The sequence below is a fragment of the Cololabis saira genome, chromosome 24 (genome assembly GCF_033807715.1).
Source record: "Cololabis saira isolate AMF1-May2022 chromosome 24, fColSai1.1, whole genome shotgun sequence".
NCBI lineage: Eukaryota > Metazoa > Chordata > Actinopteri > Beloniformes > Belonidae > Cololabis > Cololabis saira.
Window position 1 is genome coordinate 26456716 of NC_084610.1, and position 144179 is coordinate 26600894.

The following is a 144179-nucleotide window of genomic DNA, read 5'->3' on the forward strand; positions in this document are numbered from 1 at the left end:
ATGCAGTAATTGATGTCTCCACTAGAGGGCAAATAAATGCATTTAAATGCAGTAATTGATGTCTCCACTAGAGGGCAAATAAATGCATTTAAATGCAGTAATTTATATGTCCACTAGAGGGCAAATAAATGCATTTAAATGCATTAATTGATGTCTCCACTAGACGGCAAATAAATACATTTTAATGCAGTAATTTATATGTCCACTAGAGGGGAAATTAATGCATTTAAATGCAGTCATTTATAAGTCCTCTAGGGGTGCAAATAAATGCATTTAAGTACAGTAACTTACATATTCACTAGAGGGCAAATAAATGCATTTAAATGCAGTAACGTACATGTCCACTAGAGGGCAAATAAATGCATTTTAATCTCGTAACTTATATGTCCACTAGAGGGCAAATAAATGCATTTAAATGCAGTAACTTACATGTCCACTAGAGGGCAAATAAGTAATTTTATTCAAGTAATTTATATGTCCACTAGAGGGAAAATTAATGCATTTTAATGCAGTAATTTATATGTCCACTAGAGGGGAAATTAATGCATTTAAATGCAGTAATTTATAAGTCCTCTAGGGGTGCAAATAAATGCATTTAAGTACAGTAACTTACATATTCACTAGAGGGCAAATAAATGCATTTAAATGCAGTAACTTACATGTCCACTAGAGGGCAAATAAATGCATTTAAATGCAGTAATTGATATGTCCATTAGAGGACAAATAAATGCATTTAAATGCAGTAATTTATATGTCCACTAGAGGGCAAATAAATGCATTTAAATCTCGTAACTTATATGTCCACTAGAGGGCAAATAAATGCATTTAAATGCAGTAATTTATATGTCCACTAGAGGGCAAATAAATGCATTTAAATGCAGTAACTTACATGTCCACTAGAGGGCAAATAAATGCATTTAAATGCGGTAACTTATATGTCCACTAGAGGGCAAATAAATGCATTTTAATGCAGTAATTGATGTCTCCACTAGAGGGCATATAAATGCATTTAAATGCGGTAACTTATGTGTCCATTAGAGGGCAAATAAGTAATTTTAATGCAGTAATTTAGATGTCCACTAGAGGGCAAATAAGTAATTTTGTTGCAGTAACTTATGTGTCCACTAGAAGACAAATAAATGCAGTTAAATGCAGTAACTTATCTGTCCACTAGAGGGCAAATAAGTAATTTTAAGGCAGTAACTTACATGTCCACTAGAGGACAAATAAATGCATTTAAATGCAGTAATTTATATGTCCACTAGAGGGCAAATAACTGATTTTCCTGCAGTAACTTACATGTCCACTAGAGGACAAATAAATGCATTTAAATGCAGTAATTTATATGTCCACTAGAGGGCAAATAAATACATTTAAATGCAGCAATTTATATGTCCACTAAAAGGCAAATCAATGCATTTAAATGCAGTAATTGATGTGTCCACTAGAGGGCAAATAAATGCTTTTAAATGCAGTAATTGATGTGTCCACTAGAGGGCAAATAAATGCATTTAAATGCAGTAATTGATGTCTCCACTAGAGGGCATATAAATGTATTTAAATGCAGTAATTTATATGTCCACTAGAGGGCAAATAAATACATTTAAATGCAGCAATTTATATGTCCACTACAGGGCAAATAATTGCATTCAAATGCAATAATTTATGTGTCCACTAGAAGGCAAATTAATGCATTTAAATGCAGTAATTTTTCTGTCCACTAGAGGGCAAATAAATGCATTTGAATGCAGTAATTTATATGTCCACTAGAGGGCAAATAAATGCATTTAAATGCAGTAATTGATGTCTCCACTAGAGGGCATATAAATGTATTTAAATGCAGTAATTTATATGTCCACTAGAGGGCGAAAAATGAATTTAAATATAGTAATTTATATGTCCAGTAGAAGGCAATTAAATGCATTTAAATGCGGTAACTTATGTGTCCATTAGAGGGCAAATAAGTAATTTTAATGCAGTAATTTAGATGTCCACTAGAGGGCAAATAAGTAATTTTGTTGCAGTAACTTATGTGTCCACTAGAAGACAAATAAATGCATTTAAATGCAGTAATTTATATGTCCACTAGAGGGTAAATAAATGCATTTAAATGCAGTAATTGATGTGTCCACTAGAGGGCAAATAAATGCATTTAAATGCAGTAATTGATGTCTCCACTAGAGGGCAAATAAATGCATTTAAATACAGTAATGTATATGTCCACTAGAGGGCAAATAAATGCATTTAAATGCAGTAATTGATGTCTCCACTAGAGGGCATATAAATGTATTTAAATGCAGTAATTTATATGTCCACTAGAGGGCAAATAAATACATTCAAATGCAATAATTTATGTGTCCACTAGAAGGCAAATAAATGCATTTAAATGCAGTAATTTTTCTGTCCACTAGAGGGCAAATCAATGCATTTAAATGCAGTAATTTATTTGTCCACTAAAAGGCAAATCAATGCATTTAAATGCAGTAATTTATTTGTCCACTAAAAGGCAAATCAATGCATTTAAATGCAGTAATTTATATGTCCACTAGAGGGCAAATAAATGCATTTAAATGCAGTATTTTTTCTGTCCACTAGAGGGCAAATCAATGCATTTAAATGCAGTAATTTATTTGTCCACTAAAAGGCAAATCAATGCATTTAAATGCAGTAATTTATTTGTCCACTAAAAGGCAAATCAATGCATTTAAATGCAGTAATTTATATGTCCACTAGAGGGCAAATAAATGCATTTAAATGCAGTATTTTTTCTGTCCAATAGAGGGCAAATAAATTCACTTAAATGCAGTAATTTATATGTCCACTAGAGGGCAAATAAATCAATTTAAATGCAGTAACTTATATGTCCACTAGAGGGAAAATTAATGCATTCAAATGCAGTAATTTATATGTCCACTGGAGGGAAAATTAATCCATTTTAATCCAGTAATTTATATGTCCATTAGAGGACAAATAAATGCATTTAAATGCAGTAATTGATGTGTCCACTAGAGGGCAAATAAATACATTTAAATGCAGTATTTTATATGTCCACTAGAGGGCAAATAAATGCATTTAAATGCAGTAATTTATATGTCCACTAGAGGGCAAATAAATGCATTTAAATGCAGTAAGTTACATGTCCACTAGAGGGCAAATAAATGCATTTAAATGCAGTAATTGATGTGTCCACTAGCGGGCAAATAAATGCATTTAAATGCAGTAATTGATGTCTCCACTAGAGGGCAAATAAATGCATTTAAATGCAGTAATTTATATGTCCACTAGAGGGCAAATAAATGCATTTAAATGCAGTAATTGATGTCTCCACTAGAGGGCAAATAAATGCATTTAAATGCAGTAATTTATATGTCCACTAGAGGGCAAATAAATGCATTTAAATGCAGTAATTGATGTCTCCACTAGAGGACAAATAAATGCATTTAAATGCAGTACTTTTTCTATCCACTAGAGGGCATATAAATGAATTTAAATGCAGTAATTTATATGTCCACTAGAGGGCAAATAATTGCATTCAAATGCAGTTATTTATCTGTCCACTAGAGGGCAAAGAGTGCATTTAAATTCGGTAATTTACGTGTCCACTAGAGGGCAAATAAATGCATTTAAATGCAGTATCTTACGTGTCCACTAGAGGGCAAATAACGGATTTTCCTGCAGTAATTTATATGTCCACTAGAGGGAAAATAAATAAATTTAAATGCAGTAATTGATGTGTCTACTAGAGGGCAAATAAGTAATTTTATAGCAGTAATTTATATGTCCACTAGAGGGCAAATAAATACATTTAAATGCAGCAATTTATATGTCCACTAGAGGGCAAATAAATGCATTTAAATGCAGTAATTTCTATGTCCACTGGAGGGCAAAAAATGCATTTAAATACGGTAATTTATGTGTCCACTAGAGGGCAAATAAATTCATTTAAATGCAGTAATTTATATGTCCACTAGAGGGCAAATAAATGCATTTAAATGCGGTAATTTATGTGTCCACTAAAAGGGAAATTAATGCATTCAAATGCAGTAATTTATGTGTCCACTAGAGGGCAAATAAATGCATTTAAATGCAGTAATATTTCTGTCCACTAGAGGGCATATAAATGCATTTAAATGCGGTAATTTATGTGTCCACTAAAAGGGAAATGAATGCATTCAAATGCAGTAATTTATATGTCCACTAGGGGGCAAATAAATGCATTTAAATGCAGTATTTTTTCTGTACACTAGAGGGCAAATAAGTAATTTTATTCAAGTAATTTATATGTCCACTAGAGGGAAAATTCATGCATTTTAACGCAGTAAATTATATGTCCACTAGAGGGCAAATAAATGCATTTAAATGCAGTAACTTATATGTCCACTAGAGGGCAAATAAATGCATTTTAATCCAGTAATTTATATGTCCATTAGAGGACAAATAAATGCATTTAAATGCAGTAATTTATGTGTCCACTAGAGGGCAAATAAATGCATTTAAATGCAGTAATTTATATGTCCACTAGAGGGCAAAAAATGCATTTAAATTCGGTAATTTATGCGTCCACTAGAGGGCAAATAAGTAATTTTATTGCAGTAACTTATGTTTCCACTAGAGGGAAAATAAATAAATGTAAATTCAGTAATTGATGTGTCCACTAGAGGGCAAATAAGTAATTTTATAGCAGTGATTTATATGTCCACTAGAATGCAAATAAATGCATTCAAATGCAGTAATTTATATGTCCACTAGAGGGCAAGAAATGCATTTAAATTCTGTAATTTATATGTCCATTAGAGGGCAAATAGTTGCATTTAAATGCAGAAATTTATATGTCCACTAGAGGGCAAATAAATGCAGTATTTGATATGTCCACTAGAGGGCAAATGCATTTAAATGCATTAATTTATATGTCCACTAGAGGGCAAATAAATGCATTCAAATGCAGTAATTTATATGTCCACTAGAGGGAAAATTAATGCATTTTAATCCAGTAATTTATATGTCCATTAGAGGACAAATAAATGCATTTAAAGGCAGTAATTGATGTGTCCACTAGAGGGCAAATAAATACATTTAAATGCAGTATTTTATATGTCCAATAGAGGGCAAATAAATGCTTTTAAATGCACAAACTTACATGTCCACTAGAGGGCAAATAAATGCATTTAAATGCAGTAATTTATATGTCCACTAGAGGGCAAATAAATGCATTTAAATGCAGTAACTTACATGTCCACTAGAGGGCAAATAAATGCATTTAAATGCAGTAATTGATGTCTCCACTAGAGGGCAAATAAATGCATTTAAATGCAGTACTTTTTCTATCCACTAGAGGGCATATGAATGCATTTAAATGCAGTAATTTATATGTCCACTAGAGGGCAAATAATTGCATTCAAATGCAGTTATTTATCTGTCCACTAGAGGGCAAATAAATGCAGTATCTTACATGTCCACTAGAGGGCAAATAAATGCATTTAAATGCAGTAATTTATGTGTCCACTAGAAGGCAAATAAATGCATTCAAATGCAGTAATTTATGTGTCCACTAGAGGGCAAATAAATGCATTTAAATGCAGTAATTTACGTGTCCACTAGAAGGCAAATAAATGCATTCAAATGCAGTAATTTATATGTCCACTAGAGGGCAAAAAATGCATTTAAATTCGGTAATTTATGCGTCCACTAGAGGGCAAATAAGTAATTTTATTGCAGTAACTTATGTTTCCACTAGAGGGAAAATAAATAAATGTAAATTCAGTAATTGATGTGTCCACTAGAGGGCAAATAAGTAATTTTATAGCAGTGATTTATATGTCCACTAGAATGCAAATAAATGCATTCAAATGCAGTAATTTATATGTCCACTAGAGGGCAAGAAATGCATTTAAATTCTGTAATTTATATGTCCATTAGAGGGCAAATAAATGCATTTAAATGCAGAAATTTATATGTCCACTAGAGGGCAAATAAATGCAGTATTTGATATGTCCACTAGAGGGCAAATGCATTTAAATGCATTAATTTATATGTCCACTAGAGGGCAAATAAATGCATTCAAATGCAGTAATTTATATGTCCACTAGAGGGAAAATTAATGCATTTTAATCCAGTAATTTATATGTCCATTAGAGGACAAATAAATGCATTTAAAGGCAGTAATTGATGTGTCCACTAGAGGGCAAATAAATACATTTAAATGCAGTATTTTATATGTCCACTAGAGGGCAAATAAATGCTTTTAAATGCACAAACTTACATGTCCACTAGAGGGCAAATAAATGCATTTAAATGCAGTAATTTATATGTCCACTAGAGGGCAAATAAATGCATTTAAATGCAGTAACTTACATGTCCACTAGAGGGCAAATAAATGCATTTAAATGCAGTAATTGATGTCTCCACTAGAGGGCAAATAAATGCATATAAATGCAGTAATTTATGTGTCCACTAGACGGCAAATAAGTAATTTTATAGCAGTAACTTATGTCCACTAGAGGACAAATAAATGCATTTAAATGCAGTACTTTTTCTATCCACTAGAGGGCAAATAATTGCATTCAAATGCAGTTATTTATCTGTCCACTAGAGGGCAAATAACTGATTTTCATGCAGTAATTTATATGTCCACTAGAGGGAAAATAAATAAATTTAAATGCAGTAATTGATGTGTCTACTAGAGGGCAAATAAGTAATTTTATAGCAGTAATTTATATGTCCACTAGAGGGCAAATAAATGCATTTTAATCCTGTAATTTATATGTCCATTAGAGGACAAATAAATGCATTTAAATGCAGTAATTGATGTGTCCACTAGAGGGCAAATAAATGCATTTTAAATGCACAAACTTACATGTCCACTAGAGGGCGAATAAGTAATTTTATTGCAGTAACTTATGTTTCCACTAGAGGGCAAATAAATGCAGTCATTTTTCTGTCCACTAGAGGTCAAATAAATGCATTTAAATGCAGTAATTTATGTGTCCACTAGAGGTCAAATAAATGCATTAACTTATGTTTCCACTAGAGGGCAAATAAATGCATTCAAATGCAGTAACTTACATGTCCACTAGAGGGCAAATAAATGCATTTAAATGCAGTAATTGATGTCTCCACTAGAGGGCAAATAAATGCATTTAAATGCAGTACTTTTTCTATCCACTAGAGGGCATATGAATGCATTTAAATGCAGTAATTTATATGTCCACTAGAGGGCAAATAATTGCATTCAAATGCAGTTATTTATCTGTCCACTAGAGGGCAAATAAATGCAGTATCTTACATGTCCACTAGAGGGCAAATAAATGCATTTAAATGCAGTAATTTATGTGTCCACTAGAAGGCAAATAAATGCATTCAAATGCAGTAATTTATGTGTCCACTAGAGGGCAAATAAATGCATTTAAATGCAGTAATTTACGTGTCCACTAGAAGGCAAATAAATGCATTCAAATGCAGTAATTTATATGTCCACTAGAGGGCAAAAAATGCATTTAAATTCGGTAATTTATGCGTCCACTAGAGGGCAAATAAGTAATTTTATTGCAGTAACTTATGTTTCCACTAGAGGGAAAATAAATAAATGTAAATTCAGTAATTGATGTGTCCACTAGAGGGCAAATAAGTAATTTTATAGCAGTGATTTATATGTCCACTAGAATGCAAATAAATGCATTCAAATGCAGTAATTTATATGTCCACTAGAGGGCAAGAAATGCATTTAAATTCTGTAATTTATATGTCCATTAGAGGGCAAATAAATGCATTTAAATGCAGAAATTTATATGTCCACTAGAGGGCAAATAAATGCAGTATTTGATATGTCCACTAGAGGGCAAATGCATTTAAATGCATTAATTTATATGTCCACTAGAGGGCAAATAAATGCATTCAAATGCAGTAATTTATATGTCCACTAGAGGGAAAATTAATGCATTTTAATCCAGTAATTTATATGTCCATTAGAGGACAAATAAATGCATTTAAAGGCAGTAATTGATGTGTCCACTAGAGGGCAAATAAATACATTTAAATGCAGTATTTTATATGTCCACTAGAGGGCAAATAAATGCTTTTAAATGCACAAACTTACATGTCCACTAGAGGGCAAATAAATGCATTTAAATGCAGTAATTTATATGTCCACTAGAGGGCAAATAAATGCATTTAAATGCAGTAACTTACATGTCCACTAGAGGGCAAATAAATGCATTTAAATGCAGTAATTGATGTCTCCACTAGAGGGCAAATAAATGCATATAAATGCAGTAATTTATGTGTCCACTAGACGGCAAATAAGTAATTTTATAGCAGTAACTTATGTCCACTAGAGGACAAATAAATGCATTTAAATGCAGTACTTTTTCTATCCACTAGAGGGCAAATAATTGCATTCAAATGCAGTTATTTATCTGTCCACTAGAGGGCAAATAACTGATTTTCATGCAGTAATTTATATGTCCACTAGAGGGAAAATAAATAAATTTAAATGCAGTAATTGATGTGTCTACTAGAGGGCAAATAAGTAATTTTATAGCAGTAATTTATATGTCCACTAGAGGGCAAATAAATGCATTTTAATCCTGTAATTTATATGTCCATTAGAGGACAAATAAATGCATTTAAATGCAGTAATTGATGTGTCCACTAGAGGGCAAATAAATGCATTTTAAATGCACAAACTTACATGTCCACTAGAGGGCGAATAAGTAATTTTATTGCAGTAACTTATGTTTCCACTAGAGGGCAAATAAATGCAGTCATTTTTCTGTCCACTAGAGGTCAAATAAATGCATTTAAATGCAGTAATTTATGTGTCCACTAGAGGTCAAATAAATGCATTAACTTATGTTTCCACTAGAGGGCAAATAAATGCATTCAAATGCAGTAATTTATATGTCCACTAGAGGGCAAAAAATGCATTTTAATGCAGTAATTTACATGTCGACTAGAGGGCAAATAAATGCTTTTAAATGCACAAACTTACATGTCCACTAGAGGGCAAATAAATGCATTTAAATGCAGTAATTTATATGTCCACTAGAGGGCAAATAAATGCATTTAAATGCAGTAACTTACATGTCCACTAGAGGGCAAATAAATGCATTCAAATGCAGTAATTTATATGTCCACTAGAGGGCAAAAAATGCATTTTAATGCAGTAATTTACATGTCGACTAGAGGGCAAATAAATGCTTTTAAATGCACAAACTTACATGTCCACTAGATGGCAAATAAATGCATTTAAATGCAGTAATTTATATGTCCACTAGAGGGCAAATAAATGCATTTAAATGCAGTAACTTACATGTCCACTAGAGGGCAAATAAATGCATTTAAATGCAGTAATTTATATGTCCACTAGAGGGCAAATAAATGCATTTAAATGCAGTATTTTTTCTGTCCACTAGAGGGCAAATAAGTAATTTTATATGTCCACTAGAGGGAAAATTCATGCATTTTAATGCAGTAATTTATATGTCCACTAGAGGGCAAATAAATGCATTCAAATGCAGTAACTTACATGTCCACTAGAGGGCAAATAAATGCATTTTAATCCAGTAATTTATAAATCCATTATAGGACAAATAAATGCATTTAAATGCAGTAACTTACATGTCCACTAGAGGGCAAATAAATGCATTTTAATCCAGTAATTTATATGTCCATTAGAGGACAAATAAATGCATTTAAATGCAGTAATTGATGTGTCCACTAGAGGGCAAATAAATGCGTTTTAAATGCACAAACTTACATGTCCACTAGAGGGCAAATAAGTAATTTTATTGCAGTAACTTATTTTTCCACTAGAGGGCAAATAAATGCAGTCATTTTTCTGTCCACTAGAGGTCAAATAAATGCATTTAAATGCAGTAATTTATGTGTCCACTAGAGGTCAAATAAATGCAGTAACTTATGTTTCCACTAGAGGGCAAATAAATGCATTCAAATGCAGTAATTTATATGTCCACTAGAGGGCAAAAAATGCATTTTAATGCAGTAATTTACATGTCGACTAGAGGGCAAATAGTTGCATTTAAATGCAGTAATTTATATGTCCACTAGAGGGCAAATAAATGCATTTAGATGCAGTATTTGATCTGTCCACTAGAGGGCATATAAATGCATTTAAATGCAGTAATTTGTCTGTCCACTAGAGGGCAAAAAATGCATTTAAATACAGTAATTTATATGTTCATTAGAGGGCAAATAAATGCATTTAAATTCAGTAATTTATGTGTCCACTAAAAGGCAAATAAATGCAGTAATTTATATGTCCACTAGAGGGCAAGTTAATGCATTTAAATGTAGTAATGAAATATGTCCACTACAGGGCAAATAAGTAATTTTATTTCAGTAATTTATGTGTCCACTAGAGGGAAAATAAGTAATTTTAATGCAGTAATTTTTCTGTCCACTAGAGGGCAAATAAGTAATTTTATTGCAGTAACTTATGTTTCCACTAGAGGGAAAATAAATGCATTCAAATGCAGTAATTGATGTGTCCACTAGAGGGCAAATAAGTAATTTTATAGCAGTGATTTATATGTCCACTAGCGGGCAAATAATGCATTTAAATTCTGTAATTTATATGTTCACTAGAGGGCAAATAAATGCATTTAAATGCAGTAATTTATATGTCCACTAGAGGGCAAAAATGCATTTAAATTCGGTAATTTATGCGTCCACTAGAGGGCAAATAAATACATTTAAATGCAGTAACTCATTTGTCCAATAAAGGGCAAATTAATGCATTTTAATGCAGTAATTTACATACCCATTAGAGGGCAAATAGTTGCATTTAAATGCAGCAATTTATATGTCCACTAGAGGGCAAATGCATTTAAATGCAGTAATTTTTCTTTCCACTAGAGTGCAAATAAATGCATTTAAATGCAGTAATTTGTCTGTCCACTAGAAGGCAAATGAATGCATTAATTTATATGTCCACTAGAGGGCAAATAAATGCATTCAAATGCAGTAATTTATGTGTCCACTAGAGGGCAAATAAATGCATTCAAATGCAGTAATTTATATGTCCACTAGAGGGCAAAAAATGCATTTTAATGCAGTAATTTACATGTCGACTAGAGGGCAAATAGTTGCATTTAAATGCAGTAATTTATATGTCCACTAGAGGGCAAATAAATGCATTTAGATGCAGTATTTGATCTGTCCACTAGAGGGCATATAAATGCATTTAAATGCAGTAATTTGTCTGTCCACTAGAGGGCAAAAAATGCATTTAAATACAGTAATTTATATGTTCATTAGAGGGCAAGTTAATGCATTTAAATGTAGTAATGAAATATGTCCACTACAGGGCAAATAAGTAATTTTATTTCAGTAATTTATGTGTCCACTAGAGGGAAAATAAGTAATTTTAATGCAGTAATTTTTCTGTCCACTAGAGGGCAAATAAGTAATTTTATTGCAGTAACTTATGTTTCCACTAGAGGGAAAATAAATGCATTCAAATGCAGTAATTGATGTGTCCACTAGAGGGCAAATAAGTAATTTTATAGCAGTGATTTATATGTCCACTAGAGGGCAAAAAATGCATTTAAATTCTGTAATTTATATGTTCACTAGAGGGCAAATAAATGCATTTAAATGCAGTAATTTATATGTCCACTAGAGGGCAAAAATGCATTTAAATTCGGTAATTTATGCGTCCACTAGAGGGCAAATAAATACATTTAAATGCAGTAACTTATTTGTCCAATAAAGGGCAAATTAATGCATTTTAATGCAGTAATTTACATACCCATTAGAGGGCAAATAGTTGCATTTAAATGCAGCAATTTATATGTCCACTAGAGGGCAAATGCATTTAAATGCAGTAATTTTTCTTTCCACTAGAGTGCAAATAAATGCATTTAAATGCAGTAATTTGTCTGTCCACTAGAAGGCAAATGAATGCATTAATTTATATGTCCACTAGAGGGCAAATAAATGCATTCAAATGCAGTAATTTATATGTCCACTAGAGGGCAAATAAATGCATTCAAATGCAGTAATTTATATGTCCACTAGAGGGCAAATAAATGCATTCAAATGCAGTAATTTATATGTCCACTAGAGGGCAAAAAATTAATTTAAATATAGTAATTTATATGTCCACTAGAAGGCAATTAAATGCATTTAAATGCGGTAACTGATGTGTCCACTAGAGGGCAAATAAGTAATTTTCATGCAGTAATTTATATGTCCACTAGAGGGCAAATAAGTAATTTTATTGCAGTAACTTATGTGTCCACTAGAGGGCAAATAAGTAATTTTAAGGCAGTAACATATCTGTCCACTAGAGGACAAATAAATGCATTTAAATGCAGTAACTTATATGTCTAATAGAGGGCAAATAAGTAATTGTATTGCAGTAACTTATGTGTCCACTAGAGGACAAATAAATGCATTTTAATGCAGTAACTTATCTGTCCACTAGAGGGCAAATAAGTAATTTTAAGGCAGTAACATATCTGTCCACTAGAGGACAAATAAATGCATTTAAATGCAGTAACTTATATGTCTAATAGAGGGCAAATAAGTAATTGTATTGCAGTAACTTATGTGTCCACTAGAGGACAAATAAATGCATTTTAATGCAGTAACTTATCTGTCCACTAGAGGGCAAATAAGTAATTTTATTGCAGTAACTTATGTGTCCACTAGAGGACAAATAAATGCATTTTAATGCAGTAACTTATCTGTCCACTAGAGGGCAAATAAGTAATTTTAAGGCAGTAACTTACATGTCCACTAGAGGACAAATAAATGAATTTAAATGCAGTAATTTATATGTCCACTAGAGGGCAAATAAATGAATTTAAACGCAGTAATTTATATGTCTAATAGAGGGCAAATAAGTAATTTTATTGCAGTAACTTAACTGTCCACTAGAGGGCAAATAATTGCATTCAAATGCAGAAATGTATATGTCCACTAGAGGGCAAAAAAATGCATTTAAATGCGGTAATTTATGTGTCCACTAGAGGGCAAATAAGTAATTGTATTGCAGTAATATACATGTCCAGTAGTGCGCAAATAATTGCATTTAAATGTAGTAATCTATATGTCCTCTTGGGGGCAAATAAATGCATATAAATGTGGTAACTTATATGTCCACTAGAGGGCAAATAAATGCATTTAAATGCAGTAGAGTATAGGTCCACTAGAGGGCATTAAATGCATTTATATGCAGTAATTGATGTGTCCACTAGAGGGCAAATAAGTATTTTTCATGCAGTAATTTATATGTCCACTAGAGGGCAAATAAGTAATTTTATTGCAGTAACTTATTTGTCCACTAGAGGGCAAATAAGTAATTTTATTGCAGTAACTTATGTGTCCACTAGAGGGAAAATAATTGCATTCAAATGCAGTTATTTATATGTCCACTAGAGGGCAAATAAATGCATTTAAATGCAGTAATTGATGTGTCCACTAAAGGGCAAATAAGTAATTCTCATGCAGTAATTTATATGTCCACTAGAGGGCAAATAAGTAATTTTATTGCAGTAACTTATGTGTCCACTAGAGGGCAAACAAATTAATTTAAATGCAGTAATTTATATGTCCACTAGAGGGCAAATAAGTAATTTTATAGCAGTAACTTATCTGTCCACTAGAGGGCAAATCATTGCATACAAATGCAGTTATTTATATGTCCACTAGAGGGCAAATAAGTAATTTTATTGCAGTAACTTATGTGTCCAATAGAGGGCAAATAAATGAATTTAAATGCAGTAATTGATGTGTCCACTAGAGGGCAAATAAGTAATTTTATAGCAGTAACTTATCTTTCCACTAGAGGGCAAATAAATGCATTTCAATTCAGTAACTTTTCTGTCCATTAGAGGGCAAATCATTTCATACAAATGCAGTTATTTATATGTCCACTAGAGGGCAAAAAAATGCATTTAAATGCGGTAATTTATGTGTCCTCTAGGGGTGCAAATAAATGCATTTAAATGCAGTAGAGTATAGGTCCACTAGAGGGCATTAAATGCATTTAAATGCAGTAATTTATGTGTCCACTAGAGGGCAAATAAATGCATTTAAATGCGGTAATTTATATGTTCACTAGAGGGCAAATAAGTAATTTTAAGGCAGTAACTTACATGTCCACTAGAGGGCAAAAATGCATATAAATGCAGTAATTTATGTGTCCACTAGAGGGCAAATTAATGCATTTAAATGTAGTGATTTATATGTCCACTAGAGGGAAAATAAGTAATTTTAAGGCAGTAACTTATATGTCCACTACAGGGCAAATAAATGCGGTAATGTATATGTCCACTAGAGGGCAAATAAGTAATTTCAATGCAGTACCTTATGTGTCCACTAGGGGGTAAATAAATGCCTTGAAATGCAGTAAATTACATTTCCGCTAGAGGGCAAATAATTGTATTGCAGTAATGTATATGTCCACTAGAGGGCAAATAATTGCCTTCAAATGTAGTAATTCATGTGTCCACTAGAGGGAAAATAAAATGCATTTAAATGCTGTCATTTATATGTGAACTAGAAGGCAAATAAATGCATTTATTTATTTTTTTAAATATTTGTATCCTAGTTTTTTCCCCATTTTATCACCCAGTGCTCCTACCTAACAGTTTTCTGTCCTACCTGAGCTTCCGGGACCTGGTCCAGTACATACCCCGATAGCAGGCAGCAGACGAAGCAGCCATCGCTCCACAAAAAGCCATTATTAAAAATGCAGCTTTCTTCCTCCTCCTCTTCATTAACACTTGCTCACAGTTTCGTCGGCTTCCACCACACAACAACTTACCCATGTACGCTCACTTCTGTTGCCTCCATGTTTACTGCCGTATGACGGCGTGCTGCGTGTGACGTCTTTGTTATTGTTCCTCTGCGTATGCGGGTCAGTTCAGGGCCGCGATGCGTTCACACTTTTAAAAGATCATGTCAACAGCCACACAAAAAAATCGGATATGGGAAAAAATCGGAATTGAACATTAAGGCCTGCAGTATGAACGTAGTCGACAATGCCGAGTTGGCCAGACTCAGGACCCCCACAGCGGGCATGGGAAACAAACAAACAGAAATAATTAACAAAAGCAAACCAATAGTCAACACAAATGTGTGCACTAGCAAATGTGTGACCATGATGTGCTTAAAATAAAGTCTGTATGACGTATGAAATCAAAAGACTTTGTGTCGTGTGTTTATTTGTTTACTAATGTTCATGTTGTGATGTGTGCAGGTCCTAATAATATGAATAATGTGCAGAAGTAAACTTAAATGTGTAAACCTAAATGTGTGAATTATACTAATAAATAAAGCAAAGTGAATGAGTGTGAAGGGGAGGGGTTACCGACAGGCAGACGGTGTTGGTGGTTGCCGTGGTGTGGGCGCGTCTGCGACCATAACAATGACTACATGGCCATCATTAACATGGAACATAAATGGCATACGTAACCCAGTGAAGAGAAAACAAATACTAACTTACTTAAAGAGAAACAGGACAGATGTGTGTTTTTTACAGGAGACTCATTTAAATATAAAAGAGCATGAAAAATTAGGTAAGATTTGGGGAGGCCGGATATTTTTCAGTTCCTTCACCTCCATCTCTAGAGGTGTCTATTCTTGTGACAAAGTGGGTGAGAGCACACCATGTGTCACCATTTCAGTCTACTATCTTAGTCCATCCAAATTCAACCGTGCTTGTTTGTTTTGGTTATAGGTTTATCATTCTTTCATACCATGCAGGCACATAGTACCCCGGGTTTGTTTGTATCTCAATTATTGCACTTAACATAATTTAGAAAAGTATTGTTAAGTTTAAAGTAGTTTATTTGTTCAGTTTTGTCATTTATCATGAGGTTGATTATGTTACTTACCATACCCACCAGGTTCCAGTGTCAAAAGGAGGGAAAAGTGCAAACACTTCCTGTATTTATACCCTGGTGACATCATTAGTGATGTCACTGGGTTGAACCATGTATGGGGGGAGGTACATTTTGGGATTTGTTTTCTTATTGATTTTGATTATTTTTGGCATGGTTGAAAGGTATCGGTTACCATGGCCAAAGCTGTTGTGTGGTTGGTGGTGATTGTGGTTGGAGGCGAACTGTTGATTGCTCAGTTGATTCCAGGGAGGCGAGTGGAGTCACCTTTGGAGTGGTACAGCCTGATGGAAGGGCCTACTTAACCAGCTGCTGTCTGCTGCCGGGGTAGAAGAGAGACCAGTGTGCAGCCATGGGCACATGTTGCTTTACTTTAAGTGTTTTTTGGGAAAAAAAATAAATCACTCTTGAATTTTTAGCATTGCTTCTGAGTCTGCCTCCTTCCATCCATCTACTATGGTCACACTTCCCCACAATTCTTATAAACAAACATTTTCCCTTTATTCCAGAAAAAGTAGAACGTGACCCAGGTGGAAGATTTATAGTGGGGAAGGGTAAGGTGCTTTCGGAGTTTATCACCCTGGTTAACGTTTACGCTCCGAACTGTGACGATCTAAACTTCTTCCAGTCTTTATTCTTAAAATTATCTGAAGTAGAAGGGGATATAATTACAGCGGGTGACTTTAATCTGACCCTAAACACTAAGCTGGATCGCTCTTCTAATAAAAATCCAATGAAATGCAGATCGAGGAAAGTAATTAACTCCTATATGAAGGATCTGGGGCTATGAGACACATGGAGATACACGCACCCAAAAACAAAAGAGCACTCATTCTTTTCAACTGTTCATAACTCCTTCACTCGAATAGTCTATTTCATTATATCCATGGCAATGGTTCACAGGGTTAGCAGCTGCGAATATCTACCTGGTGTAATGTCAGACCACGCCCCCATATCTTTAGTAATGCTTCCTAAAGACAACGTTGAGAAATTTTATAGATGGAGAGTTAACCCGTCGCTACTACATAATCCAGAATTTGACAGATTTATTACCTCCCATATTGAATTGTTTTTAGCGACTAACTCTGAAACTGCTCCGTCACCCTCTGTCCTCTGGGAATCCTTGAAGGCCTACTTGAGGGGGCAAATAATTTCCTTCTCAAGTCACAGGAAAAAACAATACTGGAAAGAATTGGAACTTCTAGAAGCGGAAATAAAGAGCTTGGAAAAGGAACATTTTAAACCAAGATCAGAAGGCATACACAGGGCACTTTTAAGAAAACGTAATCAATATAATGTATCAAACACTTACAAAACAGAGAAAGCACTACTTAGAACCAGACAGATATATTACGAACTGGGGGATAAGGGAAACAAATTATTGGCCTGGCAGTTGAGAAAACAAATATCTTCCTCCATGATTCAGAAAGTGAAAAAAACTGATAACACCACCACATGCAGCCCAAAAGAAGTAAATAACTGCTTTCAAAAGTTTTACGAGAATCTATACTCATCAGAGTGCGAGAACACTGCAGATAAATGTGAGAAATTCCTATCTTCCTTGAACTTACCAAAACTATCCGTCTTAGATTGAGCTATTTTAGAACAACAACTGACCAGTAATGCAATTTTAAAAGCTTTAATGTCTCTTCAGTCTGGAAAAGCCCCTGGATTGGATGGGTTCACGCCCGAATTTTATAAAAAATTCCAGAGCCACTTGTTGAACCCTTTAATGGATATGTACTGCTACTCAATTGACAACAAGACATTACCCCCTACAACTCGGGAAGCCCTCATTACACTAATCTGCAAACCGGACAAAGACCATGAACTTATGGGCTCTTATCGCCCCATCTCTCTGCTTTCAGTAGAAAGTAAGATATTTGCCAAGGCAATAGCAACAAGGCTAGAAGAAAATCTATTACTCATTAACAAAGGTCAGACTGGCTTTATAAAAAACAGATCCTCGATGAACAATTTGAGGCGCCTTTTTTACATAATATCAGAGGCAGGAAGTTTAAAGGATACACCTGTAATTGCCTCACTAGACACAAAAAAGGCGTTTGATCGTGTTGAGTGGCGTTATATGTTCTAAGTTTCGAAACATTTAAATTTTGGTAATTATTTTACAAACTGTGTGAGGCTTTTATACGATGGACCTAGAGTCAGAGTTGGCACCAATGGAATTATATCAAGCCCCATCATAAAAAGACACATCAAAAATAAAATTAAAGATGACAATATTCACCAGCAGGACTTGGATAATAATCATCAAATACATGACAGCATCATCTGCAGGGATGATGATCTTCCTCAGTAAGATTCATGGAGTTTAGATGCAACCGCAGCAGAAAAAATAAATAAAAGTGAGAGAAAGATGAAAGAAAAAAGGCCTCTACTTCTGTAAATCATAGTCAGTATCACCTGGCTCCCCTGGCTACTAACACCCCAAGAGGACGATGCAGATGAAGATGGAGGTTGTGTCCAATGAGAATCAAATGAAAAGACAAATAAAAAATCAGAGCTTATAGTTTCCAGGCTCACAAAATCCCACATTTCTGTAACAGTTGTATGAAACAATCTAGTCAGATGTCTGACAACTACTAGCTACTAAGTAAGAGATTATTTAAGAACAAAAACAACACAAACTTAATATTATCTCAACTTGTTGCAAGGAAATTGACAACCAGACTATAGTTCATGAGTCGGAGAGTAAAACACTGCAGTTCCTAGTAAAAATAGCCAGAGCAAATGTACAAAATGTGCTCACGTACCTGTCGCCTGTCTGCAGGAACCTTCTCTGTTTCTGGGTTATCTGCCTGATATCCGCAACAGATTTGTGCCAAATAACGAGACAGGCGACAGGTACATCAGCAATTCCTTGTGAACGGAGAAACTACAGTGAAGAGGAAGCTATTCAAACTCTTGGGAGTTTGTGAGAAAACTGCACCATCATTTTGCATCATTTGGATCACAACTAACAGAACAGAAATGATCATTGTAAAGATTGTGAAGAAACATGGCTTGCTATGAGTTTTTTATCCACCAGAGATGTGAGCCCCTCAGCACCACCAGCACCAACCTGTGTCCTCCTGAAACCCACCAGCACCAACGTGTGTCCTCCTGAAAACCACCAGAACAGGACGGACGCAAGTTTTCCGGGACAAGAGAGTGGTATGATAGATTATATTAGGCCTGCAAACATGCACAAAAAAGAGAAAAGGGGGGGCCAGCACAAGAATCTACAGGAGCGATGGACAAAACGATAGCAAAGCAAAAAGGAGTGTAAAGTTTACATTAAAGGGTCTGACATTTTATTTAAAGACATGCCAAGAAAAAAGGTCTTTGAAATGCAAGCAGGTTAAAAGGAGCATGGATAAAATGTGTGATTTGATGGTATCCATTGATAATGTGAAGTCGGTGCAAGCCCAGCTGAGTAAATGCATTACATGCTTTGAGGAAGCTAAAGATATGCATGAAGCCATTCTGAATCTGAATTTGCCAGAGGATGAAGTTGAACGGCAAAATATATATTTTCATGCAAAAGGTTTTGAGTTTTCAAATTTCATTGAAAAAGTAAAATGTTGGTTATCTGATGCTGGTTATCCATATGTGCAATCAAATGATGCTGCAGAACCTTCTGGTAACTCGAGTGTGGCTTCTCGCAGGCGGTGGGTTGCCTCCCTCCTACTTCTCCCCTCTGTGGGGTAGCTGGTGGCCTGGGTTCCGGGTTCTTCCGTGTCGGCCTCTGGTCTCGCGGGTGGCGGGGTTGCTTTCCCCCCTCCCCCACTATAGATACACTTCAGGTGGAGCTTTGTTTGGTTTACCACACACACACACACACACACACACACACACACACACACACACACACACACACACACACACACACACACACACACACACACACACACACACACACACACACACACAGCCACAAAGACATGTACACACACACGTACGAACACACATATACACACACACACACACACACACACACACACACACACACACACACACACACACACACACACACATACACACACACACACGCATGATCATATACATACACGCATACACACACATAGACATACACACTGGCTTGTTCACCTGCATGCTTGCTCTGTAGTTTTTGGGGTTAGGTAGCGGTAGCGGTAGCTTAGCTCAGACTGCGATCAGATCTCAAGATTTGGGTCGATTGCTGTTCATGTTTTGGTCGGCTCCGTGCCGGTTTCGTGTTTTGTTTGTGGTTTTTTGTTGCAGATTTCCAGTGCTTGACGTGTGTCTCCGTGTGTTCCTGCTTCCTGGATTGGCAGTGGATGTCGTCACCCCCCCCACCCCACCCCCCCAAAAAAAAAAAACACTGGGTTTGTATGTGTATATTTATGTATGTGTACGCATATGTATGTGTATATATATGTATATATATTAAATATAGTAATAATGCACATATATATACCTTTGGTTTCTACCGTCACAGTATCAATCATTAATATGTGTTAAAAAAAAGGTTAAAAGGTTAAAAAAAAAAAAAGAATGCATGTGAACTTTAACCCCTCTTTTTATTGGACATAGACATGTCTAGTGATATTTAAACAATTAAATCCCCTCCAAAGCCTCAACGGTGTGGCGTGAGGTCCAGATATATGGTTTGTTGTCTGAGGGCAGCACCATGCCATACAGGCTTCATTTGAATAAAATATTTGAATAAAGCTAAATATAATTTATGTAATAAATACTGACATCATCATTTAAAAGAAAAAAAGAAAATGCATTTTTTTTCTTTAATGTTTTGGCCTTAATCTCTTCAAACTGCAAACTTCCTGTTTTTTCCATTTCCCTTTGATGCCTAGATGGAAACCACAAACGAATGAGATGGAGAACACTGCTCCCACGGCTGTGATGATGCCTTCAGTCGGACCATCGTCTACCTGGCTGGTCTCCATGACAACACAGCGTCTAGTGTTGGATCACTGTTCATCGCCGATATCCAGAAGTCTGGACTTCCCTCCAGGGTCAGATGTGATCATGGTCTGAAATCCCTGCTGCTACTGGTTTGATGCTGAAGAGGCCAGGATGAAACAGACGCAGCGTTATTCCTGGCAGGTCAGAGCAGGACCAGAGGACGGAGAGACGGTGACTGGAATCCAGTCGTGTCATTTCATTTAGTCTTTATAACTTCATGGAGCAGCACGGGTTGTGACCAGTGGCGAAACTACCATATATGCAGACAATGCGACTGCATAGGGGCCCGCACGTGTCCAGGACCCGCACGCGCAGGACCTGGGGACGTGCGGGCCCTGGACTTTTTTTTTTTTTGAGGTGTGTGTGTTTACATCAATGTTATGGGCTGGTTATAAAGATATATCTAGTTTAAATAAAAATAAAAATTTATAGATCAGGGGTCTTCAACCCTGGTCCTCGAGGGCCGGTGTCCTGCATGTTTTAGATGTTTCCCTGCTTTAACATAACCGATTCTAATTAATCATCGTCATCAGCTTGTCGTCCAGGGCTGCACAATTCTGTTAATGACACAGTCACTTGTGTCATGGTGCAATGAAGCAGGGAAACATCTAAAACCTGCAGGGACACCGGCCCTCGTGGACCAGGATTGGTGACCCCTGTTATAGATGATCTCAGATGATGCCGGTGTAGTGCGCATGTGTAACCCATATTTGCGTAGAGGAAGAGTTGGCGAGTGAGGAGAGGAAAGGAGTGAAGGCTGATTAATGGTTCCGCGTTACACCAACGCAGATCTTAAGGCGTAGGGTACGCGGCGACGCGCACCGTACGGCGCGCGTCGCCGCGTACCCTACGCCGTAGCTACGGCGTCGATTTAACGCAGAACCATAATTCAGGCTTGAGAGTTGAACTGTTGTCAGGAATTAATTAATGACTTTGCCCAGCGGAAGGCCCAGAAAGTGAAACTGTAATGGTAAGTAATAAGACCTTTATTATTAATATTTATTATAGTGATAGTCTATCACTAGTTTGTTTGTGTTTATGCGTGTTTATGATGTTTTTATTTGTGGTGTGCCACCAAATTTCAATCTGTGAGCTGTGTGGGTTTATTCTCAGCTGTTGGCACTGCCAGTGTTATGTCGCACACCGGCGCACTGTGTGCGTTATGCTGTTGGTTATATGTGCTTTTTGTTGTGTTTATGCGCTATGATTGTTTTTATGTGGTGTTCTGCCGTGTCACCAAATTGCAATGTGCTTGTGCTATTGTGGCTATTGTGGATTTTTTTTTTAAACATATCTATGTGCGCTGTGGTTGTGTTAAGGGTTAAAGCTGTCAGTAGTGCCCGTTGTCATTTGAATGGTGATGCATCTGCTGTGAGATTGCGTCAATCACAGCGTGTCTGTTTTGCATTGTGACGGTTTAATGATCTTGCATCGGGGCCCGGTGCTGAGTTGTTTCGCCACTGGTTGTGACATTCTCTTCACCAGTTACATTTATTTTGTTTTCACTACATCTATTACCCGTGGATTCAGAGGGCGTCTCTGAACTTCCGAACCGCTGCTTGTGCATTTAACGGGTGGAGGAACGTTGGGATCCAGATTTACCTATCTCTTCTTCCACAGCCGAAGACTGGAGCTCTGCAGAGGAACAAAGACTGGACCTCTGCAGAGGAACGAAGACTGGACCTCTGCAGAGGAACGAAGACTGGACCTCTGCAGAGGAACGAAGACTGGACCTTTGCAGAGGAACAAAGACTGGACCTCTACAGAGGAACGAAGACTGGACCTCTGCAGAGGAACGAAGACTGGAGCTCTGCAGAAAAATGAAGACTGGACCTCTGCAGAGGAACGAAGACTGGACCTCTGCAGAGGAACAAAGACTGGACCTCTGCAGAGGAACGAAGACTGGACCTCTGCAGAGGAACGAAGACTGGACCTCTGCAGAGGAACGAAGACTGGACCTTTGCAGAGGAACAAAGACTGGACCTCTACAGAGGAACGAAGACTGGACCTCTGCAGAGGAACGAAGACTGGACCTCTGCAGAGGAACGTGGGACAACCAGTTCCAACACATCCCGGTAGTTACAGCTCAACCTACCAGAGTAAGTCCCACCACCATCTCTTGATTTCTCTCCACTTGGTACCGACACATCTCCAGTATATTGCACTTGGAAATGTAGCCCCACTATCTGCGCCGTCTCACAGGTTCCAGAGAGCATTCTTGATGCAACAGCTCAGGCGGGGTTACCTGGGTTCAAATACATCAGAACCGTCTTGGTGGCTCCGCAGAGGGAACCAGACAACGCAGACAGGCTCTTCGGGCGGGACAGATTCAACCAGTTTAGCTCCTCCCCCCGACCTCACACCACTCCCTCCTACCCCGCTGGGTACATCACCCCCCCCCCCCAAGGTGATTTAAAACACATTAAAGCACACCTGTATTAGGTCATTCAAAGGTCATAACCCCCCCAGAACACTCCGTAAACGGCTCCTCCACCATCTGGTACGCACCCATTGTAACAGGGGTGATAAATCCCTCAAGTCGGGTTATCTATTTCTCAACTCTCGCGGTATTACGTCCAAATCTCGCGGTATTACGTCCAAATCTCGCGGTATTACGTCCAAATCTCGCGGGATGGTTACCTGGTTCACCTGGGCCAATCACCGTTGTAGTTGGCAGTGACGTCACGGGGTCACGTGGGTCGGTGCGACCAACCGAAGTTTAGTATTGAGCCGCTGCAGTTCAGTCTCAGAGAGAGAGCAGTGGGGAAGCTGCATGAGAGACGAGCTACAGGTTGGTCCAAACTATATTTCGCTTTCGCCTGTTTATTTTTAATCATGAGCAACGCGTAAATACTATGTGTCGACTTGTAGGAGCCCCTTACCGTGTCGCAACTGCCGTGCCGAGACCGTGACGCCCGAACGTATGAGTAGTACGCAGCGACGACTGGTGAGTCAAATTGTTTGTAGCCATTAGCATTAGCCGCTAGCATTAGCATTAGCCGCTAGCATTAGCCTCGGCCGCCATTCACTTTAATGAAGGTGGCTAGCGCTGTTTAGCAAACAGGCCTGGGTCTTTTGTAATGAGAGGCCAAGGGTTCTATTGAGAATGAATGTAAAGTATATTGCTGTAATGGGTTTAAACTGAGTATTGATGATGTATCATGTTTGTTTAATAATGAATCATGTTGCTAAATGTTGTAACTGCTGGTTATGATGTTGATGGATACAGATGCTATTTATTTTTCTATTTATATTTCTATTTGCTAAATCATGATTTTGAGAATATTAACATTAGTGCAATGAGCACTTTGTTGAATCATGTGGATTAATGATTGATTGATGTATGTAACCATGGTGAATGATATAAGGAACTTTGGTCCTGTTCTCTTGACCAGGGTCTTATAGATGGTGAGCTAAAGGAGCCACGGACTGACAAGATTGTCGAATGAGTCGCATCCCTCCTGCCAGGCTGGTAGGGGGCTCTTTGTAGCCCAGTAAAAGACTCTCACCCCACTTGCTCAGCCCCTGCCCACCACACGCACACACATCCTCCCCTATACACTTTACCACCCATTTCCCCTGGACTCAATTCCCCAACCCAGACGTGGGTTTACATTAAACTGTGGGGGGGCAGCTGGGATCATCTTTTTTTGGTGTTCATAATGAACCAAGTGTATGGGTTTTTTTTCTTATTGCTGACTCTGATTTTGATATCTGTTTATAAATCTTGATTACTTGAATGTGCATATGCAAATGATTGAAAGGAAGTTAACTTACCGTAATTAATTAATTGTCTGCCTTTAGCAGATTTGTCTGTTCACTGTATATAATATCACTTTTATTGTTGTGGGTTTTCATTGCACTTTTTGGCTATAAAAAATACATGGTATCAATAACCAGCAAACTCAGTCTCTGTCTGCTCCCTCCTTTGGTCGTACCTTAGCCTTCTGATCACTAGCCTATTGTTGTATTTTATTGTTACACATTAGCTTTAGCATTAAGTTGTGTGACATAGGTGCTACACCATCATCCTCATTGACAATCCAATTAACAGACCCCCCCCTAATTCCTCCATCAACAAGAACCCTGAAAAACATGGAAATCCTCCCATTTTAAATGCTACAATAAGAGATAAGAGTCCATTTCAACTATCGATCAACAAGTGTTTAACATTTGTATTGAAGTGTTTTAATTCAATTCAGTTCATCTATGTTGGCTTAAACTTTTTGGGTTCTTTCTTCATATCTGACACATATTCAAGTGTTTTGTGCAGTTCGTGGTAACATGATGGGGAAGGTGGCTCAGTTGGTAGAGCCTTTGCCCATGAACCTGAAGGTCAGTGGTTCGAACCCTAGTTCCTCCTGTGTCCACCAAAGTGTCCTTGGGCAAGACACTGAATCCCCCGGTTGCTCCCGGTTGTCAGGCCAGCGCCGTTGTGTATGGCAGCTCCAACGACAACCGGTGTGTGAATGTGTGCGTGTGCGTGTGTGGGTGAATGTTTGCAGTGTAAAGCGCTTTGGGGCTGTAGGAGTACAGCTGAAAAGTGCTATATAAGTGTAAGCCATTTACCATTTTACCATGAGAGTATAATCTATGTCAATATTTCATTAAATAAAAGGAGAGTGTGAAATGATCTCTCTTATGAAATAAAAGTCAGATTTTTGCTGATGGTGAACAAGAGAATAAAAAGTGCCTTGTGATGGTCGGTTCTGCTCCTGGTACTGAGACTCATCACAGACAAACACTTATTAACCACAGTAAACTGAACAAGAAAAATGATCCAAGTTTTATTAAAGAATTTTCACTTTCTTTGAAGTGTTAACAATCATCGTAATATCCAGAAAACATTTACAATATTTACTGGAACAAACTCTGAGGAACGTTCATTGACCAAGTCAAGTTAATTTGTGTTTCATGAACAAATGCAGTTATTTTCACAGATCTCTTCACTCTCTCTCTTCATCAGTGATGCGGAGAGAAACTTTAAAACCTGACAAAGCTGAAAACACAACAACAACAAAAGGAAAACTTGGAATGAAACGGAGACATGTAAATAAAAAGAAAACAGCGGGGGAGTCACGTGACTCGGTGGAGGAGACAGCTGCTTTGCTGAGCAGCTCCGCCGCGGCAGCATAGACATTTATCCATCAGTACATTAGTAGGAGGAACCTCCGTACTAGAACTCATCCAGACTTTAGACAAAGTACTTGAGGAACAATGTGGAAAGAAAATAAAGTTCAAATTTAAGGCTACATTTTGATGTACTGTTTTTTAACAATAATATAATAACAATAAGTTTGTAGAACGCTCGAATTCAGAAAATATCATCATCATCATCTTCATCTTCATCATCACGGTCCAGTCAGAGTTTGTCCTTACAAACTTGTTCCGCTTCGACCTCTGAGGACGATCAGGACACGTCTCGTCCTCTCAGCACAAACACCATCCCGTTAACTCTCATCATTTCCAGCTGGAGAGAAGAAGAAGAAAAAAAAGAGGAGATGAAGGAGTGTTTGCAGAGATCCCTCTATCAGCTGTAGAGGTAAGAAGAAGGAAGAAGAGAGCAGATAAATGAGTGTTTGCAGAGATCCCTCCATCAGCTGTAGAGGGAAGAAGGAAAAAGAGAGCAGATAAATGAGTGTTTACAGAGATCCCTCCATCAGCTGTAGAGGGAAGAAGAAAGAAGAGAGGAGATAAAGGAGTGTTTGCAGAGATCCCTCCATCAGCTGGAGAGAAGAAGAAGAAAGAGGAGAGCAGATAAAGGAGTGTTTGCAGAGACTCATTCCATCAGCTGTAGAGGGAAGAAGAAAGAAGAGAGCAGATAAGGGAGTGTTTGCAGAGATCCCTCCATCAGCTGTAGAGAGAAGAAGAAAGAAGAGAGGAGATGGAGGAGTGTTTGCAGAGATCCCTCCATCAGCTGTAAGGGGAAGAAGAAAGATGAGAGCAGATAAAGGAGTGTTTGCAGAGATCCCTCCATCAGCTGTAGAGAGAAGAAGAAAGAAGAGAGGAGATGAAGGAGTGTTTGCAGAGATCCCTCCATCAGAGGGAAGAAGAAAGAAGAGGGCAGATAAAGGAGTGTTTGCAGAGATCCCTCCATCAGCTGTAGAGGGAAGAAGAAAGAAGAGAGGAGATGAAGGAGTGTTTGCAGAGATCCCTCCATCAGCTGTAGAGAGAAGAAGAAAGAGGAGAGCAGATAAGGGAATGTTTGCAGAGATCCCTCCATCAGCTGTATAGGAAGAAGAAAGAAGAGAGCAGATAAAGGAGTGTTTGCAGAGATCCCTCCATCAGCTGTAGAGAGAAGAAGAAAGAAGAGAGGAGATGGAGGAGTGTTTGCAGAGATCCCTCCATCAGAGGGAAGAAGAAAGAAGAGAGCAGATAAAGGAGTGTTTGCAGAGATCCCTCCATCAGCTGTAGAGGGAAGAAGAAAGATGAGAGGAGATGAAGGAGTCTTTGCAGAGATCCCTCCATCAGCTGTAGAGAGAAGAAGAAAGAAGAGAGGAGATGAAGGAGTGTTTGCAGAGATCCCTCTATCAGAGGGGAGAAGAAAGAAGAGAGGAGATGAAGGAGTGTTTGCAGAGATCCCTCCATCAGCTGTAGAGAGAAGAAGAAAGAAGAGAGGAGATGAAGGAGTGTTTCCAGAGATCCCTCCATCAGCTGTAGAGAGAAGAAGAAAGAAGAGAGGAGATGAAGGAGTGTTTGCAGAGATCCCTCCATCAGAGGGAAGAAGAAAGAAGAGAGCAGATAAAGGAGTGTTTGCAGAGATCCCTCCATCAGCTGTAGAGGGGAGAAGAAAGAAGAGAGCAGATAAAGGAGTGTTTGCAGAGATCCCTCCATCAGCTGTCAGTCAGTCAGACTTCAGAGTGTTCAGAGCTGCAGTGGAGCAGTCTGTAACCCTCTCACAGCTTTACTGGGGAAAGCAGCCGCTGAGAAGCTGCAGCTTCACTGGAAACACTGGATCTTTGATTTGATATCAGGTGGATTTAGTAGAAAACTGCTGGAAGCAGCAGGACCAACTCCAACCTCCACTGACCTGAGAGTCTGCAGCTGGTAGTCTGGACTCTGCACCAGACCAGACAGCTGCTCCACATCTGCAGCCTGAAGCTTGTTCCCATACAGGAACAGATGTTTCAGATGGGAGGGGTTGGACTTCAGAGCTGAGACCAGAGAAGAACAGCTGATCTCTGACAGACCGCAGTCCTCCAACCTGAATAAAGAATAAAAGATGTGAGCTGAACCACCAGGATGCAGGTTCCAACAGTCCAACAGAACCAGTGAAAAAGAGCTTCATCAATATTCATGACATCATGCTGCTGCTCCAATAAAGACGTAGTGACTTCAGCTCTGCAGCTCCGCCAGTGGATCCATCCATACAAACCAAAAGATTCAAGTTTCCACACAAACAAACATGTCAGGAGGAATTCTGGGTCAAATGTCAACTCATTCATTTGTATGAAGAAAAATGAAGCATTTGTTTGAATGTCAGAGACAAAAACATGATGAACTTGGACCTCATTTATAAAATAGTGCGTAGGATTCATACTAAAAGTGTAGGTGCTCTCAGAAGCCGAAAATGGCGTGCGCACACAAAAATCCGGATTTATAAAACCGTGTGCACGCACATCTGACATCATCTGACATCAACATTTATACATGTGGAAGCGTGATCTGAAAGGGTATTTTCATCTGTCAAATCATCCTATCAGCATTTAACTATATGGAAGCGTGATTTGACTTTTTTTTTCTTCTGCCGAAGCGTCATGCACATAGATCTATGTGTAGTACATTCTAACTTCCTGCTGTTAAATCGTCTATTTGCATGAAAAAGCCTTTGAAAAAAAGAAACTGAGATAAAAGAAACGGGGATGGTACGGTAGTATTTTCTGCGGAGGTAAGAAAACTCGGCAGAACACCGGCTTGGGTGTACATGGATCCATAAGTCTGATATGTGATGACATTAAAAGTATGACTTGAATCTGGCTTCATTTCACCACCTCACCGCCTGCGTCGCCAGTTCCCCAGATCTTCAAAATGTTCGTGCGCGAGGGTCAGGGTTGGCGTAAAGATACACACATTTTTCCGTTAGTTTTTTTTTTAAATCCCAACATTTGCGTAGAAGGTGACATGCCCATCTTTCAAGCCCTGTTTTTTAGCACTGTTGCTCCATCTGATCAGTCAGCTGTCACTGATCAATCATTCATTTCATCAACACTTGTTCATCATCTTCTGTGTGTTTGTTTCCTCATCTTCATCATCAACATTTACAGATAAATTACAATTCATCATCATCATCATCATCATCATCATCATCTTACAGGCTCCACATAGATGAGAATTAGAAACGTGATGGCAGCTTTATTTCACTTTTCTTACTTCAACACACGTGTATTTATATTTAGTTTTACACTCTGAAAACGATTAGAAGACATTATTTGTTGCACCTTATGTCTTGCTGTCACCTGGATGAAATTATCTTAACAGACTTATTAAGACATGATATTAAAAACCTAGAAAAATATGTTTTGCATATTCAGAGTTATATATTTGCTAAACTTGTATTTGTTGAACTGAAATTTAACAGTAGTCAAAGGAAGCCAACGTTGGTTTGACTGATTTCATCCACAGTAAGAAGTTATTCAGTAAATGAGCTCTACAGCTCATATGTTGGACGACTACACATTCAGTCTGTCCACTGTTGTGTGTCAGACTCTCTGAGTTTATTAACAGCGTCTGGAGGACATTTCTGAACGTATCAGCTGTTTAAGCTCCTCGTACGTTTCCATTAGAAGCTGTTGTTCACTCGGTGAAACATCAGCAACACTCGTCCTCCATTTGTGAACCAGGACATCTGGGACCGACCTCACGGTCTGCTTAAGACAGACGTCAACGTGCACGTACCAGGATTAGTTCAACCTGGCTTCACATAGCTGCACCTCCTCATCCTGGATCGTCTTCCTGCAGCGGAATCATCCAGGATCAACTCAGGAGGAGATGTCAAGCCTTTCTCACACATCCTGGACTTCTTCTTTCTACTTTCATGCAACAAACCTCCCAACTGTCCCAGAAAAACTACACCAAGATGATCAACCATGAAACTAATCCAACCGTGGAAAACATTTGAAAAAGCTGCAGAGAAAAGCAGCTGGAGATGAAATCTGGAATACAATATGTAATCCTGGATCAATCTGGGAACTTTATATTCAGTTGGTTTCTTAAAAGACCTGAAGATCAAGATATAATTGACCTTTTTTCTGAATAGAATACTAATTATAAACATGACATTTCTACTATTACCTATTTACATGTTGGATCAAATGTATTTTTCTTATTTCCCAGTTAATACTTATTTGTTCAGATGTTTTATTCCAAGTTCAGACACATCTCTGGTTCTTCAGTTGTTCTTGTCTGACACATTCAGATGTTTAGTTTTTATGTCATAAATCAGAAGAGGAAGTTTAAGGAGAAACAAACTGTTGGAGGACTAAAGCAGAGAAGAAGAACTCAGAGCAGTCAGATGGTCAGTGTGGATCAGCAGGAGATCAGCCTGATGTCTGCAGGTTAGTGTCAACACAACTTTCACATCACATTCATCTGAACACACAACTAAAACATGTCTTACTCCAGAGTCTCCAGTCTGCAGTCTGGACTCTCCAGGAAACCACACAGATGTTTCACTCCTGAATCCTGCAGGTTGTTGTTCCCACTCAGGTCCAGATGTTTCAGATGGGAGGGGTTGGACTTCAGAGCTGAGACCAGAGAAGAACAGCTGATCTCTGACAGACCGCAGTCCTCCAACCTGAATAATGAAGAAACATGTTGATGACTTTTAATCACAGACTGCAGTTTAAACTTCAACTCCAACTTTTAGAGTTTCACTTCAAATGCAACCAAACATCTCTTCCAGGAGAAAAGAAAGAAATAATACTTCTGGACATGTTTAATTAAATTAAGTATACTTACCGTATTTTCGCGACCATAAGGCGCAACTTTTTTTTTTTTTTTTTTTTTTAATGTGCCGGGCGCCTTAAGAAACGGTGCGCCGTGTCTATTACCTGAATTACGGTAATGTAAGGCCGGCCATGAGAACGGTAAAGGGAGAAGGGGGCGGGTGAAGCTGAATGAGACCATCCACTGAGCTGTTTAATGCGAAACAGAAGATGAAAACTTTTAAGGATTTGCTTGATGTGTAAAGTGAAATAAAATACAATCAAACTAAGTTTTGCTCCCGCTCTATTTAAATAAGCACACTTGTTCTGCAGCGCGCGTGTGTTTTGCATGTCGGAACCGGTGACTTTCCCCGGTTAAAGCAGCGGCTGGAGCAGCGCGGTGATGGGCGCTGCTGCAACCCGACTTCCTGGTTCCCCAAGCGGTCCAATCGACCTGGTTCCCGGCCGCTTTGCGAGCAGAGATTTCTGGGGTCTGTCTCAGGTCTGATCAGCTTCACCCTCCGAAATTTGCAGCCAAATCTGTCGGTTACAAACCCGGTACCGGATCCCGACATGCGCGTGTGTGTATTCGCGGCGACACACACAGATTCTCATTTATGTAGCGCTTGACTGGCGCAGCTGATGGACAGAAACCTATGGTGATTTTTAAAAGAAAAACTTTGCATAAGACGTTTCCAGCCGGAGTCATTATAAGGACGAATGGAAAGGGGGGGCTGGATGAAGGGATGATGATGATCAGGTGGCTGAGACAGGTCTGGAAATTCGGACTGGAGCTCCTGTCGGATACAAACCACGGTACCGGCTCCCCGACAGCGCGTGTGTGAGCGGGTCCAGCGCGGGGGAGCAGACGGGGAGCGGACCCGGGACCAGCGCGGAGCGGGACCCGGGACGCGGGACCCGGGACCCGGGACGCGGGACCCGGGACGCGGGACGCCGCGTCCCTCCGCCGTTGTGCTGCGGATCCCGCCGCGGTCGGGATCCGCAGCACAACGCAGCACAACGGGGAATGAAACGTTTATTTTCTTACCTTTATTTATTCAGGGGTCTGTCCCAGGTCGGAACAACTTCACCCTGCGAGATTTTCAGGCAAATCTGTCGGTTTGATCTCTGGTAGCCTAACCAAGATGCAGAGGATGCGCTCAGGAGCCGCCAGGCTCCCGCCGCGGGTTTGCCGGGCCAGGGCGCACCATCCCCGGGGCAGATCCGGCCGAAATGCCGCTGGTCTTTCCCCGGGACCCCCTGCTCCCATACAGGTGGGTGGCTTCGGTCCCAGCCGGTCCGAACAGGTCACATTCCCGGTTAAAGCCGCTGTGACGCGCGCTGCTCCACCCCGCTGGGGAGAGACGGGCTCTGCGCGGTGGAGGATCCGCACAACGGGGTATGAAAAGTTTATTTACTGTTGTGCAGAAAGTGACTGACACCGAGGAAATTCGGACTGGCGCAGCTGAATTAGCGGAGCTCTTTAATGCAGAAACAGAGGTTTTGCTCCCGCTCTATTTTTTAAATAAGCGCTTGTGTGCTTGTGTGTGCGTTCTGCATGTGTGTGCGTTCTGCAGCGGGTGTGTGTGTTTTCCGGCCGGCGTGTTTTGCGGCACGCGTGTGTGCAGCTCTGCTCTGTAGACTGCGCCTTTTGGGTCGGTGCGCCATATGTATGTTTTAAATCTAAAAATGACACACAAAAATGAGGGTGCGCCTTTCCACACGGTGCGCCGAATGGTCGCGAAAATACGGTAATTAACCTCTAAAGGGACCTGATACAGTCGGAGCAGGATTAATTAAAATGATGTTTTCTGAGAGTAGAAGGATAAGATACTAAAATACTTTATTTTTAGTGACGTATCCTTTATAACTTGACTTCACTTGCAAAACCTAATAACTCTGTTAAAACTGAGTTCATCAGTAAATGTCTTACTTTTAGTGAAAGATAAGAATGATTGAATTCTGTATATTTATCAGACTAATTCAACAAATTCTGAAGTCTGAGTGAAACTAAACATCAGCTGGTTCTGTATCGCTTGCACTTGAAAAGTCTTTGGTTGAACAACTAATGAGCTGCTTGATTAAAGGACATTTCTGAATTAAACCCACACGGGTGGATCTAAGACACTTCCTGTCAGGATGATGACTCTGACGCTCCACCTGTAGTGCAGAATAACAAGCAGGACTTCTTCCTCCTGCTGCTCCATCTGATCAGTCAGCTGTCACTGATCAATCAATCATTTCATCAACACTTATTCATCATCTTCTGTGTGTTTGTTTCCTCATCTTCATCATCAACATTTACAGATAAATTACAATTCAGCATCATCATCATCATCTTCATCATCATCATCATCTTACAGGCTCCACATAGATGAGAATTAGAAACGTGATGGCAGCTTTATTTCACTTTTCTCACTTCAACACATGTGTATTTATATTTAGTTTTACGCTCTGAAAACCATAAAAAGACATTATTTGTTGCACCTTATGTCTTGCTGTCACCTGGATGAAATGATCTTAAAGGTATTGGGACATAATTTTTAACATGCTTTTAACACTATTAAAAGTCTTGGCCAATATCCCTCAAATGTGTCTAAAAAGGTGTAACAAGAAAAACTTCACTCCAGTACTCCATTCCTGGCTTTTTATGACGGTGTTTTTTTGCGCAGTGAAAAATGCGTCCTTTTCCCCTTTCCTGTCAATCATTGCCCCGCTCCTCCTCCCAACCTCCTCCAACCCAACTGCTACACACTTCTGCCGGCGTCTCCACACACACGCACGCACACTGAACCACAAACACCGACACACAGCCCAGACAGGGCGACTACAGCCCGGGGATGAAGTCTGTGACCAGAGGACTCGACTGGAAGGCAGCACCTTAGCTCCCCGCAAGCAATACGCTAACAGCGGCGTCGGAGAGTTAAGCCGGGAGCGACAGGCGAAGCATGCACGGAAAAGCCGCACAGCGAAGCAGTCCACCGCAAACAATCACAAAAATAAAGGCATGCGAAGCAGCAGGGTCCCCTTATCTTAAGTCCAGTCAGTGGCCGCAGGTCTTTTTAGCAGTTCTCCTCCGGTGATTAGAACAAAAGAGGCTCTAAACAGCTCCGTGTTAAGCCTGATTTATGGTTCCGCGTTAAATCAACGCAGAGCCTACGCCGTAGGGTTCAGCGTACGGTGCGCGTCGCCGCGTAACCCTACGCCGTAGGCTCTGCGTCGGTGTAACGCGGAACCATAAATCATCCTTTATGGTGATTTATAGTCATCATCCTGAGCTGGAGAGGAGAGGAGGCAGGGAGCTGGGTGGAGGGGGCGGTGATTTAGCGGGTCTATACGTAACGGTCCGCCACCAAACCAGATGCGCCGTTTTTGCATAATTGTACGGAAAATCCCAGAAAGCACACAATACACTGGATGTTAAAAGTTCATTTTTTTTTTATGTAATTGATGTCAAGACACCCAACAGAACACAAAAAATCAAGAAAAATTTGTTTTTCATGTCACAATCCCTTTAACAGACTTATTAAGACATGATAGTAAACACCTAGAAAAAGATGTTTTCCGTGTTCAGAGTTTTAAATTTGGTAAACTTGTATTTGTTCAAATTAAATTTAACGGTAGTCAAAGGAAGTCAACGTTGGTTTGACTGATTTCATCCACAGTAAGAAGTTATTCAGTAAATGAGCTCTACAGCTCATATGTTGGACGACTACACATTCAGTCTGTCCACTGTTGTCTGTCAGACTCTCTGAGTTTATTAACAGCGTCTGGAGGACATTTCTGAACGTATCAGCTGTTTAAGCTCCTCGTACGTTTCCATTAGAAGCTGTTGTTCACTCGGTGAAACATCAGCAACACTCGTCCTCCATTTGTGAACCAGGACATCTGGGACCGACCTCACGGTCTGCTTAAGACAGACGTCAACGTGCTCGTACCAGGATTAGTTCAACCTGGCTTCACATAGCTGCACCTCCTCATCCTGGATCGTCTTCCTGCAGCGGAATCATCCAGGATCAACTCAGGAGGAGATGTCAAGCCTTTCTCACACATCCTGGACTTCTTCTTTCTACTTTCATGCAACAAACCTCCCAACTGTCCCAGAAAAACTACACCAAGATGATCAACCATGAAACTAATCCAACCGTGGAAAACATTTGAAAAAGCAGCAGAGAAAAGCAGCTGGAGATGAAATCTGGAATACAATATGTAATCCTGGATCAATCTGGAAACTTTATATTCAGTTGGTTTCTTAAAAGACCTGAAGATCAAGATATAATTGACATTTTTCTGAATAGAATACTAATTATAACTAGACAAAATTCCCGGGAAATTTTGAAGTGCCACGGACTACTGCCGGATGATCGCGGGGCTCGATACTGATTAATATACTGATTAATATGACATCATCCATGACTCTGTATGTCATACCATTCAAAAGATATTTGACTATAACGTATCAGCCAATCAGAAGAAGGGGCGGGGCTAATTTGCACCAATGAGGGTCAAGGACTCGATACAGATTCCAATGACACCACCCATGACTCTCTATGTCAAACTATTCAAAAGTTATTACAGAAAATATGTAATAGGCTAATAGAACCGCTAACAAGACCGATAACGGGACCGCTAACGGGATAGCTAACAGAACCGCTAACGGAACCTCTAACAGTATCGCTAACTGAACCGCTAACGGGATCGCTAAAGGGATCGCTAACGGGACCGCTAACGGGACTGCTAACCGAGCCGCTAACGGAATCGCTAACCGAGCCGCTAACGGAACCGCTAACGGAACCGCTAACGGGACCGCTAATGGGACCGCTAATGGGATCGCTAACGGGACCGCTAACAGGATCGCTAACGGGATCGCTAACCGAGCCGCTAACGGAATCGCTAACCGAGCCGCTAACAACCGCTAACGGAACCGCTAACGAGACCGCTAATGGGACCGCTAATGGGATCGCTAACGGGATCGCTAACGGGATCGCTAACGGGACCGCTAACGGGATCGCTAACGGGATCGCTAACGGGATCGCTAATGGGACCGCTAACCGAGCCGCTAATGGCGTCGCTAACGGGACCGCTAACAACCGCTAACGGAACCGCTAACAGAACCGCTAACAGAACCGCTAACAGGACCGCTAACGGGATCGCTAACAACCGCTAGCGGAACCGCTAACGGGACCGCTAATGGGATTGCTAACGGGGTCGCTAACGGGGTCGCTAACTGGACCGCTAACGGGATCGCTAACGGGACCGCTAACGGAACCTCTAACAGTATCGCTAACTGAATCGCTAACGGGATCGCTAAAGGGATCGCTAACGGGACCGCTAACGGGAGTGCTAACCGAGCCGCTAACGGAATCGCTAACCGAGCCGCTAACAACCGCTAACGGAACCGCTAACGGGACCGCTAATGGGACCGCTAATGGGATCGCTAACGGGACCGCTAACAGGATCGCTAACGGGATCGCTAACCGAGCCGCTAACGGAATCGCTAACCGAGCCGCTAACAACCACTAACGGAACCGCTAACGAGACCGCTAATGGGACCGCTAATGGGATCGCTAACGGGATCGCTAACTGGACCGCTAACGGGACCGCTAACGGGATCGCTAACAGGACCGCTAACAGAACCGCTAACGGGACCGCTAACACCAATAACACTACCATCCCATAATAAACACCTACCATCCCATAATAACACTAACATCCCATAATAACACTAACATCCTATAAAAACACCTGACATCCCATAATAACACTAACATCCTATAAAAACACCTGACATCCCATAATAACACTAACATCCTATAAAAACACCTGACATCCCATAATAACACTAACATCCTATAAAAACACCTGACATCCCATAATAACACTAACATCCTATAAAAACACCTGACATCCCATAATAACACTAATATCCTATAAAAACACCTGCCATCCCATAATAACACCTATCGTGTGTGTGTGTGTGTGTGTGTGTGTGTGTGTGTGTGTGTGTGTGTGTGTGTGTGTGTGTGTGTGTGTGTGTGTGTGTGTGTGTGTGTGTGTGTTCATCTAAGGTTAAAAGGTCAGGGTTCAGATTTCTCCATTTTCCAGGTTATACTATGAATTCTGTACTGAGTGAGTCATGTGACCAGTTCTGGGTCAGTCTAATCAGTACAACTGAGCTCTGGTTGCTAGGGGCAACAAGAACCTGATACAGAGGGAGCGGGAATGACTCAGCTGGATTTTTGGTTGTGACAAACCTGAAATCACTCCACTTTGCGCTCAAACCGTAGCTCTTAGCAGAAAAACGAAAACATTTTGAGAAACAGAGAACCTACCAGATTATCTAAATGTTATTTTCATACAGATATTCCTTAAAATGTGTTAGTAACGGCAATTCGAAAACAAAAATGAGATTTTTTTTAAGAAAACTTCATTTAACATGGGAGTCAATGAAGAGAGAGACAGGAACTGGCGTGTCTGTTGGCTCCCCCGTTAAAATTTTGTGCACACCACGCCTGTCAAAGTCACATTTTATAAATCACAACACCTATGTCTATATTCTGACCAAAAATTATCTGTCTACCTTTTACGGTTTGGCCGTGACCTCGAGTTACAAATAAGAAATCATGTTTTTTTTTCAGTGTAACTACACTCTAGCAAACTGACTCCCGTGCTCTAGATTTGAAAAAAAGTGATTTCCAGTCCTCGCTTGAGGGCTCATATCTTGAAAAGTGTACATTTTAGGAAAAAACAGTTTCGGGTTTGGAGAGAGAAGAGAAGTTTTCCTCCGTTTTGAAGTTTGAATGACGTTTCTACGTGCAAGTATGAGAAAGATATGTGACTCGGAAAAAAGGTGATTTTTTTTTTTTTTTAACCTCCTCCCACCCACAGTGTGGAATTCTGCCCCATACAAATACATGGGAAAATCTCCCCATTAGTTTGGAAATTTGGAAATGTTTTTGCACTTCGTGCAAAAACTATTCGTGCCATCGCTCTGAAAATCCACAAGACTGTAGTTAAATTCAGGGCCTACAACTTTCTAAATCGGTTCAGAATTTTTCGAGTAACGGTGTGCGAGTGGTGAGGCCCCAAAGTTCTCGCAATGCGTTCCGGATGGGGCAAAAAGCGCACGTTTGTGCACGTTGCGCAAAAACGTGCACGCCAATCGCTAATAAAAGTCATACCCATCGATTCCCGATTAAGGCGCACGTTTCTACGTTTTTACTTTTCGCGTTTTCTCAAAGCTGTGGGACTAGTTACGCGCCGAAGTTTTTACGGAAGAATATGGAATAATAACTAGACAAAATTCCCGGGAAATTTTGAAGTGCCACGGACTACTGCCGGATGATCGCGGGGCTTATTTGCACCCATGAAGGTCAAGGACTCGATACTTAGTCATTTGACACCACCCATGACTCTCTATGTCAAACCATTCAAAAGTTATTGCAGAAAATATGTAATAGGCTAATAGAACCGCTAACAAGACCGCTAACGGGACCGCTAACGGGATAGCTAACAGAACCGCTAACGGAACCTCTAACGGGATCGCTAACTGAACCGCTAACGGGATCGCTAAAGGGATCGCTAACGGGACCGCTAACGGGACCGCTAACCGAGCCGCTAACGGAATCGCTAACCGAGCCGCTAACAACCGCTAACGGAACCGCTAACGGGACCGCTAACGGGACCGCTAACGGGACCGCTAATGGGATCGCTAACGGAACCGCTAATGGGACCGCTAACGGGACCGCTAACGGGACCGCTAACGGGATCGCTAACGGGATTGCTAACGGAGCCGCTAATGGGGTCGCTAACGGGACCGCTAACAACCGCTAACAAAACCGCTAACAGTACCGCTAACAGAACCGCTAACTGAACCGCTAACGGGATCGCTAACGGGATCGCTAACGGGACCGCTAACCGAGCCGTTAACGGAATCGCTAACCGAGCCGCTAACAACCGCTAACGGGACCGCTAACGGGACCGCTAACGGGACCGCTAATGGGATCGCTAACAGAACCGCTAACGGGACCGCTAACGGGACCGCTAACGGGACCGCTAACGGGACCGCTAACGGGACCGCTAACGGGATCGCTAACGGGATCGCTAACGGAGCCGCTAATGGGGTCGCTAACGGGACCGCTAACAACCGCTAACGGAACCGCTAACAGGACCGCTAACAGAACCGCTAACTGAACCGCTAACGGGATCGCTAACGGGATCGCTAACGGCACCGCTAACCGAGCCGCTAACGGAATCGCTAACCGAGCCGCTAACAACCGCTAACGGAACCGCTAACGGGACCGCTAACGGGACCGCTAACGGGACCGCTAATGGGATCGCTAACGGAACCGCTAACGGGACCGCTAACGGGACCGCTAACGGGACCGCTAACGGGACCGCTAACGGGATCGCTAACGGGATCGCTAACGGAGCCGCTAATGGGGTCGCTAACGGGACCGCTAACAACCGCTAACGAAACCGCTAACAGTACCGCTAACAGAACCGCTAACTGAACCGCTAACGGGATCGCTAACGGGATCGCTAACGGGACCGCTAACCGAGCCGTTAACGGAATCGCTAACCGAGCCGCTAACAACCGCTAACGGGACCGCTAACGGGACCGCTAACGGGACCACTAACGGGACCGCTAACGGGACCGCTAACGGGACCGCTAACGGGACCGCTAACGGGACCGCTAACGGGATCGCTAACGGAGCCGCTAACGGAGCCGCTAATGGGGTCGCTAACGGGACCGCTAACAACCGCTAACGGAACCGCTAACAGGACCGCTAACAGAACCGCTAACTGAACCGCTAACGGGATCGCTAACGGGATCGCTAACGGGACCGCTAACCGAGCCGCTAACGGAATCGCTAACCGAGCCACTAACAACCGCTAACGGAACTGCTAACGGGACCGCTAACGGGACCGCTAACGGGACCGCTAACGGAACCGCTAACGGGACCGCTAACGGGACCGCTAACGGGATCGCTAACGGGATCGCTAACGGGACCGCTAACTGAGCCGCTAACGGGAATGCTAACGGGATCGCTAACAACCGCTAACGGGACCGCTAACGGGATTGCTAACGGGGTCGCTAACTGGACCGCTAACGGGATCGCTAACTGGACCGCTAACGGGATCGCTAACAGGACCGCTAACAGAACCGCTAACGGGACCGCTAACACCAATAACACTACCATCCCATAATAAACACCTACCATCCCATAATAACACTAACATCCTATAAAAACACCTGCCATCCCATAATAACGCTAAAAACCTTAAAAAAAACACCTGCCATCCCATAATAACACTAACATCCTATAAAAACACCTGCCATCCCATAATAACACTAACATCCTATAAAAATAAAATGGGGATCATGTAAGGTCAGGGTTCAGATTCCTCCATTATCCAAGGTAAAGTATTATGAAGTCTGCATTGATGTGTCATGTGACCAGTTCTGGGTCACATGACCCGGAAGTATGGTAGTGTATATTGTATTGGAATGACTCAGCTAGTTTTTTGGATTTGACAAGCCTCAAATAACTTCACCTTGTAATCAAACTGTAGCTCCTATCAGAAAAACAAAGACATCGTGAGAGAGACAGAACCCGGAAGATAATGACAATCTTAATTTTATTCAGATATTCCTTAAAATGTGTTAGTAACGGCAATTCGAAAACAAAAATGAGATTTTTTTTAAGAAAACTTAATTTAACATGGGAGTCAATGAAGAGACAGACAGGAATTGGCGTGTCTGTTGGCTCCACCGTTAAAATTTTGTGCACACCACGCCTGTGAAAGTCATATTATTTGAATCTCAACATCTATGTCTATATTCTGACCAAAAATGATCTGTCTACCTTTTACGGTTTGGCCGTGACCTCGAGTTACAAATAAGAAATCATGTTTTTTTTTCAGTGTAACTACACTCTAGCAAACTGACTCCCGTGCTCTAGATTTGAAAAAAAGTGATTTCCAGACCTCGCTTGAGGGCTCATATCTTGAAAAGTGTACATTTTAGGAAAAAACAGTCCGGGGTTTAGAGAGAGAAGAGAAGTTTTCCTCCGTTTTGAAGTTTGAATGACGTTTCTACGTGCAAGTATGAGAAAGATACGTGACTCTGAAAAAAGGTGAATTTTGTCTTTTTAGCTCGACATTTTCCCATCCGCTTTGAATGGCGCCATAGGAATACATGGCAAAATGGTCTCCCCATTAGTTTGGAAATTTGGAAATGTTTTTGCACTTCGTGCAAAAACTATTTGTGCCATCGCTCTGAAAATCCACAGGACTGTAGTTAAATTCAGGGCCTACAACTTTCTAAATCGGTTCAGAATTTTTCGAGTAACGGTGTGCGAGTGGTGAGGCCCCAAAGTTCACACAATGCGTTCCGGATGGGGCAAAAAGCGCACGTTTGTGCACGTTGCGCAAAAACGTGCACGTCAATCGCTAATAAAAGTCATACCCATCGATTCCCGATTAAGGCGCACGTTTCTACGTTTTTACTTTTCGCGTTTTCTCAAAGCTGTGGGACTAGTTACGCGCCGAAGTTTATACGGAAGAATAAATAAATAAAGAAGCCTGAGCAATAGTATGAGTGCCTCGTGCTGCGCACGAGGCACTCCTCCTCCATTGAGCTTGCGCATCTCAATGGAGGAGGAGTGCCACGTGGCGCAGCCGTGGCACTAACTAGACAAAATTCCCGGGAAATTTTGAAGTGCCACGGACTACTGCCGGATGATCGCGGGGCTTATTTGCACCCATGAAGGTCAAGGACTCGATACAGATTCCAATGACACCACCCATGACTCTCTATGTCAAACCATTCAAAAGTTATTACAGAAAATATAGAACCGCTAACTGAACCGCTAACGGGATTGCTAACGGGATCGCTAACGGGACCGCTAACGGGACCGCTAACCGAGCCGCTAACGGGATCGCTAACCGAGCCGCTAACAACCGCTAACGGAACCGCTAACGGGACCGCTAACGGGACCGCTAACGGAACCGCTAACGGGACCGCTAACGGGATCGCTAACGGGACCGCTAACGGGATCGCTAACGGGATCGCTAACGGGACCGCTAACCGAGCCGCTAATGGGATCGCTAACGGGACCGCTAACAACCGCTAACAGAACCGCTAACGGGACCGCTAACAGAACCGCTAACAGAACCGCTAACGGGATCGCTAACAACCGCTAGCGGAACCGCTAACGGGACCGCTAATGGGATTGCTAACGGGACCGCTAACGGGGTCGCTAACTGGACCGCTAACGGGATCGCTAACTGGACTGCTAACGGTACTGCTAACGGGATCGCTAACGGAATCGCTAACTGAATCGCTAACGGGACCGCTAACCGAGCCGCTAACGGGATTGCTAACCGAGCCGCTAATGGGATCGCTAACGGGACCGCTAACAACCGCTAACGGAACCGCTAACAGGACCGCTAACAGAACCGCTAACAGAACCGCTAACGGGACCGCTAACGGGATCGCTAACTGGACCGCTAACGGGATCGCTAACTGGACCGCTAACGGGACTGCTAACGGGATCGCTAACGGAATCGCTAACTGAACCGCTAACGGGACCGCTAACGGGATCGCTAACAACCGCTAGCGGAACCGCTAACGGGACCACTAACGGGGTCGCTAACTGGACCGCTAACGGGATCGCTAACTGGACCGCTAACGGGACCGCTAACGGGACCGCTAACGGGATCGCTAACGGAATCGCTAACGGGACCGCTAACCGAGCCGCTAACGGGATCGCTAACCAAGCCGCTAACGGGATCGCTAACGGGATCGCTAACAACCGCTAACGGGACCGCTAACGGGATTGCTAACGGGACCGCTAACGGGGTCGCTAACTGGACCGCTAACGGGATCGCTAACTGGACCGCTAACGGGACCGCTAACGGGATCGCTAACAGGACCGCTAACAGAACCGCTAACGGGACCGCTAACACCAATAACACTACCATCCCATAATAAACACCTACCATCCCATAATAACCCTAACATCCCATAATAACACTAACATCCTATAAAAACACCTGCCATCCCATAATAACACTAACATCCTATAAAAACACCTGCCATCCCATAATAACACTAACATCCTATAAAAACACCTGACATCCCATAATAACACTAACATCCTATAAAAACACCTGACATCCCATAATAACACTAACATCCTATAAAAACACCTGACATCCCATAATAACACTAACATCCTCCAAAAACACCTGACATCCCATAATAACACCTATCGTGTGTGTGTGTGTGTGTGTGTGTGTGTGTGTGTGTGTGTGTGTGTGTGTGTGTGTGTGTGTGTGTGTGTGTGTGTGTTCATCTAAGGTTAAAAGGTCAGGGTTCAGATTTCTCCATTTTCCAGGTTATACTATGAAGTCTGTACTGAGTGAGTCATGTGACCAGTTCTGGGTCAGTCTAATCAGTCAACAGCTGAGCTCTGGTTGCTAGGGGCAACAAGAACCTGATACAGAGGGAGCGGGAATGACTCAGCTGGATTTTTGGTTGTGACAAACCTGAAATCACTCCACTTTGCGCTCAAACCGTAGCTCTTAGCAGAAAAACGAAAACATTTTGAGAAACAGAGAACCTACCAGATTATCTAAATGTTATTTTCATACAGATATTCCTTAAAATGTGTTAGTAACGGCAATTTGAAAACAAAAATGAGATTTTTTTTAAGAAAACTTCATTTAACATGGGAGTCAATGAAGAGAGAGACAGGAACTGGCGTGTCTGTTGGCTCCCCCGTTAAAATTTTGTGCACACCACGCCTGTCAAAGTCACATTTTATAAATCACAACACCTATGTCTATATTCTGACCAAAAATTATCTGTCTACCTTTTACGGTTTGGCCGTGACCTCGAGTTACAAATAAGAAATCATGTTTTTTTTTCAGTGTAACTACACTCTAGCAAACTGACTCCCGTGCTCTAGATTTGAAAAAAAGTGATTTCCAGTCCTCGCTTGAGGGCTCATATCTTGAAAAGTGTACATTTTAGGAAAAAACTGTTTCGGGTTTGGAGAGAGAAGAGAAGTTTTCCTCCGTTTTGAAGTTTGAATGACGTTTCTACGTGCAAGTATGAGAAAGATACGTGACTCAGAAAAAAGGTGATTTTTTTTTTTTTTTAACCTCCTCCCACCCAAAGTGTGAAATGCTGCCCCATACAAATACATGGGAAAATCTCCCCATTAGTTTGGAAATTTGGAAATGTTTTTGCACTTCGTGCAAAAACTATTCGTGCCATCGTTCTGAAAATCCACAGGACTGTAGTTAAATTCAGGGCCTACAACTTTCTAAATCGGTTCAGAATTTTTCGAGTAACGGTGTGCGAGTGGTGAGGCCCCAAACTTCACGCAATGCGTTCCGGATGGGGCAAAAAGCGCACGTTTGTGCACGTTGCGCAAAAACGTGCACGCCAATCGCTAATAAAAGTCATACCCATCGATTCCCGATTAAGGCGCACGTTTCTACGTTTTTACTTTTCGCGTTTTCTCAAAGCTGTAGGAGGAGTAGCCGGACAAAGTTTTTACGGAAGAATATATAAATAACTAGACAAAATTCCCGGGAAATTTTGAAGTGCCACGGACTACTGCCGGATGATCGCGGGGCTTATTTGCACCCATGAAGGTCAAGGACTCGATACAGATTCCAATGACACCACCCATGACTCTCTATGTCAAACCATTCAAAAGTTATTACAGAAAATATAGAACCGCTAACTGAACCGCTAACGGGATCGCTAACGGGATCGCTAACGGGACCGCTAACGGGACCGCTAACCGAGCCGCTAACGGGATCGCTAACCGAGCCGCTAACAACCGCTAACGGAACCGCTAACGGGACCGCTAATGGGATCGCTAACGGAACCGCTAACGGGACCGCTAACGGGACCGCTAACGGGATCGCTAACGGGACCGCTAACCGAGCCGCTAATGGGATCGCTAACGGGACCGCTAACAACCGCTAACAGAACCGCTAACGGGACCGCTAACAGAACCGCTAACAGAACCGCTAACGGGATCGCTAACAACCGCTAGCGGAACCGCTAACGGGACCGCTAATGGGATTGCTAACGGGACCGCTAACGGGGTCGCTAACTGGACCGCTAACGGGATCGCTAACTGGACAGCTAACGGTACCGCTAACGGGATCGCTAACGGAATCGCTAACTGAACCGCTAACGGGACCGCTAACCGAGCCGCTAACGGGATTGCTAACCGAGCCGCTAATGGGATCGCTAACGGGACCGCTAACAACCGCTAACGGAACCGCTAACAGGACCGCTAACAGAACCGCTAACAGAACCGCTAACGGGACCGCTAACGGGATCGCTAACAACTGCTAACGGGACCGCTAACGGGGTCGCTAACTGGACCGCTAACGGGATCGCTAACTGGACCGCTAACGGGACCGCTAACGGGATCGCTAACGGGATCGCTAACGGGATCGCTAACGGGATCGCTAACGGGATCGCTAACGGGACCGCTAACCGAGCCGCTAATGGGATCGCTAACGGGACCGCTAACAACCGCTAACAGAACCGCTAACGGGACCGCTAACAGAACCGCTAACAGAACCGCTAACGGGATCGCTAACAACCGCTAGCGGAACTGCTAATGGGACCGCTAATGGGATTGCTAACGGGACCGCTAACGGGGTCGCTAACTGGACCGCTAACGGGATCGCTAACTGGACCGCTAACGGTACCGCTAATGGGATCGCTAACGGAATCGCTAACTGAACCGCTAACGGGACCGCTAACCGAGCCGCTAACGGGATTGCTAACCGAGCCGCTAATGGGATCGCTAACGGGACCGCTAACAACCGCTAACGGAACCGCTAACAGGACCGCTAACGGGACCGCTAACGGGATCGCTAACAACCGCTAGCGGAACCGCTAACGGGACCGCTAACGGGGTCGCTAACTGGACCGCTAATGGGATCGCTAACTGGACCGCTAACGGGATCGCTAACGGAATCGCTAACTGAACCGCTAACGGGACCGCTAACGGGATCGCTAACAACCGCTAGCGGAACCGCTAACGGGACCGCTAACGGGGTCGCTAACTGGACCGCTAACGGGACCGCTAACGGGACCGCTAACCGAGCCGCTAACGGGATCGCTAACCAAGCCGCTAACGGGATCGCTAACGGGATCGCTAACAACCGCTAACGGGACCGCTAACGGGATTGCTAACGGGACCGCTAACGGGGTCGCTAACTGGACCGCTAACGGGATCGCTAACTGGACCGCTAACGGGACCGCTAACGGGATCGCTAACAGGACCGCTAACAGAACCGCTAACGGGACCGCTAACACCAATAACACTACCATCCCATAATAAACACCTACCATCCCATAATAACACTAACATCCCATAATAACACTAACATCCTATAAAAACACCTGCCATCCCATAATAACACTAACATCCTATAAAAACAACTGACATCCCATAATAACACTAACATCCTATAAAAACACCTGTCATCCCATAATAACACTAACATCCTATAAAAACACCTGTCATCCCATAATAACACTAACATCCTATAAAAACACCTGTCATCCCATAATAACACTAACATCCTATAAAAACACCTGACATCCCATAATAACACTAACATCCTATAAAAACACCTGACATCCCATAATAACACCTATCGTGTGTGTGTGTGTGTGTGTGTGTGTGTGTGTGTGTGTGTGTGTGTGTGTGTGTTCATCTAAGGTTAAAAGGTCAGGGTTCAGATTTCTCCATTTTCCAGGTTATACTATGAATTCTGTACTGAGTGAGTCATGTGACCAGTTCTGGGTCAGTCTAATCAGTCAACAGCTGAGCTCTGGTTGCTAGGGGCAACAAGAACCTGATACAGAGGGAGCGGGAATGACTCAGCTGGATTTTTGGTTGTGACAAACCTGAAATCACTCCACTTTGCGCTCAAACCGTAGCTCTTAGCAGAAAAACGAAAACATTTTGAGAAACAGAGAACCTACCAGATTATCTAAATGTTATTTTCATACAGATATTCCTTAAAATGTGTTAGTAACGGCAATTCGAAAACAAAAATGAGATTTTTTTTTAAGAAAACTTCATTTAACATGGGAGTCAATGAAGAGAGAGACAGGAACTGGCGTGTCTGTTGGCTCCCCCGTTAAAATTTTGTGCACACCACGCCTGTCAAAGTCACATTTTATAAATCACAACACCTATGTCTATATTCTGACCAAAAATTATCTGTCTACCTTTTACGGTTTGGCCGTGAACTCGAGTTACAAATAAGAAATCATGTTTTTTTTTCAGTGTAACTACACTCTAGCAAACTGACTCCCGTGCTCTAGATTTGAAAAAAAGTGATTTCCAGTCCTCGCTTGAGGGCTCATATCTTGAAAAGTGTACATTTTAGGAAAAAACTGTCCGGGGTTTAGAGAGAGAAGAGAAGTTTTCCTCCGTTTTGAAGTTTGAATGACGTTTCTACGTGCAAGTATGAGAAAGATACGTGACTCAGAAAAAAGGTGATTTTTTTTTTTTTTTAACCTCCTCCCACCCAAAGTGTGAAATGCTGCCCCATACAAATACATGGGAAAATCTCCCCATTAGTTTGGAAATTTGGAAATGTTTTTGCACTTCGTGCAAAAACTATTCGTGCCATCGTTCTGAAAATCCACAGGACTGTAGTTAAATTCAGGGCCTACAACTTTCTAAATCGGTTCAGAATTTTTCGAGTAACGGTGTGCGAGTGGTGAGGCCCCAAACTTCACGCAATGCGTTCCGGATGGGGCAAAAAGCGCACGTTTGTGCACGTTGCGCAAAAACGTGCACGCCAATCGCTAATAAAAGTCATACCCATCGATTCCCGATTAAGGCGCACGTTTCTACGTTTTTACTTTTCGCGTTTTCTCAAAGCTGTAGGAGGAGTAGCCGGACAAAGTTTTTACGGAAGAATATATAAATAACTAGACAAAATTCCCGGGAAATTTTGAAGTGCCACGGACTACTGCCGGATGATCGCGGGGCTTATTTGCACCCATGAAGGTCAAGGACTCGATACAGATTCCAATGACACCACCCATGACTCTCTATGTCAAACCATTCAAAAGTTATTACAGAAAATATAGAACCGCTAACTGAACCGCTAACGGGATCGCTAACGGGATCGCTAACGGGACCGCTAACGGGGCCGCTAACCGAGCCGCTAACGGGATCGCTAACCGAGCCGCTAACAACCGCTAACGGAACCGCTAACGGGACCGCTAACGGAACCGCTAACGGGACCGCTAACGGGACCGCTAACGGGACCGCTAACGGGACCGCTAACGGGACCGCTAACGGGATCGCTAACGGGATCGCTAACGGGATCGCTAACGGGATCGCTAACGGGACCGCTAACCGAGCCGCTAATGGGATCGCTAACGGGACCGCTAACAACCGCTAACAGAACCGCTAACGGGACCGCTAACAGAACCGCTAACAGAACCGCTAACGGGATCGCTAACAACCGCTAGCGGAACCGCTAACGGGACCGCTAATGGGATTGCTAACGGGACCGCTAACGGGGTCGCTAACTGGACCGCTAACGGGATCGCTAACTGGACTGCTAACGGTACTGCTAACGGGATCGCTAACGGAATCGCTAACTGAACCGCTAACGGGACCGCTAACCGAGCCGCTAACGGGATTGCTAACCGAGCCGCTAATGGGATCGCTAACGGGACCGCTAACAACCGCTAACGGAACCGCTAACAGGACCGCTAACAGAACCGCTAACAGAACCGCTAACGGGGCCGCTAACGGGATCGCTAACGGGATCGCTAACAACCGCTAGCGGAACCGCTAACGGGACCGCTAACGGGGTCGCTAACTGGACCGCTAACGGGATCGCTAACTGGACTGCTAACGGGACCGCTAACGGGACCGCTAACGGGATCGCTAACGGAATCGCTAACTGAACCGCTAACGGGACCGCTAACGGGATCGCTAACAACCGCTAGCGGAACCGCTAACGGGACCGCTAACGGGGTCGCTAACTGGACCGCTAACGGGATCGCTAACTGGACCGCTAACGGGACCGCTAACGGGACCGCTAACGGGATCGCTAACGGAATCGCTAACTGAACCGCTAACGGGACCGCTAACGGGATCGCTAACAACCGCTAGCGGAACCGCTAACGGGACCGCTAACGGGGTCGCTAACTGGACCGCTAACGGGATCGCTAACTGGACCGCTAACGGGACCGCTAACGGGATCGCTCACGGAATCGCTAACTGAACCGCTATCGGGACCGCTAACCGAGCCGCTAACGGGATCGCTAACCAAGCCGCTAACGGGATCGCTAACGGGATCGCTAACAACCGCTAACGGGACCGCTAACGGGGTCGCTAACTGGACCGCTAACGGGGTCGCTAACTGGACCGCTAACGGGATCGCTAACTGGACCGCTAACGGGACCGCTAACGGGATCGCTAACAGGACCGCTAACAGAACCGCTAACGGGACCGCTAACACCAATAACACTACCATCCCATAATAAACACCTACCATCCCATAATAACACTAACATCCCATAATAACACTAACATCCTATAAAAACACCTGCCATCCCATAATAACACTAACATCCTATAAAAACACCTGACATCCCATAATAACACTAACATCCTATAAAAACACCTGTCATCCCATAATAACACTAACATCCTATAAAAACACCTGACATCCCATAATAACACTAACATCCTATAAAAACACCTGACATCCCATAATAACACCTATCGTGTGTGTGTGTGTGTGTGTGTGTGTGTGTGTGTGTGTGTGTGTGTGTGTGTGTGTGTGTGTGTGTGTGTGTGTGTGTGTGTGTTCATCTAAGGTTAAAAGGTCAGGGTTCAGATTTCTCCATTTTCCAGGTTATACTATGAATTCTGTACTGAGTGAGTCATGTGACCAGTTCTGGGTCAGTCTAATCAGTCAACAGCTGAGCTGTGGTTGCTAGGGGCAACAAGAACCTGATACAGAGGGAGCGGGAATGACTCAGCTGGATTTTTGGTTGTGACAAACCTGAAATCACTCCACTTTGCGCTCAAACCGTAGCTCTTAGCAGAAAAACGAAAACATTTTGAGAAACAGAGAACCTACCAGATTATCTAAATGTTATTTTCATACAGATATTCCTTAAAATGTGTTAGTAACGGCAATTCGAAAACAAAAATGAGATTTTTTTTAAGAAAACTTCATTTAACATGGGAGTCAATGAAGAGAGAGACAGGAACTGGCGTGTCTGTTGGCTCCCCCGTTAAAATTTTGTGCACACCACGCCTGTCAAAGTCACATTTTATAAATCACAACACCTATGTCTATATTCTGACCAAAAATGATCTGTCTACCTTTTACGGTTTGGCCGTGACCTCGAGTTACAAATAAGAAATCATGTTTTTTTTTCAGTGTAACTACACTCTAGCAAACTGACTCCCGTGCTCTAGATTTGAAAAAAAGTGATTTCCAGTCCTCGCTTGAGGGCTCATATCTTGAAAAGTGTACATTTTAGGAAAAAACTGTTTCGGGTTTGGAGAGAGAAGAGAAGTTTTCCTCCGTTTTGAAGTTTGAATGACGTTTCTACGTGCAAGTATGAGAAAGATACGTGACTCAGAAAAAAGGTGAATTTTGTCTTTTTTCTCGACATTTTCCCATCCGCTTTGAATGGCGCCATAGGAATACATAGGGAAAATGAGCTCCCCATTAGTTTGGAAATTTGGAAATGTTTTTGCACTTCGTGCAAAAACTATTCGTGCCATCGTTCTGAAAATCCACAGGACTGTAGTTAAATTCAGGGCCTACAACTTTCTAAATCGGTTCATAATTTTTCGAGTAACGGTGTGCGAGTGGTGAGGCCCCAAAGTTCACGCAATGCGTTCCGGATGGGGCAAAAAGCGCACGTTTGTGCACGTTGCGCAAAAACGTGCACGCCAATCGCTAATAAAAGTCATACCCATCGATTCCCGATTAAGGCGCACGTTTCTACGTTTTTACTTTTCGCGTTTTCTCAAAGCTGTAGGAGGAGTAGCCGGACAAAGTTTTTACGGAAGAATATATAATAAATAATAAATAAGCCTGAGCAATAGTATGAGTGCCTCGTGCTGCGCACGAGGCACTCCTCCTCCATTGAGCTTGCGCAGCTCAATGGAGGAGGCGTGCCACGTGGCGCAGCCGTGGCACTAATAATAAGCCTGAGCAATAGTATGAGTGCCTCGTGCTGCGCACGAGGCACTCCTCCTCCATTGAGCTTGCGCAGCTCAATGGAGGAGGCGTGCCACGTGGCGCAGCCGTGGCACTAACTAGACAAAATTCCCGGGAAATTTTGAAGTGCCACGGACTACTGCCGGATGATCGCGGGGCTTATTTGCACCCATGAAGGTCAAGGACTCGATACAGATTCCAATGACACCACCCATGACTCTCTATGTCAAACCATTCAAAAGTTATTACAGAAAATATAGAACCGCTAACTGAACCGCTAACGGGATTGCTAACGGGATCGCTAACGGGACCGCTAACGGGACCGCTAACCGAGCCGCTAACGGGATCGCTAACCGAGCCGCTAACAACCGCTAACGGAACCGCTAACGGGACCGCTAACGGGACCGCTAACGGAACCGCTAACGGGACCGCTAACGGGATCGCTAACGGGACCGCTAACGGGATCGCTAACGGGATCGCTAACGGGACCGCTAACCGAGCCGCTAATGGGATCGCTAACGGGACCGCTAACAACCGCTAACAGAACCGCTAACGGGACCGCTAACAGAACCGCTAACAGAACCGCTAACGGGATCGCTAACAACCGCTAGCGGAACCGCTAACGGGACCGCTAATGGGATTGCTAACGGGACCGCTAACGGGGTCGCTAACTGGACCGCTAACGGGATCGCTAACTGGACTGCTAACGGTACTGCTAACGGGATCGCTAACGGAATCGCTAACTGAATCGCTAACGGGACCGCTAACCGAGCCGCTAACGGGATTGCTAACCGAGCCGCTAATGGGATCGCTAACGGGACCGCTAACAACCGCTAACGGAACCGCTAACAGGACCGCTAACAGAACCGCTAACAGAACCGCTAACGGGACCGCTAACGGGATCGCTAACTGGACCGCTAACGGGATCGCTAACTGGACCGCTAACGGGACTGCTAACGGGATCGCTAACGGAATCGCTAACTGAACCGCTAACGGGACCGCTAACGGGATCGCTAACAACCGCTAGCGGAACCGCTAACGGGACCACTAACGGGGTCGCTAACTGGACCGCTAACGGGATCGCTAACTGGACCGCTAACGGGACCGCTAACGGGACCGCTAACGGGATCGCTAACGGAATCGCTAACGGGACCGCTAACCGAGCCGCTAACGGGATCGCTAACCAAGCCGCTAACGGGATCGCTAACGGGATCGCTAACAACCGCTAACGGGACCGCTAACGGGATTGCTAACGGGACCGCTAACGGGGTCGCTAACTGGACCGCTAACGGGATCGCTAACTGGACCGCTAACGGGACCGCTAACGGGATCGCTAACAGGACCGCTAACAGAACCGCTAACGGGACCGCTAACACCAATAACACTACCATCCCATAATAAACACCTACCATCCCATAATAACCCTAACATCCCATAATAACACTAACATCCTATAAAAACACCTGCCATCCCATAATAACACTAACATCCTATAAAAACACCTGCCATCCCATAATAACACTAACATCCTATAAAAACACCTGACATCCCATAATAACACTAACATCCTATAAAAACACCTGTCATCCCATAATAACACTAACATCCTATAAAAACACCTGACATCCCATAATAACACTAACATCCTCCAAAAACACCTGACATCCCATAATAACACCTATCGTGTGTGTGTGTGTGTGTGTGTGTGTGTGTGTGTGTGTGTGTGTGTGTGTGTGTGTGTGTGTGTGTGTGTTCATCTAAGGTTAAAAGGTCAGGGTTCAGATTTCTCCATTTTCCAGGTTATACTATGAAGTCTGTACTGAGTGAGTCATGTGACCAGTTCTGGGTCAGTCTAATCAGTCAACAGCTGAGCTCTGGTTGCTAGGGGCAACAAGAACCTGATACAGAGGGAGCGGGAATGACTCAGCTGGATTTTTGGTTGTGACAAACCTGAAATCACTCCACTTTGCGCTCAAACCGTAGCTCTTAGCAGAAAAACGAAAACATTTTGAGAAACAGAGAACCTACCAGATTATCTAAATGTTATTTTCATACAGATATTCCTTAAAATGTGTTAGTAACGGCAATTTGAAAACAAAAATGAGATTTTTTTTAAGAAAACTTCATTTAACATGGGAGTCAATGAAGAGAGAGACAGGAACTGGCGTGTCTGTTGGCTCCCCCGTTAAAATTTTGTGCACACCACGCCTGTCAAAGTCACATTTTATAAATCACAACACCTATGTCTATATTCTGACCAAAAATTATCTGTCTACCTTTTACGGTTTGGCCGTGACCTCGAGTTACAAATAAGAAATCATGTTTTTTTTTCAGTGTAACTACACTCTAGCAAACTGACTCCCGTGCTCTAGATTTGAAAAAAAGTGATTTCCAGTCCTCGCTTGAGGGCTCATATCTTGAAAAGTGTACATTTTAGGAAAAAACTGTTTCGGGTTTGGAGAGAGAAGAGAAGTTTTCCTCCGTTTTGAAGTTTGAATGACGTTTCTACGTGCAAGTATGAGAAAGATACGTGACTCAGAAAAAAGGTGATTTTTTTTTTTTTTTAACCTCCTCCCACCCAAAGTGTGAAATGCTGCCCCATACAAATACATGGGAAAATCTCCCCATTAGTTTGGAAATTTGGAAATGTTTTTGCACTTCGTGCAAAAACTATTCGTGCCATCGTTCTGAAAATCCACAGGACTGTAGTTAAATTCAGGGCCTACAACTTTCTAAATCGGTTCAGAATTTTTCGAGTAACGGTGTGCGAGTGGTGAGGCCCCAAACTTCACGCAATGCGTTCCGGATGGGGCAAAAAGCGCACGTTTGTGCACGTTGCGCAAAAACGTGCACGCCAATCGCTAATAAAAGTCATACCCATCGATTCCCGATTAAGGCGCACGTTTCTACGTTTTTACTTTTCGCGTTTTCTCAAAGCTGTAGGAGGAGTAGCCGGACAAAGTTTTTACGGAAGAATATATAAATAACTAGACAAAATTCCCGGGAAATTTTGAAGTGCCACGGACTACTGCCGGATGATCGCGGGGCTTATTTGCACCCATGAAGGTCAAGGACTCGATACAGATTCCAATGACACCACCCATGACTCTCTATGTCAAACCATTCAAAAGTTATTACAGAAAATATAGAACCGCTAACTGAACCGCTAACGGGATCGCTAACGGGATTGCTAACGGGACCGCTAACGGGACCGCTAACCGAGCCGCTAACGGGATCGCTAACTGAGCCGCTAACAACCGCTAACGGAACCGCTAACGGGACCGCTAATGGGATCGCTAACGGGACCGCTAACGGGACCGCTAACGGGATCGCTAACGGGATCGCTAACGGGATCGCTAACGGGATCGCTAACGGGATCGCTAACGGGATCGCTAACGGGATCGCTAACGGGACCGCTAACCGAGCCGCTAATGGGATCGCTAACGGGACCGCTAACAACCGCTAACAGAACCGCTAACAGAACCGCTAACAGGATCGCTAACAACCGCTAGCGGAACCGCTAACGGGACCGCTAATGGGATTGCTAACGGGACCGCTAACGGGGTCGCTAACTGGACCGCTAACGGGATCGCTAACTGGACCGCTAACGGTACCGCTAACGGGATCGCTAACGGAATCGCTAACTGAACCGCTAACGGGACCGCTAACCGAGCCGCTAACGGGATTGCTAACCGAGCCGCTAATGGGATCGCTAACGGGACCGCTAACAACCGCTAACGGAACCGCTAACAGGACCGCTAACAGAACCGCTAACAGAACCGCTAACGGGACCGCTAACGGGATCGCTAACAACCGCTAGCGGAACCGCTAACGGGACCGCTAACGGGACCGCTAACGGGGTCGCTAACTGGACCGCTAACGGGATCGCTAACTGGACCGCTAACGGGACCGCTAACGGGATCGCTAACGGAATCGCTAACTGAACCGCTAACGGGACCGCTAACGGGATCGCTAACAACCGCTAGCGGAACCGCTAACGGGACCGCTAACGGGGTCGCTAACTGGACCGCTAACGGGACCGCTAACGGGATCGCTAACGGAATCGCTAACTGAACCGCTAACGGGACCGCTAACGGGATCGCTAACAACCGCTAGCGGAACCGCTAACTGGACCGCTAACGGGATCGCTAACTGGACCGCTAACGGGACAGCTAACGGGACCGCTAACGGGATCGCTAACGGAATCGCTAACTGAACCGCTAACGGGACCGCTAACCGAGCCGCTAACGGGATCGCTAACCAAGCCGCTAACGGGATCGCTAACGGGATCGCTAACAACCGCTAACGGGACCGCTAACGGGACCGCTAACGGGATTGCTAACGGGACCGCTAACGGGGTCGCTAACGGGGTCGCTAACTGGACCGCTAACGGGATCGCTAACTGGACCGCTAACGGGACCGCTAACGGGATCGCTAACAGGACCGCTAACAGAACCGCTAACGGGACCGCTAACACCAATAACACTACCATCCCATAATAAACACCTACCATCCCATAATAACACTAACATCCCATAATAACACTAACATCCTATAAAAACACCTGCCATCCCATAATAACACTAACATCCTATAAAAACACCTGCCATCCCATAATAACACTAACATCCTATAAAAACACCTGACATCCCATAATAACACTAACATCCTATAAAAACACCTGTCATCCCATAATAACACTAACATCCTATAAAAACACCTGACATCCCATAATAACACTAACATCCTATAAAAACACCTTACATCCCATAATAACACCTATCGTGTGTGTGTGTGTGTGTGTGTGTGTGTGTGTGTGTGTGTGTGTGTGTGTGTGTGTGTGTGTGTGTTCATCTAAGGTTAAAAGGTCAGGGTTCAGATTTCTCCATTTTCCAGGTTATACTATGAAGTCTGTACTGAGTGAGTCATGTGACCAGTTCTGGGTCAGTCTAATCAGTCAACAGCTGAGCTCTGGTTGCTAGGGGCAACAAGAACCTGATACAGAGGGAGCGGGAATGACTCAGCTGGATTTTTGGTTGTGACAAACCTGAAATCCCTCCACTTTGCGCTCAAACCGTAGCTCTTAGCAGAAAAACGAAAACATTTTGAGAAACAGAGAACCTACCAGATTATCTAAATGTTATTTTCATACAGATATTCCTTAAAATGTGTTAGTAACGGCAATTCGAAAACAAAAATGAGATTTTTTTTAAGAAAACTTCATTTAACATGGGAGTCAATGAAGAGAGAGACAGGAATTGGCGTGTCTGTTGGCTCCTCCGTTAAAATTTTGTGCACACCACGCCTGTCAAAGTCACATTTTATGAATCACAACACCTATGTCTATATTCTGACCAAAAATTATCTGTCTACCTTTTACGGTTTGCCCGTGAGCTCGAGTTACAAATAAGAAATCATGTTTTTTTTTCAGTGTAACTACACTCTAGCAAACTGACTCCCGTGCTCTAGATTTGAAAAAAAGTGATTTCCAGTCCTCGCTTGAGGGCTCATATCTTGAAAAGTGTACATTTTAGGAAAAAACAGTCCGGGGTTTGGAGAGAGAAGAGAAGTTTTCCTCCGTTTTGAAGTTTGAATGACGTTTCTACGTCCAAGTATGAGAAAGATACGTGACTCGGAAAAAAGGTGAATTTTGTCTTTTTTTTCTCAACATTTTCCCATCCGCTTATAATGGCACCATTGAAATGCATGGGAAAATCTTCCCCATTAGTTTGGAAATTTGGAAATGTTTTTGCACTTCGTGCAAAAACTATTCGTGCCATCGTTCTGAAAATCCACAGGACTGTAGTTAAATTCAGGGCCTACAACTTTCTAAATCGGTTCAGAATTTTTCGAGTAACGGTGTGCGAGTGGTGAGGCCCCAAACTTCACGCAATGCGTTCCGGATGGGGCAAAAAGCGCACGTTTGTGCACGTTGCGCAAAAACGTGCACGCCAATCGCTAATAAAAGTCATACCCATCGATTCCCGATTAAGGCGCACGTTTCTACGTTTTTACTTTTCGCGTTTTCTCAAAGCTGTAGGAGGAGTAGCCGGACAAAGTTTTTACGGAAGAATATATAAATAATAATAAGCCTGAGCAATAGTATGAGTGCCTCGTGCTGCGCACGAGGCACTCCTCCTCCATTGAGCTTGCGCAGCTCAATGGAGGAGGCGTGCCACGTGGCGCAGCCGTGGCACTAATAATAAGCCTGAGCAATAGTATGAGTGCCTCGTGCTGCGCACGAGGCACTCCTCCTCCATTGAGCTTGCGCAGCTCAATGGAGGAGGCGTGCCACGTGGCGCAGCCGTGGCACTAATAATAAGCCTGAGCAATAGTAAGAGTGCCTCGTGCTGCGCACGAGGCACTCCTCCTCCATTGCGAAGCTCAATGGAGGAGGAGTGCCACGTGGCGCAGCCGTGGCACTAAATATCACATTTCTACTATTAACTATTGAAATATTAGATCAAATGTATTTTTCTTTTTTCTAGTTAATACTTGTTTGTTCAGATGTTTTATTCCAAGTTCAGACACATCTCTGGTTCTTCAGTTGTTCCTGTCTGACACATTCAGATGTTTAGTTTTTATGTCATGAATCAGAAGAGGAAGTTTAAGGAGAAACAAACTGTTGGAGGATTAAAGCAGAGAAGAAGAAACCAGAGCAGTCAGATGGTCAGTGTGGATCAGCAGATCAGCCTGATGTTTGCAGGTTAGTGTCAACACAACTTTCACATCACATTCATCTGAACACACAACTAAAACATGTCTGACCCCAGAGTCTCCAGTCTGCAGTCTGGACTCTCCAGGAAACCACACAGATGTTCCACTCCTGAATCCTGCAGGTTCTTGTTCCCACTCAGGTCCAGAAGTTTCAGATGGGAGGGGTTGGACTTCAGAGCTGAGACCAGAGAAGAACAGCTGATCTCTGACAGACCGCACCTCCACAACCTGAATAACGAAGAAACATGTTGATGACTTTTAATCACAGACTGCAGTTTAAACTTCAACTCCAACTTTTAGAGTTTCACTTCAAATGCAACCAAACATCTTTTCCAGGAGAAAAGAAAGAAATAACACTTCTGGACATGTTTAATTAAATTAAGTATACTTAATTAACCTCTAAAGGGACCTGATACAGTCGGAGCAGGATTAATTAAAATGATGTTTTCTGAGAGCAGAAGGATAAGATACTAAAATACTTTATTTTTACTCACGTGTCATTTATAATTTGACTTCACTTGCAAACACCTAATAATTCTGTTAAAACTGAGTTCATCAATAAATGTCTTACTTTGAGTGAAAGATAAGAATGATGGAATTCTGTATATTTATCAGACTAATTCAACAAATTCTGAAGTCTGAGTGAAACTAAACATCAGGTGGTTCTGTATCACTTGCACTTGAAAAGTCTTTGGTTGAACAACTAATGAGCTGCTTGATTAAAGGACATTTCTGAATGAAACCCACACGGGTGGATCTAAGACACTTCCTGTCAGGATGATGACTCTGACGCTCCACCTGTAGTGCAGAATAACAAGCAGGACTTCTTCCTCCTGCTGCTCCGTCTGATCAGTCAGCTGTCACTGATCAATCAATCATTTCATCAACACTTGTTCATCATCTTCTGTGTGTTTGTTTCCTCATCTTCATCATCGACATTTACAGATAAATTACAATTCAGCATCATCATCATCATCAGCATCATCATCATCATCATCATCTTACAGGCTCCACATAGATGAGAATTAGAAACGTGATGGCAGCTTTATTTCACTTTTCTTACTTCAACACACGTGTATTTATATTTAGTTTCACGCTCTGAAAACCATAAAAAGACATTATTTGTTGAACCTTATGTCTTGTTGTCACCTGGATGAAATGATCTTAACAGACTTATTAAGATATGATAGTAAAAACCTAGAAAAAGATGTTTTCCTTGTTCAGTTTTATATTTGGTAAACTTTCTGTTATATCTGTTATTCAGTAAATGAGCTCTACAGCTCATATGTTGGACGACTACACATTCAGTCTGTCCACTGTTGTCTGTCAGACTCTCTGAGTTTATTAACAGCGTCTGGAGGACATTTCTGAACGTATCAGCTGTTTAAGCTCCTGGTACGTTTCCATTAGAAGCTGTTGTTCACTCGGTGAAACATCAGCAACACTCGTCCTCCATTTGTGAACCAGGACATCTGGGACCGACCTCACGGTCTGCTTAAGACAGACGTCAACGTGCACGTACCAGGATTAGTTCAACCTGGCTTCACAGAGCTGCACCTCCTCATCCTGGATCGTCTTCCTGCAGTGGAATCATCCAGGATGAACTCAGGAGGAGATGTCAAGCCTTTCTCACACATCCTGGACTTCTTCTTTCTACTTTCATGCAACAAACCTCCCAACTGTCCCAGAAAAACTACACCAAGATGATCAACCATGAAACTAATCCAACCGTGGAAAACATTTGAAAAAGCAGCAGAGAAAAGCAGCTGGAGATGAAATCTGGAATACAATATGTAATCCTGGATCAATCTGGGAACTTTATATTCAGTTGGTTTCTTAAAAGACCTGAAGATCAAGATATAATTGACATTTTTCTGAATAGAATACTAATTATAAACATCACATTTCTTGTATTACCTATTTAAATATTAGAACAAATGTATTTTTCTAATTTCCCAGTTAATACTTGTTTGTTCAGATGTTTTATTCCAAGTTCAGACACATCTCTGGTTCTTCAGTTGTTCCTGTCTGACACATTCAGATGTTTAGTTTTTATGTCATAAATCAGAAGAGGATGTTTAAGGAGAAACAAACTGTTGGAGGACTAAAGCAGAGAAGAAGAAACCAGAGCAGTCAGATGGTCAGTGTGGATCAGCAGGAGATCGGCCTGATGTCTGCAGGTTAGTGTCAACACAACTTTCACATCACATTCATCTGAACACACAACTAAAACATGTCTTACTCCAGATTCTCCAGTCTGCAGTCTGGACTCTCCAGGAAACCACACAGATGTTTCACTCCTGAATCCTGCAGGTTGTTCTTGCTCAGGTCCAGATGTTTCAGATGGGAGGGGTTGGACTTCAGAGCTGAGACCAGAGAAGAACAGCTGATCTCTGACAGACCGCACCTCCTCAACCTGAATAACGAAGAAACATGTTGATGACTTTTAATCACAGACTGCAGTTTAAACTTCAACTCCAACTTTTAGAGTTTCACTTCAAATGCAACCAAACATCTCTTCCAGGAGAAAAGAGAGAAATAATACTTCTGGACATGTTTTATTAAATTAAGTATACTTAATTAACCTCTAAAGGGACCTGATACAGTCGGAGCAGGATTAATTAAAATTATGTTTTCTGAGAGCAGAAGGATAAGACATTAAAATACTTTATTTTTAGTCACTGTCAAGGTTGACATTCCCCCCTGCCTTGAGTTTCTGTCTTGCCCCGCCTGTGCCCCATCTGCCCTGATTGTGTCTGCACCTGTGTCTCATCATGTCTCGTTATCCCCTCAGTATATCTTGTCTTGTCATTCCTTTGTGCCTTCGGTCCGTACTGTGTCTTCCTCCATGTCTTCTCGTACCTTTTTCATGATCCTGGTTTTTTGTTAATCCTGCTCTGCAGCGCCTTGTTTTGCCTTTTGGTAAATAAACCCCTTGTTTTTTTGAGAACTCCTGCCTCCAGCCTCCCTCTGTCTCCTGCACTTGGGTCCTAGAAAACCAAACCATGACAGAACGGACCGACCAGGTGGACCCAGCGGGAGACTACCTCACCATTTTGAACTTCCTCTGCCGTGAAGCGGGTAAAAACGTGCGCTGGTCCGAGGATGAGTATTGTGACCCCTTTTGGGGAACACGCCTGGCTCTGGGTGGGCCCAGGAGCCTGCAGAGGCAACGGCAACGGCGTCAGCCCCAGCCTGTTCCGGCTCCAGCTCCTGCACCTCCCCATGTTCCTGTGGTGGTCCCAGACGCACCTCCCCATGTTCCTGTGGTGGTCCCAGACGCACCTCCCCATGTTCCTGTGGTGGTCCCGGATGCACCTCCCCATGTTCCTGTGGTGGTCCCGGATGCACCTCCCCATGTTCCTGTGGTGGTCCCGGATGCACCTCCCCACGTTCCTGTGGTGGTCCCGGACGCATCAGCCCCTCCTCCGGTGATGGTTTCGGACCCCCCTCAGCCGGCTCCGAGGACCTGTGTCCCCCCCCAGCCGGCTCCGAGGACTCGTGTCCTCCCCCAGCCGGCTCCGAGGACTCGTGTCCCCCCCCAGCCGGCTCCGAGGACTCGTGTCCCCCCCCCCCCCAGCCGGCTCCGAGGACTCGTGTCCCCCCCCCCCCCAGCCGGCTCCGAGGACTCGTGTCCCCCCCAGCCGGCTCTGAGGACCCGTGTCCCCCCCCAGCCCGCCCTGGATGTGGACTCTGGGGACATCTGGGATCTGTCCCTTGAGGGGGGGCCGGTGCCCCTCGAGGGGGGGCCAGCGCCACAGACCCGGGCTCCCCCACAGCCGGCGCCCCGGACCCGGGTACCCCCGCAGCCATGTCACGTTCCAGAGCCATGTCACGTTCCAGAGCCATGTCACGTTCCAGAGCCATGTCACGTTCCAGAGCCATGTCACGTTCCAGAGCCATGTCACGTTCCAGAGCCATGTCACGCTCCAGAGCCATGTCACGCTCCAGAGCCATGTCACGCTCCAGAGCCATGTCACGCTCCAGAGCCATGTCACGCTCCAGAGCCATGTCACGCTCCAGAGCCATGTCACGCTCCAGAGCCATGTCACGCTCCAGAGCCATGTCACGTTCCAGAGCCATGTCACATTCCCGTCACGCCAAGCCCCACGCCAAGCCCCACGCCAAGCCCCACGCCAAGCCCCACGCCAAGCCCCACGCCAAGCCCCACGCCAAGCCCCACGCCGAGACCCGCGTCAAGACCCAGGCCTAGGCCTCGTGGGCGGCCCCCGGAGCTGTCTCGCCGGTCTGGTCGGCCTCGTGGACGTCCCCCCGAGTGTTCTCGCCGGTCTGCCCGGCTTCGTAGGCGACCCCCGGAGCTGTCTCGCCGGTCTGGTCGGCCTCGTGGACGTCCCCCAGAGTGTTCTCGCCGGTCTGCCCGGCTTCGTGGGCGACCCCCGGAGCTGTCTTGCAGGTCTGCACAGTCCCCAGGACGGCCCCCGGAACGTTGGCCGTGTGTTGGCCTGGGCCCTCCTCCAGGCCCCCTCCACCCGCCCTGGGTGGTAGGCCGAGTGGGACATCTGGGATCTGTCCCTTGAGGGGGGGGTTCTGTCACGGTTGACATTCCCCCCTGCCTTCAGTTTCTGTCTTGCCCCGCCTGTGTCCCATCTGCCCTGATTGTGTCTGCACCTGTGTCTCGTTATCCCCTCAGTATATCTTGTCTTGTCATTCCTTTGTGCCTTCGGTCCGTACTGTGTCTTCCTCCATGTCTCCTCGTACCTTTTTCATGATCCTGGTTTTTTGTTAATCCTGCTCTGCAGCGCCTTGTTTTGCCTTTTGGTAAATAAACCCCTTGTTTTTTTTAGAACTACTGCCTCCAGCCTCCCTCTGTCTCCTGCACTTGGGTCCTAGAAAACCAAACCATGACAGTCACGTGTCCTTTATAATTTGACTTCACTTGCAAACACCTAATAATTCTGTTAAAACTGAGTTCATCAATAAATGTCTTACTTTGAGTGAAAGAGAAGAATGATTGAATTCTGTATATTTATCAGACTAATTCAACAAATTCTGAAGTCTGAGTGAAACTAAACATCAGGTGGTTCTGTATCGCTTGCACTTGAAAAGTCTTTGGTTGAACAACTAATGAGCTGCTTGATTAAAGGACATTTCTGAATGAAACCCACACGGGTGGATCTAAGACACACTTCCTGTCAGGATGATGACTCTGACGCTCCACCTGTAGTGCAGAATAACAAGCAGGACTTCTTCCTCCTGCTGCTCCGTCTGATCAGTCAGCTGTCACTGATCAATCAATCATTTCATCAACACTTGTTCATCATCTTCTGTGTGTTTGTTTCCTCATCTTCATCAACATTTACAGATACATTACAATTCAGCATCATCATCATCATCATCATCATCATCTTACAGGCTCCACATAGATGAGATTTAGAAACGTGATGGCAGCTTTATTTCACTTTTCTTACTTCAACACACGTGTATTTATATTTAGTTTTACACTCTGAAAACTATTAGAAGACATTATTTGTTGCACCTTATGTCTTGCTGTCACCTGGATGAAATGATCTTAACAGACTTATTAAGACATGATTGTAAAAACCTAGAAAAATATGTTTTGCATATTCAGAGTTATATATTTGCTAAACTTGTATTTGTTGAACTGAAATTTAACAGTAGTCAAAGGAAGCCAACGTTGGTTTGACTGATTTCAGCCACAGTAAGAAGTTATTCAGTAAATGAGCTCTACAGCTCATATGTTGGACGAATACACATTCAGTCTGTCCACTGTTGTCTGTCAGACTCTCTGAGTTTATTAACAGCGTCTGGAGGACATTTCTGAACGTATCAGCTGTTTAAGCTCCTCGTACGTTTCCATTAGAAGCTGTTGTTCACTCGGTGAAACATCTGCAACACTCGTCCTCCATTTGTGAACCAGGACATCTGGGACCGACCTCACGGTCTGCTTAAGACAGACGTCAACGTGCACGTACCAGGATTAGTTCAACCTGGCTTCACATAGCTGCACCTCCTCATCCTGGATCGTCTTCCTGCAGCGGAATCATCCAGGATCAACTCAGGAGGAGATGTTAAGCCTTTCTCACACATCCTGGACTTCTTCTTTCTACTTTCATGCAACAAACCTCCCAACTGTCCCAGAAACACTACACCAAGATGATCAACCATGAAACTAATCCAACCGTGGAAAACATTTGAAAAAGCAGCAGAGAAAAGCAGCTGGAGATGAAATCTGGAATACAATATGTAATCCTGGATCAATCTGGGAACTTTATATTCAGTTGTTTTTTTAAAACACCTGAAGATCAAGATATAATTGACATTTTTCTGAATAGAATACTAATTATAAATATCACTTTTCTTGTATTACCTATGTAAGTATTAGAACAAATGTATTTTTCTAATTTCCCAGTTAATACTTGTTTGTTCAGATGTTTTATTCCAAGTTCAGACACATCTCTGGTTCTTCAGTTGTTCCTGTCTGACACCTTCAGATGTTTAGTTTTTATGTCATTAATCAGAAGAGGAAGTTTAAGGAGAAACAAACTGTTGGAGGACTAAAGCAGAGAAGAAGAAACCAGAGCAGTCAGATGGTCAGTGTGGATCAGCAGGAGATCAGCCTGATGTCTGCAGGTTAGTGTCAACACAACTTTCACATCACATTCATCTGAACACAAAACTAAAACATGTCTGACCTCAGAGCCTCCAGTCTGCAGTCTGGACTCTCCAGGAAACCACACAGATGTTTCACTCCTGAATCCTGCAGGTTGTTCCAGTCCAGGTCCAGATGTTTCAGATGGGAGGGGTTGGACTTCAGAGCTGAGACCAGAGAAGAACAGCTGATCTCTGACAGACCGCACCTCCTCAACCTGAATAACGAAGAAACATGTTGATGACTTTTAATCACAGACTGCAGTTTAAACTTCAACTCCAACTTTTAGAGTTTCACTTCAAATGCAACCAAACATCTCTTCCAGGAGAAAATAAAGAAATAACACTTCTGGACATGTTTAATTAAATTAAGTATACTTAATTAACCTCTAAAGGGACCTGATACAGTCGGAGCAGGATTAATTAAAATGATGTTTTCTGAGAGCAGAAGGATAAGATACTAAAATACTTTATTTTTAGTGACGTGTCATTTATAATTTGACTTCACTTGCAAACACCTAATAATTCTGTTAAAACTGAGTTCATCAATAAATGTCTTACTTTTAGTGAAAGAGAAGAATGATTGAATTCTGTATATTTATGCGACTAATTCAACAAATTCTGAAGTCTGAGTGAAACTAAACATCAGCTGGTTCTGTATCGCTTGCACTTGAAAAGTCTTTGGTTGAACAACTAATGAGCTGCTTGATTAAAGGACATTTCTGAATGAAACCCACACGGGTGGATCTAAGACACTTCCTGTCAGGATGATGACTCTGACGCTCCACCTGTAGTGCAGAATAACAAGCAGGACTTCTTCCTCCTGCTGCTCCATCTGATCAGTCAGCTGTCACTGATCAATCAATCATTTCATCAACACTTGTTGATCATCTTCTGTGTGTTTGTTTCCAACATTTACAGATACATTACAATTCAGCATCATCATCAGCATCATCATCATCATCTTACAGGCTCCACATAGATGAGATTTAGAAACGTGATGGCAGCTTTATTTCACTTTTCTTACTTCAACACACGTGTATTTATATTTAGTTTTACACTCTGAAAACCATAAAAAGACATTATTTGTTGCACGTTATGTCTTGCTGTCACCTGGATGAAATTATCTTAACAGACTTATTAAGACATGATAGTTAAAACCTAGAAAAAGATGTTTTCCATGTTCAGAGTTTTATATTTGCTAAACTTGTATTTGTTGAACTGAAATTTAACGGTAGTCAAAGGAAGCCAACGTTGGTTTGACTGATTTCATCCACAGTAAGAAGTTATTCAGTAAATGAGCTCTACAGCTCATATGTTGGACGACTACACATTCAGTCTGTCCACTGTTGTCTGACAGACTCTCTGAGTTTATTAACAGCGTCTGGAGGACATTTCTGAACGTATCAGCTGTTTAAGCTCCTTGTACATTTCCATTAGAAGCTGTTGTTCACTCGGTGAAACATCAGCAACACTCGTCCTCCATTTGTGAACCAGGACATCTGGGACCGACCTCACGGTCTGCTTAAGACAGACGTCAACGTGCACGTACCAGGATTAGTTCAACCTGGCTTCACATAGCTGCACCTCCTCATCCTGGATCGTCTTCCTGCAGCGGAATCATCCAGGATCAACTCAGGAGGAGATGTCAAGCCTTTCTCACACATCCTGGACTTCTTCTTTCTACTTTCATGCAACAAACCTCCCAACTGTCCCAGAAACACTACACCAAGATGATCAACCATGAAACTAATCCAACCGTGGAAAACATTTGAAAAAGCAGCAGAGAAAAGCAGCTGGAGATGAAATCTGGAATACAATATGTAATCCTGGATCAATCTGGAAACTTTATGTTCAGTTGGTTTCTTAAAATACCTGAAGATCAAGATATAATTGATATTTTTCTGAATAGAATACTAATTATAAATATTAAATGTCTTGTATTACCTATTTGAATATTGGAACAAATGTATTTTTCTAATTTCCCAGTTAATACTTGTTTGTTCAGATGTTTTATTCCAAGTTCAGACACATCTCTGGTTCTTCAGTTGTTCCTGTCTGACACCTTCAGATGTTTAGTTTTTTATGTCATAAATCATAAGAGGAAGTTTAAGGAGAAACAAACTGTTGGAGGACTAAAGCAGAGAAGAAGAAACCAGAGCAGTCAGATGGTCAGTGTGGATCAGCAGGAGATCAGCCTGATGTCTGCAGGTTAGTGTCAACACAACTTTCACATCACATTCATCTGAACACACAACTAAAACATGTCTGACCTCAGAGTCTCCAGTCTGCAGTCTGGACTCTCCAGGAAACCACACAGATGTTTCACTCCTGAATCCTGCAGGTTCTCGTTCCAGCCCAGGTCCAGATGTTTCAGATGGGAGGGGTTGGACTTCAGAGCTGAGACCAGAGAAGAACAGCTGATCTCTGACAGACCGCAGTTCTCCAACCTGAATAATGAAGAAACATGTTGATGACTTTTAATCACAGACTGCAGTTTAAACTTCAACTCCAACTGTTAGAGTTTCACTTCAAATGCAACCAAACATCTCTTCCAGGAGAAAAGAAAGAAATAATACTTCTGGACATGTTTAATTAAATTAAGTATACTTAATTAACCTCTAAAGGGACCTGATACAGTCGGAGCAGGATTAATTAAAATGATGTTTTCTGAGAGCAGAAGGATAAGACACTAAAATACTTTATTTTTAGTGACGTGTCATTTATAATTTGACTTCACTTGCAATCACCTAATAATTCTGTTAAAACTGAGTTCATCAATAAATGTCTTACTTTGAGTGAAAGATAAGAATGATTGAATTCTGTATATTTATCAGACTAATTCAACAAATTCTGAAGTCTGAGTGAAACTAAACATCAGCTGGTTCTGTATCGCTTGCACTTGAAAAGTCTTTGGTTGAACAACTAATGAGCTGCTTGATTAAAGGACATTTCTGAATGAAACCCACATGGGTGGATCTAAGACACACTTCCTGTCAGGATGATGACTCTGACGCTCCACCTGTAGCCGTCAGTCCAACCTGTCCAGGTCTCAGGCAGGGATGGACAACTGCAGTCCTCCACTGCTGCAGTGCTGAATGTTTTCCTGTTTAATCACGCAGGAATACAAGTGGCCGTACTTTGGTGTCGTTGAGACAAATAGAGTCAAACAGTCCCGGACCGGAGCCTACGGAGCTGGGAAGCTCAGAGAAGAGGACCGTGGATGTAGCCAGAGCGAGCCGGGATGTGCTTTAGCGCGGCGGAGCTGCCGTCCAGACCACCACATCCTAACCAGGACCGGGACGGAAGATTCCAGCACACTCAATGTTTTGAAAGTTTATTCTGCATTCTTAATGTTTTGAAAGTTTATTCTGGGTTCATAATGTTTTGAAAGTTTATTCTGCGTTCTTAATGTTTTGAAAGTTTATTCTGCGTTCTTAATGTTTTGAAAGTTGAAAAAGCAGCAGAGAAAAGCAGCTGGAGATGAAATCTGGAATACAATATGTAATCCTGGATCAATCTGGGAACTTTATATTCAGTTGGTTTCTTAAAAGACCTGAAGATCAAGATATAATTGACATTTTTCTGAATAGAATACTAATTAAAAATATTACATTTCTACTATTAACTATTGAAATATTAGATCAAATGTATTTTTCTTATTTCCCAGTTAATACTTGTTTGTTCAGATGTTTTATTCCAAGTTCAGACACATCTCTGGTTCTTCAGTTGTTCCTGTCTGACACATTCAGATGTTTAGTTTTTATGTCATAAATCAGAAGAGGAAGTTTAAGGAGAACCAAACTGTTGGAGGACTAAAGCAGAGAAGAAGAAACCAGAGCAGTCAGATGGTCAGTGTGGATCAGCAGGAGATCAGCCTGATGTCTGCAGGTTAGTGTCAACACAACTTTCACATCACATTCATCTGAACACAAAACTAAAACATGTCTGACCTCAGAGTCTCCAGTCTGCAGTCTGGACTCTCCAGGAAACCACACAGATGTTTCACTCCTGAATCCTGCAGGTCCTCGTTGATACTCAGGCTCAGATGTTTCAGATGGGAGGGGTTGGACTTCAGAGCTGAGCCCAGAGAAGAACAGCTGATCTCTGACAGACCGCACCAATCTAACCTGAATAACGAAGAAACATGTTGATGACTATTAATCACAGACTGCAGTTTAAACTTCAACTCCAACTTTTAGAGTTTCACTTCAAATGCAACCAAACATCTCTTCCAGGAGAAAAGAAAGAAATAACACTCCTGGACATGTTTAATTAAATTAAGTATACTTAATTAACCTCTAAAGGGACCTGATACAGTCGGAGCAGGATTAATTAAAATGATGTTTTCTGAGAGCAGAAGGATAAGACACTAAAATACTTTATTTTTAGTCACGTGTCATTTATAATTTGACTTCACTTGCCAACACCTAATAATTCTGTTAAAACTGACTTCATCAGTAAATGTCTTACTTTGAGTGAAAGATAAGAATGATTGAATTCTGTATATTTATCAGACTAATTCAACAAATTCTGAAGTCTGAGTGAAACTAAACATCAGCTGGTTCTGTATCGCTTGCACTTGAAAAGTCTTTGGTTGAACAACTAATGAGCTGCTTGATTAAAGGACATTTCTGAATGAAACCCACACGGGTGGATCTAAGACACACTTCCTGTCAGGATGATGACTCTGACGCTCCACCTGTAGTGCAGAATAACAAGCAGGACTTCTTCCTCCTGCTGCTCCATCTGATCAGTCAGCTGTCACTGATCAATCAATCATTTCATCAACACTTGTTCATCATCTTCTGTGTGTTTGTTTCCTCATCTTCATCATCAACATTTACAGATACATTACAATTCATCATCATCATCATCATCTTACAGGTTCCACATAGATGAGAATTAGAAACGTGATGGCAGCTTTATTTCACTTTTCTTACTTCAACACACGTGTATTTATATTTAGTTTCACGCTCTGAAAACCATAAAAAGACATTATTTGTTGAACCTTATGTCTTGTTGTGACCTGGATGAAATGATCTTAACAGACTTATTAAGATATGATAGTAAAAACTTAGAAAAAGATGTTTTCCTTGTTCAGTTTTATATTTGGTAAACTTTCTGTTATATCTGTTATTCAGTAAATGAGCTCTACAGCTCATATGTTGGACGACTACACATTCAGTCTGTCCACTGTTGTCAGACTCTCTGAGTTTATTAACAGCGTCTGGAGGACATTTCTGAACGTATCAGCTGTTTAAGCTCCTCGTACGTTTCCATTAGAAGCTGTTGTTCACTCGGTGAAACATCAGCAACACTCGTCCTCCATTTGTGAACCAGGACATCTGGGACCGACCTCACGGTCTGCTTAAGACAGACGTCAACGTGCACGTACCAGGATTAGTTCAACCTGGCTTCACATAGCTGCACCTCCTCATCCTAGATCGTCTTCCTGCAGCGGAATCATCCAGGATCAACTCAGGAAGACATGTCAAGCCTTTCTCACACATCCTGGACTTCTTCTTTCTACTTTCATGCAACAAACCTCACAACTGTCCCAGAAAAACTACACCAAGATGATCAACCATGAAACTAATCCAACCGTGGAAAACATTTGAAAAAGCAGGAGAGAAAAGCAGCTGGAGATGAAATCTGGAATACAATATGTAATCCTGGATCAATCTGGGAACTTTATATTCAGCTGGTTTCTTAAAAGACCTGAAGGATCAAGATATAATTTAGATTTTTCTGAATAGAATACTAATTATAAATATCACATTTCTTGTATTACCTATTTAAATATTAGAACAAATGTATTTTTCTTATTTCCGAGTTGATACTTGTTTGTTCAGATGTTTTATTCCAAGTTCAGACACATCTCTGGTTCTTCACTTGTTCCTGTCTGACACATTCAGATGTTTAGTTTTTATGTCATAAATCAGAAGAGGATGTTTAAGGAGAAACAAACTGTTGGAGGACTAAAGCAGAGAAGAAGAAACCAGAGCAGTCAGATGGTCAGTGTGGATCAGCAGGAGATCAGCCTGATGTCTGCAGGTTAGTGTCAACACAACTTTATCATCAGATTCATCTGAACACACAACTAAAACATGTCTGACCTCAGAGTCTCCAGTCTGCAGTCTGGACTCTCCAGGAAACCACACAGATGTTTCACTCCTGAATCCTGCAGGTCGTTGTGATTCAGGTCCAGAAGTTTCAGATGGGAGGGGTTGGACTTCAGAGCTGAGCCCAGAGAAGAACAGCTGATCTCTGACAGACCGCAGCCCCACAACCTGAATAATGAAGAAACATGTTGATGACTTTTAATCACAGACTGCAGTTTAAACTTCAACTCCAACTTTTAGAGTTTCATTTCAAATGCAACCAAACATCTTTTCCAGGAGAAAAGAAAGACATAACACTTCTGGACATGTTTAATTAAATTAAGTATATTAAATTAACCTCTAAAGGGACCTGATACAGTCGGAGCAGGATTAATTAAAATTATGTTTTCTGAGAGCAGAAGGATAAGATACTAAAATACTTTATTTTTTAGTCATGTGTCATTTATAATTTGACTTCACTTGCAAAACCTAATAACTCTGTTAAAACTGAGTTCATCAATAAATGTCTTACTTTCAGTGAAAGATAAGAATGATTGAATTCTGTATATTTATCAGACTAATTCAACAAATTCTGAAGTCTGAGTGAAACTAAACATCAGGTGGTTCTGTATCGCTTGCACTTGAAAAGTCTTTGGTTGAACAACTAATGAGCTGCTTGATTAAAGGACATTTCTGAATTAGAAAAAGACATTGTTGCACCTTATGTCTTGCTGTCACCTGGATGAAATGATCTTAACAGACTTATTAAGATATGATTGTAAAAACCTAGAAATAGATGTTTTCCATGTTCAGAGTTTTATATTTGGTAAACTTGTATTTGTTGAACTGAGATTTAACGGTAGTCAAAGGAAGCCAACGTTGGTTTGACTGATTTCATCCACAGTAAGAAGTTATTCAGTAAATGAGCTCTACAGCTCATATGTTGGACAACTACACATTCAGTCTGTCCACTGTTGTCTGTCAGACTCTCTGAGTTTATTAACAGCGTCTGGAGGACATTTCTGAACGTATCAGCTGTTTAAGCTGCTCGTACGTTTCCATTAGAAGCTGTTGTTCACTCGGTGAAACATCAGCAACATTCGTCCTCCATTTGTGAACCAGGACATCTGGGACCGACCTCACGGTCTGCTTAAGACAGACGTCAACGTGCACGTACCAGGATTAGTTCAACCTGGCTTCACATAGCTGCACCTCCTCATCCTGGATCGTCTTCCTGCAGCGGAATCATCCAGGATCAACTCAGGAGGAGATGTCAAGCCTTTCTCACACATCCTGGACTTCTTCTTTCTACTTTCATGCAACAAACCTCCCAACTGTCCCAGAAAAACTACACCAAGATGATCAACCATGAAACTAATCCAACCGTGGAAAACATTTGAAAAAGCAGCAGAGAAAAGAAGCTGGAGATGAAATCTGGAATACAATATGTAATCCTGGATCAATCTGGGAACTTTATATTCAGTTGGTTTCTTAAAAGACCTGAAGATAAAGATATGATTGATATTTTTCTGAATAGAATACTAATTATAAATATCACATTTGCTATTACCTATATATGTATGTTGGATCAAATGTACAACTAAAACATGTCTGACCTCAGTTTCTCCAGTCTGCAGTCTGGACTCTCCAGGAAACCACACAGATGTTTCACTCCTGAATCCTGAAGCTTGTTGTAACTCAGGTCCAGATGTTTCAGATGGGAGGGGTTGGACTTCAGAGCTGAGACCAGAGAAGAACAGCTGATCTCTGACAGACCGCAGCACATCCTTAACCTGAATAACGAAGAAACATGTTGATGACTTTTAATCACAGACTGCAGTTTAAACGTCAACTCCAACTTTTAGAGTTTCACTTCAAATGCAACCAAACATCTCTTCCTGGAGAAAAGAAAGAAATAACACTTCTGGACATGTTTAATTAAATTAAGTATACTTAATTAACCTCTAAAGGGACCTGATACAGTCGGAGCATTTTTTTTTCTGAGAGCAGAAGGATAAGACACTAAAATACTTTATTACTATTATCTAAAATATTCTTATATAACAATATTCAAACTTTTATAGACACAGACCCTTTCTAAAAAAATAAACATTTCTTCATATCAGATATTAAATATTTTTCGAATGTGTTTAGAATTAAAGTAGTTTTGTCACATGTTTGGAGGATGATAAGTGGATAAATGTGGAAACATCTCCATGAACTGACCTCAGAGTCTCCAGTCTACAGTTTGGACTCTCCAGTCCACCAGACAGAACCTTCACTCCTGAATCCTGCAGGTTCCGGTCCCAACTCAGGTCCAGTTCTGTCAGATGGGAGGGGTTGGACTTCAGAGCGGACGCAACAACTTCACAGTGAGTCTCTGAGAGTTTACAACCACCAAATCTGTGATGAGAGAAAATATGATGTCAGTTGTAATAAAGTCTGAGTTAAAGCCAGAATGAAAACATCTGTTAACATCTGCAGACTTTGTCTGGATCTGCAGATGAAGGAGGGAACCGGCTTCGTTAACGTCTACGTCTGTCAGTCATCTGAAAACATCTGATTTAGGACATAAACTCATTTCTTCTTGGACATTTTTCACTCTGAACATCTTGAATGAAAGTGAACAAGTGTGGAGCTGAACTTTTATCAAGTATCCAGACAAAAGTTCCTCAAGCTTTTAAGCGATATTAAGTATTTTTCTGACTCCTGGATTGTTTTTTCTTGTATTTTGTGTTCAGGTCTCTTAAAGGAGACTTTGGTCTCACAGAGACTTCAGCATTGATCAGATATTGATAAAGAGGTTCTCGTATGAAGTTGAAATGTCTTCATGCTGCTCTCTTCTACAGCAACAACCCAAACACCTGTCACCTTCTCTCTCAGACAAACGTTCATTCATAATCAATGAAGCTGCACTTGTGACATTCAGCACTCAGAGCTTTTCCATCTAGAGTCGAGGTGTGGTACGACTAGCAGTTTATGGAGGATCATGGGATTTCAAGCCTTCATATCTGTGTCGACGCCTCTTGGATGAGAGGTGAAAAGTCTTTAGGAACCAAAAACAAGTCAAACTGCTCTCCTCTTAAATTCTGTGGAAAGTAACCCCCCCACCCCTCCACCGGACATACAGGACGGTGCAGGGGATCCCAGAACCAGAGTTACTAGAATTAAAGTCTCCTAAGTACACATGTGTCCACAAACCCCCCAGTGGTTCTGATGTTTCATTTTTCTCTGTTACATAGATTCATCTCTGAGCAGCTAAAACATCAACTAGATCAAGTGTTTGAAACATGAACCTCTGGTTGATGGGACTTGAGGTGAACCAGAATAAAACAAAATCATCTGATTTCAAAAGTTTTCATTTGAAGATCAAAACAAGATTCAAAGAACTAAACTGCTAATTTACACTAACTGATGGTGTTATTGATACATCTGGACTCACCGAGCCTTTCTGCAGTTGCTCACAGCTGGAATCAGTCTCCGTCGACCCTCTGGTGTTGTGTTGTACTTGTCCAGGTCCAACTCATCCAGAACCTCCTCCGACATCTGCAGCATGTAGGCCAGAGCTGAACACTGGATCTCAGAGAGTTTCTGCTCTGATCTGTTCTCTGACTTCAGGAACTCTTGGATCTGCTGATGAACTGAGAGGTCGTTCATCTCCATCAGACACTGGAAGATGTTGATGCTTCTGTCAGGAGAGAATCTGTCAGTGTCCATCTCCTTCAGGTTGTTGATGACTCTCTGGATGGTTTCTGGATCGTTCTCCGTCTGGTTCAGCAGACCTCCCAACAGTCTCTGGTTGGACTCCACAGAAAGACCATGAAGGAAGCGGACAAACAGGTCCAGGTGGCCATTTTTACTCTTCAGGGATTTCAGCATGACTCTCTTCAGGAACTCATCCAGAGATGAGTCTCCGTAGTCTTCTCCCAGGAAGTTCTTCAGCACATCTGTGTTTCTGGTGGAGTAACAGTGGAGCACGTAGACTGCAGCCAGGAACTCCTGGATGCTCAGATGAACAAAGCAGTAGACGGGTTTCTGGAAGACCTCACACTCTCTCCTGAAGATCTGGGTACAAACTCCTGAGTACACCGAGGCCTCTGGGACATCAAGACCACACTGCTCCAGGTCTTCTTGGTAGAACATGATGTTTCCTTTCTCCAGATGTTCAAACGCCAGCCTCCCCAGCTTCAGGAGAAGGTCCCTGTCAGCCTCCGTCAGCTCCTGTGGACTCGTCTCATGTCCCTCCTGGTACTTGTTCTTCTTCCTCTTGGTCTGGACCAGCAGGAAGTGGGAGAACATGTCAGTCAGGGTCTTGGGCAGCTCTCCTCTCTGCTCTGTGGTCAACATGTGGTCCAGAACTGTAGCAGTGATCCAGCAGAAGACCGGGAGTTGACACATGATGTGGAGGGTTCTGGATGTCTTCATGTGGGAGACGATGCTGCTGGACCGCTCTTTATCCGTGAACCTCCTCCTGAAGTATTCCTCCTTCTGGCCGTCGGTGAAGCCTCGTACTTCTGTCACCCTGTCCACGTGTTTCAGAGGGATCTGATTGGCTGCTGCAGGTCTGGAAGTGATCCAGATGAGAGCTGAGGGAAGCAGGTTCCCCTGGATGAGGTTGGTCAGCAGCACGTTGACCGATGAGCTCTGTGTGACGTCAGACACAACCGGACCGTTGTTGAAGTCCAGGGAACGTCTGCTTTCATCCAGGCCGTCAAAGATGAACAACGGTTTCCCGGCAGCCAGCTGCTCTGCTGTGAGCTTCTGGAACGATGGATGGAAAACCTGGATCAGCCTGAGAAGACTGAGCTGCTCATCTCCGATCAGGTGCAGCTCCCTGAACGAGAGCAGAATCACCATGGTGACGTCTTGGTTCTCCCAGCCCTCGGCCCAGTCCAGAGAGAACTTCTGAACCGAGAAGGTTTTCCCAGCGCCAGCGACGCCGTTGGTCAGAACCACTCTGATGGCTCCACGTTGGTCAGGTAAGGCTTTAAAGATGTCCTGGCACCTGATTGGAGCGTCATGGAGGCTCTTCATCCTGGAAGCTGTCTCCAGCTGCATCACCTCATGTCGGGTATCAACCTCTTCACTCAGTCCCTCTGTGATGAAGAGCTCCGTGTAGATCCTGTTGAGGGGGGTTCTACTTCCTGGTTCATCAGTTCCTTCAGTCACATGTTCACATCTGCTCCTCAGACTGGTCTTATGTTCATCTAGGACCTCCTGCAGACCACCATCTGTTGAAATAAAGAATGAACAGGAGGTCAGAGAGATACAAACTCCTACTGCAGTCAGTGATGGGGGCCTCCAGGAGCTAAACCAACCCGGTTTAGGACCCGTACGAGGAGAGGAGAGGAGGAGAGGTCCGGTTTAGGAGAAATTATTATAATTGCAGAAACAGGGACACTGAGATGGACGTCCTCAGATGAGCAGAATCACATGAATCTCACATGAATCTGGACAAAGTGGAAGGAGTTTAGCGGCTTTTAGGGGCCTGCAGATAACACTATTGGGTGAATGGGCAGATTTGTTTATATTTATGTTCAGAAAAATGGAAAAGAAACTGTCTTTGACCTTGAGCGGAAGATGGAAACTTTCAGTCTTCTGTCCAGTTTCATGCTTTCTACTTGTCTCTATGGAAACGGAATGCTGGCTGATTTGTTGATTTTCATCCACCAAAACAATACTATCGTTGTGCTGGGTAGGCTAATTTCATTATATGATGTCAGTACGCACGTCGCAGCTGTTGCAACGATGCCGCGAGGAAGCAGAAAAGTTGGCTAGAGGACCGTTTTAAAAAGACTCCTACACACGGTACGATTTTAGCGCTCATACAAGATGATGGAACCTGGACCTGCTTAACCTCCGGTATGAAGTCCAGAATGCTACACACACTGAACCATGATGACACCTGAGCTGGACCACCGACATTCCCACATTCCCGGTTGAGTCCAATGAGGAACAAAGGGCCAAATCCACAAAAGGATTGCACGGCTTTTGCGGCTGCTAAACCGGTGCAAATGAGACAAAAAGAGAGCGTCTAATTCACAAAGCACCCGCAAAGGGCGAATTGCACCACAAACTGCGCTGGCGAGCAAATAGTGTCATGGTGCACCTGTGCCATTTGCATGCATGTAAATTAGGTAATATTCATACATTCGGCACAAAATTGCGCCCTTTCTATGCAAATAAGCCTCATTGCAAAAACCGTCTAATTCACAAAGGCCAGCGCTATTTGCCACACGCAAAAATAGTTGAGCAAATACCGTCTTTTCGAAGCGTGTATTAACTTCGCGCAAACTCACTCCTCACTCCCTGTCTGTCTCTGTTTCTCTCTCTCTTCAATATCATTCAAGCCTGTGTGATACTGAATGATATTGAAGGTGAAATCTACAGTCAGACATGACTGTAGACAGTCAGATCAAGTGGGGTTGTGGACTTATCTCGGATTTGAAAATAAAAATAACAGGACGTAGCTCAGGATTCATCCATACAGTAAGGGGCTGCTTTATTACAAACAATTCCACCATATAAACATATAAATATAGAATGTGTGTGTTTAACAGCTGACCTTTAGGTGTGTGTAGCAAAACACAGAACATGAATTACCGTCAGATCCTGATCTAATCCCGATCCGGTGTTAATGAAGTTACCGGTGCTGTGCCTTGTGCATAAATGCGCACAGCCTCTTAACATTTGACATTTAGCTTATGTCATACATGCAAAATACTAGAGAAGTACAAATACGTGAAAGTTGAGGATGTTGTGCTCTCTGCAGTTTTCATTATGGATTATGCATATGATTATATATTTGCTCTCTCCATTGAGTAAAGTTCACCATCTTTTTATCATTTTCAGGATGTCTGGGTTGTGCCAGATGGGTGTACGGTCACATGGAAAGAGTGAGATTTTGGTTATTTTAGGGAATTCCCACCAGGATGTCAGAGTTGAGCTAATATGAATTTTTTTTAAAGCATTTATGATGTATAAATATATATATATATATATATATATATATATATATATATATATATATATATATATATATATATATATATATATATATATATAGTACTGTAGCAGAGGCCATCAAATTTTTAGATACCCCTACCCGAGTTAGAACAAAGCACAACCATGTTTTTTGTGATCTTTAGGGTCAACCATTAATGAAATGGATGGTTGTGAACTTTCATTTTTGGGAGAAATTATTATTTTTGGCTATTATTTTGACCTACCCCAATCTCTGAAAAAGGTAAATCTGCATAGGGCAAAGGTGACAAAAAAGCTTATAACTTGAGAATGCTCACCCCTTTCTTCATCACATTTATTGACATATGAACCAGGTGTCTACCCTACATCACCAAAGAGTCAGAATGTAATTAACCTAAAGAAATACTGAAATGTGGCCCTGTAAATACACATTTACATTAGGCGGAGATTGTACTTTTGTAGTGAGGACTCCTCTACTTTCTTTCAATTAGAACAGAAACATATATTCATGTCAAATAAGCTGTTTCAGCATAGTTGAAGATGCTATTAAACAATAACCAGTGGTTGTATGGACAGATTTTGTACAGGTTTATTGCAAATTAGACATCTTTATACATATGTCATTGAGAATTGCAGGCCTCTAAATATAAAGCAGCATTACACCAATGGATTCCTGTAGGTACTATCACTTTAAGCGGTAAATTGAAGTCAATTAAGTTCAACCAATGAGAGCTGGGGGAGGAACTGTGGCTTGCATCATTCTATCCAAATCCTCACACATGGCTGTCCAGGTGGAGATGTGCTCTCTGCCACAAACTAAAGAAACCACAGATAACAGGTAACACAAATGTAACACAATGGTATTCGTATTTGATAAATATTTAGATTTTAGAAAATACTGCTGTATTATTATTATTTTTAATCTGAAGCAATGAAAGAAGTCAGCATTACATGCATAACAGTAACAGATATTGTTGGAGAGCTTAAATTTGAGGCCTATTTCATGTTACCAAGAATAGTATCAAATGTAGGCCTAATGTAAAAAATTCCAACTAAAAAACAAATTGTTCCATATTTACCAGAGTTCTACTGTAAGAATGGAGCCAACAGAGGCAGCAAGCAATCCAGTTTCACCGACACTGGATGGAAGGTTGTGCTTAATATGTGGAAAACCTCTACAAGAGAAAAAAAATCCACATATCAAGAACCCAAAATTAGAGGGACTTAAAACCTTATTGAGGGTTGCCAAGGAAAGGGGTGATGAAGTCCATAAGAGACTATCCCCCCACTCAGACGACATACTGTCCTTCAAGTCCAAAGTATCTTATCACAAGTCGTGTAGGGCCAGTTATGTAAGTTCAAGCAACTACATCCATGTCAGAAATCCCATCAGCCACAGTGCAATATATGCCCTTCATAAGAGCTTCACCATCAGACCTATCCACCATCTACACTTCCCTCTTGAAGCTCACAAAGCTTGCTGAAGAACTGGGGCAGAGACACATTCTTGTAACTGCTGATCTTGCTATCTATAGCAAAGCACAACAGATTATATGGAGTAAACCTGAGGCTTTAGATGGGAAGGTTACAATGAGAATGGGAGGCATGCACATCACCATGGCATTTCTGGCAAGCATTGGAAAGGTCTTTGCTGACGGAGGTCTCTTTGACATTATAACCGAATCCGGTGTATATGCTGAAGCAACAGCTCGACAAATGCTTCAGGGGAAACAACTTGCAAGAGGTGTTCGGTGCATTAAGGTCGTATCTGAGGCTCTGTTTAGGCTCTTTTGGATAGAAATGGCATCCTGGCTTGACAAGCAAGGCCAAAGTCTAATGACTGATGCACAAGAAAAACTGAGAGATGTACAGAATGCCTTTCATGGCAATGATTAGGCCTCTGCCATGCGGTTATTAAAAGAATTGGAGATTGACCTTCCTGATCTGAGGAGGAAAATAAAGCAGTTTTCAGAGAGTGGAGTTCAACAATCAGCAACTTTCAAGTACTGGCTACATTTCATCGAAGGAGCTGATTTCTTACTTATAATGCTACGTTCAGAACGTGAAGCGAACTTTGAACTTCATCTCAACTGCATGTCTGAAGCAATACCATGGTTCCGTGCTGCTGGCAGGACAAACTACTCCCCGTACATACCAGTTTACATAGCTGAAATGAAAGCCCTTGAAAAAAGCCAACCAGAGTCCTACAAATTCATGAAAGAAGGAGGCTTTGTTGTGCGACATACACAGGAGAGAAAGTTTAACTGTGTGGCCACTGATCAAGCACTCGAACAAACGATCAATAAGGAAGGAAAGAGTCAAGGGGGCATTGTTGGTTTCACTCTACGAAAGGGAGCTCTGACCAGATGGCTCATTACAAGGCATATGAGAAGGATATTGAACAGATTATGGAGTATGTAAAAGACAGGCAGAACCCATTTGATTTGGATACAGTTCCTGAAGCGCTTATAAACATTGCAAGTGGACAGGTAGCTTCACAAAATGTGGCAAAAGATCTCTCAAGCTTTCTGGAAGATGGGGAAACCCGAAATGCAGCTTTCATTGAGGAGCGCCTGAAAAGTGAAACAACAAAAAGTTTCTGGGACTCTGAGAAAAGACAGAAATTGGCAACCTTTTCAGAAATGAAAGCAGGCATTACAGGCACTAAAACCAAGAAACTTAACATGGATTCAGATGTGCTCTTCAGGAGACTCCTGACTCCTGTCAAAATGTGTCACCAGATGTGTTTGAAGAGCCTGATATTTGACACTCTAACACACGCACGCACGCACGCACGCACGCACGCACGCAGGCAGGCAGGCAGGCAGGCAGGCAGGCAGGCAGGCAGGCAGGCAGGCAGGCAGGCAGGCAGGCAGGCAGGCAGGCAGGCAGGCAGGCAGGCAGGCAGGCAGGCAGGCAGGCAGGCAGGCAGGCAGGCAGGCAGGCAGGCAGGCAGGCAGGCAGGCAGGCAGGCAGGCAGGCAGGCAGGCAGGCAGGCAGGCAGGCAGGCAGGCAGGCAGGCAGGCAGGCAGGCAGGCAGGCAGGCAGGCAGGCAGGCAGGCAGGCAGGCAGGCAGGCAGGCAGGCAGGCAGGCAGGCAGGCAGGCAGGCAGGCAGGCAGGCAGGCAGGCAGGCAGGCAGGCAGGCAGGCAGGCAGGCAGGCAGGCAGGCAGGCAGGCAGGCAGGCAGGCAGGCAGGCAGGCAGGCAGGCAGGCAGGCAGGCAGGCAGGCAGGCAGGCAGGCAGGCAGGCAGGCAGGCAGGCAGGCAGGCAGGCAGGCAGGCAGGCAGGCAGGCAGGCAGGCAGGCAGGCAGGCAGGCAGGCAGGCAGGCAGGCAGGCAGGCAGGCAGGCAGGCAGGCAGGCAGGCAGGCAGGCAGGCAGGCAGGCAGGCAGGCAGGCAGGCAGGCAGGCAGGCAGGCAGGCAGGCAGGCAGGCAGGCAGGCAGGCAGGCAGGCAGGCAGGCAGGCAGGCAGGCAGGCAGGCAGGCAGGCAGGCAGGCAGGCAGGCAGGCAGGCAGGCAGGCAGGCAGGCAGGCAGGCAGGCAGGCAGGCAGGCAGGCAGGCAGGCAGGCAGGCAGGCAGGCAGGCAGGCAGGCAGGCAGGCAGGCAGGCAGGCAGGCAGGCAGGCAGGCACGCACGCACGCACGCACGCACGCACGCACGCACGCACGCACGCACGCACGCACGCACGCACGCACGCACGCACGCACGCACGCAAGCAGAAATAAAAAGTGAAATGATTCATAAACACACTTTGTTGAGGACGTGCCTTATGTCTGCATTTTGTAGTTTGTAGGTTGACAGACATCAATACATTTATTAAATATTTAAAAAACATTTTACTTATATCATGCACATACCTATCAAAACTCAGATCTCTTCCTCACACACTAAAGGTCGAATAGATATTTTTTTCTCATTCATAAAATACTTGAACATGAATTGTGTTGTTTGCAGCGCTCAAAGTCCTGTTAAATATACTTTTTTGTCATTGTATTGTCTTTGTTTTAAATATACTCAAATATTTTATACTAAATATATTATATGAAACCCCTTTCTTGTGGTATGCTGTTTGAAGTATTGTACTGCCACTCTCTCCCTCTCACTCACACACACACACACACACACACACACACACACACACACACACACACACACACAGAAATGTTGTTTGTTTTCCCATTTCATTCACCTGTTTTTGTTTTCTAAAATGATAAGGCACTTTGAGATTTGTGTGATAAATGTTGATATTATTATTATTGATGTTATTGTTATTATTAATCATATTTTCATTATTATTTGTCATGTCAAGACAACAGCAAACTGGTTAGAGACACTGATTTTCACGTGCAATAAAACTTCCAATTCTACAGCATGCCTTGTATCCTTGTTAATGTACTGTAGATACACTTTAGGACACTTTATTAGGTTACTCGCAGTGTACATCTACCTGGACTTTACCAAAATATAAAGACCATCATAACTTGCAGGCTTACAGTGCCAGATGTTCTATTCAGAGACAGTTTCGTGTTACAGTTAAATTTGACAGTTTCAAAGGGGCATGTCTGAAGATGTCTCATTTGCAATACAACAGTAGAAAATATCTCCATACAACCACTGGTTATTGTTTAATAGCATCTTAAGCTATGTAGAAACAGCTTATTTGACATAAATATATGTTTCTTTTCTAATTGAAAGAAAGTAGAGGAGTCCTTACTACAAAAGTACAATCTCCGCCTAATGTAAATGTGTATTTACAGGGCCACATTTCAGTATTTCTTTAGGTTAATTACATTCTGACTCTTTGGTGATGTAGGGTAGACACCTGGTTCATATGTCAATAAATGTGATGAAGAAAGGGGTGAGCATTCTCAAGTTATAAGCTTTTTTGTCAACTTTGCCCTATGCGGATTTACCTTTTTCAGAGATTGGGGTAGGTCAAAATAATAGCCAAAAATAATAATTTCTCCCAAAAATGAAAGTTCACAACCATCCATTTCATTAATGGGAGACCATAAAGATATGAAAAAACATGGTTGTGTCTTGTTCTAACTCGGGTAGGGGTATCTTGAAAACTAAGGCCTTTTTTGCAGACTTGCTACAGTACTAATATATATATATATATATATATATATATATATATATATATATATATATATATATATATATATATATATATATATATATATATATATATATATATATACACACACACTAATTTCAGAACAACGTAAACTAACCTTTTTCAGCAGATGGACTGGGGGACACATCCAGCTCAGAGGAAGGTGCAGGATTTATGGTTTGAAGATGATTGATCATCTTATTGCAGACTTCCTCTCCCTTTTCCATCACAATGTCGACAAGGCAGCTGGCCTTATTTAATCTGTTGTGGTTCTCCTCCAGTATCGACTTCTTGTCCCGCTCATCAACGACACCGTCAGTTACGAGGACCTCCAAGAACTCCGTCAGGGTTTGTTTAGACACGTTCTTAACAAAGTCACTCATCATCCTGGCATTTCTCTCTATGAGAAGAGAAAAACAAATTAAAACTTTATTAAGACTTGTCCTTTTAAGGATGTGAGTCGACAAGGATTGAGACGTATTCCAACATTTATTTAGAGCCACATGTGTAAAAGGAACATGATTCCCTTTAAGTTGCATTTTGACGATGAATCTGACGAGGCGTTTTTACAGTTTAGTTGTTTTTATAATGAGGCTGTGAAGCTAATTTCCTCCATTTGACAGTAAAAAATGATTGAGAACAAATGTGGACAGTTCGCATTGAATATGTGTTTTCCTTTGTTTGTCAAAGTGTTGTAAAAGTGTTCCTGTCCATCCATTTCACAGTTTTTGTGAAGTGAATCAATGCGACTGACCGGGACCATTTACCTGTTGCACCAGCTGGAAAGATTGGATCTTCCTGGAAAAAAGGTTCTCGCAAGGATTTTTCTGCTGGAGGTCAATGAAACAAGTTATCATCAGTTATTGTTTAAACAGGATAAAATCTTCATAGTACAATGGTTTTGGTGTTTTTCCTTCTCTACAACAGACCTTTATCACTTTTCATCTTCTTTAAAACCGTCTCGGCCACCTCTCTGGTCTTTGAGGAGTACCTCTGCATCACCAGATCTACTGTGTCCAATCTGTCCGCACGCTCCAGACGACTCAGTGGGATCGGTTTGAAACCATCCTCAGATTCATCTGCATTCACCAGGTACCACTGGAATTCCTTCAGCCCCCTGGAGTCCAAATTCTCCAAAGTGTCCTTCAACCAGAATTTTACCTCCTTTGAAGAAAGAAATGATCATAAAAGAAGTCTTAAAATCTGAATTCTTGACAGAGAATCAGATAGACTTGAACAAACTCAGAAACATCCAGAAATCTGAAAATGGGTTACAGACGAACGTTTCCTAACGTGCAAGTCTCAAAGCCTGCGATCGGTACTCTTTTGGTCTTTTGGGTAGTGTTGTGGATCAACACTGTCCAAGTCACCCGAATGTGTGGTCGATTGTCTCATCACAACACCAATCTCCGATAGACTTCAGATTGTGTGACCTGATAACCCCCGTATCCACAGCAGGAAAAATATCTACTGTGCTGAGCGATTATCAGCATGTCTTTGCTGACATTCAGTCAGGTCTTAAGGAGACAGATCGGACTGGTTGTCACGTTTAACTACCAAATCTCCGGCGGAGGAGGATTGGGGGGCGGGGGGCGCAGTCTTATTTAATGATTCATTTCAACGTAAGAAGTTAACTCCTGGAAGTTTTCATTCTTGAATACCTGGCTGTACAGCTGAAGGCCGCATCTCGTCCTGACTCTGAATGTTTACAGCCCCCCACCTCCAAATACTGTGAAACTTCTCTGATGATTTCAGTGAACTGCTGTCTGTGATCGGTGTTGATAATCACGCCCGCCGATAGGGGGGGACAAACGGGTCTGTTGTCCCGGGCCCAGGGTACGGGGAGGGCCCAGAACAGAGCCCTCATTAAATTATGGAATCATTTTTCAAAATGTTTGAAAATATGCCTATTTGTGGAAAAAATATGTAGTATTTAAGTTACATAAAAGCTTGTTATTTGTTTTCTTCCTAATTGTCCTTGAAATAGTGGTTAGGGATAGGGTTAGGGTTAGGGTTAGGTGCAGGTAAAGTGCACCCAGGTGTGTAATACATCAAAATCTCTCCATCCTGCGATGCACATTACATTCCTCTTTCAAAAGTGTTACCGTGGCGACGCTAGACGCCAAAAAGCACCCCCACTTCATCTGATTGGTCCATATTTGATAGTTCCCCAAAAGTTACCAAATTTTGCACGCAAGCCAGGCCTAAATTTGATATTTATTTTATATTTCATGGTTTGCTATGAAATCCTAATCGCTAAACAGCGCACCCTAAAAGACTTTTTTCTGCCATAACTTTTGAATGGTTTGACATAGAAAGTGGTGGGTGGTGTCATCGGACTCTGTTTTGAGTACTTGACCTTCATTGGCCTGAATTAGCCCCACCCCTTGTTCTGATTGGTTGATATGTGATACTTCCGATTTTCTGCAACAACTTTTGAATGGTTTGACATAAAGACTCGTGGGTGGTGTCGTCGGACATGGTTTTGAGTCCTTGGCCATAATTGGTGCACATTAGCCCCACCCCTTCTTTTTATTGGTCGATATTTCATAGTCCCTATTTTCTGTCATAACTTTTGAATGGTTTGACATAGAAAGTCGTGGGTGGTGTCATTTCTGATATGCTTATGGTGGCTGGTGGCCATGAGTGCGAGGGCCCGTTCATCACTGCTTGCAGCTTTAATTTCTGTTTTAACTTTTGAATGGTTTGACATAAAGACTCGTGGGTGGTGTCATCGGACTCGGTATTGAGTCCTTGACCTTCATTGGCCTGAATTAGCCCCTCCACTTCTTCTGATTGGTTGTCCCTATTTTCTGCTTTAACTTTTGAATGGTTTGACATAAAGACTCGTGGGTGGTGTCATCGGACATGGTTTTGAATCCCTGACCATAATTGGTGTGAATCAGCCCCGCCCCCTCTTCTGATTGGTCGATATTTGATAGTTCAGATTTTCTGCCATAACTTTTGAATGGTTTGACATAAAGAGTCATGGGTGGTGACATCGTACTTAGTTTTGAGTCCTTCACCTTAATTGGTGAAAATTGCACGTGCAAGAGCCCGTTCATCGCTGCTTGCAGCTTTAATTTTGGTTAAAATTGCCTTTATTTCTTTTTAAGTTGGCGGACCCCCTGCAGTGGTTGAAGACCACTGCCCCAACGTAGTTACCTCCCTAACTACGGTAAATGAGGGAAAACTAGGATCCGCTACCGCAGCTATCCCTGGTCAGACGTTAAGACTGGCTGCAGTCTGGTGATCCACCAGGAGCAGCCAGCTTAGCCTGCAGCCTCGACCACCTTCATACACATAACGTGGACGTGTTCCAGGAGGTTTCCAGGAGGTTTGCAAGAGGTTTCCAGGAGGTTTCCAGTCCTGCTCCTTCTACCTGTTTGCAGAAACCCTGTCGGTGACATCAGAGCGTTTGTCCGGTTCTTCCTCTACAGACTACGAGACTGCCTTCCTTCTGGAGCCTCTGGGGGTCAATTTAGGAATTGCAAAAGTTGGCCCTTGAGCGTTAGCATCGGTTTAACAAGACGACCTGACTGGTCTGTTGGAATGATGATGTATTCGTTGTCTGTGACATAATTTTCTCTGAAAGAAAGAGATCTCTGCTTCCATCAGCTGAAGAAGCTGAAGAACAAGGAACTCTTGAGTTTTCTCACTCAGGAATAAAGGAGGTTGTGATTTAAGACTGGAAGCAGTTTGACTTACAATATCTTTGTCAGTCCCGTAGCTCATCACTTCCCTGAAGTCATCCTGGTCCTCAGACGTTACATCGTCACGTGTTTGAAGCTGAATGCTGCAGAAATGGAGAGAAAAGAGGATTGGTCTGCAGATGCTTGACTGTGATTGGTTGACAGGTCCAAGTAACAGCTTCTGAAGTCTTGTTGTGAAGCGATAAGACTATGTATAGACGGCTGCTTCAGCCATCCCCTCAAATGCGTAAGTCAAGGTTTGTGTTATTCACCTTGAACTCTGCATCACAGACAATCCCTGCTGCACCTTAATTGCTTTATTCACGTTCTGTCTCTTCCTCTATTGTTTGTGTTCTGAACAAATCATAAAAAACTTTTAAAGCGGATTATTTTTGAGCAATTAGGTCTGTTCTAAGCCCAATTTTTCACGCATCATTTGCATCACTGCTGACACCGCACCAATCCGCCCGTTCCATTCATCCCTCACCCGTTACCAAGACCCTAAGATGCTTGGACTCCCCCACTGAGGCCAGGATCTGATCCCCGAGCCAGGGACGGGGCATGATGACCATGGTCTCTGATTTGGAGGTACTGATTCTCATACGAGCTGCGAACCGCTCAATTGAGGGTTGCAGGTCTTAAACTAGTGGAGCCAACAGAACCCAGACCCAATTCTAAGGTCACCAAACCGGACCCCCAACACGCCTCGGCTCTACCTAGAAATTCTGTTCATATAAGTTCTGACCAGAATGGGCGACGGAGGGCAGCCATGGTGGGGTCCAAACCTCCCTGGAGTCCCAGAGGGACATGGTTGAACACCTTCTCCAGGTTAGGTGAACTCATGTGCCCCCTCCAGAACTGGGGCCTCATTTATAAAAGAGTGCGTAGGATTCATACTAAAAGTGTACGTGCACTCAAAAGCCAAAAATGGCGTGGGCGCTAAAAAAATCCTGATTTATAAAACCGTGTGCATGCACACTTGCACGCAATGTTGTCTTCACACATGTTGTCAAATCACAGTCGAGCTGGAAGGTTGCGCAGGTGAATTCTCCTCATATCCCGCCCTCTACACGCCCACTTCATACCATAAATGTGCAATGCAAACTACTTGATGACTGTATTTGCATATGAATGAGCCTGTTGATCATGCGCAGCACCACCTGCAGTCTGTTTCTGCTGTGTCAGGATGAATGAGACGTGTCAGCCACTGGCACTAAATTTCACAGAGACTGAGATGGAGATATTGTGGATGAGGTGGAGGCCAGGAAAACAACATTATTTGGTGGTCACAGTAGTGGCATCAGTAACAAAAAGAAAGCGAGTGAGTGGCAGCACGTCGTTGTTGCGCTGCAAAACGCTGTGAGTGCTACGGACAGATCTGTAGCAGAAATAAAAAAGAAGTGGTGCGATTTGAAGGTAAAGGCCAAGAGGAGAGTGGCCCGGCACGGCGTGTCCTGGCACTGTGGCTGCAGCAGCTATTAACGCGCTATTAATGACAGTGGCTCACTTACAGAACACATAGTTCTATAAAAGTGCCGGCTTGGGTGTACATGGATTTATTAGTCTGATATGTGATGACATTAAAAGTATGACATGAATCTGGCTTCATTTCACCACCTCACCGCCTGCGTCGCCAGTTCCCCATATCTTCAAAATGTTTGTGCGCTAGGATCAAAGTTTGCGTAGTGATACGCACATTTTCCCGTTACGTTTTTTTTTTTTTTTTAAATCCCAACCTTTGCGTAGAAGATGGTGTGCATATTTTTCAAGCCCTATTTTGTGCGCAAGCAAGCTTTATAAATGAGGCCCCTGGTCTCGTGCTTCTTCATGCTTCAATCCTCGTCACTCCCAAAGACAGCTTAACCTGTTCCTAATCTCCACCTCTTCCACCTCCTCTTCCTCATCTACTCCTCCTCCACCTCCTTTTCCTCATCTCCACCTCCTCCACCTCCTCTTCCTCATCTCCACCTCCTCCACCTCCTCTTCCTCATCTACTCCTCCTCCACCTCCTGTCTCTTGGTCAGTGCTGCTGTCTCCAACCATGGAGGAGGTCTGGCCTCTTTGTCTTTAAACCCTTCCCTTTCCTCTCGCTGCTACTCCTCTATCGATAAGTCCAGTCCTCCTGGTCCACTACACATTGATCTATGAATTCCTTCGGTGATCAGCTGGTTTTTGGTGCCGTTGGTACCAACAAGCGCTTCCTGATTACAAAGAGCAGGGGTCTCATTTATAAAAGAGTACGCAGGATTCATACTAAAAGTGCACGTAAAGCCAAAAGCCGAAAATGGTGGGCGCACAAAAAAATCCGGATTTATAAAACAACGTGCACGCACACTTGCAGGCAATATTCGCTTTATAAATCACAGTCCAGCTGGAAGGTTGCGCAGCTGAATTCGGCTCATACCCCGCCCTCTACACGGCCACCTTTTACCATAAGATAAGATAAGATAAGAGATAAGATAATCCTTTAATTAATTAATCCTTTTTCCCACAGAGGGGACATTTGCATAAATGGGTAATGCAAAGTAGTATTTGCATATGAATGAGCCTGCTGAGCATGTTCAGCGGCTTCCTGCAGCCTGTTTGTGTGTCAGGATGAATGAACGTGTCGAGCAACCGTGCCACTAAATTTCACTGAGACTGAGAACGAGATGTTGTTCATTTCACCACCTCACCGCCTGCGTCGCCAGTTCCCCATGTCTTAAGTAAGTTCCTACGGGAGGGTCAGGGTTGCCGTACAGATACACAGATTTTTCGGTTAGTTTTTTCTTTTTAAATCTCAAACTTTGCGTAGAAGGTGGCTTGCGCATCTTTCAGCCCTGTTTTGTGCGCAAGCAAGCTTTATAAATGAGGCCCTTGACCTCTGTTTTTAGATTTGAGTTTGTTTGTTCGTGTGTTTTTCTGGGTGACGACTTACTTGTGATCAGAGGAAGGACGTTGTTCAGGGTTGGGATCAGGAGCAGATCCAGGCTCAAACTCTGGTTCAGGTTCAGCTCCTGGTTCAGTTTCTGGTTCAGGTCCTGGTTCAGATTCAGGCTCTAGTTTGGATCCTGGTGCAGGTTCAGTTCCAGGTCTTTCTTCAGGATCAGGTCTTCGTTCAGGTTCAGCTCCCAGTTCCGGTCCTGGTCCTGGTGCAGATACAGGTTCTGGTCTGGGCACACGTTCAGATTCGGGAGAGTCGGCTCTCTCGCAGCTGGAAAACACAAACGAAGAGCACATGAGACACAAATGAACAACCATGCTGGGGGACAAACTGTGGACACGTCCAGTCCCAAGTCTGGACCAGCCGACCCTCATGTGAACACGGGTCCTGGTTCAGCCAGGGGCTCGGTTTTCCAGAACGGTGCTCAAGAAGCAGCTTGCTGCAGCTTTTCTGGTCAAACAGTCTCTTAGGGCCTGATTTACTAAAGGTTTGCGTGCATAAAAACGTGTGCTAACTTGACAGCACCCGCAAACCAATGTGCAAGCTGATCTACTAACAGCGTGCAAAGAGGACTGCGCCTCTCAAATGAGCAAAATAGCACACGCTGTTCATTTAGTACTTTTGCCCTGATGAATAATCAATATGGGGCGTAACCGCCAGAAAGCGCTAAATACTGGGAGGGGAAAATGCAAATAGGTTCATTTACCAAACGCAATGAGATTTACCAAGCCTGAAAATGTTTGCGGGGATTGTGATTGCGTCTGTATTTAATACGTTCGAAAGGAAGGTGCTAATCTCCACATGCAAAAGGAGAAATATTTTATTTGAATGTTAAATTCAATTCTGGCCACACCCACACTCCCAGCTCGGGCCCGGAGTCTTCTTCTCCACCTGTGGAGCCAGCCGCTCACAGCACTGCCCCCCTCTCCAGCTTCCCCCACAGGTCACAGTCACCACTGCCACCCCCACCAGATAATTCCTCCATAAAACCAGCTACATCTGGCGCCACCAACACACCCGATCCTCAACCAATTCATCCCCTGGTCACCACCCGTTTTCCCCGTCAGATCCACAGACCCACTGGTTTTAACAGAGACAATCTTGTTTTTATCAACCCGGTACGTTGTGGTCGTGAGCGCACGTTCAACACAGACATTAACTTGGCTGTGTTGAACGTGCGCTCTCTTTTAAACAAAACCTTTATTTTAAATGATCTTATTGTACATCATAAACTTGATGGTATTCTTTTAACAGAGACATGGCTTGGCACGGACGCTGCATTTTCCCTCATCCAGGCTTCTCCACCAAATTTTAATTTTTTATTTACTACACGGGGTGTTAGAAAGGGAGGCGGCACAGCTTCAATTTTTAAAAACATATTAGCTACAAAGGAGGTCACTTTTAACAACCACTCCTCATTTGAACACCTTGCCTTTGTTTTTAGCAGTCCTCCTATTCTTTGTTTAACTGTTTATAGACCACCCCATCACTCCACTGTTTTTATCAGTGAATTTTCAGAGCTTTTATCAGTCATACATACCACTTACAACAGAATTTTAATAACTGGTGATTTTAATCTACACATTGACAATACCTCCGACCCACTGTCGAGAGAATTTTTAAACCTTTTAAACTGCATGGATTTTACCCAACATGTCACACAGCCGACTCACAACAGAGGACACACCCTGGACCTGGTCATAACCTATGGCCTGTCCACCGGTGTGTCCTCTGTTGTCGACCTGGCTGTGTCTGACCATTACTGCGTGTTTTTTAACATCACCAGTCTTAATCATCAGGAAGCCTCGATGAGAACGGTGAGGAAACGCTACCTAACTTCTGAAGTGGCTGCAAATTTTATTGAGATTTTAGAGAGCACTCCTGCTGATGTTTTACCTGCATCATGTGATTTTATTGTTGATAATTTTAACAGGAAACTGGAATCTACGCTGAACTCAGTTGCTCCACTTTTAACAAAAACCATAAAAACTAAGCCTACACCCCCATGGAGAACTGAGGAAGTCAAAAAATCAAAAAGAAAATGCAGGAGTGCTGAGAGAAGGTGGAGAAAAAGTAAACTTACAATACATTATCAAATATTTCGTGAACAACTCAAATCCTACAATAAAACCGTCAAACAGGCAAGGATAGCTCATTTCTCAAAACTCATTACAGACAATAAAAACAATCCTCGATTTCTTTTCTCCACCTTCGATCTTTTAACAAATGTACATTTTAAGAATTCCTCACAACCACCAACAGACAATCTTTGTGAGGATTTTGCAGACCACTTTGGAAGTAAAATTGACAACATTAGGTCCAGTCTTTTACCACATCAAAATGTCATTTTTAACACATCTGGACAGTTGCTTTTACCCGAGGAAACACTGGAGAGTTTTGCCCTGGTTGATGCGAGGACCCTTGGTCGAGTTTTCTCCCAGGTAAACCCAACAACCTGCCTTTTAGATCCTATTCCCACATCACTTTTAAAGACATTTTATGAATTCTTTGAGGAACATATTTTAAATATAGTAAATTACTCTCTTCAGACGGGTGTCTTCCCTGCCGCCTTTAAAATGGCGGTGGTGAAGCCCCTTCTGAAGAAGAGCAATTTAGATCACAGCATTTTTAATAACTACAGACCTGTATCCAACTTACCCTTTTTAAGTAAGATTTTAGAAAAGCTGGTTTTTAACCAAGTAAATTATTTTTTAATAAGAAACAATATTTCAGAGAAATTTCAATCTGGCTTTAGGATGAACCACAGCACCGAGACAGCCCTTTTAAAGATTTTAAATGACATCAGGTGCAATTTAGATAACCGCAAACTGACAGTCTTGGTTCTACTGGATCTTAGTGCCGCCTTCGATACAGTAGACCATCACATTTTATTAAACAGACTGAAGCACCTGGTGGGCCTCTCTGGTGCTGTTTTTAGCTGGTTCCGCTCCTATCTCACAGATCGATCTTTCTTTGTAAGTTTGGATACATGTTCCTCCAGAATGCATAAAATTAAGTGTGGGGTCCCCCAAGGGTCAATTTTAGGTCCGCTTCTTTTTAACCTTTACATGCTTCCCTTGGGGGACGTCATCAGGAGACACGGCATCAGCTTCCACAGCTACGCTGACGACACACAGCTGTACATCGCTGTGTCTCCTGATGACACAGGGCCACTTGATGCCCTTTTTAACTGTATTTTAGATATTAAGTCATGGATGGCAGATAATTTCCTACAGCTCAACCAGGACAAAACAGAAGTTTTAGTTATTGGTCCTGAAGGCCAGAGAGAGAAACTTTTACCAAAACTACAAGATTTTAAACCTTCGAAATGTGTAAAGAACCTGGGTGTTATTTTTGACTCTGAGCTCACTTTTATTCCACACATAAAGAATATTACGAAGATAGGTTTTTACCATCTTAAGAATATAGCCAGAGTCCGCCCGTTTCTCTCTCAGGCCAGCACGGAGGTGCTGATGCATGCTTTTATCTCATGTCGTTTAGATTATTGTAATGCCCTGCTCTCTGGTCTTCCTAAAAAGAGTATTAAGAACCTACAACTATTACAGAATTCAGCCGCTCGCGTGCTGACGAGGACCAGAGGGCGGGAGCACATTACACCTGTTTTAAAATCGCTGCATTGGCTCCCCGTCCGCTTCAGGATTGATTTTAAGGTTCTTTTACTGGTTTTTAAATGTCTTAACGGTCTTGGGCCATCTTATTTATCTGATCTGCTTTTACTGTATCAACCCTCACGGACCCTGAGGTCCTCTGGCACCGGCCTCTTAACCATTCCCCGAACCGCGACCAAAACCCACGGTGAGGCTGCATTCAGCCATTATGGCCCTTATTTATGGAACAGCCTGCCAGAGAACCTCAGGACCGCAGAGAACGTTGATACTTTTAAAAGGAGGCTCAAGACACACCTTTTTAGCTTGGCTTTTATCTGACCTTTAATCCATTTGAGTGACTTTGTATTTTATGTTATTTATTATTCATCTTAAGTTTTGTATAGATTTTTCTAAAATTTTACACTTTTTAGGCATTTTTTACTTTCTCTTAATCTTTTAGTTTTTAGCTCCAGTGTTTCCTCAGGGGGGTCGTCCACACTGGGAGGTGTGCCTGCTCCGCCCATGGGGGTGTCGTCATGGGGGTCCCTCAGGCCTGGGTAGCTGGGGGAGGGACTCCACCTTCTGTGTGGGGTCTGTCCTGGTCTGTCCGGGTTGGGGGGGTCTCTGTGGCGATGCTCCTTGTGGTCGTGGCTGGTGGAGCCTCTCGGTGTGGACGGCCACCCATAGGTAGTGTTTTCCTCACCTGGATCGTTAGTGCTAAGCCATGTCACCAGTCCACTTATTGTGTGTGTGTGTGTGTGTGTGTGTGTGGGCGTGTGAGTGTATGCACATGTGTATGAGTGTGAGTGAGGGTGTGTGTATGCGTGGGGGGTGGGGTCGTATGGGATGTTTTAAACTGTACTTTTGATTGTTATTTTATCTCTGTATGTAAAGCACCATGAGTTGCACTTACACTGCATGAGTTGGTGCTATATAAATAAATAAAGTTTAAGTTTAAGTTTAAATCGAGTATTATTCAGCAAAAGGTTGCCACAGGAGGCACATTCATTTTTTTATTTGTGATAATAAATAAATCACGTGTTTTCATGGAGAAAAAAGTGTTTCTTACTTGTGCGCCTATTGTGCGCCTGCACCCCTGCCGTGAAAAGCACCCCCTCGTCTGACAAAAATTATATTCTCATTCCGTGTCACGTTCTGCTGAGCGTCCAGTTTTGTGTTAATGATTCATGTTTAAATGCGCTCATGGATTCCACAATAGTCATACTTTCCCACAATCACAGTCACAGATAACAAAAATCGGGTAAATGGTTATTGATGTCATTAATTAATAGCCTGCTTACTGTGTTGTCTTCCATAATATTTGTAAATATATATAATATAAACTCCTAAATATGTGTTTGTGTGAGTGTGTATATATAAATATATTGAAGTGTGTTGTTTTTTTTCTTGGTCTACTTATCATTGAATATACGAGGGGGTGCTTTTCACGGCAGGGGTGCTGAATACGGCACAACAATTTGCCTCTTCCACTAATATCTCTAACTCCAACTCGTCAAATTTCATTTTGCGCTTGCAGCTATCCTACTTTCCATCCAGACTCTCCATGGCGCAAAATTTGCGCCGCAAACCGTAAGACACGCAACACCTCATTTAAATACTGCTGTTTGCACCTGTTATCAATTGCGCACGCAATCTTAGTTGATCACCCGCAAAACACACAACAACAGCACGCGCAAACTTTTTCAGTGCACACGCAATTTAGTACTCTTTATTTAGGATCTTAGTAAATCGGGCCCTTAGTCTTTTAGAGTTTTTTTATGCCATTTTTTCTGATTTTCAGCTTTTAAACATGAAAAATGTTCTTATACTCATTTTTCAAACGATGTAGCTGTAATTTTAAGAGGCGCACAAATGATTAAAGTGAAAAATAAAAGTTTAGAAAGCTCAGTCACACAGGAGCTTTCCTTCAATCGCATCTGCAGAAGAAAAATACTTCACAAATACTTCACAATGTTCCTGTGAAGGAGCGTCTCTGCAGCCCAGATGTTGAACTGGTAGCTGATCATTCAGAAGCTGATTCAGCTCAGAGTCGTAGAATGTTTTATTTCCTTAAAAACTGATCAAGAGTCGTTAAAGTGGATCTGAAAAGTAATTTCGTGGTTGCAGAAGGAAACATACCAGAGATTGCAGCACCAGGACACGCATGCTGAGATGGAACTGCAGGACTCTCTGCTGGATTCAGGTCCAGGTCCGGAACAACCTTCTGTAGGCCGGAGTTCTGCTCTGGAACACAGTCATGGAAAACCTGAGTCTACAGGAAGTTCAGGTCCGGTTCAGTTACACCTTTATACCCTCAATGGATCAAACCGTCCACTTTCAGCTTCACTTCAACAGGTTTCACAAAAATTAGATGTTTTTTAAATTCAGGAATTACAACGATCTTGAACAAACAACCTCCGTTTTCTTCTGTCTTGATATTGAGGAACTTAATTGAATATTTTTATAGGGTTTAAATTATTTGATTATAATGTTTGTGTTGTGTTAAACAGTTCTCTCTTGAAAATGAGACAGACTCAACAGGAACAGGACAGAAATCAGGAAGGCTGGAAAGCGGGGCAAAAGCACACGACAATCTGGCAAACTAGAAGGTGTAAATGGGCCGGTATATGAGGGGAACTGCTGATGAGGAAACCAGGTGTGGAGCTGGGTGGGGAAGCACAGGTGAAGGGAATGAGTGGATTTCTGGCTGATTAGGGTGGCAGGCTCTGGAAAGACAGGGGAGTGAGTAAAAATAAAAAACTACACTGGGAACCATGACACAACTACTCTAACCTGTGAAAATAAATAAATGTATACATAAATAAAAGAATGCATGAATAAATAAATGTAGGAATAAATAAATGTATAAATGAATAAATAAAATAAATAAATGTATGAATAAATAAATAAATGAATATACTGTATACATATAATGGATAAATAAATACCTGCATAAATAAAAAACAAATGTATAAATAACTAAATAAATGTATTACTAAAAGAGTGAATGGATAAATAAAGGTAGGAATAAATAAACAAATGAATAAATAAATAAAATTAATAAATATATAAATAACTAAATAAATGAATGAATATATACATAGATAAATAAATAAATGAATTAATAAATACATGAATAAATGAAAAACAGATAAATGTATAAATAACTCAATAAATGTATTAATAAATAAAAAGCTGTTCAGGAGCTCAAAAGCATTTGGATGATGTAACATAATTGTGACTATAACCATAGTTTTTAGTATCTGTGTCCATCAGCAGGTCCTGAGATTCCTCCTGGAGATGATTCTCCAGACCTTCCCTGAATCCTCCGGCTGCTGATTTGTTAGTTTTTCTGACTTCAGTTTTATCTTCCTGACTGAAAAGTTGTTCTGTTGGGTTGATCACTGAATATTAAACTTGTTTGCTTCTAAATGTCTTTATCGTCTCACACACACACACACACACACACACACACACACACACACACACACACACACACACACACACACACACACTCTCGGACTCTGATAACTGAGAGTCCGTTGCACAAAGGTGACAGAATCTGGTGATCACCAGTTCTTCATCTTGTTAAGGTACAGTTTTGTAAACTATTTGTATTTTGCATCTGATTTAATGTTTTGGTGCATCTGCATATGTCTGTATTTAATGACAGTTTTGTGTTTATAACGGCCTTCTTTGTGTAAATATATGAATAATATTTGCACATTGTTGTGATTAATTAAGCATCAGGTCTATTTCAGTGATGCTGATATACGGTGTAATCTGATTACTGTAATGGGTTTAGGCGGTCTTGTCTTGTCTCACCTCTGAGCTTCTCGTCGTCTCGTCTGTTCCCGAGGCAGAAGAATTATATCGTCCTCCCACGGATCCATGCTGCTGCATTCACACACTTTCTGCCTTCATCTGCAGAGGAAACAACCACCACATCAACTCACCTTTACATGATACAAGCGGGACAAATGTGGTGTAAAAAGCTGCATTACTGCATGTACCAAAACCAGTCGACCAGTACTGCCCTCTGCAGGAGGTTTGGCAGCACTGCACCAGGAAACTGTCCTGAAAAACACCATCACAAGGAAAAGTTGGTCACAAATGTGCTGCCGTGACAAAATGATGACAAGGAACTAAATATAACCTCTGACCAACAACAGGTCAGAGCCCAGGAATATTAGTAGTGGTAGTAGTAGTAGCAGTAAATACTAATTATTAGTGAATATCAGTAAAAGACGTTAACTCCTGGCTGAGATGGTCCATAAATGTTATAAAGTAACCAAAAACAGCGTTTATCCCCCTGCACGACTAACTATAACATAACGCGTGTTTTTTATTGCTGTTTTTTAAAATTCGCTGCACTTTATCCCTTTAATGATGAGGAAGTTGTTCATTAACCGCAACAAAGCTCCTTCACTGACCCGGAGAATCTGCTCTATCATGTTTCTGCTGTTGTTTATACACAGTTTTTCTTTCTTGGTTTCCAACTCAAACACATTATTTTCTCCTTGTGGCGAGTTTTCTGGCTGATGTGACACTTCTGCGCAATATTCAGACTTTCCAGCTTGAACGCGGACAAGTCGGTCGTGACGTAATCATTCGTGCAACGCTGCGCGGGTCTGAGACTCTGCATGACACTTACGACTTCAGGCAGGTTTTTCTCGGTGCATTGAAGGTGTAAATACATTTTATCATGTAAAAGTCCCAGCCGCCCCCCCCCCCCCACACACACACACATCTGCAGCTTTACCCACTCTGGAGCTCCTTAATGTCTCCAACAGCTGGAAACAGCTGGAAACAGCTGCTCAGCTGCTCTAGAGGAGGATAAACACCTTACCTTCAGTTGATGGACAGAATCCGTTTGAGACCCGGGACAGACCCGTTTCCTGCGCTGATTAAACCATTTTCAGTCGCTCACAGCAACTGAGCAGCTTCACAGTAGATGGGAGTGTAAAATGAACCAACCTTTGTTTCCTGAAGGAAACATTCCATCTGACCCTTGAACGCAGACTGACACTATCTAGATCTGTTTCCAGATAAGCTCCTCCCTTCACCTTCTCCTCTTTTTACTCCTAATTTATTCCTACTGGACGTGGATTAACTCAGCAAAATAATCCCTGGAATGACCAAATGAAGTGTGACAGCGAGCTAAAAAACAACTATAAAATCAAAGTTTGTGCCTTTAGTTTATAATAAGCGGTGACCCTGGAACCCACCCGGGGTCATAAATGAGCTGTAAAAGGGTTGGTCCGGGTGAGAGACAGCACACAGCTACGTTTACAGGAAATCACATGAGTCTTTATCAGAGTAGAAGGTAATTGCATGAAGGAGGTACCAAAGATAAAACTCTGACCCTTGACCGCCAAGTTAGAACAGTCCGTTCACGTCTAAACCCACACAATCAAGTAGTGATGTTTGATACCTCCGATTTCCTTTCCAATATTGAGTAAAACGTGCCCGATAAATCTATTACAGATAGCTTTAGAACGAGAGACACGAAATTATCTTATTTAGCTATTTATCTTAAAAGATACCTGCCTCATTCACAACCGAAAAAACAGTGTTTGAAAAATGTGTTTCCATCACAAAAAAAAGATCCTTAATAAAAATAATATAACAATTAAAGAAAATAATAAACAAAAATAAGAACTACTATAAAAGTGAAAAAAAGTAGTTCTTACCAGCAGCGTGTAGTTTAGACTAAATCTTAATAGTTAAGTTACTTTCCACCTGTTAATGATAAACATTACCACAAATGACTGAAGTATCAAAAGTATCGATATTTTAATTTTGAGCATTTTTGATACAAAAGGACAAGAAGTATAAAGTAGTAACCAGAAAACACCCAGATCAGCACAATCATACTAACCCTAACCCTAACCCTAACCCTGACAGAATTCTACTGTACTCATTGGTTTCATAGATGCATCAAAGGCATTTGATCGCATAAATCCTTTATACATTGTTTTTAAAGTCACATCAGAGAGGAGTGCCTGACACTTTTATAAGGATCCTGTCCTATTGGTACTCTAACCAGAGCATGCAGATCAAATAGGGGAATGCTGTCTCTGCTACATTTGGGACATGTAATGGCATTAGACAGGGGGGGCTTTTATCACCGTGCCTTTTTAATATTTACATGAATGATCTCTCAGACCAGTTAAGAAACGGTAAAACAGGTTGCATCGTTGGCAATTAACTTATTAATCATTTTATGTATGCCGATGATCTGGCAATTGTGTCACCTAGCAGTGCTGGGTTTCAAGCGCTTCTAAATATATGTTCTAATTATGGTGTAAAATTTGACGTGAATTATAATGCTAAAAAGAGTTCTGTTCTTATTTGCAAAGTAAAAGGAGATAAGGACCTCACATTTCCATCCTTTTAGCTGTCAGGACAACTGCTTCCTGCTTGGTCTAAAACTAAATACCAGGGACACATCATCACTGATGACATGACAGATGATGAAGATATGAATAGACAGCGTCGTATTTTAAATATGCAGGCTAATTTGTTGACCAGAAGATTTTCCTGGTGTTCAGAGAGGGTGAAAGTGGGTTTTTTTAGGGCTTACTGTACCCCTTTTTATACTGCAGCCTTATGGGTTAAAGTTAAGAAGGCCAGCATCCATAAATTGCAGGTTGCGTACAACGATTGTCTGTGTATTTTGCTTGGGAAACCAAGATGGTGTAGTGCAAGTGAACTCTTTTGTAAAGTAGAAGTTATCACTTTTCATGCTATGAAGTCCATTACCGGATATTTGCATAAGTCCCTGGGGTGTCGAGGTGACGCAGGATGGGGTGCAGTCCGATGTTTACTGCGACATCCACCGACCTGATTGCCCGGTAGGTAAACTGCAGGCGGTTGAGCAGGGAGCCTGTCATTAGATTAGATTAGACTTTATTGTCATTGCACATGTCAAAAGTACAGGGCAACGGAACGCAGTTAGTAGTCTAACCAGAAGTGCTTATGCAGTGAAATAAGCACACACACACACACACACACACACACACACACACACACACACACACACACACACACACACACACACACACACACACACACACACACATATATATATATATATAAATATATATAAATATATATTTTATTAATTTCTTTTTTTTATTCAGCACAGTGTAAAAAACAGAACAAGTAACATACAAATGTAAAATAGAGATTGGTAATGTGCTAGGCTGAGCCCAATGGGCTTATACGAGGCCTCTACCTGTAAAATACAGCAAGAGATTGTACAAAGATTTAAAATATGCAGAATACATGATTGCAGTCTAAAAACAAAAACAAAGCAAATAAACAGCAGCATGAATAGAATACATGGTATCTATATGATTAAAAAAACACAAATCTAGAAATAACATTATGTAATCTGATCAATTAAATGTGCCCTGAGCTTCTGTTTAAAATTTTTGAATGAAGTAGAGGAAGACGAGATTGCTGTAGGTGTTCCATAACTGGAATAACTGTTATAGTTCCAGTTATAGTACCAGTTATAGTTCCAGTTATAGTACGGGTTACTGCTGTATAGCTGTCCCATAACTGGGCTCCCCTGTATCTGATGGAGAACTGACACAAACCAGTAAGGAACTTAGATTTAAATGATTAGCCTGTCTTGTATTAAAACGGTGCTTATCACTGTTAAACTGAAAAAAATCTTTACATGGCAAAGAAAATGAAACTGGCAGGAACAATACTTTGAAAATAAAATTGCAGGTTTGATATGTATTTAACTAAAAGATGGGTAGAATATTGAGTTGTTTGAAAAGAGGGGCAGAATGAGCCGACCAATTACTGTGTGTGGCATAAATCCTGCAGAATCTTTTTTGCAACATATGAAGTTTATGATGATGTGTGTTGTAGGTAGCTCCCCAAATAATATTACAGTAAGTGAGATATGGATATATCAAGCTATAATAAAGAGTTTGGAGACAATTTTCATTCACCAAACTACGGAATTTGCCAATAATACCAATAGATTTAGATATTTTTTTACAGACATGATTGATGTGGTTTTTCCAGCTTAAACTTTCATGGATAATTACACCAAGGAAGGTAGTTGATGAAACCTGAGTGAGCGGGTCGTCTCCGATAGACAGACCGCTGTTAGATTTACAATATATTTTATTTTTTGATGTAAATATAATAAAGTTTGATTTATTTATATTCAGTGATAGTTTTGTTATGTTTAAACCATTTTGAAATGTTTTCTAAATCATGGTTAGCCTTTCCCATTAGAGATGAAAAACGTGAAATAATAAAAAAGTACAGGAAACGAGGAGGACAAGGCTGCAGCCAAATCATTTATGTAAATCAAAAATAACAGGGGTCCGAGTATAGACCCCTGGGGGACCCCACATTATAAGGCAGCCCTTTCTGAAAAATTACCATCAATGATAACAAATTGCTGACGGTTATGAATATAATTGAAAAGCCACACATAAGTGATTCCAGCAAATCCATAGTGTAATCATTTTTGAAGAAGAATATCAAAATTAACTGTGTCAAAAGCGTATTCATTATTATTGATTGCATAGATTTGTACACAGGGACTACTTTGGCAATTTTGAGGTCATTGGGTATTATTCCAGTTTCTAGAGATTTAGTAAAAATATGGTCGAAAGGCTTAGCAATTGAATGTCTAGTTTTGATAATGAAGTTAGATCTGACCTCATCATGACCAGCAGCTGAGTCTTTCAGGCACATAATTACGTCCAAGATGTCCTTCTCTGTAGGAGGCTTGAAGCTCTGAATAGAAGGATGGGAACCCGTCAGAAACTCAGATGGAGACCCGGCTATAGCAGTTATCCTTTCTGAAAGAACTGTACCAATATTAACAAAATACTTGTTAAAAACATATGCAATGTCAGCTGGGTCAGAGTAGACTGGATTTTCATCAACAAATTGAGATGGAAGAGTGGCTGTAGACTTATTCATATTTAGAAGCTGGTTGATGAATCCCCAGGTAGTTTTCATGTTATTAGAAGCCTCATTGAATTTGTTGGAAAAGTACTTTTTCTTGGCAGTTCTAACAAGATGATTATAATTGTTACAAAATGTCTTATAATTTGCCATATTAATTGGGAATGGATTACTGATGAATTTCTTATACAATCTAATCTTAGCTTTCATAGACTTATGGAGATCCGGTGTAAACCAGGGTTTTCTAAATGCAGAGACCTTGTTTGCTTTTTTGCTGACAGGAGGAAAGCACCTGATGAATACAGAGTTAAAAGAAAAAAATGACTAATATGCTTGTTCAACATCATCATGGGTGTATCCATCATCAACCTGCTTCTCAAACTGGTCAACATTTCTTTTGTTATACACTCTATACCTTAGAACTTTGTCTGCATTAACTGAGGGTTTTTGTTGAAAAGTGAAACACAGGATAATGATCAGATATATCAGCATGAAAGACACGAGATTTCCACACATTATTAAGAGAGTTAGTAAATATGTTGTCAATAAGGGTTGCAGATGTGAACCATGGAGAGCTCCATCAGAACCATGTAGATCCATCAGAACCCTGGAGAGCTCCATCAGAACTCTGGAGATCCATCAGAACCATGGAGATCCATCAGAACCCTGGAGATTCATCAGAACCCTGGAGATTCATCAGAACCATGGAGAGCTCCATCAGAACCATGGAGATCCATCAGAACCCTGGATAGTTCCATCAGAACCCTAGATATCCACCAGAACCATGGAGATCCATCAGGACCATGGAGAGATCCATCAGAACCATGGAGATCCATCAGGACCATGGAGAGATCCATCAGAACCATGGAGATCCATCAGGACCATGGAGAGATCCATCAGAACTCTGGAGATCCATCAGAACCATGGAGATCCATCAGAACCCTGGAGATTCATCAGAACCCTGGAGATTCATCAGAACCATGGAGAGCTCCATCAGAACCATGGAGATCCATCAGAACCCTGGATAGTTCCATCAGAACCCTGGAGATTCATCAGAACCATGGAGAGCTCCATCAGAACCATGTAGATCCATCAGAACCCTGGAAAGATCCATCAGAACCTTAGAGAGATCCATCAGAACGATGGAGAGCTCCATCAGAACCATGGATATTCATCAGAACCATGGAGAGCTCCATCAGAACCCTGGATAGCTCCATCAGAACCATAGAGATCCATCAGAACCATGGAGATCCACCAGAACCATGGAGATCCATCAGAACCATGGAGAGCGCCATCAGAACCCTGGAGATCCATCAGAACCATGGAGAGCTCCATCAGGACCCTGGAGATCCATCAGAACCATGGAGAGCTCCATCAGGACCCTGGAGATTCATCAGAACCATGGAGAGCTCCATCAGAACCATGGAGAGCTCCATCAGAACCCTGGAGATTCATCAGGACCCTGGAGAGCTCCATCAGAACCATGGAGAGATCCATCAGAACCCTGGAGATTCATCAGAACCATAGAGAGCTCCATCAGAACCCTGGAGATCCATCAGACTCCACAACCAGGCGGATCACCGTAGCAACGGACAATAAGAACAAGATGTCTAATATCTCTCTACCTCATATACATCCTGCCTGCTTTTTTTGCACTTGTTTCCTTTTTTTTCCTCATACTGACTATTTTTAATCCACTGTATATACTGTTTATATTTTGCAATTATATATTTTTTACTTTTTTATCCTTTTTTCGCTGCATGTGTGTGTTGTGTGTTCTGCTGCTGAATTTCCCCAATGAGGGATGAATAAAGGACACTCTAATCTAATCTATCATAGCACTCTCTTGTCCCGGAAAACTTCCGTCCGTCTGTTCTGGTGGGTTTCAGGAGGACACAGGTTGGTGCTGCTGGGTTTCAGGAGGACACAGGTTGGTGCTGGTGGGTTTCAGGAGGACACAGGTTGGTGCTGGTGGGTTTCAGGAGGACACAGGTTGGTGCTGGTGGGTTTCAGAAGGACACAGGTTGGTGCTGGTGGGTTTCAGGAGGACACAGGTTGGTGCTGGTGGGTTTCAGGAGGACACAGGTTGGTCCTGGTGGGTTTCAGGAGGACACAGGTTGGTGCTGGTGGGTTTCAGGAGGACACAGGTTGGTTCTGGTGGGTTTCAGGAGGACACAGGTTGGTTCTGGTGGGTTTCAGGAGGACACAGGTTGGTTCTGGTGGGTTTCAGGAGGACACAGGTTGGTGCTGGTGGGTTTCAGGAGGACACAGGTTGGTGCTGGTGGGTTTCAGGAGGACACAGGTTGGTGCTGGTGGGTTTCAGGAGGACACAGGTTGGTGCTGGTGGGTTTCAGGAGGACACAGGTTGGTGCTGGTGGGTTTCAGGAGGACACAGGTTGGTACTGGTGGGTTTCAGGAGGACATAGGTTGGTGCTGCTGGGTTTCAGGAGGACACAGGTTGGTGCTGGTGAGTTTCAGGAGGAAACAGGTTGGTGCTGGTGGGTTTCAGGAGGACACAGGTTGGTGCTGGTGGGTTTCAGGAGGACACAGGTTGGTGCTGGTGGGTTTCAGGAGGACACAGGTTGGTGCTGGTGGGTTTCAGGAGGACACAGGTTGGTGCTGGTGGGTTTCAGGAGGACACAGGTTGGTGCTGGTGGGTTTCAGGAGGACACAGGTTGGTGCTGGTGGGTTTCAGGAGGACACAGGTTGGTGCTGGTGGTGCTGAGGGGCTCACATCTCTGCTGGATAAAAGAACTCATAGCAAGCCATGTTTCTTCACAATCTTTACAATGATCATTTCTGTTCTGTTAGTTGTGATCCAAATGATGCAAAATGATGGTGCCGTTTTCTCACAAACTCTCAAGAGTTTGAATAGCTTCCTCTTCACTGTAGTTTCTCCATTCACCAGGAATTTCTTATGTACCTGTCGCCTGTCTCGTTCTTTGGCACAAATCTGTTGTGGATATCAGGCGGAGAACCCAGAAACAGAGAAGGTTCCTGCAGACAGGCGACAGGTACGTGAGTACATTTTGTGTGCTTCACAAATGTCGTTATTAGATAAGCTCTTTGCTATTTTTACTAGGAACTGCAGTGTTTTACTCTCCGACTCGTGAACTATAGGCTGGTTGTCAATTTCCTTGCAACAAGTTGAGATAATATTAAGTTTGCGTTGTTTTTGTTCTTAAATAATCTCTTACTTAGTAGCTAGTAGTTGTCACACATCTGACTAGATTGTTTCATACAACTGTTACAGAAATGTGGGATTTTGTGAGCCTGGAAACTATAAACACTGATTTTTTCTTTGTCTTTATTTGATTCTCATTGGACACAACCTCCATCTCCATCTGCATTGTCCTCTTGGGGTGTTAGTAGCCAGGGGAGCCAGGTGATACTGACTAGGATTTACAGAACTAGAGGCCTTTTTTCTTTCATCTTTCTCTCACTTTTATGTATTTTTTCTGCTGCGGTTGCAGCTAAACTCCATGAATCTTACTGAGGAAGATCATCATTCCTGCAGATGATGCTGTCATGTATTTGAGGATTATTATCCAAGTCCTGCTAGTGAATATTGTCATTTTTAATTTTATTTTTGATGTGTCTTTTTATGATTATTTTCTCATTCGCAAAAGATAAAAATGATCAAAGGGCCGGCTGTGATTTGTAAAAATCACGGAGGAGTCAACTATTTCAGCAAACACCAAGGTCACAAGATCATAAATTTAATCCCATCCGGTTACACGTCAGTAATGTGTGAAAGCTTTAAAAAAAATTCCTCTCATTGCCTTTTCTGCCTCTTTCCGAGCGTAATATTTGGAATTGCGGTACATAGTAAAATATTATATTACATCAGCCTAAATCAGCCCATATAGTGTAATGATCTGATGTTTTTAGCTGAGAAACTTAGAGAAATTAATGAACATTAAGCTTCACACTGAGACGTATGAAACCAGAAGTTCAGATCAGCACAAGAGCGACGATGAGATGAAGACACGTGTGACGGCATCAAGCAGTTAGAAACTGTTGATCTTTCATCAAGCTCAAAGCCTCTGACAGCACAAAACCTTTAGGGCTTTAATGAAAGCTCCGGCTACGCTCACCGTTAAGTTTACTGTTACCATGGCATTATGGTTTTCTGATTTTATCACTTGACAGAATGTGATGCGTCTTCACTGAGATCTAACTCTAGAGTTTCTGATCAGATGCTTTTAAATCAATATTGAAATGTAGTGTTAAATAAAAGGTAATTGTTCAATAAAATGCAAGGTCTCGACGGCACAATCTGTGGAACTGATTTCAGATGTCACGGTGTAAATTCAGAATAACTGCAGTTCCAGGGGTCATTTCAGTCCAGTGCAAAGTACATATGACCAGGGTGCGATTTGTGAAAAAACCAGAGGGGGGGATGATTTTGAGAAATATTTTTATTCAGAAGAATTACCACACAACAGCGGTCCAACAGTATAGGCTATAAAAACGTGTTTCTTGTGTAAACATTACACTTAAGCTACATAACGTAGGCAGTAGGCTTATTTTGAACATGAACTGAACCACTGCGTTTGCAGAAATATTTTCTCCTAATATTGTTTTTAAATGTGCCAAATAAAAATAAATAAACAAAATTAATATTTTTTTAATTCTTTCTCGATATCAGTTTAACAGAAAACATGGGAGCTGCAATCAGCAATGTCACATCTTATTTCATCTTCTGTTGCACTTTTTCTCTGGATTTTTGGTTCCTTGGATCCTGTAAAATATGAGGAAATGCTGCTCTGGATTCTTTTCATTTTTTCATTCATTTGACTGACTGTATCTTTTATTTTGGCGGGCCGGAAGTCGGACTTTTGGAATGCAAGAAAATCCGGTTGGTTTTCAAAATAAAACTGCTTTCTGTGGGCGCGACTCGCTCCCGGTATCAAAATCACACACAAGCAGAATGAACACGGACTCTGTGTATTTTGGTTATCACTTGTTAATAATTACGATGTAATCGTGAAAATACTTTGGGTGGGGGGGATACATTTTGTCCCCACCGAGGATAAAAATAATTCAGCAAAGGGTAGGATGTGTAAACCAGAGGTGGAAAATCCCCACCATCCCCACCGGCAAATCGCACCCTGCACAAGACTGTGTTTATGTGTCCACATGGACGAGCGGTGGGTGAAGCTGTGAAGATGAGGACTGTTTTACTTCTCTTCAGGTACGAGAAGTTACAGATCAGCTGCATTTGAAGCAGAAATATGTTGACTGGTAGTTTCAGTAACTAGTCCAGAAATGCATGTTCTCTTTGGCCCCTCCTGACTGCCAGTGGCAGTAAACTACATGGATGTGTCTCCTGGCACTCTTGCAGGTTTGATTTGATTTGATTTGATTTGAGTTTTTTTTATTTCGGTCCATTTGGATACAAAGTAGTACAACATAAAAAAAAAGGTCCAATATTTTAAATGGCACCGAAAAGGTTTAGGCTGAAGCTGAGGCTTATTATGCCCACCCTTTTATGAACCTCGATTCAGGAGGTTTTATACAAAACAAAACTAATAATTTGGGTTCAAACATTGAAAAAGAATAGATATATTGGACAAGTAACAAGTAAGCAAAGACAAAAAAACAAAGACGAAAACAAAACTAAAAAACATACTATAAATTGCAATAAGTGATAAATGTAGTGGTTCTTGGCAAGAGACTGTACAGCGCGGAGAGCAGAGGTTAAGAGTAGGGTGTGTAAAAAAGAGAAAAAATAATAATTAAAAGAGAAAAAATAATAATTTCAGGTTTACAAGTCAAGTTTTGATGTAAACAGAGTCACATGTGTGACCTGTTGGCTACTGCCGCAGTTGCACTATAAATACAGCTTTCCTTCTGATCAGTGATTAGATTATTACATGTCTGGACAAGGAAAGAAACAGCAGAAGCCTGTCGATTGCTGTTAAAACTGACATCTTATTTCCAGGTCGGTACAGTGAGGAATCAGACTGAATCCTGCCTTCAATAAAATATATTGTCAAATATTTCTGGTGTTGCTGCAATCAAGCCTCGTCCGAGAAGTGCATGGTGTTTGTGGAAACTGATATTATAGATGTTTTGGTTTGTAGGGATTTGTTCTATTTCTTCAGCTGCAGTGACGTGCTCTTCTCAATAATGTCTGCTATCGACACATCTGGACAACTGATGAACCAGCGGCCGACTACCAGCTGTAGATAAACCAAGATAACTGTAATCTGGTTTATGGGAGGTCTCATAGGATCCCATAAACATGGGAACAATCTAGACTTCTAGACGTCAGTGTTTGCTTTGCAGATGTTACTGAATGGAATTATTTATTGAAGGTTTACATAGAACACTGTACAGCATGAAGCTGGCCTCCACCACACATATCATTTTAAGTATTTTATGTTGTTCTGCAGAGAGCAAAAATATCTAACAGTTCGCCACACGCCGTCACTTGACACTCAAGTGTGTGCTCTCGTTCTTAGGACATTTTCCTGCGCGACTTCCTCGTCTCTGCAAACACAGTGCAGCGAGCCCGCACCCTGCTGGTCAGAGTTAGACACTACATACTGGTAGGAAACTCCACACTCTTCAACCCATAAACCACCCTCTTACCTTGACAGAAAACACCCAGAAAATTATCACCACACTTTGAAAATTACCTTGAATAAATTAAATGTAATTTGCACATGTAAAAAAAATGATGCAGGTATATCAATCCACTGATGGCTCTGATGCCACATATACTTAACTAAAGACATATTGACAATCTTACTGATACAAAAACACAAACAATATTCCACTGTTGCCTAATATAAATGAAATTATCTCTCCCAGATACTGAAGACCCTACAGTAAAAGTCCCTTTATCTCAAAGACCCTTAGCTCCGTGGCAGACCCGCAGAGGATCATTGTTTCCAGGTGGAAGACTAGAAAGGACCTTCCAGTGTGAGGTCTTGGGTTTGTGGCTCCAACAAAGCTCCCAACCACCTGTGAGTGTGTGAGTCATGTTTCATGGGGAGAAGGTGGTCTCCAAACACAACAATAACTGGGTAAAAACATGTAAAAGGTAATGAGCCGATCGATCATTGATTTTACATAGTTTATATATAAATATAAATATGTATATATTGTATGCAGACAAAGAATGAACAACAGACTCCTATGAATAGTTGAAATAAATTGCAAATATTTGAAGTACTGCATTTGCATGATTTTATACAGTATATACATATATAAAGGATTCTGATATAAGGTGGTGCAACTTGAAGCAAGCGTATTGATTTGTTGGATCAGAAAACATGTTCCTTTTTTACCAATAACAGCAATAGTTTAGGAAACAGCATGAACCGTCAGCCATGCTGCCACAGCAGAAGCTGTCCCCATGATTCAGTGAAGTCTGGTCTTGGAGGAACCACCGACAGCGTCACCACATCAAACATCAGGCCTGTTCGTCTCTTCTGGACCTGCAGAGGTCAATCCCTCTCAGGATATTTCTTGCAGCTTCTGCTGCCTCCTCTGGTCCTCAGGGTCAGTGTCATCTCTGATTCCTGTCTCTCCATCTCCCTACTTAAAATGAAGGCATCTGATTTGTTCTTACCCCCCTGCCAAGCCTCTGGTCCTCTGATGCAAAAAACAGATCAGAGTTTTTACAGGATTAAAGCTGTCAGAGAGGTCGGATTTTTTTCTTTCCTTTTTCTGAACACATTATTCACTGGCTACTCTCAGGATGGAAGGACCATTTCACCCAGTATAACAATAAATGTTTTTGAATACGATTACAGACTATACCTTTAACTGCATGTATTGAATTACCTTGTGTTGAATTGTGCTGAACAAAAAAACTTGCCTTGCTGTGCTGCTGCCTCCCCTCCGCCTGACCCGACTCGTCTGACTCGTCTGACTCGTCTGACTTCACCGATTTCCTGGAATCACTCACTCTGTTGTTTTTAAATACCGTCACCAGGAAGTTTCTAAATCAAATCTAATCCAGCAGCTGGAGGTGCAGCCGACTGTCTCCGATGGGAACCTCTAAATGAAGGTAATGTTGGCTGTTTTTACACATTTTTATGTGGTTTAAATGCAAAAATTTGCTGCACATAATTAACAATAAACTCAAAACAATAAATTATCTCCAACTGAAACGGTAAGCCTTCACATTTGAAAGTAAAACCATATAGCTTGTTGGCAGATGTTGAATAAATGTCACTTTTTTAAAACGAATTAAGTCGAAATTAAGTTGCAATTAAGTTAAGCTAAAATAGAATTAAATACAATAATTGACGCAAAAACGCAGTTTCTAGTACAAAGGCTCCGCCTGGAAAACTTTGCACACGCTAAAAGATCTGGAAAATATTTAGCCAATCAATTAAAAATAAATCAAGAAAAAACAACCATAACATCTATTAAGGACCAGTCAGGGGAAGTTACACATGACCCCTGTTTAATAAACTCAGTTTTTAGAGAATTTTACTATAAACTATACTTGTCACAAATTGAACCATCTGACCAATCCATCAATGAGTTTTTTGGAGAAATTAACCTGCCGAAGTTACATCAGGAACAGGGCCCTCATTTAAAATGGACTGCGTAGGAGTCATACTAAAAGTGCACGTACACTCAAAAGCCGAAAATGCCAGGCGCAAAAAAAAATCCGGATCAATAAAACCATGTGCACGCAGACTTGTACGCAGTCCAGCTGGAAGGCTGCGCAGCTGAATCTGCCTCATATCCCGCCCTCTACACGCCCATGTTTTACCATAAATGCATATGAATGAGCCTACTGAGCATGCGCAGTGGCTTCCTGCAGCCTGTTTGGCTTCAGAATGAATGAGAGGGTGTCCAGCCACCGTGCCACTGAATTTCACTGAGATCTGCAATCGAGATGTTGAGGATGAGGTGGAGGACAGGAAAACAACATTATTTTGTCGTCACAGTAAAAGTAGAAAAATGAATAGTATAAAATACAGCGAGTGAGTGGCAGCATGCCGTTGCTGCGCGGAACACCGTGAGTGCCCCGGCGCAACAGGGGGGGGCATGTCCCCCCATCTTTTCAAAATCATGTTTTTGTCCCCCCCACTTTTTACAGTTTAAAAACTAACGGTAGGATAATTGCAAATCATCAACACACCCTGTGCTAAGATGATACGAAATGGCCCGGCAGCCCCGCTTCACCCCCCGCTCCCCCTCCTCCTCTCCCTTCTCCCCTCAGAGCTGCTCAGGGCTGATTTATGGTTCTGCGTCACCAACGCAGAGCCTACGGCGTAGGCGCGCGTCGCCGCGTACCCTACGCCGTAGGCTCTGCGTCGTTTTAACGCGGGACACCCGCACCTAAAGGTTCCGCGTGCGCGTAAAACTCATTATATATATAAATAAATCTGTGTCCCTTTAGGGAAGAAATGAGGGGCTCCGTGGAGCCCCTAAACGCTCTACGAAGCCCCTCATTTGTTCTGTCCTAAAGCGGTGGGTGACGGAGGTTCCCGGCGTGTCACCGCGGCTGCAGCAGCAGCAAAGTCCTGACTGACGCTGGGCTTCACACACAGAGGGACACGATCAGCACTATTTTATTATAAGTCTGATACATGTTGTGATATGTGATGACATTATTAAGAGTATGACATGAATCTGGCTTCGTTTTACCACCTCAAACCCTGCGTCGCCAGTTCCCCGTGTCTTAAGTAAATTCTTACGGGAGGGTCCGAGTTGCTGTAAAGATACGCAGATTTTTCGGTTAGTTTTTTCTTTTTAGATCCGAGGCTTTGCGTAGATGGCGGCTTCCGCAACTTTCAGGCACTTTTTCTGCGCAAGCAAGCTTTATAGATGAGGCCCCAGGTTATGAACTTAGACTCACCTCTCTCAATAGGAGAACTTCATGAAGCTCTCCAACATATGCCTAATAATAAAGCTCCGGGCCCAGACGGCTTCCCAGCCGAGTTCTATCAGGAATTTTGGAGCATATTAGCATCAACATTTTATAAAATGATCCTAAATGTTAGGGAGAATAAAAGCTTACCCTTAAATATGAACTCTGCTAATATTAGTCTTTTATTAAAACCGGACAAAGATCTCTTGCTCCCATCGAGCAGCCCTGCTTCACCCCCAAGCCCAATATCATTGATAAATGTAGACCTTAAAATAATTAGCAAGGCTCTTACCAAACGTCTGAAAAGAGTCACCCATTCTATCATACATCCGGATCAAATAGGTTTCATTAAAGGTAGACATTCTTCTACTAATATTCGCAGATTATTAAATATTATAGACTATTCGAGTATCAATAAACAGGAAACTACTATTATATCCTTAGACGCTGAAAAAGCATTCGATCGGGTAAAATGCAAGTTTCTATTGGCAACTTTACATAAATTTGGATTTGGCGAATCTTTCATTGACTGGATAAAAATATTATACAGCTCTCCCAAGGCACGTGTAATGACAAATGATCAAATCTCTACAAGTTTCAACTTGCAAAGAGGTACTAGACAGGGTTGCCCTCTCTCTCCCTCACTATTTGCAATATTTATTGAACCTTTAGCAGCAGCTATTAGACAAAATCTAAATATTAAAAGGTATACAATGCAAAATATTAGAGCACAAAATAAGTATATATATATATATATATGCATACATATGCATACACATACATAAATATACACATACAAATCCACAATGTGGATGTGGATGTATATATATTAGATATAGTAATAATGCACATATATATGCCTTTGGTTTCTACCGTCATGGTATCAATCATTAATATGTGTGCAGACAAGGTAAGAAAAAAAAAATAAATAAATAAATTAAGTTGCCTTTTTTTCTCAACATTTCAATTTTATTCACAAAATTTAGCCTTTTTTCTCGACATTTTGACTTTTTTCTTGAAATAGTACTTCAACATTAATCTCGACATTTCGGCTTTTTTCTCGAGGGTGCATAATGTAAAACAAATCTTCCTCCTCTAAAATACTATCTTTATTTTTCTCCTGCCTGAACCTAATACTCTTCCGTAGCTTACAATCTAACTACAACAACAAGTTTTTACATCTAGTTTTACAAGTGTATTTGTAATGACAGGGAATAACATGAAATAAATTTATAGTGGGTGTGTGAAGGATCAATAATCAGTATTATTGGCAGTAATAGAGGGCTTGGGCCAGCCCTGCCGGATACTTCTCTATCGGTGGTTAAATGTCCGTTTTACCGCATGCAGAAACCGCGGCGCACCTGCCAGTTCAAATGCTTTTCCAGAGAATCTTCATTCCTTCATTAATTACAGTATCAACCACAGAGATGCAGTTTCTGTAAATAGCCTGGGGACTCTGGAGTTCCTCGCCGGTTATTTTCATTTGCCCCAAAGAACTGTTTATGAAAAAAGTCTGGAGGAAGGAGGAAGGATTTGAAGTAAAATCAGAATAAATTTAGATTTTTATCTATTATCACTTAATCTTGGTAAAACAAAATGTATCATATTTGGGAATAAGCCGGTGAGTTTAAGCAGAAACCTAACAATAAATAATACTGAAATTATTCTTTACAAAATTAAAGATTTCCTCTCTCAAAATGCATTAATCACTTTATATTACTCATTTATAGCTCCATATATGACATACTGCATTGAGGTCTGGGGAAACATTTATAAAACCAATACCAATCCAATATTTGTATAACAAAAAAAAGCCATAAGAATCATCAGTAAAAAACCTTTCCGTGAGTCGACCAGCCCACTATTCATCTGCTTAAAAATTCTGAAATTCAAGGACTTAGTTGATTATATTACAATACAAACCCTGTACAAATGAAGGTAATGTTGGCTGTTTTTATGTGGTTTAAATGCAGAAATCTGCTGCACATAACAAACTCAAAGCATAAATTATTTCCGACTGAAACGGTAAACCATCACGTTTGAAAGTAAAACCACATCAGCTTGTTGGAAGATGTCGAATAAATGTCACTTTTTAAACCGTTTCTGATACTGAATCAGCGTGGATTAACTGAGATCAGTCTGTACTGGTTTGGACATGGAGGAGTAGGTTGTTTTATTTAATAATGTCTGTTTTTGTACATTTGAATTTATTCTTATATGGAGAACATATTGACGAGGTTCTGTTTATCTACGTTGAGTGATTTTAATTATAGATGTAGTTTTTGTAGAACTTTATTGTTGCACTTAATTGTTGTTGCAGTTTATTTAAAACTGTCACGTCTGGGGGAAGGTGTGGACCCAAACGCAGAGAGAGCAGGAGGCAAGAGGCGGCAAAAAAAATGATTTATTTTAACAAAGGCGAAAACAAAGCGCTGCTGGGCAGGATCAAGACAAACTAAAAAAAAGGGATCAAAAAACTTGAGGAGCAAAAGGTGGCAGGAAAACATGGGGAGCAAACAGTACAGCCCGACAGGGAACAAAGGAATGACAAGACCAGATATACACAGGGGATAACGAGACATGACGAGACACAGGTGCAGACACAATCAGGGCAGATGGGACACAGGCGGGGCAAAACAGAAACTGAAAGCTGGGGGGAATGTCAACCTTGGCAAAAAACAAAAATAAAGTAGGTAACGTAATTTACAGTAAATGGTCGGACGGTGGAAGGAATACTTTGAGGATCTCCTCAACCCGACTGACATGCCTTCCACTGAGGAAGCAGAGGGTTGGGGCTCGGAGACGTGCTCGTCCATCACCCAAGCCGCGGTCACTGAGGTGGTTCGTAAGCTCCTCGGTGGCCGGGCACCGGGGGTGGATGAGATTCGCCCTGAGTACCTCAAGTCTCTGGATGTCGTAGGGCTGTCTTGGCTGACACGCCTCTGCAACATTGCATGGAGGAAGGGGACAGTACCGCTGGGGTGGCAAACCGGGGTGGTGGTCCCTCTGTTTAAAAAGGGGGACCGGAGAGTGTGTTCCAACTATAGGGGGATCACACTTCTCAGCCTCCCCGGGAAAGTCTACGCCAGGGTACTGGAGAGGAGAATGTGGCCGATAGTCGAACCTCGGATTCAGGAGGAACAATGCGGTTTTCGTCCCGGTCGTGGAACACTGGACCAGCTCTACACCCTCCGCAGGGTGCTCGAGGGTTCATGGGAATTTGCCCAACCAGTCTACATGTGTTTTGTGTGTTTTGTGTCCCTCGTGCCATTCTGTGGGGGGTGCTGAGTGAGTATGGAGTCCGGGGCCCTCTACTAAGGGCTGTCCGGTCTCTGTATGATCGAAGCAGGAGTCTGGTTCGCATTGCCGGCTGTTGTGCCACACAGATTGCTTAGCTGTTCCGTTATCAGGGGGGTTATTAATTAATTATTAATTAATTAATAAAGTCGACTATTTATCAAATTGAATTATGAAAATGATATAATCCTTGTGGGGCACCACCTGGTTTTCCAGGAAAATTATAACTTTCACAGCAAAAATCAGTCTCAAAAATAGATATTATTCTGCATAATAGCAAATCTTACTATTATCACTTACAGAATAACAATTGAAGGCAATTAGTTCGGCTCTGGCTCTGTCAAACAGCCATTGTGACAAGAATATGTGCAAAGCAACACAAACAACTCATTAAAATCAATCAGAATTTATTTAAATATGGTTACCAAGTAGATGTAACGCGATACCCCAAATAAATCCTGAGGGCACACTACGATAAACATAAAATTATCACTAACAAGAAAAACAACAATAAAATGAAACTTAAATGCATGGAATGTAAAAGAAATCAAACGCAATAATAAACATGATATCAACGAACATCTACGGTTCAAAACATCGTGGCTGCACGTGGCTTGCCAAAGATGGCTGCGGTGTTTAAAGATGGCAGGGCTCTGTGATATTTTAAAGATGGATTCGCCCTCGCCACGCCACGTGCAATCGGACCGGATGGCAAACACGGGCGTTTAAAACGTGAATAACTGGCAGAAAATGGCGACTACAAAATAACGAACACAATAATGATGATAATGATGATGATGTATACAGTAATCTCAGCTCTGAACACAGATGTAGCTCTGAAACGCTCTAAATTAAACTGATACACTCAGGACTCAAAACCTCACGCCTCCTCTGGGTCTCCGGGTGCTGATCAGGGGTTTCTGCCGGGGTTCTTTCCGTCGGAGTTCTCAGTCCAAGCGATCTCCCGTCTCTCTCTCTTCTCCTTCTGACTCTGAAATAAAAAGGGGACGGTGGTGCAGCGTGCAGCAGCCGGCGCTCCCCCTCCCGGTCACGGAGCCTAGTCACGTCATATCGGTGCGCGCGGGGCCGGTCCACTTCGTCGGACGTGCGGGCTCCCGTCTGGCTGATGAGCGCGTGGGCCTCCCGGACGTCGGGCGGCGGGATGCCTCTCCGTCTGTTCTGGCAGGTTGACCAGAGGATCCTTGTGAGAGAAACTCAGAGCGGAGAGGGAAGTTAGAAAAGAGGAAGATCAGGAGCGCAGTGCGCTCCGTGGTATGGAGCTTCCGCTTGCAGATTCCCCGGGTAGTCCCGAGGTCCTCGCCCCCCCTCAACCGGGGGGGAAAAAGACATGATCCCAATGACACTACGACAGCAAACTGGGACAGAGTGGGATTCGAACCGCCGACCTTCCGATCATTGGACTCTCTACCACTTGAGCTACTGCCGCCCCTACGGTAGTATCTTGTATATCCTGTAGATGAAGTAAGGTAGAGGGTTTTCTGTAAGATTTCATCATCTCTCACCTGGTTATGGAGACGTTTTGGTCCTTTCTTCTGAAGGACATTGCTTCAGTTCTGTCAGGCTTTGGGACACTTTCTTAGTCTTTTAAATGACCATTCTGGAGGCTAAACTAAAACTCTGGAGAGTAAAAGTCGGTCAGATGGAGTGTTTTTTTCAAGAAACTAAAGTTGGTTTATTTTACACTTCCATCTATTGTGAAGTTGTTCAGTTGCTGTGAGCGACTGTAAAGGGTTTAATCAGGGCAGGAAACGGGTCTGTCCCGGGTCTCAAACGGATTCTGTCCACCAACTGAAGGCAAGGTGTTTATCTGCCTCTAGAACAGCTGAGCAGCTGTTTCCAGCTGTTTCCAGCTGTTGGAGACATTAAGGAGCTCCAGAGTGGGTAAAGCTGAAGGGGGGGGGGGGGCTTTTACGTGATAAAAATGTATTTACACCTCTAATGCACCGAGAAAAACCGCCTGAAGTTGGAAATCTAACGTATTTGGATTGCAAACCAAGAAAGAAAGAAAAACTGTGTATGAACAGCAGAAACCTGAAAGAGCACATTCTCCGGGTCAGTGAAGGAGCTTTGTTGCGGTTCATCAACGACTTCCTCATCAAACACGCGTTTTGTTGTAGTTAGTCGTGCAGGGTGATAAACGCTGTGTTTGGTTACTTTATAACATTTATGTATTTATATTCACTAATAATTAGTATTTACTGCTATTACTACCACTAATACTAGTACTACTACCGGGCTCTGACCTGTTGTTGGTCCGAGGTTATATTTAGTTCATCCTTTTGTCACAGCAGCACATTTGTGATCAACTTTTCCTTCTGATGGTGTTTTTCAGGACAGTTTCCTGGTGCAGTGCTGCCAAACATCCTGCAGAGGGCAGTACTGGTCGACTGGTTTTGGTACATGCAGTAATGCAGCTTTTTACACCCCATTTGTCCCGCTTGTATCAGGTAAATGTGAGTTGATGTGATGGTTGTTTCATCTGCAGATGAAGGCAGAAAGTGTGTGAAGGCAGCAGCATGGATCAGTGGGAGGACAAGAGAGTTCCTCTGCTCCGGGAACAGAAGACAGGACCAGAAGTTCAGAGGTGAGACAAGACAAGACCACCTAAACCCAGACCAAGACCAGAGACTATCAAGACCAAGACCAACCAGTTCAGCTCCAGACCAAACAGAAATCTGGTTATTTCCTGATCCTGTGTGATTGTAGAACATCATCCCGGTTCTAGTTTCCATATGAGCTTGTATTCAACTGCAGCTCAATAACACAGAGAGGTGGATGATGATTTTGAACTCACTAGAAATGTTTCCATCAGCTGAGATCAGAAATGTGTGGCGACTGCACTACCGCTATTTTTACACTATTGGAGGATTGACTCCAGTGCTTTTAAGGATTGACACGACTACTAACTAGTCCCAAAGTCCTCTAGCAGAATAACCAGCTCCAACACCCCCCTCCACCTCAGAAACTACTAACTAGTCCCAAACTAGTCCTCTAGCAGAATAACCAGCTCCAACACCCCCCCCCACCTCAGAAAATTAAGGAAGAGGAAATGTTAGTGATTTAAATTGGACTGAATTAGCAGATGAAACCTGAATTTTAAATATTAAAGATTGAAATTACATTATTTACCATTACAGTAATCAGATTACACCTTATATCAGCATCACTGAAATGGACCTGATGCTTAATCAATCACAACAATGTGCAAATTTTATTCATATATTTATACAAAGAAGGCCGTTATAAACACAAAACTGTAATTAAATACAGACACATGCAGATGAACCAAAACATTAAATCAGATGCAAAATACAAATAGTTTACAAAACTGTACCTTAAAGCAGCACAATGTAACTTTCAGCTTTTGTTGAATTTGGCGGCTCCTTTGGACAAAAGCGGTAGTGCTTTACCAGAAAGAACACTAGGTTTCCCATGAGCACCGATACTGCAGAGATACTCTGTCTCCGTGGTTCTGCCTCCAGGCAGGGAAAGCGGTGAAAAGTTAAACCATTAGGGATCTTTTCCCCACGTCTGTTATGTGTGGAGCTGCTGCAGCTACAACACAGCAACGGGTTACCATGGTTACAGAATAACGGAAAGTAACGATTACAAGTACCGGTAGGCTAAGACAAAACGAAGAGGGAGCACGTCTGTACATGCTCTGGTTTTGTTCTACTGAACCTTTTTCCTGTCACGTTTTTTTACAGGGACTTCGTCATAAACTAGTACCCACTTAGTGACAAAATAAAAAAATACTTTATAACCTGTGAATAACTGAATGCCCATTCCTTATATTTTGCAGATCAGCCCTGCACAGTTTTACAGACGAATCCCCTGTATGTGAAACCATTCCAATTTTGATTCTTATTGAACATAGAACTCTACATTTACATTTGTATCATAACAATTCTGTCTCTCTTGTCGGACATCCCTCCTCGTCTTTCAGCTCACGCCAGTGAGTGAACGCCGGGCCAATGTTTATTCTTGTCCAGGCATTTTTATTTTTGTCCGGCAATTTAGCTTGTTACTCTCCCGCTTTCTTTTTTTCGCCTCCTCCGATAAAACTTTTATTTTCTTGGGTTTTTCCGCTGCTTCGGCCATGATACCAGCTTCTGCTGAGCTCTGCGCTCCACACCCCGCCCAGCTTTCGTCTCGACTACGAATCGGGAAGGAGGGGGAAGTGACGTATGCCGTAAAGCAGTCAAAGCTGTAAAAATGTGTAGTTTTTTAGTGTGGCAGGGTTCCTACCATGCTCCTCAAAGTTACATAGTGCCAGTGAAGGTGATACAGACCCCTCAGACCATGACAGAGGTTCATTAAACCTGTTAGAAGTTGATGTACAATGATGATGATGAAATATTAGATTAAGGTGGAAAAGTTACATAGTGCTGATTTAACAAGAGGAAGAACTGTTGCTCACCAGATTCTGTCACCTTTGTGCAACGGCATCTCAATTATCCCAGTCCGAGACCTGGAGAGACCCAGAGACCCGAGACCGAGACAAGACCAAAGACTGTCGAGACCAGGACCAAGACCATAAAAAAGTGTTCTTGAGACCAAGACCGGTCTCGAGACCTACAAGTCTAGGTGAGACGAGCGTCTGACCATCATTGATGACAGAAGTTGTGCCTGAACACACTGAGACGATAAAGACATTTGGAAGCAAACAAGTTTAACATTCAGTGATCAACCCAACTTTTCAGTTGGGAAGACAAAACTGAAGTCAAATCAGCAGCAGAGGAGGATTCAGGGAAGGTCTGGAGAATCATCTCCAGGAGGAATCTCAGGATCAGGGGCCTCATGTACTAAGAGTGCGTGGATTTCAACGTGAAACCGTGCGTGGAATCCATATGAACGCAAAAATTCATATGAACAAAACTGTTCGTTCGCCCAAATCCACGCAGGTTTCTCTGTACATCCCAATCAGCGTGGATTTGAGCACAACACTCCGCCCCGTCTCCTCCCTCAAATATGTTTGAATATGATAATGAAGATAATTATCCATTAAAAACCGCTCATCCTAACAAGAAATGTGCAAAAACAGGTAAAAAAAAAAAAAAAATCGGCTCTGAGCTGGAATAAATAATTCATTTTGGAGCATTTCCACCGATTTCAGCTGGTGTCGGACTCCAGTCCTCGAGGGCCGGTGCCCCTGCAGGTTTTACATGTTTCCCTGCTTCATTGCACCATGATACAAGTGACTGTGTCATCAACAGAACTATCCAGACTTTGATGACAAGTTGGTGACAATCATTAATTAGAATCAGGTGTGTTAAAGCAGGGAAACATCTAAAACATGCAGGACACCGGCCCTTCTGGGATTCAGTTTGACACCTACATTATGGTGTGCTTTGCTTTGCGTTGCGTTCCGTGAAGAGTTTTGGTTTTATTATGATCGTACGGGTTTGTTAATGTTTATGGGCAGCGTTAGTGCATCATTACACTCTGCTTTTCTTGTTTGTATTTTAAGAACCGACACCAGAATTTTTGGTGGATGAAAAACGGCTCCTCGTTCCGCTTTATTGTCATGCATATTATATACTAACGGATTAAGACCAATGTACACGTTTATTGAGTCTTACACATTGTGGATGTCAGCGATCACCTCTCTCATAAGTATAACAATGTGAACAACATTAATTTATATTTAAGACATGAAGCATCACGATCTGATTCCTCTGCTGCAGAAATAAAGACAACTTGTGCCGACGGGATTACCGCGGTGCAAACGTGAGAAATAAAGAGTAAAGTTGCTGTAACTCGGGAGTGTTGCATCCGCAGGAGGAGAGACCGGTCTAGATCCCTGTGTCCATCACCGGAGAAACACTTTCTGGATCCTGCAGCACCTGCAGCCGACCCCATATCAGACTCTGAAAGTTGCCTAAACATTCAATAAAAACTTCTGTCATCATTGCTGAATCACATCAGTTCACACATGCACATCATCACCTTTCCGTGACAACTTTTTTTTTTTTAAGACAACTTTAAAGAACCGGTTTTTGCTGCAAAATTAATTTTAATGTATTTCTGTCCAGACACAGTTATGGGATGTTTAGGATCTGGCTTTAATCTCCAGTATTCCTCCCATACGGTCGTCATGGTGACAGAGATGTCCGACCTGTAGCAGCTCCAGCTGAAAGCATCATGTTGGTCTGAACCGGAGCAGCTGGTCCAGTTCAGGGCAGAGATCCAGAAGATCCTCTTGGTACCTAAACCAGCTGATGGTCCAGTCTTAGTCCTGGACCAGCAGGTCCAGACTAAACCAGCTGATGGTTCAGTCTTAGTCCTGGACCAGCAGGTCTGTGTGGTCCCTGCAGGACTCGCTCCTGATCCTGCATCAGCAGGTTCCTCTAACGGAGCCAAAGCTCCATCAGGATTTGCAGGTTCCATCGTTGAGCTCCTTTAGTTGTTTGTTCAGATCATGTGGTTGATTGTGAGATTGTTGCAGCTCCACTCTTGTGTAACTTATCTGGTGATGTGGGGACTGTCATGTCCTTCACGTGGTCGTGAACTTATTGTTGACGTTACGTTTCCTCATATTCTGCACTTCACTGCATCACCAGTGAGTGTCGCCAACGGACAAAACCTCAGAAAAGTGCGTACAACAGCCTTGATGTGTGAGTGAAGGACCGCAACTTTCTACGTTCACGTCATTCTTTGTACATCCGACCATGAGCGTTGAAAGTGGCGTACGCACGTTTTTTGTGCTATGTATATATCTATCTATGTATGTATGTATCTATGTATGTATGTATCTATGTATATATTCATTCATTTATTTAGTTATTTATACATTTATTTATTTTATTTATTTATTAATTCGTTTATTTATTTATTCATTCAGTTTTTAGTAATACATTTATTTAGTTATTTATAAATTTGTTTTTTATTCATGCATGTGTTTATTTATTTATCCATTATTTATGTATATATTCATTCATTTATTTAGTTATTTAAACATTTATTTACTTATTTTATTTATTAATTTATTTATTTATACATTTATTTATTTTTATTTGTTTATTTATTCCTACATTTATTTATTCATTCATTCTTATTTATTTATACGTTTATTTATTTTCACAGGTTAGTGGTTTTCAAGAGAGAACTGTTTAACACAACACAAACATTACACTCAAATAATTTAAACCCTATAAAAATATTCAATTAAGTTCCTCAATATCAAGACGGAAGAAAACGGATGTTGTTTCTTCAAAACCGTTGTCGTTCGTAAATTTAAAAAACACCTAATTTTTGGGAAACCTCTTGAAGTGAAGCTGAAAGTGAACGGTTTGATCCATTAAGGGTATAAAGGTGTAATTGAACCGGACCTGAACTTCCTGTAGACTCAGGTTTTCCATGACTGTGTTACAGAGCAGAACTCCAGCCTACAGAAGGTTCTTCCGGACCTGGACCTGAATCCAGCAGAGAGTCCTGCTGTTCCATCTCAGCATGCGTGTCCTGGTGCTGCAATCTCTGGTATGTTTCCTTCTGCAACCACAAAATTACCTTTCAGGTCCTCTTTAACAATTCTTGATCAGTTTTTAAGTATATAAAACATTCTACGACTCTTTTTGGCCGGGATCTCCATCTCCTTTTGTTTCATTACTTTTGGGTTAACCTTTTCCCTTTGTTTTTGAAAAAATAGCGGGGAAGCTCCAAACCCAGCGGGGGTGTGATTGCTCGGCGCTCACAGATAATTTCACTGGCTTGCTGCACCTGTTACGTATAAAGTTGTTTAGTGGACTGGTCGTAGTTGTGAATTCAGGGTTGAAATGGCTGAAATTGAGGCGTTTTTTGCTGCTCCGTCTGAGGATGCCTTAGAGAAATGCACAAAGGAGCAGTTGCTTAAGATTGCTGAGCATTATTCAGTGGTTATTGTTGGGGATAAACGTCTCAAGGAGAATATTAAAGCGGCTGTGAAGGCTAAGTTAGTTGAGATAGGAGTGATGACTTTTGATCCTGGGGCATTTCCTCCAGCTTCCACTACTATGCCTATCCATTCGCATGGGCTAACTTTCGAACAACAAAAAGAGCTTCTTTTGCTGCAACTGCAATTTGATGAGCGTAAACATGAATTGGAGGTGAAAAGGCAGATTGAGGTGGAGGTAATCCGCCAACAAACAGAAAAGATCAAATTAGATCTGGAGGTACGGCGTCTGTCTCTGGGTAAAGCTAGTGAGGGGTCTGAAGATCAAGGCAGACAAGTTTGTCCTTTTGATATTAGTAATCTGCGATTTGTGCCACAATTCAGTGAGAGGGACCCAGTTTTTTTTTTTTTTTTGCATTATTTGATCGTGTTGACAAGGCGAGGAACTGGTCTGAGGCGGACTGTGCGCTAATGCTCCAGTGCGTTCTAACAAGAAAGGCACAGGAAGCATATTCTTCCTTGAGCTCTGAAGATAGCGCTAGCTATCAGAAGATAAAACCTGCTGTGCTCAGGATTTATGAGCTTGTGCCAGAGGCATATCATCAGCGATTCAGGTCGTGGGAGAGGAGAAATGGCCAGACGTATGTTGAATTTGCTAGGGACTTGGCTAGTCATTTTAAACGCTGGATAACTGCACTTGAGGTAACCACTTTTGATGATTTGTGTGATTTGGTTATTTTAGAAAAAATGTGCTCCCTGGCCAAATGGCAACATACATCAATGAAAAGAAGGTCCCCACTGCTGCGGACGCTGCTGTGTCAGCAGACGAATATATGCTGCTCCACAAGGGGATTTTTAGAGAGCGCACGGCTGTGCGTGATCACACGTGGAGAGAAAATCAGTCTGGCGCTGTTTCGTCTGATCAGATGCGGCCAGGGAAAGCTAGCTCTTTTAAGTTTGACCCTAAACCACGAGGTAATGTCAATAAGGGTACAAGCTGTAACTATTGCCACAGGACAGGCCACTGGAAGGCTGAGTGTCCTGTGTTACAGAACAAGGGGGTGAAGCCTAACGTTAGACCAGCTGCGGCTGCTGCACCTGTTGGTGTCTCTGATGCGCTTCTCTCTAGTTGTGAACCTGAGGTTCTAGCTGCGTATCATCCTTTTATTAGAGATGGTTTTGTGTAACTAGTTGGAAGCGAGGCAAAAGTTCTGGTAAAAATCTTGAGGGATACAGGCGCTTATGACTCGTACATAGTGGACTCTGTGTTGCCTTTTTCAGGTGAAACTGACACCGGTGACCACATCCTCAGTTGGGGGATGGGTTTAACCATTCTGCCTATTCCCTTGCACAAACGTATCCTTGACTGTGAGCTGGTGCAGGGTGAGGTGGCTGTAGGGGTGCGGCCGGGGCTGCCCATCAAAGGGGTGCATGTTATATTGGGCAAAGGCCTGGCTGGTAGCCGTGTTTGGGCTAACACTCCCCCATCACCAGTAGTTACACTTTGTCCGATTGACTCTGTTCCTGATGGCTCCAGTGAGGTCTCTTCACATGATGTCTCTTCTGCTTGTGATGTCACACGCACCATGGCTAAATCTGAGCAGGAGGTGTTACCTGATGGGAGGTGTGGTGACGTGGATTTGGCGGTTCCCCCTCTGTCTGATTATCCGTTGTCGGTGTCACACAGTGAACTGCTGCAGGAGCAGTAGCGTGATTCATCCTTACAAAAAATGTGTGATCATACTTCATCTGTTTCTGTGATAAGTAGTGTGGCAAGTGGTTACTTCTTGCAAAATGGACTGTTGTTCAGAAGGTGGGTCGATCTGGGTGATGAAGCTGTGGGTGATGCTGTTTACCAGTTGGTTGTGCCGGCTAAATTTCGTCCCTTGGTTTTGAAAATGGCTCATGATGAGAGTGGACACTTTGATGTGAGAAAGACTTATCTCAACATCTTGTCGCATTTTTTTTGGCCGCACGTTAAAAGGGATGTCGCTGGTTACATAAAAACCTGTCACGTGTGTCAGGTAATGGGAAAACCAAACCAGAGTATCAAGCCTGCTCCACTGCAGCCTATTCCTGCTAGGAATAGGCTGACCTTCTTACAATCCCTAAGATGCCCGGATAAAAGGCTAATGAGGTGGTGCCTGTGTTTGCAGGCCTATGATCTTGACGTCAGCTGAATTCTTGAGCTAATGTATACTGCTTTATACTGCATGCTAGACTTGTTATTGGTCTGCCTATTGTCTTAAATTGCTTCCTCAGGTACCGAGGTTGCTGAGGATGGTTGGGGGGAGTAGCAGGTTGGGGGTGCAGGGGGAAGTTAAGTGTATATTGTTTTTTTTGTTTTTTACCTTTTGATCTTTTGAGTAATTAAAATTGTTTATATTGCATAATTTAAATTGTTTATATTTTGTATTTTAGGAGCGGGTGTTGGAGTGCCGGTGATCCCTTTGGGACCCCGACTTTATGGGGGGGGGGGGGGGGGGGGGGGTGACAACCCTGTTTAATTGTGGGCATGCCTGACTTTCTCTCTGTTTGTCTTTGAGGAGTCTGGTGTGAGATGAGCTGATTGGGCTGATTTGGAGCACCTGGGCCCAGTGTTCCAGGCTAGAAAACCTCCCTGCCTTCAGTGTGGCTCGCTCTTCCCTGCCAGCCCCTTCATTTGTTTGGTTTTTGATTCTATTTTTCTTAAACAACAAGCACCACACATTTTCCACATTCACACACACTGACACTACTGATGCTGACCTCCACACCTCACAAGTTGGTTTATTTTGCATTTGCCGTATTTTTCTTTAAAATAAATAGCATATTTTTATTTGCACTGTGTTGTTGTCCATTTTTGTCATGGCCTATGGGCCAGGTTATGACTCTGAGCTGAATCAGCTTCTGGAGGATCAGCTACCAGTTCAACATCTGGGCTGCAGAGACGCTCCTTCACAGGAACATTGTGAAGTATTTGTGAAGTATTTTTGTTCTACAGATGCAAGTGAAGGAAAGCTCCTGTGTGACTGAGCTTTATAAACTTTTATTTTTCGCTTTAATCATTTGTGTGCCTCTTAAAATAACAACTACATCGTTTGAAAACTGAGTATAAGAACATTTTTCATGTTTAAAAGCTGAAAATCAGAAAAAATTGCTCAAAAGTAGTTTCAAAAAAGCTGATTAGAAATCTGTAGAAGACAAGAGACTGTTTGACCAGAAAAGCTGCAGCAAGCTGCTTCTTGAGCACCGTGCTGGAAAACCGAGCCTCTGGCTGAACCAGGACCCGTGTTCACATGAGGGTCGGTTGGTCCAGACTTGTGACTGGACGTGTCCACACTTTGTCAGTCCATGAGGGACCCCAGCATTCGTGTCCCATGTGCTCTTCGTTTGTGTTTTCCAGCTGCGAGAGAGCCGACTCTCCAGAATCTGAACCTGGATCTGAGCCAGGAGCTGAACCTGCACCAGAGTTTGAGCCTGGATCTGCTCCTGATCCCAACCCTGAACAACGTCCTTCCTCTGATCACAAGTAAGTCGTCACCCAGAACAACACACGAACAAACAAACTCAAATCTAAAAACAGAGGCTCTTTGTAATCAGGACACGCTTGTTGGTACCAACGGCACCAAAAACCAGCTGATCACCGAAGGAATTCACAGATCAATGTCTAGTAATGTCAGGAGGACTGGACTTATCGATAGAGGAGTAGTAGCGAGAGGAAAGGGAAGAGTTTACAGACAGAGAAGCCAGACCTCCTCCAGGGTTGGAGACAGCAGCACTGACCAAGAGACAGGAGGTGGAGGAGGAGTAGATGAGGAAGAGGAGGTGGAGGAGGTGGAGAAGAGGAACAGGTTAGGCTGTCTTTGGGAGTGACGAGGATTGATAGCATGAAGAAGCACCAGAGCAGGGGCCTCATTTATAAAGCTTGTGTGCGCACAAAACAGGGCTTGAAAGATGCGCACACCATCTTCTACGCAAAGGTTGTGATTTAAAAAAAACGGGAAAATGTGCGTATCTCTATGCAAACTTTGATCCTAGCGCACAAACATTTTGAAGATATGGGGAACTGGGGGTGAGGTGGTGAAATGAAGCCAGATTCATGTCATACTTTTAATGTCATCACATATGAGACTTATAGATCCATGTACACCCAAGCTGGCAGTGTTATAGATCTATGTGTTCCATAAGTGAGCCATCGTCATTAAAGGCGCGTTAATAGTGCGGATCGTGTCCCTCTGTGTTTGAAGCACAGCGTCAGTCAGGACACGGCCACTTTCAGGTGCGCCATGCGCTTGGGGCGCTCTGGTGCTGCTGTTGCTGCAGCCGCGGTACAGGACACGCCGTGCCGGACTACTCTCCTCTTGGCCTCCACCTTCAAATCGCACCACTTCTTTTTTATTTCTGCTACAGATCTGTCCGTGGCACTCACAGCGTTTACAGCGCAGCAACGACGTGCTGCCACTCACTCGCTTTCTTTTTGTTAGTGATGTCACTACTGTGACCACCAAATAATGTTGTTTTCCTGGCCTCCACCTCATCCACAACATCTCAATCTCAGTCTCCGTGAAATTTAGTGGCACGGTGGCTCGACACGTCTCAGTCATCCTGACTCACAGCAGAAACAGGCTGCAGGAAGCCACTGCGCATGCTCAGCAGGCTCATTTATATGCAAATACAGTCATGAAGTACTTTGCATCGCCCATTTATGGTATGAAGTGGGCGTGTAAAGGGTGGAATATGAGGCAAATTCACCTGCGCAACCTTCCAGCTGGAGTGTGATTTATAAAGACAACATTGCGTGCAAGTGTGCGTGCACACGGTTTTATAAATCAGGATTCTTTTGTGCGCATGCCATTTTTGGCTTTTGAGCGCACGTACACTTTTAGTATGAATCCTACGCACTATTTTATAAATGAGGCCCCAGGTCTGGAGGGGGCACAGGAGTTCACCTAACCTGGAGAAGGTGTTCAACCATGTCCCTCGGGGACTCCAGGGAGGTTTGGACCCCACCATGGCTGCCCTCCGTCGCCCATTCTGGTCAGAACTTATATGAAGAGAATTTCTAAGTAGAGCCGAGGCGTGGTGGGAGTCCGGTTTGGTGACCTCATAATTGGGTCTGGGTTCTGTTGGCTTCACCAGTCCAAGACCTGCAACCCTCAATTGAGCGGGTTCGCAGCTGGGATGAGAATCAGTACCTCCAAATCAGAGACCATGGTCCTCATGCGCCCTCCCTGGTTCTGGGATCCGATCCTGGCCTAACTGGGGGAGTCATCTCTGGGTCTTGGTAACGGGTGAGGGATGAATGGAACGGGCGGATTGGTGCGGCGTCAGCAGTGATGCAAATGGTGCGTGAAAAATTGGGCTTAGAACAGACCTAATTGCTCAAAAATAATCCGCTTTAGAAGTTTGTTATGATTTGTTCAGAACACAAACAATAGAGGAAGAGACAGAACGTGAATAAAGCAATTAAGGTGCAGCAGAGATCGTCTGTGATGCAGAGTTCAAGGTGAATAACACGAACCTTGACTGACGCGTTTGAGTGGATGACTGAAGCAGCCGTCAGTACATAGAGTGTTATCACTTCACAACAAGACTTCAGAAGCTGTTACTTGGACCTGTCAACCAATCACAGTCCAGCATCTGCAGACCAATCCTCTTTTCTCTCCATTTCTGCAGCATTCAGCCTCAAACACGTGACGATGTGACGTCTGATTACCAGAATGACTTCAGGGAAGTGATGACCTCAGGGATTGACAAAGATATTGTAAGTCAAACTGCTTCCAGTCTTAAATCACAACCTCCTTTGTTCCTGAATGAGAAACTCAAGAGTTCCTTGTCCTTCAGCTTCTTCAGCTGATGGAAGCAGAGATCTCTCTCTTTCAGAGAAAATAATGTCACAGACAACAAATACATCATCATTCCAACAGACCAGTCAGTTTGTCTTGTTAAACCGATGCTAACGCAGAAGGGCCAACTTGTGAAATTCCTAAATTGACTCCCAGAGGCTCCAGAACTGAGGCAATCTCGTAGTCTGTAGAGGAACAACCGGACAAACGCTCTGACGTCACCGACAGGGTTTCTGCAAACAGGTAGAAGGAGCAGGACTGGAAACCTCCTGGAAACCTTCTGGAACACGTCCACGTTATGTGGATGAAGGTGGTCGAAGGCTGCAGGCTAAGCTGGCTGCTCCTGGTGAATCACCAGACTGCAGCAAAAGAAACTACAGGAGCGACTCTAACACACTAGAGTTTACACTACCTAGAGATTTACCAACACCAGCTAGAGGTTTACTAAACACTAACTATAGGCTTTACTAAACAGAAAGGTTTTAAGTTTAGTTTTAAAGGTGGAGGTGGTGTCAGCCTCCTTAACCCAGATTGGAAGTTGGTTCCATAGTAGTGGCGCCTGATAGCAGAACGCCCGCCCTCCAAATCTACATCTGGATACTCTAGGAACTACGAGTAAACCTGCACTCTGAGAGCGGAGAGCTCTGCCAGGAACATAAGGCACTATCAGGTCTTGCAAATAATGCGGAGCTAAGCCGTTTTGGGCTTTATATGCAAGTAATCAAATTTTAAATTGGATTCTGAATTTTACGGGTAACCAATGGAGCGACACTAACACTGGAGAGACGTGGTCTCTCCTGCTGATTCCTGTCAGCACTCGTGCTGCTGCATTTTGGATCAGCTGGAGCCTATTCAGCAAATTACTTGGACATCCTGCTAACAACACATTACAGTAATCCAGTCTAGAAGATACAAACGCATGAACTAGTTTTTCTGCATCACTCTGCGAGAGGATTTTCCTAATCTTTGCAATGTTATGGAGATGGAAAAATGCTATTTTACAAACCTGATTGACATATGGTTTAAACGACAAATCCTGATCGAAAACAACACCAAGGTTTCTCACAGTTGCATTGGAAGCTATCGCAACACCATCTAATTCCTTCCTAAGATGCTCTGGACCAAGAATTATAACCTCTGTTTTATCTGAATTTAGAAGCAAGAAATTTCTGGACATCCAGTCCTTGATGTCCCTCAAACATGCCTGAAGTTTAACTAACGGTTCTGTTCCATCCGGCTTCATAGACAAATAGAGCTGCGTATCATCAGCATAACAATGAAAGTGTATGCCGTGATTCTGGATTATACTTCCCAATGGCTGCATGTATAAACTGAACAAGATTGGCCCTAGCACTGAACCCTGCGGAACACCATACCAGACCCTTAACTGTTCTGAAGAAACTTCATGTACATGAACAAACTGGAACCTGTCAGATAGATATGATTTAAACCAACGTAGAGCTGTCCCTTTAATCCCAACAACATGCTCTAACTTGTGCAGTAAAATGCCATGATCTACAGTGTCAAAAGAAGCACTGAGGTCCAGTAGAACCAGTATGGAAACTAATCCCTTATCTGAGGCCATAAGGAGGTCATTCGTGACTCGAACCAGTGCTGTCTCTGTGCTATGATGCATTCTAAACCCTGACTGAAAGACTTCAAACAGATCATTTCTATACAAATAGTCACACAACTGACTTGAAACTGCCTTTTCCAGAATTTTAGATACAAATGGAAGGTTGGAAATTGGCCTATAATTAGCTAAGGTGTCTGGGTCAAGAGAAGGTTTTTTAAGTAAAGGTTTAATTACTGCAACTTTGAAAATCTGTGGTACATATCCTAAACTTAGGGATAGGTTAATTTGGTATTGTCGTACCAATAAGAGAAAAAAACATTTTTGAATAGTGGAGTCGGGGTGGGGTCTAACATACATGTGGTTGACTTAGCTCTATTAACGAGTGAAGTCAGCTCAGGGAGGTCTTTAGGATCAAAACAGTCTAGAGTCAAGTCAGAGCCTAGGGAAGTCACTAAAGCTGAAGAAACGCCCACAACCGGCTGGTTGATTTCTTCTCTAATTCTCATGATTTTACTGTTAAAGAAGCTCATAAAGTCTTCACTACTGAGAGCTGCAGGAATGCACGGCTCAACAGAGTTGTGACTCTTTGTCAGCCTGGCTACAGTGCTGAACAGAAAACGTGGGTTACTTTTGTTATCCTCTATCAACGTTGAATAATAAGCTGTTCTGGCTTTGCGAATGGCTTTTCTATATACTATTAGAATATATTTCCATTCACGATAAGAGTCTACAGACTTACAAGAGTACCACTTCCTTTCCATTTTACGCACGTTTTGTTTCAACATTCGGATATCTGAATTATACCAGGGAGTTAAGCTCCTATGCTTTTCAAAGGAGCAACTTCATCTAAAGCTGAATGCAACAAATCAGCAGTGTTAGATGTAAGATGAGCAATGGCCTCCCTAAATTTAGCAATAGCTTCATCAGACAAACATCTGCTAATATAATACCTCCTATTTTGCACTTCAACATCAACAATCTTAAATTCAAACGTTATTAAGCAATGGTCGGATGAAAGGGAGTTTACAGGTGACACCAATAGATTATCAGTTTCAACACCGTAGGTGAGAACGAGATCCAGAGTATGATTAAATCCACTTTTTGTGAGATACCCATTGATTCTAGAAGAGAATCGAAAGCTAATTTAAGATTATCGCTTTCAACATCCATATGAATATTAAAGTCACCCACTATGATGAATTTATCTGTACTGATCAATAATCCAGATAAGAAATCTGAAAATTCGGACAGAAACTCTAGATAAGCACCAGCAGGGGGCCGGTACACTACCACTAACACAACTGGCTTCTCTGATTTCCAGCTCGGAAATTTCAGACTAAGCGTGAGGCTTTCAAATGTATTATAATTGCACTTAGGTTCAATTTTTAATTTTGTGATTCATGTGATTAACGTCAAATTTAGAGCAGAAAATCGAGCCTCATATCAAGTTGCTCTTCGCGCTGCTCAGTGTAAAAAAAAAACACAATCGCTGAGCAATTGATTTTGCCTGCAGCCACTGATATGTGCAAGACCATGCTTGGGAATGATGAATGTGCAAATAAGTTGAAGACTGTCCCCTTGTCAGACACAACAATTGCTCGGCGAATTGCGGATATGGCATCGGATGTGAGGGTGCAGTTAATTGAAAAACTGCAAACAGCGGAGGGATTTGCACTCCAGTTGGATGAGTCAGTGGACATGTCCAAAGACGCACAGCTCTTGTGGCTTTGTTGACAAAACGTCCTGGGAGTTTTTGTTTTGCAAGACGCTGCCTGAGTGCACTACAAGTGCTGAGATTTTCAAAGTGATTGATGACTTTTTTCAAGAGAAGGAAATAAGCTGGGCAAAATGTTTCGCAGTATTTTCAGACGCCATGACTGGTCAGAAAAGTGGTCTAATGATGCTTGTCAAAAAAAAAAAAGTCGCCACCAGAGTTATATGCACTCATTGCAAGCTACACAGAGAATATCTCGAGAATCCCTCGTCACCAAAGAAATATTAAGAAGAGTGCCTTAAAAACTCGCCTCTTTGCGTCTCTGTGCGCCGCTACAGGAGACGAACAAAACACGCTCCTTTACCATTTTTAATTCAGGGGGCTTTCCCGTGGATCAGTATTGACACACGTCTGTGAAATACGCACAGCTATCCATGACTTTCTAGTGAGCCAAAAGCGCACGGAGCTGGCTGTGCCTTTCGGAGATAATGTGTGGGTGACTAAACTAAACTATCTAGCAAAGCTGAAGTAGAGCAGCTAATGTGCGAGAGGCTGTTTGCCGTAAGAAATGTCTACCGCCGTAGACAGGGCGGATGTGAAGGTAGCAGAGGTTGCTCAGAAGTGCTCAGAAGTTTTCAGTGATCCAGTGTGGATCTTGATTCAGTTTCTGAACCTCAACCAGGTATGCCCCCCTGAAGATCTTAACCCTTTTGTATTCAGGAGTTGGAGACACACAACAAAGAGCTAGAAGGGCAAGCGATGCATCTCCGGATAAGAGCTCTTTAAAAGAGTTTACCCGTGTCCATACCTACTAGGGATGCAACGGTTCTCGGTATAAAACCGAACCGTTCGGTTCGCCCTCCACGGTTCAATACGCCCTTGTGTGCTGCGGATTTTCGGTTTTGCCATTAATTTTGCATTAATGTTTTGCAACCCACTGTGTGCGTTTGTGTCGCCTGTAAGCCTGCTTCAGAAAATCCTTCCTTGCGAGTCATAGTCACTATTGTAGCTCCTCCCACTCCCCCCTCACACAGAACAGACAGCGACCACAAGCGGGGGGAGTAGGGGAGTTGAGAGACAAAAGTTTGAAGAAGCACCGGCTTCATTCAAATCTCCGGTGTGGTATCATTTCGGTTTTGCTGTTGAATACGACGATGGAGTGAAAACAGTTAACAGAACTTTTACTGTCTGTAAACATTGCTTGAAACGTGTCCCATACACAAAAGGAAACACGAGCATCATCTCCAGCGTCAACATGCTGATGTAACGCTTTCTGCAAACAGGACAGTCGAGCGACTCGATAAGGTAACACCAGCATAAAAACAACATCTCTCTATCGAGAATGCTTTCCAAAAGACCTATAGTGCCACTTCAGATAAACACAAGAAAATAACCCGTGCAGTGGGAACGTTCATTGCTAAAGATTGGCAGCCCTTTTCGATGGTCGGAGATGTGGCTTTCGTCACCTAATGAAAACACTCGACCCACATTATGTGCCCTCCCGCACACATTTCAAAAATGTTATCATAATTATACATATTTTATACTGCTGTATGGTATATACTGGTAGTCAAGGAATAAAAGGAAGTTTACCATTTAAAAGTGTTGTGTAACTGTTTTACATTTCAAAGAGTTTCTTAAAGATATGTTATACTATTGTATTTAGTATAGTGTGTACTAAGATTAAGAGGCTGTTGACTTAAAAGAATTATAGTAATTTCCTTTTTCAAAAGTGACAAGCAAAATAAACAGATCATTTTGGAAAAAAGCTCTCTTTATGCACATAACACAAAACGAAACCGTACCGAAACTGAACCGAAACACTGGCCCAAAAACTGAAACCGAATCAAACCGTGGGCTACCTGAACCGTTGCACCCCTAATACCTACGTCAACTCAAAGCACACACGTTGACGTCAGTAAGCACACCACATTAGTTCCTTCGTTTCGGTCAGATGTTGACTCTTATTTTGGTGCTTTTGAACTCATGGCTATTGCACTAAATTAGTGTTGGTCTCTGCCGTTGCAGTGCTAACTTGATGTGCGGTGTTGCAGGCCTATGAATTTGTCCACGAAGCATATGGACAAGGTTTCAAAAACTTGATTCTAACATATAAAAATGTGTTTCCTCTAAAAGTTACACATTCCACAACCGCTGAACGGAGACCCACTTTGAAATTGGTGCGTAAAAATGTATGTTGTCCTGAGGATTGTCCTGAGGGTTGTCCTGAGGGTTGCCCACATGGATGTTAAAAGCAATTCACTGAAATCATCTGAGAAGTTTCACAGTATTTGGAGGTGGGGGGCTGTAAACATTCAGAGTCAGGACGAGATTGGGCCTTCAGCTGTACAGCCAGGTATTCAAGACTGAAAACTTCCAGGAGTTAACTTCTTACATTGAAATGAATCATTAAATAAGACTGTGACCCCCCCATCCTCCTCCTCCAGGGATTTGGTGGTTAAACAGGACAACCAGTCCGATCTGTCTCCTTAAGACCTGACTGAATGTCACCAAAGACATGCTGATAACGGCTCAGCACAGTCGTCTGTTTTCTGCTGCGGATACAGGGGTTATCAGGTCACACGATCTGAAGTCTATCGGAGAATGGTGTTCTTATGAGACGATGGGCCACACATTCGGGTGACTTGGACAATGTTGATCCACAACACTACCGAAAGACCAAAAGAGTACCGATCGCAGGCTTTGAGTCTTGCACGTTAGGAAAGGCTGGTCTGTAACCCATTTTCAGATTTCTGGATGTTTCTGAGTTTGTTCAAGTCCATCTGATTCTCTGTCAAGAATTCAGATTTTAAGACTTCATTTATGATCATTTCTTTCTATAAAGGAGGTAAAAAGGTGGTTGAAGTGCACTTTGGAGGATTTGGACTCCAGGGGGCTGAAGGAATTCCAGTGGTACCTGGTGAATGCAGATCAATCAAAGGATGGTTTCAAGCCGATCCCACTGTGTCGTCTGGAGCATGCGGACAGATTGGACACAGTAGATCTGATGATGCAGAGATTCTCCTCAAAGACCAGAGAGGTGGCCGAGACGATTTTAAAGAAGTTAAAGAGTGATAAAGGTATGTTGTAGAGAAGGAAAAACACAAAAAACATCTTACTATGAAGATTTTATCCTGTTTAAACAATAAGTGATGATAACTTGTTTCATTGACCTCCAGCAGAAAAATTTCCGGAACTTGTTTTCCAGGATGATCCAGTCTCTTCAGCTGGTGCAACAGGTAATTGGTCCCAGTCAGTCACATTGATTCATTTCACAATAACTCTGAAATGGGTCTGTTTCCCTCCCGTCAGGTTGCTCTTGATGGAGTCTCTGTAGAAGGTGCTCCTGATGGGGCTCTGGCTTTCCTCAGTTTAAGGAGGAAGTAGAGGCGCTCTTGAGCCTTCTTGGCCAGTTAAGCCAGGTTGGTGTCTCAGGAGAGGTGACGTGCACACCCAGGAACTTGGTTCTGCTCCATTGATATAAACAGGAGCATGCTGGGTGGGAGCTCTCCTGAAGTCCACAACAATCTCTTTTGTCCACATTCAGAGAGATTGTTGTGCATGCACTACATGGTGGCTAACCTCACTCCTGTAATTCGTCTTGTCCACATGGTGGCTAACCTCACTGCTGTAGTCCGCCTTGTCCACATGGTGGTTAACCTCACTCCTGTAGTCCGTCTGGTCCACATGGTGGCTAACCTCACTCCTGTAGTCCGTCTTGTACCCGTTGCCACCACAGTCATGTCATCTGCAAACTTGATGAGGAGGTTGGAGTTCTATCTCGCTGTGCACTCATGGACCAGCTGGGTGAAGACGAGGGGGCCCAAAGCACATCCTTGGTCTCCTGGTCAGGAAGTCCAGGAGCCAGTTGCCCAGCGAGGTGCAAGTGGGGGGAGCAGGGCAGTTGAGTCCCAGTTCGTAGTGTAATTTGTTGTCCAAGGAGTGCAAATGGTCCAAATGTAGGCTGGCTTGTGTGGCTTAGCTGCTAGCCTCATTGGTTCTGCCTACGCCAAGCAGAAACTCATGGCTGTATGTGAACCTTTGGACTTTGTAGACGCGATAAGGATGGACAGGAACACTGACGACACTTTGACAAACTAAGGAAAACACATATTCAGTGGGAACTGTCCACATTTGTTCTCAAACATTTTTCATGGTCAAATGGAGGAAATTAGCTTCACAGCCTCAGTATAAAAACAACCAAACTGTAACAATGCCTCGTCAGATTCATTGTCAAAAGGCAACTTAAAGGGAATCATGTTCATTTTACACATGTGGCTCTAAATACATGTTTGAATACGTCTCAATCCTTGATGACTCACATCCTTAAAAGGACAAGTATTAATAAAGTTTTTGTTTGTTTTTCTTCTCATAGAGGGAGATTTTGCCAGGATGATGAGTGACTTTGTTAAGAAAGTGTCTAAACAAACCCTGACGGAGCTCATGGAGGCCCTCGTAACTGACGGTGTCTTCGATGACCGGGACAAGAAGTCGATACTGGAGGAGAACCACACCAGAGCAAATAAGGCCAGCTGCTTTGTCGTCTTTCTGATGGAAAAGGGAAAGGAAGTCTGGAATAAGATGATCAATCTTCTTCAAACCATAAATCCTTCACTTTCCTTTGAGGTGGCTGTGTCACCCAGTCCATCTGCTGAAAAAGGTTAGTTTACGTCGTTCTGGAATTATGGTTTATACCATGCTGGTAAGAACCTAAAGCATATTTTTGATATAAAATATATATGATATATTTTTAAATATGTCACACATATTTATCTTTTTAATATATATATATATATATATATATATATATATATATATATATATATATATATATATATATATATATATACCGTATTTTCTGGACTATAAGCCGCACCTGTATATAAGCCGCATCCACTCTATTTAAAAAAAAAAAAACAATAAAAAAAGATATACAAGCCGCACCTGTATATAAGCCGCATCCATTTTATTTTTTAAAAAAAAGCAGATATTTCTGTTGTTAGATTAGATATTTACTACATGTACAGAAGGATTTTGAACTGTAAATGATGTACATGTTTGTACCTAAATAGATCTTTCCTAACAGTGTCTTTTAACGCGGCAGCAACTTTGCTGATTAAAACTGGACAGAACCAAGAGAAAATAACCGGTATTTATTTATCTATTTATCTGTTTGAAATCTGCTTCTACTTCTATCTGCTAAAGAAGAAGTAGCGTATTCTTCTTTGCATTTATTTTGTCTTAGTTTTTTTTATAATTCCGGTTAGCACTCCCCCTAGCGGTGGAAGAAAAATCCACAGAATAGCCGCACCTTTGTATAAGCCGCACGGTTCAAAACATATGAAAAAAGTAGCGGCTTATAGTCCAGAAAATACGGTATATATATATATATATATATATATATATATATATATATATATATATATATATATATATATATATATATATATATATATATATATATATAGCGACGGCGGTCCAAGGCAGCAATGCCTCCCGAGCGCAGGCAGCCACCCCCCAACCAGGCAGAGCTGGGTCCTCTGAGCGGGATCCCCAACCGCCCCACCCACTGCCACGAAGTAACCCCCCCATAGACCCCCAATGCCCCCTCCGGTCAGGGTCAGAGCCCCACCGCGACTATTCATCCAATTATTATTAGCGATCATGCACCAATTTCTTTCAATCTGGGGAAGAAGGGGAGCGTACCACCTTCCAGAAATTGGAGATTTAATACATCATTGCTTAAAGTCCCTGACTTTGTTCATTTTTTCAAAAAAAGAATGGGACATATATCTGCAAAACAATGATCAACCGGAAACATCAGCAAGTGTTCTGTGGGAAGTAGGAAAAGCAGTAATGCGAGGCAAAATCATTTCCTTTTCTTCAAATAAGAAGAAGAAAGAAAATTTAAAAACAAAGGAATTAGAATTTGAAATTAAAGCGTTAGAGGAGGCCTTTCGGACCTCTGCAGATGAACATATCCTTAATAGAATAAGGAAAACTAAGATAGAATTAAATAAAATAATTGAAACAAAAACGCAGTTTCTAGTACAAAGGCTTCGCCTGGAGAACTTTGCACACGCTAACAGATCAGGGAAATGTTTAGCCAATCAATTAAAACTAAGCAAGGAAAAAACAACCATAATCCATCCATTAAGGACCAATCAGGGAAGATTACGCATGATACCTGTTTAATAAATTCAGTTTTTAGAGATTTTTACTGTAAATTATACTCATCACAAATTGAACCACCAGACCAGTTTCGATCAGTTTCTTGGAAAAATCAACCTGCCAAAGTTACATAAAGAGCAGGTTAAGAATTTAGATTCACCGCTCTCAATAGGAGAACTTCATGAAGCTCTCCAACATATGCCTAATAATAAAGTGGCTTTCCAACTGAATTCTATAAGGAATTCTGGAGCATATTAGCACCAACATTTCATAAAATAATCTTTAATGTTTAGGAGAATAAAAGTTTACCCTTAAATATTAATTCTGCTAATATTAGCCTCCTAATAAAACCAGATAAGGATCCTTTGCTCCCATTGAGCTACTGCCCAATATCTCTTATAAATGTAGATCTCAAAATAAAAAGCAAAGCTCTTTCCAAACATCTGAAAAGAATTACACCTTCTCTTATACATCCAGATCAAACAGGTTTCATTAAGGGGTAGACATTCTTCTTCTAACAATCATAGACTATTTAATATTATAGATCATTTGAATATCAATAAACAGTAATCTACAATTATATCTCTAGACGCAGAAAAAATGTTTGATCGGGTAAACTGAAAATTTCTATTGGCAACTTTATACAAAGTTGGATTTATTTTATTGACTGGATAAAGATATTATATAGCTTTCCCAAGGCACTTGTAAGGACAAACGATCAAATTTCAACAAGCTTTAACTTACAAAGAGGCACTAGGTTGTCCTCATTCTCCCTCACTATTTGCAATATTTATTGAGCCCTTAGCAGCTGCTTTTAGGCAAAACCAAAATATTAAAGGCATACAATGCAAAACATTAGATCACAAAATAAATCTTTATGCGGATGACGTACTACTCTTCCGCCAGAACTCACAAACTTCACTATCACAAACAATTACACTCATACATGGATTTTCATCTCTGTCTGATTATTCTATCAACTGGTCCTAGGCTGTCAGAGTTAATAAAATTAAATTATGTTCAGCTTTTAAAGAAAATAGAAGATTAACTTACCAGATGGAACTCTCTTCTCATTTCACTCATGGAATGAATTGTCACTATCAAAATTATGGTTTTACCAGAAATAAATTATTTTTTTTCAATGATACCATTCAAACCCCCTTCCTTTTGGTTTAAGTCACTGGATTCAGACATGTCAAAATTCCTGTGGAAGAATAAAACACCACATATTAGCTTAAAGAAATTACAAAAATCCAAAGAATGTGGAGGCTTAGACTTACCTAACTTTCAGTATTATTTCTTAGTCTTAGGCTGGATTCAGAACAAGTGTTTTGCAATGATCGGGAAATCTCAGATTTACCATTTATCAGTCAAAACATTAAACATCATAAATGCTTTAAAAACATTAATACTAGCTCAACTCTGACAGCCTAGTGGGAATTCCTTAAAATAGCCAAAATCTGACTCTTTCCATGTGACCGCACACCCATCTGGTACAACCCAGACATCCTGAAAAATGATAAAAAGATAGTGAACTTTACTCAATGGAGAGAGCAAATATATAATCATATACATTTTTTTACCTTTTAACACACGTTCAACGTTCAACGTTCAATATGGAATTCGCAGTAACACATTTTTAGAATACCAACAACTGAAGTCCATAATAAATAAAAAATATAAAAAATATAAACTCAACCAACTGGATCTGCAACTTCCCACTAAGATAAAAGAGTTACTTAATCTAAACACCCCAACGTCACTTTGGGCCGAATCCACAAAGAATAGATTGCGCCCACAAATAGCGCTGTGAATTGCGCCACTTTGGCGCCCGCAATTTGCCCTGCTTTAAGGTCCTATTCACAAAAGATTTTGCTCTAATGATATGCCGGCGCAAACACGCCCATAAAGTTTTGCAGCTGAGTGCAATTTTCCCTTGTCTGAGTAAGTGAGCGGAGCTGTTTCCAGTGTTCTCCGTATTTCAGCACAGATTGGTCCATAATGAAAACTGCAGAGAGCACAACAGCCTCAACTTTCACGTATTTGTAATTCTCTAGTATTTTGCATGTATGACATAAGCTAATGAAATGTCAAATGTTAAGAGGCTGTGCGCATTTATGCACAAGGCACAGCACCGGTAACTTCATTAACACCGGATCGGGATTAGATCAGGATCTGACGGTAATTCATGTTCTGTGTTTTGCTACACACACCTACAGGTCAGCTGTTAAACACACACATTCTAGATTTATATGTTTATATGGTGGAATTGTTTGTAATAAAGCAGCCCCTTACTGTATGGATGAATCCTGAGCTCCGTCCTGTTATTTTTATTTTTAAATCCGAGATAAGTCCACAACCCCACTTGATCTGACTGTCTACAGTCATGTCTGACTGTAGATTTCACCCTTAATATCATTCAGTATCACACAGGCTTGAATGATATTGAAGAGAGAGAGAAACAGAGACAGAGGGGGAGTGAGGAGTGAGTTTGCGCGCAGTTAATACACGCTTCGAAAAGACGGTATTTGCTCAACTATTTTTGCGTGTGGCAAATAGCGCTGGCCTTTGTGAATTAGACGGTTTTTGCAATGAGGCTTATTTGCATAGAAGGGGGCAATTTTTTGCGCCGAATGTATGAATATTACCTAATTTACATGCATGCAAATGGCACAGGCGCACCATGACACTATTTGCTTGGCAGCACAGTTTGGGGTGCAATTCGCCCTTTGCGGGTGCTTTGTGAATTAGACGCTCTCTTTTTGTCTCATCTGCACCGGTTTAGCGGCCGCAAAAGCCGCGCAATCCTTTTGTGGATTTGGCCCTTTGTTCCTCATTGGACTCAACCGGGAATGTGGGAATGTCCGTGCTCCAGCTCAGGTGTCATCATGGTTCAGTGTGTGTAGCATTCTGGACTTCATACCGGAGGTTAAGCAGGTCCAGGTTCCATCATCTTGTACGAGCGCTAAAATCGTACCGTGTGTAGGAGTCTTTTTAAAACGGTCCTCTAGCCACCTTTTCTGCTTCCTCGCGGCATCGTAAGGACGTGCGTAGTGACATCATATAATTAAATTAGCCTACGCAGCACAAGGATAGTATTGTTTTGGTGGATGAAAATCCAGAAATCAGCCAGCATTCCGTTTCCATAGAGACATGTAGAAAGCATGAAACTGGACAGAAGACTGAAAGTTTCCATCTTCCACTCAAGGTTAAAGACAGTTTCTTTTCCATTTTTCTGAACATAAATATAAACAAATCTGCCCATTCACCCAATAGTGTTATCTGCAGGCCCCTTAAAGCCACTTTGTCCAGATTCATGTGAGATTCATGTGATTCTGCTCATCTGACGACGTCCATCTCAGTGTCCCTGTTTCTGCAATTAGAATCGTTTCTCCTAAACCGGACCTCTCCTCCTCTCCTCTCCTCTTACGGGTCCTAAAACGGGTTGGTTTAGCTCCTGGAGGCCCCCATCACTGACTGCAGTAGGAGTTTGTATCTCTCTGACCTCCTCTTCATTCTTTATTTCAGCAGATGGTGGTCTGCAGGAGGCCCTAGATGAACATAAGACCAGTCTGAGGAGCAGATGTGAACATGTGACTGAAGGAACTGATGAAACAGGAAGTAGAACCCTCCTCAACAGGATCTACACGGAGCTCTTCATCACAGAGGGACTGAGTGATGATACCCAACATGAGGTGAGGCAGCTGGAGACAGCTTCCAGGATGAAGAGCCGCCATGACGCTCCAATCAGGTGCCAGGACATCTTTAAAGCCTTGTCTGACCAACGTGGAGCCATCAGAGTGGTTCTGACCAACGGCGTCGCTGGCGCTGGGAAAACCTTCTCGGTTCAGAAGTTCTCTCTGGACTGGGCCGAGGGCTCGGAGAACCAAGACGTCACCGTGGTGATTCTGCTCTCGTTCAGGGAGCTGCACCTGATCGGAGATGAGCAGCTCAGTCTTCTCAGGTTGATCCAGGTTTTCCATCCATCGTTACAGAAGCTCACAGCAGAGCAGCTGGCTGCCGGGAAACCGTTGTTCATCTTTGACGGCCTGGATGAAAGCAGACGTTCCCTGGACTTCAACAACGGTCCGGTGGTGTCTGACGTCACACAGAGCTCATCGGTCAACGTGCTGCTGACCAACCTCATCCAGGGGAACCTGCTTCCCTCAGCTCTCATCTGGATCACTTCCAGACCTGCAGCAGCCAATCAGATCCCTCACAAACACGTGGACAGGGTGACAGAAGTACGAGGCTTCACCGACGGCCAGAAGGAGGAATACTTCAGGAGGAGGTTCAGGGATGAAGAGCGGTCCAGCAGCATCGTCTCCCACATGAAGACATCCAGAACCCTCCACATCATGTGTCAACTCCCGGTCTTCTGCTGGATCACTGCTACAGTTCTGGACCACATGTTGACCACGGAGCAGAGAGGAGAGCTGCCCAAGACCCTGACTGACATGTTCTCCCACTTCCTGCTGGTCCAGACCAAGAGGAAGAGGAACAAGTACCAGGAGGGACGTGAGACGAGTCCACAGGAGCTGACGGAGGCTGACAGGGACCTTCTCCTGAAGCTGGGGAGGCTGGCGTTGGAACATCTGGAGAAAGGAAACATCATGTTCTACCAAGAAGACCTGGAGCAGTGTGGTCTGGATGTCCCAGAGGCCTCGGTGTACTCAGGAGTTTGTACCCAGATCTTCAGGAGAGAGCGTGAGGACTTCCAGAAACCCGTCTACTGCTTTGTTCATCTGAGCATCCAGGAGTTCCTGGCTGCAGTCTACGTGCTCCACTGTTGCTCCACCAGGAACACAGATGTGCTGGAGAACTTCCTGGGAGAAGACTACGGAGACTCATCTCTGGATGACTTCCTGAAGAGAGTCATGCAGAAATCCCTGAAGAGTAAAAATGGCCACCTGGACCTGTTTGTCCGCTTCCTTCATGGTCTTTCTGTGGAGTCCAACCAGAGACTGTTAGGAGGTCTGCTGAAGCAGATGGAGAACGATCCAGAAACCATCCAGAGAGTCATCAACAACCTGAAGAAGATGAACACTGATGGAATCTCTCCTGACAGAAGCATCAACATGTTCCAGTGTCTGGTGGAGATGAACGACCTCTCAGTTCATCAGCAGATCCAAGAGTTCCTGAAGTCAGAGAACAGATCAGAGCAGAGACTCTCTGAGATCCAGTGTTCAGGTCTGGCCTACATGCTGCAGATGTCAGAGGAGGTTCTGGATGAGTTGGACCTGAGCAAGTACAAGACAACACCAGAGGGTCGACGGAGACTGATTCCAGCTGTGAGGAACTGCAGAAAGGCTCGGTGAGTCCAGATGTATCAATAACACCATCAGTTAGTGTAAATTAGCAGTTTAGTTCTTTGAATCTTGTTTTGATCTTCAAATGAAAACTTTTGAAATCAGATGATTTTGTTTTATTCTGGTTCACCTCAAGTCCCATCAACCAGAGGTTCATGTTTCAAACACTTGATCTAGTTGATGTTTTGGCTGCTCAGAGATGAATCTGTGTAACGGAGAAAGATGAAACATCAGAACCACTGGGGGGTTTGTGGACACATGTGTACTTGGTAAGAGACCTTAATTCTAGTAATTCTGGTTCTGTGATCTCCTGCAACCTCCTGTAACTCCGGTGGGGGGTTACTTTGCATAGACTTTAAGAGGAGAGCAGTTGGACTTGATTTTGGTTCCTGAAGACTTTTCACCCTCATCCAAGAGGCGTCGACACAGATATGAAGGCTTGAAATCTCATGATCCTCCATAAACTGCTGGTCGTACCAGACCACGACTCTAGATGGAAAAGCTCCGAGTGCTGAACTTCACGAGTGCAGCTTCATTGATTATGAATGAAAGTTTGTCTGAGAGAGAAGGTGAAAGGTGTTTGTGTTGTTGCTGTTGAGGAGAGCAGCATGAAGACGTTTACAGCTTCATACGAGAACTTCTTTTTCAAACTCTGATCAATGCTGAAGTCTCTGTGAGACCAAAGTCTCCTTTAAGAGACCTGAACACAAAATACAAGAAAAAACAATCCAGGAGTCAGAAAAATACTTAATATCGCTTAAAAGCTTGAGGAACTTTTGTCTGGATAC

The 144179-nt window shown here is 42.5% G+C and overlaps 2 protein-coding genes across 6 annotated transcripts in view; one reads left to right on the plus strand and one right to left on the minus strand.

Moving 5' to 3' along the window:
• Positions 1–25616: 25616 nt before the first annotated feature.
• Positions 25617–97751, minus strand: LOC133425372 (NACHT, LRR and PYD domains-containing protein 12-like). 5 transcript variants are annotated; one of them, XM_061716209.1, is made up of 21 exons: positions 97659–97751; positions 96823–96886; positions 96635–96733; positions 94949–95053; positions 89196–89471; positions 86295–86382; positions 83516–83750; positions 83354–83413; positions 82705–82986; positions 73925–75713; positions 72709–72885; positions 72099–72275; positions 70498–70671; positions 68332–68508; positions 66652–66828; positions 64423–64596; positions 59991–60164; positions 57800–57976; positions 30451–30627; positions 27865–28038; positions 25617–26304 (listed from the first exon to the last, which is right to left on the minus strand). In XM_061716209.1, the coding sequence occupies exons 3-21, from the start codon at positions 96700–96702 to the stop codon at positions 26295–26297; spliced, it is 4671 nt and encodes a 1556-aa protein (XP_061572193.1). In that variant the 5' UTR covers positions 96703–96733; positions 96823–96886; positions 97659–97751; the 3' UTR covers positions 25617–26294. The 5 variants fall into 5 exon arrangements, with proteins under 5 accessions (XP_061572193.1, XP_061572190.1, XP_061572192.1 ...); XM_061716206.1 differs by having other exon boundaries at positions 83354–83416; XM_061716208.1 differs by lacking the exon at positions 97659–97751 and having other exon boundaries at positions 83354–83416; positions 96823–96936.
• A 38686-nt stretch (positions 97752–136437) lies between these two features.
• LOC133425145 (NACHT, LRR and PYD domains-containing protein 12-like) overlaps positions 136438–144179 on the plus strand; it is a 16417-nt gene continuing 8675 nt past the window's right edge. Inside the window, exons 1-3 of the mRNA XM_061715825.1 lie at positions 136438–136571; positions 141614–141975; positions 142078–143396. Coding sequence (XP_061571809.1) covers positions 136463–136571; positions 141614–141975; positions 142078–143396 — 1790 coding nt within the window. The 5' untranslated portion in view covers positions 136438–136462. The remainder of the gene's footprint in view (positions 136572–141613; positions 141976–142077; positions 143397–144179) is intronic.

What these genes read in the sequence shown, in the direction of transcription:
- LOC133425372 (XM_061716206.1), bottom strand. Translation starts at nt 96,702, where the DNA reads ATGGATCCGTGGGAGGACGATATAATTCTTCTGCCTCGGGAACAGACG. An exon ending in CGTCCTTCCTCTGATCACAA is followed by an intron (nt 86,383 to 89,195) that starts GTAAGTCGTCAC and finishes CCATTTCTGCAG; the next exon opens with CATTCAGCTTCAAACACGTG. An exon ending in CAGTCCATCTGCTGAAAAAG is followed by an intron (nt 75,714 to 82,704) that starts GTTAGTTTACGT and finishes TTATTTCAACAG; the next exon opens with ATGGTGGTCTGCAGGAGGTC.